This window comes from Chrysoperla carnea, chromosome 4 (assembly GCF_905475395.1).
Source record: "Chrysoperla carnea chromosome 4, inChrCarn1.1, whole genome shotgun sequence".
Taxonomy (NCBI): Eukaryota; Metazoa; Arthropoda; class Insecta; order Neuroptera; family Chrysopidae; genus Chrysoperla; species Chrysoperla carnea.
The window spans coordinates 8,902,643-9,046,821 of NC_058340.1; the positions used below are offsets into that span (position 1 = coordinate 8,902,643).

At 29.0% G+C, this 144,179-nt stretch overlaps 12 protein-coding genes and 1 non-coding gene across 16 annotated transcripts; 4 read left to right on the top strand and 9 right to left on the bottom strand.

Annotated features, from left to right (window-relative positions):
* Positions 1-3,410: 3,410 nt before the first annotated feature.
* On the bottom strand, positions 3,411-36,358 carry LOC123298115. 2 transcript variants are annotated; one of them, XM_044880022.1, is made up of 5 exons: positions 36,280-36,358; positions 28,340-28,522; positions 21,897-22,035; positions 11,068-11,238; positions 3,411-4,036 (listed from the first exon to the last, which is right to left on the bottom strand). In XM_044880022.1, the coding sequence occupies exons 1-5, from the start codon at positions 36,350-36,352 to the stop codon at positions 3,535-3,537; spliced, it is 1,068 nt and encodes a 355-aa protein (XP_044735957.1). In that variant the 5' UTR covers positions 36,353-36,358; the 3' UTR covers positions 3,411-3,534. The 2 variants fall into 2 exon arrangements, with proteins under 2 accessions (XP_044735957.1, XP_044735958.1); XM_044880023.1 differs by having other exon boundaries at positions 3,918-4,036; positions 11,058-11,238.
* Positions 36,359-44,161: 7,803 nt separating this feature from the next.
* Positions 44,162-49,472, top strand: LOC123297808 (odorant receptor 4-like). Its single transcript, XM_044879599.1, has 3 exons — positions 44,162-44,344; positions 46,750-47,010; positions 49,401-49,472. Exons 1-3 carry the CDS (start codon positions 44,162-44,164, stop codon positions 49,470-49,472), a joined length of 516 nt encoding a protein of 171 aa, XP_044735534.1.
* Positions 49,473-62,754: 13,282 nt separating this feature from the next.
* On the top strand, positions 62,755-66,645 carry LOC123297810 (odorant receptor 13a-like). Its single transcript, XM_044879600.1, has 6 exons — positions 62,755-62,781; positions 63,938-64,074; positions 64,156-64,320; positions 65,314-65,413; positions 65,902-66,162; positions 66,574-66,645. The coding sequence occupies exons 1-6, from the start codon at positions 62,755-62,757 to the stop codon at positions 66,643-66,645; spliced, it is 762 nt and encodes a 253-aa protein (XP_044735535.1).
* Positions 66,646-67,058: 413 nt separating this feature from the next.
* Positions 67,059-78,005, bottom strand: LOC123299127 (TAR DNA-binding protein 43-like). The gene is made up of 8 exons (XM_044881369.1): positions 77,821-78,005; positions 77,521-77,766; positions 77,244-77,438; positions 75,597-75,737; positions 70,904-71,090; positions 69,723-70,010; positions 68,416-68,655; positions 67,059-68,034 (listed from the first exon to the last, which is right to left on the bottom strand). Exons 2-8 carry the CDS (start codon positions 77,749-77,751, stop codon positions 67,964-67,966), a joined length of 1,353 nt encoding a protein of 450 aa, XP_044737304.1. The 5' UTR covers positions 77,752-77,766; positions 77,821-78,005; the 3' UTR covers positions 67,059-67,963.
* Positions 78,006-79,612: 1,607 nt separating this feature from the next.
* On the bottom strand, positions 79,613-82,305 carry LOC123299128 (TAR DNA-binding protein 43-like). The gene is made up of 7 exons (XM_044881370.1): positions 82,089-82,305; positions 81,786-82,025; positions 81,524-81,718; positions 80,927-81,067; positions 80,502-80,648; positions 80,285-80,425; positions 79,613-80,056 (listed from the first exon to the last, which is right to left on the bottom strand). The coding sequence occupies exons 2-7, from the start codon at positions 82,008-82,010 to the stop codon at positions 80,051-80,053; spliced, it is 855 nt and encodes a 284-aa protein (XP_044737305.1). The 5' UTR covers positions 82,011-82,025; positions 82,089-82,305; the 3' UTR covers positions 79,613-80,050.
* A 985-nt stretch (positions 82,306-83,290) lies between these two features.
* On the bottom strand, positions 83,291-88,316 carry LOC123297811 (cytosolic Fe-S cluster assembly factor NUBP1 homolog). Its single transcript, XM_044879601.1, has 6 exons — positions 88,176-88,316; positions 87,862-88,106; positions 85,094-85,195; positions 84,027-84,383; positions 83,382-83,571; positions 83,291-83,316 (listed from the first exon to the last, which is right to left on the bottom strand). Exons 1-6 carry the CDS (start codon positions 88,204-88,206, stop codon positions 83,291-83,293), a joined length of 951 nt encoding a protein of 316 aa, XP_044735536.1. The 5' UTR covers positions 88,207-88,316.
* Positions 88,317-89,615: 1,299 nt separating this feature from the next.
* LOC123299126 (tektin-3-like) lies at positions 89,616-92,940 on the top strand. Its single transcript, XM_044881368.1, has 8 exons — positions 89,616-89,681; positions 89,749-89,903; positions 89,961-90,212; positions 90,284-90,510; positions 91,086-91,344; positions 91,907-92,129; positions 92,190-92,344; positions 92,674-92,940. The coding sequence occupies exons 1-8, from the start codon at positions 89,655-89,657 to the stop codon at positions 92,882-92,884; spliced, it is 1,509 nt and encodes a 502-aa protein (XP_044737303.1). The 5' UTR covers positions 89,616-89,654; the 3' UTR covers positions 92,885-92,940.
* A 213-nt stretch (positions 92,941-93,153) lies between these two features.
* On the bottom strand, positions 93,154-95,700 carry LOC123297812 (cytochrome c oxidase assembly protein COX11, mitochondrial). Its single transcript, XM_044879602.1, has 5 exons — positions 95,681-95,700; positions 95,057-95,258; positions 94,837-94,992; positions 94,596-94,763; positions 93,154-93,923 (listed from the first exon to the last, which is right to left on the bottom strand). The coding sequence occupies exons 1-5, from the start codon at positions 95,698-95,700 to the stop codon at positions 93,780-93,782; spliced, it is 690 nt and encodes a 229-aa protein (XP_044735537.1). The 3' UTR covers positions 93,154-93,779.
* Positions 95,701-96,326: 626 nt separating this feature from the next.
* On the top strand, positions 96,327-97,162 carry LOC123298368 (small nuclear ribonucleoprotein F). Of its 2 annotated transcripts, none has more exons than XM_044880354.1 (3): positions 96,327-96,495; positions 96,709-96,903; positions 96,975-97,162. In XM_044880354.1, the coding sequence occupies exons 2-3, from the start codon at positions 96,729-96,731 to the stop codon at positions 97,064-97,066; spliced, it is 267 nt and encodes an 88-aa protein (XP_044736289.1). In that variant the 5' UTR covers positions 96,327-96,495; positions 96,709-96,728; the 3' UTR covers positions 97,067-97,162. The 2 variants fall into 2 exon arrangements, with proteins under 2 accessions (XP_044736289.1, XP_044736290.1); XM_044880355.1 differs by having other exon boundaries at positions 96,333-96,451.
* Positions 97,163-97,802: 640 nt separating this feature from the next.
* Positions 97,803-107,454, bottom strand: LOC123299175 (trimethylguanosine synthase). The gene is made up of 11 exons (XM_044881451.1): positions 107,285-107,454; positions 107,090-107,213; positions 104,917-105,415; positions 104,002-104,562; positions 103,778-103,904; positions 102,352-102,595; positions 101,796-102,270; positions 99,811-99,942; positions 99,300-99,475; positions 99,051-99,173; positions 97,803-97,980 (listed from the first exon to the last, which is right to left on the bottom strand). The coding sequence occupies exons 1-11, from the start codon at positions 107,392-107,394 to the stop codon at positions 97,867-97,869; spliced, it is 2,685 nt and encodes an 894-aa protein (XP_044737386.1). The 5' UTR covers positions 107,395-107,454; the 3' UTR covers positions 97,803-97,866.
* A 5,721-nt stretch (positions 107,455-113,175) lies between these two features.
* Positions 113,176-116,846, bottom strand: LOC123299176 (chromobox protein homolog 5-like). 2 transcript variants are annotated; one of them, XM_044881452.1, is made up of 7 exons: positions 116,280-116,846; positions 116,048-116,221; positions 115,905-115,985; positions 114,473-114,580; positions 114,198-114,409; positions 114,074-114,137; positions 113,176-113,312 (listed from the first exon to the last, which is right to left on the bottom strand). In XM_044881452.1, exons 1-6 carry the CDS (start codon positions 116,661-116,663, stop codon positions 114,089-114,091), a joined length of 1,008 nt encoding a protein of 335 aa, XP_044737387.1. In that variant the 5' UTR covers positions 116,664-116,846; the 3' UTR covers positions 113,176-113,312; positions 114,074-114,088. The 2 variants fall into 2 exon arrangements, with proteins under 2 accessions (XP_044737387.1, XP_044737388.1); XM_044881453.1 differs by lacking the exon at positions 115,905-115,985.
* Positions 116,847-118,574: 1,728 nt separating this feature from the next.
* LOC123299178 (U6 snRNA phosphodiesterase) lies at positions 118,575-120,886 on the bottom strand (the record flags this gene model as incomplete). Its single annotated transcript, XM_044881454.1, has 5 exons — positions 120,660-120,886; positions 120,464-120,597; positions 119,777-119,963; positions 118,874-119,033; positions 118,575-118,754 (listed from the first exon to the last, which is right to left on the bottom strand). Coding segments are annotated over exons 1-5 (828 nt in total), but the record flags the coding sequence as incomplete, so codon positions are not given.
* Positions 120,887-125,130: 4,244 nt separating this feature from the next.
* Positions 125,131-125,212, bottom strand: Trnas-gcu. The gene has a single exon. It is a non-coding gene; the product is annotated as a tRNA-Ser (tRNA).
* Between the last annotated feature and the right edge of the window lie 18,967 nt (positions 125,213-144,179).

Here is a 144,179-nt window from a genome sequence, read left to right on the forward strand (position 1 = left end):
TATTTATTGTGCGGAATCTAGGCATTCTTCGATCAAAATTTTCCATTTAAAGTGGTTTATTTTACTATAAAGACCATTTTTGTTCAAATTGAATGAAGAAATGCGTAAAAAGTCATGATATGTAGTTTCTTATAGGGCCTTGTTGCTAGCAATTATTATTTAAAATATTCGGTTCACAAAAAAATTTTCAAACAAAAGATTTTGCTTTTTTTATAAAGAAAAACTTTCTAATTTAAAGTGTTCGTCAAATATTTGCCAGTTATGAATTAGAGGGAGGTTTTAATTGAACTGGAATATTTAGATTGAATTCAATACCCATATAAAATGTATTCCTTTGAAATTGACATTTTTCGTTTGAAGCATTTTCTTCGAAAATACTTATTTTTCGAGTTTCACGCATATGCCAAGTTAAAAAAGACATTCTGTATATGCCTACCAAAATGTAAGAGAATCTTGCACTTCGTTTTCAATTAATATGAAAACAAAACATCTTTGTAATGAAGTGGTAGTGCGTTGTCAAGACCTTTTACAACGTTTAAAGATACCTTGTAAAATAAATAGCTTTATACTTTGATAGAATATACCTTCCTATTTTCTATTCAAATGTTGTAAATTGAGAAATCTCTGAAGCTTTTCGGAATTTTCGGAATGAAAAAACGAGTATATCATATTATGCTCAGTAATGTAGGGTGATCGAGTAGATACACAGAAACAAAAATTTGGGCATGAAGAACATTTACACCAACAACTCCTGTTCGAAAATATTTTTTTAAACACCTCGGATTCGGAATAAATCCGACACGATATGAAAAATTTCTAACGTCTGTAGCTCTGAAGGGATATTATCTTTGGAAAGTTACTAAATTTTTTTGTATAAATCCAATCCCAAGATAATAAACATTCGAAACACTCATTAATTTCTATAACGGGAAAAATTGATTAAAAAACAATAAAATTGGAAAATTTTTAATTTATTTTATCACATACAATAAGTAATTTTTTGTATTATAATTACATGGTTCTATAATTACATAATCTTAAGTTACTAAAATATAAGTATTGCATTGAAAAAAACCTTATTATGGTTTTGTATTACAAATAAAATAGTGACAAAAAATTTCAGCAAAAATGAGCATTGAAAATTAAAACTATAAGTTTGAGCAAGTCAGTCAATTCTTTTAAAGTCAATATAGAGAGAATAGGTATATTTTATGGTTTTTACCAAACAAAATACTTTGTCTATAACAAAGCTATTCCAAAGGTGTTCGCAAGGGAATTATTTTGACATACCGATATGTAACAAAACGTATTATTCCTCTTTCATTTTAAGACTGCGTATTAAATTATAACAAAAGTTGTAATTTAATACGTTTCGCTCATAAAATAAAGATTCGTAAGTTCTATTATATTAATAAAATATATGAATTTAGTACACAGAAAGCTAATTTTTGCTGGAATCAACTTCGCACAAAATTTTTAAATGTGTGATGTGATGATGATGAAACTTCTTGTATTATTCCATCTCTAAACTAAAATAGATAAAAATCATTGAAGATAGAAATATTTGCTTGTGCAAACTGAATCATCTCTGAGAATACAAATTACATCCTTATTATTTCCAGGGAATCTGAAACAACCATCTTATCTTTGGCAACTTGTATTGTATGCTTATAATAAATGGCACATTTCGTGGTACTTAATTCTTATACATGATGTCATTAGTTCTAAGTAGGGCATACAAGGAAAACATACGAATAAACGATAGTCAATTAATGAAGATTTATATTATTAATGGCGCATGGCATAAATATGTCCAATTTATGGCAGTATTCTGATCTCAAAATTTGAAAAAAATGTTTTTCTTTTTTGCATATTTTCAAAGGTTAGACCCTTAAGAGTATATACTCTTACACGAATTTTTAAAAATTCGAATTTTTTTCGAAGATACAATGGATTTTTTGGTAACAAAGTTCGAATTGATCAGTCTGAACTGCGTACTTCTGCTGCTTCAAAAGAAGTTTGAACATCCCAGTTAGTAGAAATAACTTTGCGAAACATTGCATATGAAGTTTTTATGAAAACTACATATTTCGAGGTGGCTCATATAAAAAAATTGGCCACAAAAATATTGTTAATTTTTTTTCTTAGTTTGAAAAATGCCTAAACTTTAGTCTTCTAGACCAGAATACCCTCGATTCAAATATTTTTCCTAGATATCCTCAACAACAATATATGAAATAAACAGTTTTAAAGTAGACAATAAAATTCGTAAATTTTCTAATATGCCTTGTGCTCTTAATTTATGATAATCACCAAGTTAGATAATTTTAAATTTAGTTAAAAATAATTACTTAAATTAAAATATTAGTAAAATAATAATAAACTAAGAACAAAATTGAAATTTCGACTGAAATAAACAGATTGAATATTATTCATGAGAAACAATATATCAAATACAAGCCGAGTTATAGAAATATTTCGATTCATAAAAATTAAATTTGAGTTCTCTTTACATTGGTTTGAAAAACTATCGAACTCATTAAGTTAAACAAATTCTTTTAATTCAATCAAATTCGATTTTGGGGTTCAATCAAGTTCGACCTAGCTTATTTTGGTTTGGAAACCTCAACGAAATCTATTTCAAGTGGATTCAAAGTAATTACTGTTAATCCTTAATCAGTTCATTTGCATTCCATCACTTTAAAATTACATTCCGGCGTACTACACAACATTTGTTATATGTAAGAGATAGAATAGTATTATTACACACCTAGGGAATAAAAGTAAAGAATTCCTCAGATCTCAGGCCTCGCCTCGGGTGACAAACATGGGATCTGAGACATTCTTTACTTGCTCCTGTGGTGTGTTTACTACTTTTCTCCCTAACGGAGGCGTTTTCTTTGGTGACGTTTTCATGAACATCTCTGCTTCTATTGATCGAACCTTGCTTACTATCGAACCCTGGACATAGCAAAATAATCTTAAAATCTCAAGAAAACCGCAATAACCTCATATTTTCAACTTTCTCTAATAACTTTTCGAAAAATGAAGGAATTGAGTTTAAATATTAGGAAAGTTGAAAATATGATGTTACTGCGGTTATTTTGCTATATTCACGGTTCGATAGCAGGCAAGATCGATGCTGAAATTCATAACAAACAATTCTTTTTTATTCGATCAATGAAAGCAAAAATATTAAAAAAAACGCCCCATCAAAGAAAACAATGTAGAGCTAAATTGTCTCAAACCGCATACAGAAGGTCGTGCGGATCGTTGCGGAACCAAAAAACTCCGTTAGTGTATTTTTTACAACGAAAAAAACCTTTTTAAAAAAATTAGCCTTCTCCCAAAATTTTCCGAATTGGTTATCAAAATCCGGTATATTTGATAGAGAAAAGATTTTTGAGATATTTTTTTTTTTTAAACTGAATAAATTGAATAGTTTTTTTGATAACTGCTAGGTCTATTCTTTTGCTTACAAAAACACTGTATTTTACGCCGAAAAACTTTTGATTTGATATTTTTGAACATTTTTTAAAAGATATTAATATTATCTGGTACAATTGTAGAATAATATTCATTTTGTTTAGATTCACGTTTAGTTTTTGTTCGATATTGATGGTTTAATCTGATTTTTTTTTCGTTATGTAACAACCTGATAGATTCATCATCTGTCTCATAATCATCATAAGCCGCATCATTATTATTGTTTTCATACGGTCCCAGAGTACGATATTCAATTTTTTCCGATTTTTCCGTTTCATATTTATCATTTTGAGTATTAATTTTGGTAGTCTCGTTTGATTTTGTTGACTCGGAGGGTGTTTTCGATGTAACAATTAGTATTTCATCATCACCACAATCATTTGCAGAAGTTTCATTACCAGTTGAATAAGCACATGTTGTTGGACGATATGTTGTTGTACTGTCTAAATCTTCTGGTGTACTTTGTTGTTGTAGAATTGGTTTACTGGCATCAGGAGAAATGGTATTTGATGAATAAATTGTAGTAGATGGTGGAGAAATTGTGGTTGTTCTGAAATACAAATAATATTTAGTTTTTCAAAAGTAATTATGAAATAGAATTACACAAAGGAAACTTATTTACTTAGAGACTTAGGCATGCAAGAGGCTTAAATAAATATTCGAAAATTTTCAAAAAAATTTTCTAAATTCATTCATTCTAAGTAAATGTGCCTTTAAATTATGCAAGGGAGCTAGTTGTGAAAAGATTTAAAAAAATTTACTCTTTATTTCTGATCCATTACCTGATTCGTAATAAGAAATATATTAAAGGTAGAAGGACATCAGAGAAATGATTAAATTCATCTAAAGCTTGATTTTTTTTATGTGAAGTTGGACTTAGTCTCAATCAATTCTGAAAATTCTAAGGGGTGTTGCCCGATTATTTAAATAAATAAATTACTTCAAAATTTGGTATATTTAACATTGGTTTTATGGTAAAACGGTAGATTGATGATATGTTTTCATAGATTTCCCCAAAACTAGTCGATGGAAATTAAAAAAAAAAACTATTTAAATTTCAATTAAAACCTTAATAAATTATTCGAAAAAAAACCCGTTGTGTCCCATTGATTAAGGATGTATGAGCACGGTAGTGAGCTCGCTATTTGTAAACGAACATAAAATAATTATATGTTCTCTACTAATACTGATGATCATAATAATAAAGTTTAAAACGGTGATATAGCCACAGGGGTTGCGGCTATCCATACTATTACCGAATACCGAAGCATATTTTCCTTCTTTTGATTTATATAGGATGATTAAAAATTACCATATGTATCCAACATACAAGTTTCTTTGTAAAAATTGGTTTACTAATACGATAAAAAATATATGATTCCTATGAAGGAAATATTTTCTAATCGAAAAGTACTCGGTTATTAGAAAATGAATAATAATTTGTTTCCTTAACTCAAAATATCCTAGAAATCTTTCTGACTTGAAGTGAAGAACATCGCAAAAAAAAACGTTAAAAAACAAACGATTGCGTCATCAACACTGTCTGGTATTTCAATAATTAACTCAGCCAATTGTTTGTTTTCACTTGTTTTCCACTGTTTTTGATTTCTTAATTTAATTATTCTCTTAGAGAGATAAAATATGTTTACATAATTTTGAAATGAAAATAGACTAATGAGTCAGCGTTTATTATATGTTGGAAATATTTTATTAATCTGAATATGCAACTGTTTCTGAATGTATTCTGTTAAAATTGATTAAACTTGCTATACAGAGAAATTATTTCTCCTTTATTCAGTCATGCAATAAGCTTTAATATATTTTGTTTTATTTATCATATAATTTTCATGGGGGTAAAGTTACGCAACATTAATTCAGGAGCAAATATTCCAGAAAGTTCATCTTTTTGTGAGTATCGCGCAACAATTACAGATCGTTTGATTAACATAACAAAATGGTTTTATTACTACAAACATAAAAATAAGTAAAAATATAACAGAAAAAGTTTTTCGGTCAATTCTAAGAATCTGTCAAGTTTATCTTAACAAGAACAAGCTCGGATTATAAATACCTACACTCTTGAACCAAACACATCATTAAGTCATTGATAAAAACCTTAAATTTTTACAGGAAACCGAACCCAGGAAAATTCCCGCGCTTAAAAAAACTATTCGAGGTATTGATAATTTATGAAATTTTTATTTTTAATTTAGTTAAATTTTTTAATTTTTATCTATCTACTGCAGCGCTAAATAAATTTCTATAGTGCCTTAACTTAGCTAGGAAGATTGACCGAACAACTTTTTGAATTTTGATCTCTACTAAACTTGGTCTTCACAGTACGAAAAGCAATATTAATGAAAGATTGTATCTATACAGAGATATCATTGACAATCTCAAACCTAGTTCTTTTCGTTAGCAGAAAATGTGCTTTCTATTCTTAACCCTTCCAGATACAGCCGCAACAGCTGAAAGAAATTTTTCAAAATTAAAACTGATAAAAAATTACCTAAGGACATCGATGGGACAGGAAATCAGAAAAAAGTATATATTTAATTTGAATTGTTTGGCTAGCTCAATTTCTAGGAGAAAGTGATAATCAATAAATATTTAATTTAATTTAATTCAAGCATTTTTGTTCCATTTGTGAGAAATATTTATTCTTAATTTGAACCCCTCAACTAATTTTGATCCAGGATCCCTCCAAGGCGAGCTACGCCACTGAGTTCGAGACAAGATCTAATGAATTTCCGAGGTATCGAATTACAAAACTGTTTTTAATGAAAGAATGTAGAGACTTCATTAAAGGACCTTTAGAGTAAGTAATCACTTAATCAAGATCATTTTACCTTATAACTCGTACTGTGTAAATCAAGGACTACATAAATGGACATAAATGGTATACTGATAAAACTATTACCTATTTTTTAATTAGATGAAACAATTTTGATTTAAAACATACAAAAGAAACTTAAAGAACTGCAAAGCTCTAAATATTGATCTGCAATGCTTTTTTCTTCTGCTGGTTTTTTTGAAGTATTATTATTTTGACTTTCTATTTGAGAACGATGCAGAATTTTGGTTTTTATAATTCTAAAAATAAATATTTAATATGGGTCTTGATCTGAGTATATCTACCAACTGAGAAATACTGAGAAATATTCTTTATTATACATGGTGGCTCTTCATACCCCATTAGAAGATCTGAGTAATATAGAGGACAAAATTCTACGAAAAAAGTCCTTCCAAACACTTTTTGAATCCATGTCAAAAAATATAGAATTTTTCCCGACCATTTTAGATTGGATATTATTTGGAATTTTGGTAGATTTCATATAAATTAATAAAGATATGAATTTTTGTTAACAACGTTGGTACTCGAAAGATTGATTTACGATTATGGCTTCTTTAGTAGGGCTCATTATAGATTGTAATTTTGTTTGTATCTACACAATAAAAAATTTTTTTGAAATTCTAATATGGAGTGCGTCACTTTTAATATAGAGAACTTCAATTCTAATTCAGATCATATTGTCGTTAATACGCTTCGATCGACGATAATTTCTGAGAATTTGTATCACTCCATATGACTCTGCTCTTCTAATGCGGTAGTTTTGGAACACTCAATATAATTAGATAATTTAGAACTAATAAATTCACATTTAAAGTGTTACCATCTTATAAACTAATAAAAGAAGAATCATTTAAAGAAATATTAAACTCTTCGAAAAAATTAACACAATAATGCTTTTTTAAAAAGAAGGTGACAATAATAAAATTCTTTAAAATACCTTACTACAAAAGTTAACAACAAAAAAATTAATAAAATAGACAAAGATAACAAATATTTACCACATTGATATTATTTTCGACTTTATACAGTGATTTTATATTAGAATTAATTTCTTTTTTCTGGCTGAAACTATGAAATGATCTATTATGAAATGGGTAAATTAATAAAACTGTCGTTGCAGGAAGGACGATGTGAGTGGTAATGCTCGTGGATAGTTTACCTTTACGATTTTCAGGAAGATGTGAGCAAATATTACTATCAAAAAGCCGTCTGCAATCGCACTGTTTTTCCATTTGTAGCTGTCATATTACGTGAGACATGATAATATGAAGAGGATGAAAGAGAGGCGTCTGCAAATCTAATTTTGAGAAATGTTCTGAGAACCGACTATACAGTAGCTTGAAAATTTAAAAATATTGATTTGATATCGAAACCAAAGATTTTTGAGAAACAAGTGGACTCCAAAGATCATATACAAATTATAAATATTTTTTTGAATGTTTTGGAATTAAGGTAGTACGAGCGCCAGCGCCAGTTTAGGCTTGTGTTTGAAATTATTTGAATCTTATTTTCAACTTTGTTATAACCTCATGAATGTAGACGACAAATTAGAACAAAATTTTTCGATATCTGCCATGGTTTTCGAAATATCGAAAGCTAAAAAATTAATCAACATTTTCAATTTTTAATATTTTGAAAATTATTACAGATATCAAAAAATTTTATTCTTACCCTTCATCTTATATTGTTAAGTCATAACATAATTTACCATCAAAATTTAATATATATATAGTTTAAATTTGTGCCCCCACTACCGTGCTCATACATCCTTATTTATTTGGGCACAACGGGTTTTTTTTAAATAATTTATTAAGGTTTAAACTTTAATTTAAACAGTTTTTTTAATTTCCACCTACTAGTCTTGGAGAAATCTATGAAAACATATCATCCATCTACCGTTTTCCCATTAGACCAATGTTAAATATGCCTACTTTTGAAATCATTTATTTATTTAAATAATCGGGAAACCCCCTCTAAAATTTTCACAATTGATTTAGACTTAGTCCAACTTCATATAAAAAAAATAAAGCCTTTTAACCAAAATGCCCTGGCGGTCGTACATCCTTAATTTGATAAATATTTCAAATAAATAAATCAAAATTTTTTTCAAAAATATCCAAAGATGCAAAGATGAAAGAAAATTGGATCAATTATATTTTGCTAGTTTACAATCATATGGTTGCTTATTACAATATCGAAACCTGGATTGGACGTTCAGGTAGACAGGTATGACGAATTAATAGAGGTTCTTTTTTTAATATTTGCTAATTATCAGGGAAATCTAAAAAAGCTTTCAAAATTATTCAAAAACAGTTTTCTTCATTGAAAAAAATTATGTCAAAAACATATATATAACTCTTTCCATGGACCTTAACATGTCAAAATATTACAGCTTTATGAAGTTATGAAGATGTGTAATAACCTTTTCATATTTGTTTAACAAAATTATTAAATATTGAAACAGAAAACAAAATTTATATTTGATGTTAATAAAATCCTTTCTGAATTTGATTTCTAAACGTATAAAAAGGGTTGAATAAGTAATCTGGGCACTAACTTTATTTCACTTCAACGAGATATATTAACTTGTACTAATTATAATAAATTATTTTAATTATCTCTACACTCTAAATATTTTCTGTATACGAATTAAAGAGTTAATCTCGAAATTATTTGCCATCGAATATCGAAACCAAAAGCATTCTAGATGTTCATAACAATTGGTCTTGCATATTCGACTAATATTTATGCTAATGTTTAGCTTTTTACCTGTCGAAAATTTCATATTCGCTAAGAATAGAATAGCGATTTCAGAAAAATAAACGATTTTTCACGCTTTTACATAATTTTTTGGAATTTACTCGAAAACTATACATTTTAGAGAAAAAAAAAGTCAGTCCAACCGAGCGTTAAATTTCCGATCGATTTTTATTGTATACAAACTTTTTCTTATCTTTCATATTTCCAGAGAAATCTTCATCATTGTACAAATTTCCGTGTTTTTGGTAGTTTTCTTATGTAGGGAGTTTTCTTATATCAAAAAATGAAAGTTTATTGTCCAGCGTAATAGCGGATAATTTTTCTTCGATTGGGTATGTTTTTATAATGTATTAAATTCCGGACTTTATTAATATAATTGTTCAAAATACCATCCCATTTCAGACCCGTTTCAGGTTATTTGATGCCCAAATTACATACAAATTTAAAAACATTAAATTTAATTTTTTTCAAGAGACTTGAGTAACGTATATACCTAAAATACCGGGTGGACCATTTATCATGATGATTAAATCAATAACATTAAAATTAATCCTTTAGGATTTGTATTATTTGAAAGGTTTATTATTTGATATTTAATGACTGATTGGGATATTGTATAAAATGGTACCCTTAGAACAGGGAAAGAACAGGGAATGCCAAGGTAAATAAAGTGGCTGCACCCAACATATAACGTGTAGTAAAATCAACTTTAAAAAAGTTCGGCCGTCACATGACTAGTCTAGTTAGCAACTAATTTATATTCATTGAATCTAAGTTATGAATAAAAATAATACATATTTGTATCACGTAAATGTCTTTTAATGCATTAAAAATATCGTTAAAAAAATATATTGTATGCAAGTGCTGCTTACAAATTTGCTAATATAGATATCGTTCTGCAACCATCAATACTCTAACTATAACAGTCGTCTCTGTTTATAAAATGATGGATCTTCGATGAACCCATAATTAAATAAAAATGTAGTTTTTATATCATCTACAAGATTGTCTAAATATTTTATAAAGTTTTATTGAAGTCCCTGGTTTTAATCTATCCTTGTATATCTCCTTAAAAATCACAATTTTAAAGTGACAGTGACTCCCTTAACTTCTATATTCAAAGAGCTGCCATAATAAACATTCAAAATCATAAAGTTCATTATGCGACACTCTGTATACATATAAGCACACATATAAATGAAAATATAAATGTTTATAAAATAAACAAATAAATAAAACATGTTCTACTCTACTCAAACAAAATTGAATGTTATTTACAAAATGTTAAGAAAAGTAATAATAAATAATTATGTATACACGCACCTCAATAAACACCAAAGCGTATAAAAAACAACAACAACAACAAATAGTACAGTTCAAAATGTTACAAATAAAGGAAAATTAAAGAAACCGCCCGCATTTTGCTAAAACCTCTTGGAATGTGTTTCTTAGGAGTTAAATATCATTAGTAAGGCATAAGTTAGGGGTGCAAATGTTCCTATTTTTGAATAAACAATAAACTGTTAATTCAATGAAACGATCAATGTTTAAGTTGACTTACAAAATTAATAAATAGGCAACTTGAATTACGTATACGTTATACATGTATAATAGTTTTCGATTATTTGATAAACGCTTATTTACGTCATACAAGTTGCCTATTTATTAATTTTGTAAGTCAACTTTAACATTAACAGTTATAATGAATAATAATTTATTGTTAATTAACAAATAGAAACATTTGCATCACTTAATCATGCCTTATTAATTATATTTGACACCTAAGAAATACATTTCATGAGGTTTTAATAAAATGCGAGCGGTTTCTTTCATTTTCCTTTATTAGATTTTTTACATCTTTTACTGTACTAAAAGTAAAAATAAATATAAAAAACAAAAAACATAAAAACCCTTCACCATTTTTTTATTATTCACAATTATTTATTATTTATCTAACCTGGTCTTACCCCTGTGAAGCGGTCACGGGGATGGCACCGTAATTATAATAATAGCATCGTGTCTGTTCACAGATAAAATCTTTTGTTGCCATACAATCAAATACATCCCATTCCATTAATGGTTTCGTTAATGCAACACAATTTGCACCTGGTGCACTTTCAACACTTCTACCTCCAAGTCTGTAAAAAATAAATTTATTTATAAAGATTAATAATAATAACGATAATGGGTATAAACGAAGACAACACACTTATTAAGTTAATATTAGATATCTTTAATGTCTATGAACAGTATCTAATGTTCATTACATATTTATGAAAATACAGAATTCGGAAGAAAAAAAAGTAGAACCAAGCCAAACTTGATAATAGAATCGAATTTGGACAGCATTGGAAAATTAAGTATTTAATTTCGAATGACGCAACTAATGGATTAAGAACCAGGACAAAAAAATTATTTGTATTTACTAAAGCTGATTATTTGAGAATTGGTTATATTACTTGCGTACACACAAATACTGCGGTCAGTTAAGCGAACGGTAGAACAAGGGTCAGATATATGTTTTCAAAATGTTTATGATTGTCGTGGTATTTAAATGAATTAACTAAAGCTGAAACTTATTATACAGATTGTATATTGCATATAAATAACAGTAATGACAGTCAGTAAGTTGTAAATGTAAAAACAGAGCTGGTCAGTTAGCCCTAATGTATGTACAATAAATAAATAAGATTCAGCTATAATGACCGTGGTATATAATTGAATTTACTAAAGCTGAAAAATGTTATACAAGTTGTATGTAGAACTGAACTGGTCAGTCAGCACTAATGTATGTACAATAAATAAATATATAATATAATAAATCAATTTTTGGTTTTCAAGTTCTTGCCAAATCCGTAACCAACAAATCTAATATAAACCAAACATTGTTTTGCAAATCTTTAGGCATTAGCCTAAATAAAATCTAATAAATCAACATTTTAGTTTTCCTGCCAGTTTCCAATTTTTAATCAAACTAACCAAGTTTATTGTTTATTTTTAATGATAAATTTTACTGTCAAAGGATAAAGATTATTACAGAATGCTGTTAGAAGCATGTAATTACTAGATAAATACAGAAGACTTAGATCCTTATTTTATGGCGATTTTCCACTAAATGGACATTCAAAAACAAAATTCAAACTCAAATAATAACTTAGCTTTTTGCAAACTTTTTGAAGATTGGCGTGTTTACCATAGTTGAAAAACCCATATTTGATCTTTATATTATTATCAAACTACTGCAAAACACGCCAGTTTTCAAAAACATTGCGAAAAGTTAAGTTATTACTTGAGTTTGATTTTGTTTCTGTTTGTCGGTTTAGTGGAAAACTGGCATTACACCCAAACTTCAGCGATGACTTCAATTGCTGAGCACGATGTTATCATTCAGAATTAATTCAAGGATGAATCAGTCGTAGTTTATAATCTTAACTCAATCCCTTTTAGCTTCTGCCAGGCTTGAAGATTGGTTCAGTTGTCTTTTCCTTCAAACATAATAGCTAGTAGGCACTAGGGCGGGCGATTCATTCTCTGTTGATTCTTCTGAAGTAGATGTTTGAATTCGATAACCAAACGAATAATTTAATCTTATAATTTTGAATATTTAGTTCTCTAAAGCTCTTTTCGGTATATCGAAACAATAAAAAGGTAAATTATTCATTCCGCCTTTTGTGTATCGACGAGTTTCGATAATGATTTTTAAGGTCAAAATAACAAATTTAAACTAAATCTTTTTAGAGTTTTTTGGCGTCTTTTAAAAGTTTTGACCTAACCTCAGACCTCATGGACCTAGACTTAAATCCGCCACTGATCATATCCAGTTTTAAAGAAATTTTATTATAAATTACTAATATAAGCTTTTAACACCTTTTAGAAACGCCCTATGTTATTAATTAACTATACATCAATATTGTGATCATTTAAAAGGTTTGTAGGTAAAAATATATTCTATCGAGGCTTTTAACTTTAAAAACCCTTGTTCTTAAGAAATTACGTACTTGACATCTTTCTAGTGGCATAGAAATGAGAAAAAATTGCTTCAATAAAATATAAAATGCATTAAAGAAAAAAATAAATTTTAATTACTTATTCTAAATGAGTAATATCAGCATGTTATCTGTCTTTAATTACAAAATTTATTATTTACAACCGTAATGGATATGCATAGGGTGGGGCAGAGTGTATAATGTTGAAAACTCTATAAAACAAAAACACATCAAAAAAATTCATTTTAGAAAATTACATGATTGAGTAAATTATATTTTTTACAAAACTTTTACATAATACATAAAAAAATCAGTTAAGAAAATTAACTTAATGTAACTGAGTTTAAAAAATAACTCCAGTAAGATTACCATTGTTGCCGACGCATTGGCTTTATCATTAAAACTAATGGCTTTACTTTTCCTTTCCTAGACAAAAAAAATTTTAATGGGCAAATAATCGAAAAATATTCTGGTAGATTACATCCATTCAAGTGTGTTCTTTCAGACTATCAAATTCATCACATTCAGATTTGAACCACCTATTGTCCGTTTTGTTATTCCAGTGCTTATACTACTGTTTTCTCTCTCCTGATATTCCTTTTGCTAAACAAAATCACAAAATTTGATTAATTTTGACTTGACTTGACCTAACTATATTTTATGAATTATTAAAAATTATACTTTTTAATTTTCTTAAATTCTCTTTAATGTACATAGTTTAAGATGGTAAAAAATATTTTGGAAAAATTGATGGGTTCTTGTTTTTCAGCTTTTTCGAAATTGCATACTTCTCACCCCATACTTTCTATCATAATAAACATGCTAATAATAAATAGACCAGTCATTAGAGCCAAAAATTTTTCATAAACTAAAATATATTAAAATATATTTCCTTTTTTTTTGTCTGTAAATTAGTGGACAAAATAGTGATGTGTAAAATCAGACCAGGATCAAGGTCTCAGTTAAGCTACATAATATTTTTTCCCAAGTTTGTAACGCTTAGAAACAAAATTTTGGTATAGGTGTTCATAAAATCACCTAAATAATTAGTTCAATTCCTTATCCGTCTGCCTGCCCATGTGTATAGCGTGCTCAAGAGTTAAAAACTTTGAAAAACAAAACAAATGCCAACCGGAAGTTCACCATAATTGTGTTGGTTTTTTAAATTTTTCTTATGTATTAAAAATAATTTCAAGCTATGACATTCAACACTTTCTATACAGGGTCTATCAACAATTAACTCAGTCAATCGTATGTTTTCATTTGCTTTATTAGTACATTTTTAAATATTAAAAATCCATGGAAATTGATTAGAAAATCTATCGTCTGTCTATCTTCATGCCTAGCTCGACTTGAATAACCTTCTGACTGGTCTATAATAAATCTAGCAATTTATTGTTTTAAAAGCATTTATTTCTGTGAAACAGATATTTTCATTAATTTTTAATTTTCCCAAGAATAATCTGAAACATTCATTTTCATTTATTATTAATATACATGTTTGCATACAAATTATTTAAAAATAATTAATGCGGGTATTCTACAATTTATGAGATGGATAGTTGCATTTTATGCAGTATCCAGATTTCTTTCTCTTTATGACAACACTGAATGTATCGAGTAATAAATAGCAGACAAGTCTCCTCATTAAGTTCCTTTCGAGTTTTATTGTTTTAGAATAGAAGAATTTAGCATTTTCAATATTTAAATATGTTATGTGAATAAATATAAATTAAAACACTTGAATTTTCGCTTAACCACTTTATTATAATTATTATGCGACATGTTTCGGATATTACTTCATATTCTACTGTCGCAGTTGACTAAAAAAATGTAAACACTTGAATTTTTGCTTAACCACTTCATTGTAATTTATAATGCGGCATGTTTCGGATATTACTGCATATTCAACTGCGACAGCTAGTTACCCCTTAGAAAAAATTCGAAAAAATCGTAAAAAATTATTTGTTTCGGAATTTGAGGAAACTCAGTTTATAAGGTAATTTTGACCCAAAAAATTCAAAAATCGAGTTTATTTGGCGATTGGCCGAGTAATTTTCGAAAAAAACGATATTTCGGAACGATTTCCGGTATTATCTCGAGAATTATTCGCCCAATCGTTAAATGAAACCGATTTTTGTATTTTTTGGGTCAAAATTACCTTATATACAGAGTTTTATCGAAATTGGAGACGATAAATTTGTATCGATTTTTTGCAATTTTTTCAAGGGGTACCCCTTAGAAAAAATTTGAAAAAATCGTAAAAAATTATTTGTTTCGGAATTTGAGGAAACTCAGTTTATAAGGTAATTTTGACCCAAGAAATTCAAAAATCGAGTTTATTTGGCGATTGGCCGAGTAATTTTCGAAAAAAACGATATTTCGGATCGATTTCCGGTATTATCTCGAGAATTATTCGCCCAATCGTTAAATGAAACCGATTTTTGTATTTTTTGGGTCAAAATTACCTTATAAACAGAGTTTTATCGAAATTGGAGACGATAAATTTGTATCAATTTTTTGCAATTTTTTCAAGGGGTACCCCTTAGAAAAAATTCGAAAAAATCGTAAAAAATTATTTGTTTCGGAATTTGAGGAAACTCAGTTTATAAGGTAATTTTGACCCAAAAAATTCAAAAATCGAGTTTATTTGGCGATTGGCCGAGTAATTTTCGAAAAAAACGATATTTCGGAACGATTTCCGGTATTATCTCGAGAATTATTCGCCCAATCGTTAAATGAAACCGATTTTTGTATTTTTTGGGTCAAAATTACCTTATATACAGAGTTTTATCGAAATTGGAGACGATAAATTTGTATCGATTTTTTGCAATTTTTTCAAGGGGTACCCCTTAGAAAAAATTCGAAAAAATCGTAAAAAATTATTTGTTTCGGAATTTGAGGAAACTCAGTTTATAAGGTAATTTTGACCCAAGAAATTCAAAAATCGAGTTTATTTGGCGATTGGCCGAGTAATTTTCGAAAAAAAACGATATTTCGGATCGATTTCCGGTATTATCTCGAGAATTATTCGCCCAATCGTTAAATGAAACCGATTTTTGTATTTTTTGGGTCAAAATTACCTTATAAACAGAGTTTTATCGAAATTGGAGACGATAAATTTGTATCAATTTTTTGCAATTTTTTCAAGGGGTACCCCTTAGAAAAAATTCGAAAAAATCGTAAAAAATTATTTGTTTCGGAATTTGAGGAAACTCAGTTTATAAGGTAATTTTGACCCAAAAAATTCAAAAATCGAGTTTATTTGGCGATTGGCCGAGTAATTTTCGAAAAAAACGATATTTCGGAACGATTTCCGGTATTATCTCGAGAATTATTCGCCCAATCGTTAAATGAAACCGATTTTTGTATTTTTTGGGTCAAAATTACCTTATATACAGAGTATTATCGAAATTGGAGACGATAAATTTGTATCGATTTTTTGCAATTTTTTCAAGGGGTACGTACAGAAAAATTTGAAAAAATCGTAAAAATTTATTTATTTCGGAATTTGAGGAAACTCAGTTTATAAGGTAATTTTGACCCAAGAAATTCAAAAATCTTAATATACTATGTATATTTCATATAGTCTAAGTCTAAGATATATACTTTATAAGTCTATTCGAAAAGAACAATATATATTTCTTTAATTTGTGTACATTTCCGTAACACGCTGCCAGCGTATTAACTAATTATGTTATATTTTTATTGACTAACGCCAGAATACACACAACATACACATCTGGTTATTTTTTTATAAATTATAAAATAATACAAAAACAAAAAAAGTTATAATAAATAAATACGTTTATATAATTAATGTAAATTAAATTACACACAAAGGGAGGTAAATATTTCCCTAATCTCATTATTTTGTTATAACACAACACTTTTTATATACGTATAAATCCACTGGAAAAAATGGAACAAAAAATATAAAGTTCTATTAGTTAATTAAATTGTCATTTAAAATTAATACAGTCACTGTTATGTCAATGTCTGTCTATGGGTATTAACTTTCTGATACAAAGTTATTTTTTTCACCCCGAAAAGTGAAATCATAAATTTTATATCCTTAAGGTAGTACAAGCGCCAAAGCAAGTTCAGACTTTTGGTTGAAATGATTTGTACCTCATTTTTAACTTTGATGAGGAATTTTATACTTAATAACTTCATGAATGTAGATGAAATATAAAAATAAAATTTTTCGATATCTGCTTTGGTTTTCGAAATATTGAAAACTAAATAATAAAAAAAAAATTCAATTTTCGAAATTTGAAGATCAGTGGAGATATCGAAAAATTGTATTCTTACTTTTCGTCTTATATTGACATGTTATAACATAATTAACCTTCAAAATTGAAAAATATTTTTGTTTAATTTGTGTCGCCAACAAGTAAAAACAAGCAATTGACTGAGTAAATTGTTGAAATACCACGTATAGACATGTGTTGATTACTCTGTCACATAACACATACATACATGTCACACATCTACTGATATTCCCATATAATAACATACTATACAATTTGCTCATAATTTGCGCTCTCGCGAGTAAACAGTAATGTTTACGAAAAAATGTTTCAAACAAAAGTTGTTTATTAGGAAGTTTTTTTAAATTTAACCTTTTGTTCTATCTCTGACGGTTTACAAGATGGGTCCTACGGACCCAAGACTCATGTGACCTATGAGCAACATTTACGAACTCGACCTCACTTTTTACGTCCCTAGCACGCTATAAAAATTTCAGCTTGATATCTCTTTTCATTTGTGAGTAATCGTGATGCCAGATGGACAGACAGACAGACAACCGGGAATGAACTAATTAGAGGATTTTATGAGCACCTATACCAAAATTTTGTTCATAGTATACCTTGGTATATTTCATATACATGGTATAAAAATCAAGCCTCTTATAAAAAAAATTGCCCTGCCGCTCATACATCCTTATGTGATATATGTGATATACACGATTTTCAAACTTTTTCTAAATAAGAAATGTAGGAACATTTCATTTCAAGAAATTACCATTTACTCCATATATTTATTTCATGAAAAACTTTTTCCGTTCAATTAAATTTTGAACCCCTTTAATGTGGGAACAACAATAAATGAATGTGGTGAGTCATTTTAGTTGACCATCTTGTAGTAATGATTTTCTATTAAAATTCTAAAGATACAATAAATAAACTTTGTCATTTATACTTAATTAAATAAGTTTGTTGAATGAGACCAAAACAAAAGATACAATTTATTGTATACCCTAAAAGTGTATTGAAACTTACTTTTATTTTATTTCTACAAAAGATATTATTTGTAGTGCAAAATTATTATTAAGTTAAATTATTATTCAGAACCCTTCAACACTGCAGCGCAAGGTAAATGTATCTATAAAGGCTTGGAACTACACAAGAGAGTATAATTGCGTAGATAGACGCACGTAAATACTGACTCCAACATCAATTTAGTATGCCATATTTCTTAATGCTTCAAAATAATTGGTAGCCTAAAAATTTAGATCATGAGGTTTCTTGACACTGCACCTCTATGGAAGTTTTTTTTCAATTTTTCCAGAGGGTTACGATGTGGGCAATGAAATTTTTCGAACTCTTTTGTTAATTTAACTTTATTTTGAGTCCATTGTTTAAAATCCCATCTGCCCAGCATATATAGAACTTAAAAACGTAATCGTAATTTGGGAAGGAGGGTGGTTTCCGATTTTTGGGAGGGTTTCAAATGGCCAAAGTTGTATCAATTTTGTAGAAATATTTTGTCTTACAACATATATTATCAAGTGAAATTAGTTTTATGCGGTTGCCAAAATTTTGAAGACTAGGAGGTGAAATTGGGGGTGCGACGCATGCCTCCTAAGGCAGGTAACGGATAGAGACACTGATCCATGTGTATTTGTTTTCAAGTAAAATAGAAAAACATTTGTTAGTGTTCAAAATTTTTGGTATAACTGTTCATTTTATTTACAAATAATATTTACTCTTATATTTTGAGCTTTAATCACTATACTTATTGGGTATTTTGTTATGCCATATTTCAGTTTTATAAAAATACTGAGGGGATAAAGTTTGAAAAAGTATACCTTGGTATATTTCATATACATGGTATAAAAATCAAGCCTCTTATAAAAAAAATTGCCCTGCCGCTCATACATCCTTATGTGATATATGTGATATACACGATTTTCAAACTTTTTCTAAATAAGAAATGTAGGAACATTTCATTTCAAGAAATTACCATTTACTCCATATATTTATTTCATGAAAAACTTTTTCCGTTCAATTAAATTTTGAACCCCTTTAATGTGGGAACAACAATAAATGAATGTGGTGAGTCATTTTAGTTGACCATCTTGTAGTAATGATTTTCTATTAAAATTCTAAAGATACAATAAATAAACTTTGTCATTTATACTTAATTAAATAAGTTTGTTGAATGAGACCAAAACAAAAGATACAATTTATTGTATACCCTAAAAGTGTATTGAAACTTACTTTTATTTTATTTCTACAAAAGATATTATTTGTAGTGCAAAATTATTATTAAGTTAAATTATTATTCAGAACCCTTCAACACTGCAGCGCAAGGTAAATGTATCTATAAAGGCTTGGAACTACACAAGAGAGTATAATTGCGTAGATAGACGCACGTAAATACTGACTCCAACATCAATTTAGTATGCCATATTTCTTAATGCTTCAAAATAATTGGTAGCCTAAAAATTTAGATCATGAGGTTTCTTGACACTGCACCTCTATGGAAGTTTTTTTTCAATTTTTCCAGAGGGTTACGATGTGGGCAATGAAATTTTTCGAACTCTTTTGTTAATTTAACTTTATTTTGAGTCCATTGTTTAAAATCCCATCTGCCCAGCATATATAGAACTTAAAAACGTAATCGTAATTTGGGAAGGAGGGTGGTTTCCGATTTTTGGGAGGGTTTCAAATGGCCAAAGTTGTATCAATTTTGTAGAAATATTTTGTCTTACAACATATATTATCAAGTGAAATTAGTTTTATGCGGTTGCCAAAATTTTGAAGACTAGGAGGTGAAATTGGGGGTGCGACGCATGCCTCCTAAGGCAGGTAACGGATAGAGACACTGATCCATGTGTATTTGTTTTCAAGTAAAATAGAAAAACATTTGTTAGTGTTCAAAATTTTTGGTATAACTGTTCATTTTATTTACAAATAATATTTACTCTTATATTTTGAGCTTTAATCACTATACTTATTGGGTATTTTGTTATGCCATATTTCAGTTTTATAAAAATACTGAGGGGATAAAGTTTGAAAAAGCGTAAAGTCACGAACTTCGAATCAAATAAAATAATGTCTAACCGATACATGTTAAATAGGTACTCGCTAAATTTTGCAGTTATTTTTCCTTAGTAATCGTAAAAGTGGAAAAAAGTAGAAACATTCGCTGCTAATCATTGATTTGAAAAACTTTGCTTTCAATTTGTCAATTATTATATAATACTGCTCCCTAAAGTGAACTATGTAGAGATTATATTTTGAAGTGAGAGACTCAGGGACAATCGGTGGAGATAAATAAGGGTGTGCTGGTGTAATGGTACTCTGGATTACACTTTTTGTACCGTGGATCACACGTTGTTATCAGTAGGTTTTTAATATATTCTAAATTCTCAGAAAACACACAACTTATAGGAATAAAAGTTCCATAAGGAGAAACCAGTTTTATTTTAATAAATGGCTTTAAAAAACATCCAAAAATGTTCGTTTCGATTCTTGGTACTACACTTTCCCTTAGTATACAACTGCTTGTTGAATAAAATAGCCAGCCAGATCTGCACATGATAAAAGAACATCAGAATTTTTTTCAACAAAAAATTTCTGTTTAAAAGTGTATGTGACATATGAATTGAATTTATATGCATTTCACACTTCCTGAATATAACTACTCCCTAGAAGGATAAACTTATATTTAGTTACAAAAACTATATTACTATCTAGAGAACAATTAAGCGTCCAACGAATTAAAAATTGTCTTTACTGCAGGAAACGAAAAGATTTAATATAAAATGAATTCCATTATTTTATTATACACTATATGGCGTCAACTTTATAACTTTCAAATACAAAAAAATAATCATATATATTTTTCTAGTTATAATTTTTTTTTTCTAAATGCGCGCTGAAATAAATTATCATAACTTTGTATAAAAAGTTATTTCAATAGCATTTGCATACTATTTAGTTTCTATGTCATACTTTTTTACTTTTTAAAACAAATTATGCAAAATTTAAACGCTTTTTTAAGGCAATAAGAAAGTATGTTTTTTATATCAGTCATGATGACATAGTCGAAATTTTTTTCAAGGGAACTGTAAAAACTTCAGGGACTTTACAAGCTCGGTCGGTTATACATTAATGCTTATGCATAATTTTACTGTTCAATAGAAAATGGAATTGGAAATGAAATTTTTCACATATGAGAAATCTTTCACCAATTACAAAAGTGAATAATACTAAAAACCATTCGTCAAAATTCACTTCACGGCAATAAAACCGACCACATTAATATTTAAATAGTTTTGTCACGCACTGGGTATTGGACCTAGTTAACTAATAGAACAAAGTGATTAAAATGCTGAAATTTGATCTAAATCCAATTTTCAATATTTATTAATAAATTAATAATATTTAATGATGGATACTGCAAAATTTTTATTTTATATGTTGATTGAGCACCAAAATTTGGTTTATTTTGGTTTTTTAGATTCTTTTTTTCCCTAAAATCAGAGCTGTCTTCTTAGACTCCCAAAAATTACTTACCTTGCTGAAAATGATCGCTCTTGTTTTTGATTTCTCATCATATTAAATGTTGAATTAAATGGTAGACCAGTACTCATCCAAATCAACATATTTGTACCTAATTTATTACCAGCAGTCCAATAGTCCGTTGTAGTGTACCCTGGAATTAAAAAAAAAGAAAGATTATAAATAGCTCTTTATAGAAATAAAGATGCGATGTGTATTCTTTCAAAAACAAATGCGATTAGATATTTTTATACCATGCATATATGTAATATGATAGGTATGTAACGCTTGTAACGTTTGTAACGCTTAAAAATATTGATGCCATGAACAAAATTTTGGTATAAATGTTCATAAAATCACCTAATTAATCCATATCCGGTTGTCCGTCCGTCTGTGGGCACGATAACTCAAAAACGAAAAAAGATATCAAGCTGACATTTTTACAGCGTACTCAGGACGTAACAAGTGAGTTCGAGTTCGTAAATGAGCAACATAGGTCAATTGGATCTTGACCTATGAGTCCGTAAGACCCATCATATAAACCGTTAGAGATGGAAAGTTTAAATGTAAAAAATGTTCCTTATCAAAAAATAAACAACTTTTGTATGAAACATTTTTTCGTAAGCATCACTGTTTACCCGTGAGGGAGCAAATTAGGCGTAAATTGTATAGTATATATTATATAAATTGTATATGTATGTGCAATGTGATAGAGTAATCAACACTATTTATGCATGGTATTTCAACAATTAACTCAGTCAATTGTTTTTTTTTCACTTGTTTTCTCATAAAAACTGCCCTGTAGATGATTTCGTCTACGTACTACAAAAAAATTTTGATAAACCATCTATATTTCACCTTGATTGTCTCGGATACTTTTAATATGTTAATGATGTCGATTGACACAGGACTCGCAAACTGAATTGTACGGTAGACGCACAGCCAACATGGGTGTCAAGTGATTTGTGATTCACAAGTCGTGACTTGTGAATAAATCAGTAATCGTGAAGATATCCTCATACATTTAACATATGTTAATGAAGTTCCATGGCTAGCCCACCTGTCAACCTTTCTCATGACTAGAATGAAACTGAAGCATCATCTTAGCATAAAAAGAAGATAATGATCAAGTCTACAGAAGAAGAAATAAGGCAACACAATTTGTTAAGTTTTTTTTTTAATGTAATAGAATGTGATAGCCCATCGTCCCGTAATGATTGTTGACGGATGCATAGCCTACGCCTCACATGTTTTACTTATACTAGAGTTTGCAGAGAAATAGTGGAAGAAAAGTTTATTCTATCACAAATTTCCTACAAAATGGTAAAATTCGGCAGATATAATCTAATCCGAAAGATGCAGATCTAAAACTTCGGAGGTTTACAAAATTGATAAAAAATATGTTCAGTTTGGGATAGAGTTGGACCTAAACGCAAGGGGAAGCTCTCATGTTTTAGATTATCATTTTTCGATTTTAATTATACATGTAAAATTCAAATTTTTATGATCAAAGGACTGTCCGGGAAAGAACGTAAGAAGTAGCTGTTGGCCAATCTTTAAAAGCTCCAGTTTTTAGATTTTCATCTCTAGATTCTGGTTCTATCTATTTAAATTAAAGTTTAAACCTTAATAAAATAACGAAAATTGAAAATTTTGTTTAATTACTTAGCTTTCGATAATTAAGCTATCAGCTATCACCCGTATACTGTATGTTTTGTTTCTTAGAAGGTCAAAATGACGTAAAACTCATTTTTTGCGTTAATTTTTGGACACCCTTTAATTTATAGAATCTAATTGAAGAGACAAACGTCCATATAACAACTAATATCACTCTATAGATACTCTGTACGTACGTCTCTAGAAATGTTTGTATAGTCAGGATATCCGGTGTCCTATTCTAAGAACATCGGATACGACGGCAACAGACATTTTAGATGAGGTGCTTCGTTATTCTAGACGGAAATGTATATCACGTAGTTACATATACACACTATACACACTTACATATAATTCTATTTAATATTCATATAGGTATTATATTGGCTAAGAATAACAATGGACATAAAAAAAAAATACTAGAGAGACATCATCTTCAACGTCTTTAGTGTCTGTTAAAAAAGAATTCATTAGTCATCATCATTTACATAATTTTATTTTTAACTTTACATATAATAAATAATATTATTATTATAGTTATAGCACATCATTTTATTACACGTTTAAGATGTGTAATACAAGATATGAAAGATAATGATCGGATTAACAAGACTAGCTAGTTACCCGAAGCTTCCTTCTACGGTTTTATATATATTTCTAAAATGCTCGTTGGTATGTGCAGTATCGATTGTGTTTACATACAAATGAAATTTACAAAATTTAAAATATCTATACAATCCTTTTGTTGAGCAGAAAAAAAATCAGAAAGAAATTGTTAATTTTTTACCCTCAATTTGTTTATAACAATATAACGGTCAAAGATAAAAGGTCGCAACTAGTCCTAAACTACGTATTTTGTTAAAATCTTGATTTTTTGCGCCTTAATTTTTTTCGTTCGGCAAAAAAGTCAAAACCGCCAAAACAATGAAAATTGCCGCTCAAAATCATTATCGAATTTGGCGTATTTCTTTATATAAAAATAGTCAATAAACTGGAATCTTTAACTTTCTGGAACTGAATGCACAAAATCTTTACAAGAAAAGAGGGCGGAAATGCCTTCATTTTAAGGAAAATCGCTTTGGTCATATCACCGTAACCGTGCATTTTAGACTAAAAATGGTATGAATGCAGGAAAAAATTATCTGTGGCCTTAACTTATTGTTCCGTTTCAATAGGTATGAATGAAATATAAACAATGAAATAAACAAAATGGCCTAGAAAAATATTATTATTACAAGTGAAATTTACAAAATTTAAAAACCCCGGACAAATTTTTCGGGAACGGAAACCTTAACTCGCAGTTGAAACATATCTAAGAACATTCTCCATTAAATTACCTTTTGCCTTAAAGCCTTTTCCAAACTAAGCCAATTTTTATGATCATCGCCATTTTTTAAGTTTTTTCGGGTTAGGATCCCTGAACTCTCGCGCTTGAAATAAAATACCTGAGAACACTTTCCATTAGATTACCTTTCAAACGAAACTAAAAAAAATCAAAATCGGTTTATCCGCTTAGGCGCTTCGATTCCACAGACAGACAGACAGACATACACACATAGAGGTCACACTTATACCTAACACACATTTTTTAAGTTCGGGGGTTACAAATCCATACTTCCATTTGCCAATTTTTCCAAAGTTCGAGATATAACAGTTTCCCTAAGGAATAGACAAAAATCACGTCGATCCGTTGAACGGTTTGAGCGTAAAAGAAAGATAAACAAACAAATAAACAAGCTGACTCTGCTGATTCTTTTTTGTTTCGGACAGATTTCAGTCAAGTTAAGACATATCGCATATTTCTATCCTACTCAAAAAGCGCTGTTTAATAAAGATAAAATATATTAGATTTTCTTAGATTGAATAATTTTTTGACAACTGTCCGAAATAAAAGCAAATCGATAAAAAGGCTTATATAGCAATATTAAAATATTTATCATTTTCATTCAACATCATTTTAAACTTTTAATATTGAACAGAATTCAAATATTGCATATTAAACATTAAACGTCAAAATATTTCTATTTAAAAATAAATTAGTAATTAAAAAAATCGACAGCAACATACAGTTAGACCAAATATTTGAAGCAATTTTTTTAAACATGTTTTTTAAATTTGATAACTGTATACAAAAAGGTAAATGTACTATAAAAAGTAATAAAAAAACATAGGCATAGGTATCACATAATATGAAAACATGTATATCTACAGAAGACCTTGCGTAACACGATATCTAAATGAACGAAACAAAAATTGATTGCTTCAATATAAACCGACTACATAAGCGGATCAAATCAATATACTCGTAAGAATGAACCTATTGATTAGAGTTATATGTAAATGTCTCGAAAGTCTCTGAGTTTGTTTGCTGATTAAAAAAATCATTATATGGGTAAGTATGAAGTAGACTATGCTTAAAAAATAGTGCTTTAGAATTAACGAGAAATTGAGAACCCATATGCATTCGTTACTAAAATAATCAATTTCCGTAGCAATCTTATCGTTACGTTACTCGTTACTTTTGATACATATTACCTAATCAAATTTCAATTGGTAAGATTTTATGCCAGATCAGTAAAAAAGCAATTGCGATAAGTGAATTAACTCCAGCGCGTCAGATTAAGATATAGTGGGTTAATTACATGCTAAAAAATGTACTTTTCAATTATCTGAAAAAATTTTGATCGCGTTCGAATTATTACGGGCTAACTTTGCAAGCCTCTCATTTCCTTGCGTCACGCTTTAAGCATCAGATTGTTGAAATGTACATTTTTTAGCATGTAAATAACCCACCTTATCTTAATATGACGCGCTCGAGTTAATTCACCTATCGGAATATTTTTTCTTTAATCTGAATATCTACCCTTCGGAAGGAGGTACGAAGGAAGGTCCAAAGAAGCCCTCGTATATTAATATGACGCGCTCGAGTAAGTGTACAAATCATCTTCCCTATTAAAATGTCCACACAGGCAGCTAATGTAATAAACCTCTATTCAAACATATAGTCTAAGATCCCGATAATAAAAAAGCTCCGAAATGACAAAGGCTGGTTGTTTTACAGTCGATTTTCATAAAGGTGTAGGTAGAATCATAAGCTCTGGTCGGTCAAGCAATGAGTAGGACAGGTATCTCAGGTATCTTATCAAACCATAAAATTATTAAAAAATACATGTAATGAATTGACTAAGGTTAAATCATAAATGGAAAGATTATAAGCATTAAAAAAAGCGAATGATAACTTAGTAGTGCTTGACTTTCAAAGGAAATTATTTTAGTTGTATTATTTACACAAGCGTTAAACGAGGGCTTCAATAGATATCTACTATACCTATTATAAAAATCAACATGTATATATAAAAAGTTTATAACTTTAACAAAATGTTATCACATCTGACCTGAAGGTTTTATCAAAATTGTGTTTATTATTACACGCACATTTTTATTAATTTCCTTATTTATTTCTTTCGTGAGACTATAATGAACCGAAATTATGATTCTTTTTGTATTCAATTTAGAGGCCTGATAAGGGTAAGTTTAGTGATAGAGAGATATTATTTTAAGCCTTGGTTCGAGTGTTTCGATTTTTGAACTTGGGCGATTTTTTTACCTGTGTTTATGGTAAAATAAAATCATTCGCAACACAATACGTACAAACAAATCGCTAGAAATTTGAAAGTTTGGAAAATCGTTGAAAAAACTTTTCGAAAAACTCCTGATTATAATTTTTGAATCGACTTCGCGTCAGTTGATTTTTATAGGAGTAGGTAAATAATATTTGCCTTAGTGAATTCCACAAAATCATATTCATGCGAACTACTATTTTTTCACTTTACGTCCATGAAGTGGGGCAGAAATATCATATTCCGACACCAAAAACCGACATCTAGGTTAACTAGGATACTAAAACTTTTTCAATCAATTCAGGTTGCCATGAATTTTGAGAAAATGCAAAAACCTTTTTATAACTGTCAATTTGTATTTTTTGTCAAAATGTTATGTTTTATCAACAAAACAAAAGTTGTGTTGGGAAAGTAATCAGAAGTTAAATAAAACAGAGATAATTTAAAGTAAGTACAATGCAATTTTTATGTTATGTCATAATAAATATCCTGATCAAACCAAACGTAATGTACTCATATATTGGCTTGACTACTAAGTGAGAAGTATGTCTTTTTTAAACCAATATTACTATTCATGCATACAGTAAAAACTAAAAGTAGCTATAAAATTTAATTCTTTAAAAAATCAAACAAGTGTTTGACTTAATACCTTAAATTTGCAGAAAAATATCTTGTAAATAAAAAAAGTAAGCGCTACATTTATAATGTACCAAGGTACGAAAGGAATGTAGTTCCTACCGGATATAGTTATCGACACAAATCTCGATCTTTTATATTTTGGACGAGTTTAATAATATTTTTAACCCTTTGACAGTTGCAAATGAAAGAAATGACTGCCTTTTAATGTTAACGGCCTCAAAATCGAAACACAAAAATCGAAGAATTTCACTGATAAACCGTACAAATGGTAGACAAAAAAATTCATAGAAATGATCACTTCATTGTGGGTTCGTGGTCTATTACGAACACGGTAATCTTATGCATTAGATTATAATATCTGGTTAGATATCTTATATAGCTGCAGTTACTTAAAACTCATTTTTTAAAGAATTTACTTGAATTATATGATTTAAAAGGTACTAAAAAAACAGATATAAAATAGACAAACTCGCCATTTCAGAAATGCTGGATAAAATATATACGCAACAAATTAAAAAATAAAACAAATAATTAAACACTTACCTGCATTTTTCAAATAATTAGACATTGCTTTAGTTTTTTCCATTGTTTCAAATGAAACTAATTGTAAACCAATTGATCGGCAATATTGATAAGCTAAATAATAATTCAATGCTGGTGCGTATGGATTCATTTTACTAATGAAATATTGTGTTCCTTCTAATTGTATTGTAGTTATCCGTTGTGCTGAAAAGTAAAGAGAAATAATATTAGTTAACAATAAAAAAGTCTACATTAAATTTTTCGTTTGATAAATTAACAAGAAAAAAGCGAAATTAGAAGAAAAATTCAAAATTTGGACTATATCTGCTAACCAGAAAATTTTTAATCACAAATAATAAATTTTTCTGTAAACGAGGAGAAAACAAGACGAAATCTCTAAATTTTGACCTATAGCACCGATTTTGATGAAAATTTGGGATTAAGCCCTGTTCACCCTCTTTAGATCAAAACTGATATGGTGCCTAGTGGTGCTTTTTCCCCGGAGGGATGGTAAACACCTCTTTCAGAAGATGGAAATACATATGTTGAAAATAGCAACAGGAATCGAAAGAGTGATGAAATTCTAAGCAAAATGTGTCATTCAAGTTTATTTCGAAATGTGAATACTTTCCGAGTTATTGGCGATTCATATTCGAAGTATTTAGCGACTAACAACTGAAAAATCGTACGCTTTTAAAGTAGTATAAAAGACCTTGAAAATGAAAAAGTGATTTGCATGAAAATTAACGGAGTAATAATGAAAAGAAAGTTACTTGTACCTTTCTTTTATGTTTTATTCAGAATAAAAACTGATTAATTTACCACGGGAACTAAAATGAATGCTTGTCGCTTTTCAATTTCCTTTATTAAGGTATTGACAACATGTTCAAAAAGTTCTAGCACTTTCGGGTATGTAATTTTTTGAAATATTGGAATTTAAGGACGTATGAGCATGACAACAATGTTTGATTTAAAGGCTCAAATTTTTTGGTAAATAGGCTTTTACTCAAAGAATATGTGGTTAAAATTTCAGCATAGATATACATGCAAATTTTTAAGAAGTTCGGGAAAAAAATTCTTTGTCAGTGACCCAATTTTGTTTAAGGCGTATGTATAAGGATTAACGTTTCTATATTAAATATGCAATTTCAGTTTTAAATAAATTATATCTAGAGAAAAATAATAAGCTTAAAATGTTTTTTCTTATAATACCCTATTATTAATTTTTATTGAATTGTCTGAATAATTCAAAGAAAACGTTTATTTTTAAAATCGAATATGTTATTATTTCAATTTTTGCTTACTGAAATTGGTATATATTATTTATAAAAGTATCAATAATAATTGTTTACAAATTTATTATAAAATTCAATTAATATGATATTATTAAATTATATAAGGGGCAATTGATTATTCTGTATCTCGCAAATTTAACCGAACCACTTAAACATTTTTTTTTTAATAGAAATTAAAAAATTCTATGAAGACCAATTTCTTTAAAAATTCAAATTAAGCGAAAATTGAAGGGAATGAGAGAAAGCTAATAGAGGGGTTGGCTAGAGATTACCTCACAAGGGGATTTTGCAATCATTTTTGGATTCAGCACAAAACCTAAAATTGAAAGATTTTTTGGAAAGAAGTTCCTTAACGCGGCTTTCCATGGTGAGCAAACTGGCAAAAACCGTTACGTAACAAAATGAAATATGCTTTGTGTGTGTGCCATATCCATGGCAACCACGATATGTTATTTTACTTTGTATTGTTTCTATTTACTAGATACACGAATTTGCCATTTTTGTATTTTGTACTATTTATTACCAAAACTAGTTATCGATACATATGCCTAACTAGTTTTGGATGTTAATAGTACAAAAATGGCAAAATTCGTTGGAACCCTGCCTACTTGACACTTAAGATTGAACAGACTTCTGTTTTAACATTCATGATTCGATTTATTATTTTTATTAAGCGGCAATTTAATTCAAGTATTTGATTCATATCGTTCTTTTCTGAAGACTCTGTACTTCTCTAAATAGAAACCGACTACCCTACTAACACTCCTTTGTATTACAGTTAGTTTATAATAAATTTCCCTTAGGAATAAAAGTCACCATGAGTAATAGTAATATCCTGTTAAACACATGGGAATACACAGAGAATTATATAAAAATACTTAATTTTACACTTAATATACATCAGTGAACATTGGCTCCTAATTTCAATTTACGTTTTAACGTTGTTCAGTGTTTCTCAATCCGGAGCAATATAGCTATACTTAAATTAGTTTATTTAAAATGATTTTAAAATATTTTGAATAACTGTAATAAATATACCCACACCGAACAATACAAGAAAACATTTAAATTCATTCAAAGTGTTGGTTGACAAATTTAATCGTTTTGTGTCGTCTGTGTGTCGTCTGTCTGTCGTCTGTCGTCTATCCGTCTGTCATCACGATTACTCGAAAAGAGATATCAAGTTGAAATTTTTATACCGTGCTTAAGACGTAAAAAGTGAGGTCGAGTTCGTAAATGAGAAACATAAGTCAATTATGTCTTGTCTTTATTTTATAAACCGTTAGAGATAGCCCCAAAGGTTTAAACATAAAAAATGTTCCTTTTAAAAAAATAAACAACTTTTGTTTAAAATATTTTTTCGTGAATATCACTGTTTACTCGTGAGAGCGCAAATTGTGTAAAATGTATTATATGGGTATATCCGTTATATATGTGTGACATATATGAATGTATAATGTGACAGAGTAATCAACACTGTCTATACATGGTATTTCAACAATTAACTCAGTCAATTGTTTGTTTTCACTTGTTCACTTTGATATATAAATAATTGTGTATTTTTTATTCAAATTATAAAAAGTATCACTCTTATTGAAAGACCCTATATTTGAATTTGGATCTACAATGACAGTCTGCATAGAAGTCGTATTTTTATATCTATTTGGGATTAATTGAAACTTTGACAGATTCTTAACATAATAAACGGAGGGAGTATTTAAAATAGCTTCATTTGAATAAGATTATTTGAATAGAATTGATCTTTGTTCTTGGTACAAACAATATACTTACATCGTATCTTTTTATTATTCATCATTTACATTTGAATAATAAAATTCAACAAACGTCTCAAAAAAAGCACTAAACACACGTCATGTCGCCAAAGAAGAATTTTAAAGAAGTCTTTGTTAAAGATTAGAAGAAGATCTTAAGAAAATAACTCTTGTCTTGTAGGCCGTGCGACAGCACGCTTTTTGTTAAATGATGAATACATACTTGAAACTACGTTTATCTCTCTATAGCCTGTGCCCTTCGTGAACAGCCAATATAACCTAACCTAACCTACATTAACTTTAATATTTTATTTAATATTATTATTAAAAGTTAATTATTTATTTAAAAAAAAAAAATAATATTTGAAAATTAGATTTTTAATTTCAATAATTACTCCTTCAGGAACTGATAATACTTAATAAAATATGTATTAGAATTAGGATACCAAAAAAAAAAAGTAGTAGTAATCACTCCCGAGAAACCAAAAAGGGCAGCATAACAATCTATGGCTAGGACGGCATCAAGCCTGAATCCGCCACTGTAAACAAAGTTAATATTTGATTCTAAAAAAATTTGTAATAATCTATCCTGTGTTAAGTTAAAATGATGTGTTCAACTAAAAACAAAACAAACAAAAAATAATATCGCACAGGTAACAGGTATCAAATGATTTGATAAAATAAGATGGATATGAAACCACAAATGTTATTTTAGCAGTGATGAATTATACTTTTGATTTAGCACATTTGTTAATATTCTACGACTATTATACAACTAAGCATTTGTTGAACGATTATTATCCATCCAATTTAAGTGAAGCGAACACAAAAAAAAGGATGATGATTTGTAACCGCCCTTGAACCAACTTTTAGTTATGTTATTATAATAATAAGAAATCACTTTAATATAGGTACCTATAATATAACAAATACAGTGAAACCTGGCTAAGTAAGACATCGAGGAACCTGCAAATTTGTCTCATTTATAGAGGTATTCCACTTACCCAGTGTCTCAGTCATCCAGGTAAAAATAAATATATCATTTACAGAGGTCAGGTTTTATTAATAGAAGTTAGAATTCACGTTATTTCAGTTATTGAGGTGCGATTATTAAATAAAATATATAAAATTATTAAATTGCTTCACGCGAAATCTTGTGTCTTTTTTTAATAATCAGTCCACTTACCGGAACGTTTTTGTTACGAAGTTACTTGGCCTGAAGTTATGTTAGCAAACACTGTTCAAGTTCAGGATATAGGGATAACGTACACGTTTTAGTTTTCCGTATCCTTCAGAAAATTTTGATTCTATTTGATCTTTATTCTGAATTATTCTACACATTCATCGCGTGTCTTCCCATTTTCATAAACGGATATTAACTTCAATTTTTCACTTACTGATAACGATTTGAGCTTTTGTTTCGGCATTTTTCTGAAGGTCATTGAAGCTCAAAATTAGTTAGGTGCGGAATTTGCAGGTAGGATACGAATAAGTAAGTAAACAAATAAAATAGTGTTATCTTAGATGTTCTCAGTTACAGAGGTTATATAAAATTCACTCGCTGTCTCATTTATAGAGGTAAGTATGATGATATTATCGAAAGAAAAATCCCACATGTAGAGGTATGGTTCGTCTCACTAACAGAGGTAATTCAATGCCAAAGTGTTGAGACCTCAGCATTAGTTTGATCTATGGAGGTTTCTCACTTATCCAGGTTTCACTGTAGTATAATATTGTTTGTAATATGTGAACAAAGTTAGTATTTAATGTGTTCACATGAACACAACTGAACACTGCAGACCATGATGATTTATTTTTGCAGACATACAAACTTATGTACATTTTATAAAATGCTTTTGTTTTTTTTATTTATTTTTTATTTTTGTGCATATTCTTCTTACTTCAAATATAAAAATTTTATACAATACTTGAATAAAATAAAGAACAATCGTGTACATCCACCGACCACTTATAAGTTCATTATTCTTGGAACGCAAGTGTATCGACAATAACATTGGCTTATATTATTACCATATATTGTTTTATTTTTATGGCGTTTGTATCTTAGTATTCATATTTATTATGGTTGTGTAATATTAACTTTAAGGATGTGCGAGCGCCAGGGCAATTTTAGATAAAAGGCTTGAAATTGGACTAAGTCTAAATCAATTCCGAAAATTTTAGAGAGCGGTGCCCGATCATGGAAAAAATAAATGACTTCAAAAGTAGGCATATTTAACATTGGTCTTATGGAAAAACGGTTAATGGCTGAAACCTTAATAAATTATTAAAAACAAAAACAACCCGTAGTGCCCAGCTAATTAAGGGTTATGAGCACGTAGGGGCAGAAATTTATAAAGATATATATTTTCAATTTTGATGGTGAATTAACTTGACAATATAAGACGAAAAGTAAGGATAAAATTTTTCGATATCTAGAGTAATTTTCAAAATAGGAAATTAAAAATTTTGTTTAGTTATTTAGCTTTCGATATTTCGAAAACCAAGGCAGATATCGAAAAATTTTATTTTAATTTTTCGTTCACATTAATGAAGTTATAACAAAATTCATTATCAAAGTTGAAAATCAGGTACAAATACTTTCAACCCTACGTCTAAAATTGCCTTGGCGCTCGAACTACCTTAATTCAGATCTTCAAGGATATGGAAATTTTAAAATGGAACAGTATACTTGGTGATCAAGAGGATAATGAGATACGCCGATTCAAGCATTTTGGTACAAGTTTACAAAAACGTTTCAAAACTTGTCGATATTATTAATAAACAATATATTTATATATTGTGTTTCAACTTATACTTGATGCCTAGCAGATTAAGTTAAATCGTAAAACCTAAAAAACGGAATCGAAAGAAATTGATCATCCTTGGTGCATGGCAATTTGCTCAGAAACGCCCGCTTTATATCACAATGTTTTACTCTTAATACATCTATGTAAGCCGGTCCAAAGCTAGTATTTATTAGTATTCATTATAAATTTTCAATATTTGGCCTTTATTATTAATTTTGAATATCCTGTGTTTAGTTAAAAGTTACTTGTAATAAAAACATGGTTTCCTTTTACAAGTAGGTATTAAGTTTCTATCCTAAATATTTATATTACAATATAAAATCATTTGTAAATTAACTGTATAGAATTTATTTCAATAATAATCATAACAATAAATTCAATCCCAACTTTATTCTTATTATTTATTTAATTGGACATAATAATTTATATTTATGAATACAATTACACAAATCAGACTTCGAATCATCCATAAAACTAGCACATTACTTGCTAATAACAATTTCAGATATTAGAGAGAATTATTAATTGCGATTTATTACCCACTAATTCTGGTTTTTTTTTAAATTTTATAATAAGGAATCTTGTTTACTTGTAGATTTTCAAAGAGAAAATGCCAAGCTGGACGATCAAATGGATGTTGAACAATCCTTGTAAAGTTCAACGTTGATATTTCAGACCTTGTCAAAGCCTAAACCAAATCTAATAAACCAAGCCCTGGTTTGCAAGTTTTTGCATAAGCCACCATGAAGGCTAATAAATCAAGTCGTGTTTTGTTGGTCTTTACCCAAGGTTTATAAAATAAATCTTGATTTGGCATCCCTTACCCAAGCCTTGCCCAAAAGCAATAAAGCAAGTTTTGGCTTGAATGCCCTTCCCCAAACCTTGATTTTATTTTAAATACAGTCTTGACTTTAATTAAGTGTTGTTTGGCAGCTGCTATCCATACCTCAACCAATACAAATGAAGCAATTTTGATGTTTATTTTTTAGTACGGTCAAGTTGAATCCAACAAAAAGTTGGACCCAACTTTATAAAACACAACTTGACAATATACCAATAAGCTCACATTTCGTGCAAGTTAGTCTATTAATTTTACAGGTTGGATAAAAAAAAATGATATTTATCGCAAGTCCTTTAGCCATCATTAAGCCATAATTGAACTTATGAACCAGAATTTTCATTTTTTCTTAAAATGGCCTGAAACGTATTTTTGCGTTTTTTCCCTTTTCATTCCGTTTTCGAAATATGAGACTGCAAATGTTTTAAAAATCAACCTGTATAAAGCCTATCAAGAGTAAATAAAAATAAAAATAAAAAAAATTGATTTTCCAAATATAATGAGCTAACTTTACACAGATTTTTTTATACGCAATGAGATTCAATTTAAATTTAAATCTACCATTTGAATTGCGGTATATTATAAAAAATAAAACACAAACAAGAATATAAACACAATAAATCAATTTGTTTTTAATCGAAAATATCTCGAAATTTAGCAACGTCTGTAACAGTCAAACAGACAGACACAAGATTGATCCTATAAGAGTATAAGGGTTGCTTAATTAATAGCTAAGATTTATTCCAAATTCAAATTTTCATCAGCGACATGCTTTCAAATCATACCAACGCAGTTATTGCAATTTCAAGTTTTTTAAACTCGTGCATAAATATCCTTAAATATCGTCTAATATAAAAATAACGGATACAAAAAATGTGTTATTCTGATGTAGGAGGTATATTGTTGTACAGTTTCATCAAAATCCATTCGCTAGTTTTTGCGTGAAAGCGTAACAAACAAACACACAAACAGATATCCTTACTTTCACATTTATAATATATAGGGATTATAGAAAATAATATATCATACATATTTAACTGAGCTTTTATCAAAGTGATTAAATAAAATGTCTTAATCCCTTTCTATACCCTCACAAGTTCCTAGATCTTAGAATTTTCTTATAAATAAAATTGTATGCTAATGATGAAATTTAAAATATATTTAGAAATTCTAAGGGAAAGGAGGGAAAATGTTTTAATCGAGGGAAATCGCCTGAAATATACATAATTAGCGCGTACAAACTTACCATTTGAATTATTTGTGAAGAATGCACAATAAAAAATCACATTTATTAAACCGATTACGAAATTATTTTTCATTTTTAATTTGTCTTTTTTTTTACTACAAACACTTAAACAAACGTATCGAATTTTTCGAATTTGAACTAAACGTATTTTACTGCAGTTTATTTGAAACTCTTACGTTTAAAAATGATATTCAAAATTATTAAATTTAGTTGACTTAAGAAGTGTGAATGACCACACAACAATAAAGAAGTAATAATCAAAGGTCCATCAACAAAAACGAAGCGTGCTTAGTGGTAAGAAGCTTAAGACACTTAAACAACGAGTCTGAATAGAATACTTATATTTTAATATAGTTAAGTAGTATATATGTTGACTTAACACGCTGAATTCGATGTTTTTGTGGTGGTATAAAACAGTGGTGGGTGGTGTTTTGTTCTACGTTTAGCTTTAATTTTTTTATACCATGTATATGAAATATACCAAGGTACACTAAGTTTAGTCCCAAGTTTGTAACGCTTAAAAATATTGATGCTACTAACAAAGTTTTGGTGTAGGTGTTTATAAAATCACTTCATTAGTCCATTTCCGTCTGTCTGTCATCTGTCCGTCTGTCATCACGATAACTCAAAAACGAAAAGAGATATCAAGCTGAAATTGAAATTTTTATAGCCTGCTTTGGGCGTAAAAATGAGATCGAGTTCGTAAATGAGCAACATAGGTCATTTGGGTCTTGGGTCCGTAGGACCCATCATGTAAATCGTTAGAGATAGATCAAAAATTAAATGTATCCGTGAGAGCGCAAATTGCATAGTATGTATTATATGGGAATATCAGTTACATGCCACATGTATATATGTGTAATGCTACAGAGCAATCAACACTGTCAGAAGAAGGCAGTTTAAGTTTTCGAACGATATTTAAAAAATTTCAATGCAATGATTATTTAAAAAGATACAGGATTTTAAATCCAGAAGTTCCAATTTTGCTTGGAAAGCGAATACTTTGGTTTTTTTGTCGAAAAAGTCATTTTCAAGAAAAATAAAAAAGCTTTCGAGTGGTTTCAACAAATTAGCCATAAAATAATTTTTAAAATTTTTGTACGCTAAACTTTATAAAAAATTTAGGGATAACATTACTCATACTTTCAACCCTCTGTGCAAAGCGGCAAGGGGTGATAAAAATTTTTAAGCAATAGATTCTAAAACTAGAATAGTAAATATAAGTTTTCAAAAATTTTGTTTTAAAAATTTTTTTCTTTAATACTTTGGTTCTGTATAATTTTATAATGCTCTTATCTTCCATTATTACTATTATAGTAGGTATATAATACAATATGCAACTGATATAAACTGACGTAATATATTTATTTGTATATGTATTATATTTGGATAAAACTTTTAAACATTTAATTGTCAATATAACGGGATAACTAAATTTGAAACTAATTAAATCTGATAACACTTATAAACTTCAGATAACATCAATAGTAAATTAATTAATTAAAACTGGATTTGCTTACTGTAAATAAATGTAATATATAATTCATTTCCTCTCTATACTAAACAAAAATTTTATCAAATATAATATCAAAGAACATTTAGCCATTTGCAAAAAAAGAAGCTTCATATCATCTAATAATCAATAATGTCATCAGTCTGTTTGAAATAACAGTATAAAATTGTTTAATGCATTTTTTCCCCAAAACTTATACTCAGAAGCATAATAGAGTATTATCGTTAGTCAAAAATAAATCTTGAAATTTGAAAAAAGTTAAAATTTATGTAAAAATATACTTAAATATTCTGATTTTGCGGCTTCTAATATTTGTTTAAACAAGAAAATAATAAGAACTTAACTTTTAAATCTACAAATTTCCTATTTATTCTAAACATTTTTTTATAAAATTCATATTTATGAAGTTATAACGCGTTTAATGTTACAACTACCGGGTGCAAGATTAATAAAAAAGAAGTATACATATAGCTTAATGATAAAAATTCAATAATTATATGAAAAATGTAAACGTAAGTGACATAATAATTAGCAATAAAAATTTTGTCTTCTTACCTGCAAAAGCAGCGACCACCCCTTGAAATTTTTGTTAAGATTAAAAAAAAAATTGACTAAAAAGATAGGAAATTCAATTATTTACAAAAAAGTTTTTTTACCATTTTTAGCTTAAAGTGCACGGTTGCGGGGTTACTGGTCACGGTTTTTCTCAAAACGGCAGCACTTCTCCTCTCCAAAGTATGGATTTTGTGTATTTACATTCAGTGCGTTATAATTAACCTATTTTTAGTAAACGAACTCCTGTAAATTAGTGCAAGAAAAAATTATCAATTATATGTAGCTATAATGCAACATTCAACGCGTTATAACGTCATGAATATAAATTATAGAGAAAAAAGTTTAATACAAATGTTTTAGAAAAGTAGATTTAAAAGTTAAGTAATTATCATTTTCTGATTCAAATTAAGATGAGCATTTCTGTGGGCTGTATTATGCATTTTGTTAAAACCCCTTAAAACTATTTTTATTGTGGGTCTTTAAGGTGATATGTTTTAACAAAATGCATCATTTTCTTGTTTAAACAAATATTAGAAGACATATCGGTCAAAGAGTCTATGAGTAAATCGTCATAGTCGTATAAGTAATAAACGATTAGTGATACCTAATACAAAAAAAAAGTAGGTTACAAAAATGTAGATAATTTAATTATCTACAATAAGGTTTATGACCATTTTTGATCTAAAGTGCACGGTTATGGAGATATAGTCTAAAACGGTTTTCTTGGTTTTCTTGAAAATGTGGGCACTTCCCCCACCTATTTTTGTAAGGATTTTGTGCATTTACATTAATTACTTAATACTGAACCTATTTAGATTAAAAAATAACTCCTATAATTTAATGCAGAAAAAAATTATCTGTAGTATGAAGTAAACATAAAAATTAATATTCTGTTTGCAAACATCATTTATCAAAACATTATATACAGGCTGATTTTTGTAAAAGTTGCTAACTTACTTTTTCAAAAACGGATTGGGATATCAAATATATCAAAATGAAAAAAATTTGCCTAGTTTTTTTTTTTGAGGGCGCCTTTCATGTTAAAAGGCATCATTTTTTTTTATGAAAGTACACACTTTTTATAGATTCTGCTTCTTTAGCGCTAAAAAAAACTTTTTTACTAGATCTTAATTTTTGGCTTAGACTTAATTTCAGGTTAAAAAGTTTCTACAAAGAAAATTTTTGACCAACAAATTCTCCATAAAATAATTATATTGGTATAGGCCGTGCAAACAAGTGGCACCAAACAAGAGGGACTGTAGATTATAATGCACATACATATACATATACACTCTCTCTTGCTCGGTTCCACTTTGGTTTGAACGGCCTAAACAGATTCTTATTTTTTATCGCAAAACCATTAATTTATCTTATAAAATTTCTACATTTTATAGCCTTAAAAAACCGTAAAATTAAGGACCAAAGATTGCAGCATTGTGAAAAAATATATTAAAAATAGGCTATTCTATTTTGGTATAAAACATTCTTGTCCATCTTTTATCCTGGAAGACATCTTCGGAATATAAATCTATAGACGCATTATTTATATTTCCGTTTTCTGATATTCCAATCCTTTTTTGACCAAATTAGTTTGAAGCTTTAAAAAAATGAGCCTGTATAAAAAATTCAATTATACCTACTTTAAATAAATAATAATAATCTAAAAATGGGATAATGAAAATCGATTTATTAAGGTAGTATGACTATTAAAAGTGTCATCGTTTATGTCTACTTAATGAGTTTTAGTTTTTTAAATTATATTTAAGGATATATTAACATGGCAACAATAATTGATTTAAAGGCTCAAAATTTTTTATAGGTAGAGTTTTACTCAAAGAATATGTGGTTGAAATTTCAGCTTAAGTATCCATGAAAATTTTTAAGAAAAATATCCTTGAAAATCGATATAAACTACATTGCTCTTATGGAGAAATCTCAAAAAACGACATATTTTGAAAGTTTTTGATAATTTTCACTTGCAATGAATGAAAATAAATTTTAAAAAAATATTTTTAATAGAGTAAACATATTAGCAATGACATAGAAAAGAAAAAAATCAAGTGTCTCCATCCATATAAGGGATGTACGAGCAGGTAGATTAAGGGTTGAAATTATTTTTATCTTATTTTCAACTTAGATGATGAATTTTAGTATATCTTTATGAACGTAGACGAAAAATAAGAATCAAATTTTTCGATACTCACCTTGGTTTACTAAATATTGAGAGCTGAATAATTAAACAAAATTTTCGATATTTAGAAAAATACGCCAGATATCGAAAAATTGTATACTAACTTATCGTGTTATATCGTCAAGTTATAACATAATTCACAATCAAAATTGGAAATATTAATTTTTTTAATTTGTGCCCTACTGCCGTGCTCATACATCCTTAAAAATCATATTTTGATATAAGCAAATTTGTTATTAACTCTAAAATATCCTGTATATGATCTATATTTGACTGCAAAACGGTTGACTTCCTGAATAAGCCTATAAAGACAAACGAAAAAGTTATTGACCAATGTTTGATCTGAGTCCTAATTTAGGAGATATGGTTGTGGAAAAAATTGCTAAATTTCTAAATTTGTTTATGTACACACCAATGCCATTAAAGTAGTAGGTGTTATTCAGTAGTATGGAAGGGGCTTTATAATATAAAAATTCAACCATCTTTAAACTCGTCTAGTTACCAAACCACCTTAAAGTGGAAAACACTTTTCATATTATGTATTTATTTTGTTATTTAATAAAAAGCTATTTAATTCACAAACTATTTCATAACAAACATATTATACGTACAATAAAGAGAAAAATTAATTACTCAATAAAATTATAAATTAATTAATTTAGCATTTTTCATATTATTTGAAATATTATTATTGATAAAAAATAGGTAAATTTTGTACTTACTTTTTTCAAATATTCTAACACTTTTTTTTTTTTTTTTATTCCGATTTCAGTCAGTCATGGGTCTAGATAAAATATTCTAAAGCAATTTTTTAGGTAATCCTTTTAGAAATATAATATTGTTTTACAAAAAAAGTAGGTGCATGCTGTTAAAAAAGTGGTCTAAAGTTGTTATATTTTAATGAACATTTATTTTTTCAAGAAGTGTGCCCTCTGTAAAAATGTTTTTGTCGATATATTTTAAACCCAAGCACGCAAAAAAAAATCCATGAAATTTTTTCAAAATGAAGCAAAGTAAAAAATGGTCTTACAAATGGTTTTATGGTCTTTTAGGATTTAAAAAATTGCTAAATCGATTATTTTCACTAAAGTTTCAAAGCTATATAAAAATATACATTTTTTTGTATAGTGAAGACAGAATTTAACCATTTTTTTTTCACTGGCTCACGATAGGGCTTTTTATTAAATCTCTAAGTTTCAGAAATTTTGAACGTTTAAAACACGAGATAATTCATGGCTATGTTCCCAACTTTAACCAATTTGCGTCAAAAACTCAAATTTAATATCTCGAACGCAAAACAAAAGTGAATTTTTTATTTATTTTAATAACTCTCCTAATTTTTATTCAATTCTGTCCAGATCAAATTTTTTCGATACGTTTAACCGAGAAATTTACGTTTAAAGTTCTAGAATGTAAAGTTTGAATTATGAAAGTAATATTGCCACATCATAAACAATCCTCTTGATTCAACATAGATATTTCAATGATTGCAGAATCTAAATGGAAAATCCGAAGATAGACAAATTATTTCAATCTTCAGGGCGACTTTTAACAATAATTGGACTTTGGCCTTTAACTTACTATGATCTCAAATCACCTTGGGTTTATTTTGTTCGATTCCATAGTTGGCTAATGTATATCTGTATTCTTTTTTCAACGGTAAGTACCTTTTAGTTACTATTATTCATTGAATTAAAATAAAAAAAGATAGTGAGTCATGGGGGTCAACGAAAGTGAAAAATTAAAACTTTAGAATAACTAGCCTTACACCTGGCTGGAGCCTTCTGGAGTGGAGTTCGTTACGCTCGCATATAGCTCTAATACATACCTATTCACAATAATACCTAAATAATAATAAATAATACCTCCAATAACTGTTCACAATTCTAGATAAATATGATGGGAGCACAAATAAATATATTTGAATAGTAAGATGTAATGTAATATATTTATTTATATGCGCTTCCACCATTTATTTCATAGGTTTAATTTTTTTGGTACCGAATCGTCAAACACCAAGGGGTGGGAGCCACCACTTCTGGGAGGTGTAGTATATTTTTTTAAGTATATTTCGAAAAGTCAATACTTTCCGAGTGATTGGCTATTGAAATTCGAAGTATTTAACGTCAAATAACTGATAAATTTGAAGTCTTTTGAAAAAAGTTAATCATACACTCTTTTAAGTACTATAAAAAACCATGAAAATGGAAAAAATTTCAAGTCATTTGCATGAAAATTGACGGAGTTATAATGAAAACAATGTTTCTCGGACATTTCGTTTTATATTTTATTTAGTACAAAAACTGATGAACTTACCACGGGAACTAAAATTAATGCTTTCCGCATTCCAATTAACTTTATTTGGATATCCTTTTTTCAAAAGACTTCAAATTTATCAGTTATTTGACGTTAAATACTTCGAATTTCAATAGCCAATCACTCGGAAAGTATTGACTTTTCGAAATATACTTAAATGACTTTTTTTGCTTAGGAACTTTATATATGGAACAGCATGTACCTATTCCAATAATAATTACACATTGACGGAATTATTTATTTTAAAATTACTTTTTACTTTTCTGTAAATTAGTAAATGTGTTGTCGCCTTTAAGAAAAATGTTATAGGTAATCAAAAACTTATTTAATTTTTGCAGACAGGTGAAGTTTTATATCCAATTTTAACTGAAGTGAATTTAATAGAAGCTACCGAAAATTTAGGTGACATTTTGGGTTCTTTAATGGCGGTTTTTCAATTATCTATTATTTTATGGAGCCGTCGCGATTTATACAGGTAATAATTATGTTTTATAGTTTTGCGTATTAATCACTAGTTTTAAGAACTGATAATAGTTTCTTTTAGTTTTAAGAACTGATAATAGAAAATAGAAATCCCTAAAATAAAAATTAATGCCTAGTTGTATTGCAATTTTCTTTAATTATTCAGCTTTCGATATTTAGAAAACTAAGGCAGATATCGAAAAATTTTATTCTTATTTTGCTTTATTGTGGAGTTATCAATTATTCCAGTAAACGAGGGTGAAACCTGCAAATTCGTTCCCATAGCTCCGATTGACCTGAAAACTTAGAATTAAGCTTTATTCATACTCTAAATCAAAAGTTATGCCTAGTGATGCTTTTGCCCAGGGGGCGGTAGCCACTCCTTCTAAGGGATGGAAAAATATATGTTGTCTTTTTTCTCCTCGTTTGTTGGAGTAGGTAAATGAAGTTATAAAAAAATCATCAAAGTTTGCTTTGGTTTTCGAAATATCGAAAGCTAAATAACTAATCAAAACTTTCAATTTTCAATATTTTGAAAATTACGTCAGATATCGAAAGTTATAACATAATTCGTTATCAAAATTGAAAAAATAATTTTTTTTGTTTACCTGAAATTACTTGATTATATACGCTCATACATCCTTAAGCGAATGCAAACGTAGGTGGAGAAAAGACACGATCTTACATCCTTAAGCGAACGCTAAGGTAGTTGGAGAACAATGCTACTGACTCATCTCCTACTTTAAATCTCTTGTAATTTTTTTTGAACCATTATTTTTTTGAAGTTAATAACTAAACAAATTAATTTCAGCTTAATTAAAAGTGCACATACCGTACGAAGTAAAATGGTTGTGAAGGAAGCTGATTGTGATTTACAAACTTTAGAAACAAATAGCCATAAAGAAGCTTCAATTGTAACATTGATAATGTTAGTACTTATCGGTGGTACAATTGGTACTTATAATATAACATTCTTATATAACTTCATTGTGGAAGAAGAACATTCATATATGTTAACGTTTAACATGGCATATCCATTTGAAATAAAACGGCCAATTATCTATGAATTTATATTAATATTACAATTTATCGCTTGTGTTAATTTTATTTGCATATATTGTGGTAAGTCGAAGTTTATCGTTATAAAAAATCAATAAATAGTAAGTCCGCGTATTAGAACGGAATCGCCCTATTAGCTCAATTGGTTAAGGCGTAACCACGCACGCTATAAAAATTTCAGCTTGATATCTTTTTTCGTTTTGGAGTTATCGTGATGACAGACGGACAGACGACAGACGACAACGGGAAATGGACTAATTAGGTGATTTTATGACCAACTATACCAAAATTTTGTACATAGCATCAATATTTTTAAGCGTTACAAACTTGGGACTAAACTTAGTATACCTTGGTATATTTCATATACATGGTATAATAAGTGAAAACAGGCAATTGAATTAGTTAATTGTTGAAATACTCTGTATAGAAAGTGTCGGATGTCAGTACTTGCATTATTTTTAGTAAATTCGAAAAGTTTAAAAAACAAATACAATTTATTTTCAACTCTCTAACTTTTATGGTTTTTGAAAAAAATGGACACCAAAGTTTTGTTCTAATTTCCGCCGTTACGGAAAAGCAAAGATATTTACAAAAAAACTGTCTCCTACAAAGGTTATATATTTTCATATAAGGAACACAATTTAATCTTAACAACACAAGCTTAATTATATGAAATCTTTTTTCAGGTATACCTTCCTTATTTGGCGCTTTGGTTATTTTTGCTTGTTGCCAATTTAAAATTTTACAATTGGGTTTCAAGCAATTAGCTAAAATAAACAATGCAAAAAAAGATTCGCATTTGAAATACTTGAAACGCTGTATTATCCACCAACAAGAAATTTACACGTATGTATTAGAACAGACTCTGGATCAATTGATCCTTGATCAGAAAAGCTTATAGATTAATATTCTGGATCTTGCCAGAAACCCCATTGGTCTAATTATTGCACACTCCCCCCCCCCCGCTCCACAGAAACAGTTAAGTTTTGAAAACATATAGATATCGAAATTGTTCACTTTCTCGGGAAAATAGCTGAAGATATCAAAATTTTTGATTCTACGGGAAAAAAATTTCCGACAGTTCTTGTTTGAAACTTCTTTTCATAAAGTTGATGGTTTCCGAGATATTGACCAAAAATCGTTTATTTATTTACACATAGCGTTAATTAACGCAACCCCAGCACTTTTGAGACTGAGACTGAGTTAGTAGGGTCTTTTTTTGCACTTGAATAAGTTCACGCAAAAACATTATTTTGAGCGGACCTAGAATTTCTTTGTATTTTATCTGCATTCACTCACATTTCATCTATTTTGAAGGTTCTGTATACATCTGGAATCTATATACAGCCCATGCATATTCGTTCAATTTGTTTTAAGTGGAGCAACATTAAGTTTGGTAGCATTTCAAGTCACGCTCGTAAGTTTAATTACAATCTATTATCAATTTACAGGGTGATTTTTTTTTAATTTCCACCCTTATACAGTTTGAAAACGGAATGGAAAATAAAAGACTAAAAACATAATAATATGGAAATGGAAATATAAAATTTTATTTATTTTATAGCAGGGTTCGAGGATATATATCAATGGATATATATCAATGGATATATATCATGATATATATCCGATATATATCCGTTATATATCACGTGAATTTTTATGATATATATCAATACAAAAATGATTTAAAAAAATTTAATATTATTTAGTAATTTTTGGCGTTAGTTACCGTATTTCTACTTCCCAAATTTTGATGGCATTGGAGTAGAGATAAAACCTACTAATACTAAGCTCAAATCGTGTCGTGTTAGAAAAAGTTCGTTACTAAAGAGTAAGTTTAAGTAAGATTCAGAATCGGAACATGATCTAGCTTTATCTTCCTTGTAGTCAAACCAAGCACAATTATGAAACGACATTTTTTTTTTTTTGATAATTAACAGTTTATTACGAATGACTGATGACTTATTTGATAATTAAAAGACTGATTATACTCTAGAGTTATCATTTGTAATGTTTATTGTTTTGTTGCCTAAGTGAAGGTATGACCATTGACTGATAACAATTTATAAAATTGTTTTTTGTTTTAAAGTTGATTTTTATTTATAAAAAGTTTATTATTTTTAATTGATTTTGCCTGATCTAGAAGAATATTTTATGTTTTGGTTTCATTAGTCTGATTTGAAGTGCCTAAGTAAATAAAACCTTTAAAACATTTTAGTTTTTTTTAAATATCAAAATTTTGATATACATATATCGGATATATATAAAAAATATCCGATATTTTGATGTTTATAATAAATATCGGATATTTTCGAACCCTGTTTTATAGGTACTACATTTTTTTTGTAACTGAACTACATATTTTTTGTTATAGAAAGATATTGATATTGGTAAGAAATTTTTATTCATTCAATTTTTTTGCCTAATTGTTGGCACACTATTTGTCTACTGTTGGTATGGTGAACAAATAGCAACTCTTTCAAAATCAATTGCTTATTCGTCATATGACACACATTGGTATAATAGGACAAAAGAATTTAAATCCTTAATACTACAAATGGTAACTCGATCACAAAAGCCAGTATATTTAACAGCTTGCGGATTCGTTAATGCTACTTTAGAATCGTATTCTGCGGTAAGAATATTTGCATTTCAATCAATAACTTCTAAAACAAGTGAAAACAAACAATTGACTGAGTTAATTGTTGAAATACCATGTATAGGCAGTGTTGATTACTCTTTCACATTACACATACATACATGTCACACATGTACCACTAGTTCGATTTACATCTAGGCATATAAATATCGCGAGTATGACAAAGCACATGCGTTAAGCAATGCATCTAAGTAAGAGATATTATAGATGTTATATGAAATTGCAAAAAAAGACTTGTATCGTGGCTTCGATGTCTTTTCAGCTATACAACAGTTCTTCTGTTGTGTGCCTGCATAGAGTGGGAGAGAACACATGTATATCATACTGCTCACTTAGATGCATTATATAAAAATTTCAGCTTGATATGTTTTTTCGTTTTTTAGTTATCGTGATGACAGATGGACAGACGACAGACAGACAGACCGAAAATGACAGACAGTTTCTGATTTGGATAAAACTTAGTATATAAGGTAATTTTGACCCAAAAATTTCAAAAATCGTATTCATTTGTTGATTGAAAGCATAGTTTTAGAAATATCACCCATTTTCTCATATTTTGGCTCGATTTCTCCGAAACTAGTTGCCTAACCGTTATATTAATACCATTTTTGTAATTTATGGGTCATAATTACCTTATAAACAGAGTTTTATCGAAATCGGAGCCAACATTTTTTTTTCGATTTTTTCGATTTTTGTATAGGGGTACCCCTTAAAAAAATTCCAAAAATTCGAAAAAAATTTATGGTTTCTGATTTGAATGAAACTTAGTATATAAGGTAATTTTGACCCAAAAAATTCAAAAATCGTATTCATTTGTTGATTGAAAGCATAGTTATTGAAATATCACCCATTATCCCATATCTTGGCTCGATATCTCCGAAACTAGTTTCCTAATCGTTATATAAATACGATTTTTGTAAATTATGGGTCAAAATTACCTTATAAACAGAGTTTTATCGAAATCGGAGCCAACATTTTTTTTTTCGATTTTTTCGATTTTTGTAAAGGGGTACCCCTTAAAAAAATTCCAAAAAATCGAAAAAAATTTATGGTTTCTGATTTGGATAAAACTTAGTATATAAGGTAATTTTGACCCAAAAAACTCAAAAATCGTATTCATTTGATGATTGGAAGCATAGTTTTTGAAATATCACCCATTATCCCATATCTTGGATCGATATCTCCGAAACTAGTTTCCTAATCGTTATATAAATACGATTTTTGTAAATTATGGGTCAAAATTACCTTATAAACAGAGTTTTATCGAAATCGGAGCCAACATTTTTTTTTCGATTTTTCCGATTTTTGTACCCCTTAAAAAAATTCCAAAAAATCGAAAAAAATTTATGGTTTCTGATTTGGATAAAACTTAGTATATAAGGTAATTTTGACCCAAAAAACTCAAAAATCGTATTCATTTGATGATTGGAAGCATAGTTTTTGAAATATCACCCATTATCCCACATTTTGGCTCGATATCTCCGAAACTAGTTGCCTAACCGTTATATTAATACCATTTTTGAATTTTTTGGGCCAAAATTATCTTATAAACAGAGTTATATCAAAATCAGAGACAAAAAAATTTTCTCGATTTTTTCGATTTTGTATAAAGGGGTACCCCTTAAAAAAATTTCAAAAATCGAAAAAACCAATACTTGTAATTTTCCGCCTAATTGGCGCCCTCACGGGTAAACAGTGATGTTTACGAAAAAATGTTACAAACAAAAGTTGTTAAATTTTTGATAAGGAACATTTTTTACATTTAAGCTTTTGTTTGAAAATTTTTTTGTAAACATCACTGTTTACCCGTGAAAGCGCAAATTATGCGCAAATTGTACACTATGTATTATATAGGAATATCAGTTATGTGTGACATGTATGTATGTGTAATGCGATAGAGTAATCAACACTGCCTATAAATGGTATTTCAACAATTAGCTCAGTCAATTGTTTGTTTTCACTTGTTTTAATTTGGTATTCGTTATATTTTATGTAAATAGCGATCAGATTCAATTTACGAATAAAAAAATTGTTTCAAAGTAAACTGATTTAAGCTCAAAATTTCTCGTGCTATCGGAATCATCGTTTTATGGTACCGGATGAACCAAAAAAATCGTTTATGTAGATGAATAGATAAAAAAAATTAGTAACGGTACAGCTTTTTCTTGAATACAGTTAATGAAAAAAAAATTCAAACCCATAGCAAAAACTGGCAATGGCATAAAATAAAAGAAGGTCGAAATTGTAGACCTAGGATAACGATACGCTAGCAGTGGCTTGATAGAATAAATTGTCCAATTTCGTTAACTCTAGCCGGATTCCCAAGTTTGCGGTTTTTTTGTGTCTAAAAGTTTTATAAATTACAGGTTTTGCAAGCTTCATTATCATACTTTACGCTCCTAAGGACCGTAGGAAATACGGATGAAGTAGAAGCATAAAATTTTATATAAATCAAAAAATTATTACAACTCACCTAATTACTATCTACCAACAATTTTACGGTATAACCGAACATCAGGTAAAAGTCAATTTGCTAATTAATAAAATTTTTTTAAAGTTTGATTTTTCTTTATTGTAATAATAATTCAGCACTTAAATTAATAAAATAATTGAGAAAAATAGTGTTGTTTCTTTTTACCGATTTTTTACGGTTTTTTTTTCTTTTTTTTCGTAATAAATCATATCAATTACGCAACCGCCTCTAAAATTTTTATAATTTACTTAGACTTAGTTCAACTTCATAAAAAAAAAATCAAGCCTTCTATGCGAAATTGCCCTGGCACTCTTCCTGGAGTTTGATGTGGGACATTAGAATGGAATTTCTTCTTCGGGATTGTTAATAAATATTCTAAACGGTATGAAGGACAGGATAATTTTCTCAGACCGGCGCCCAATATGGTTAATACGCACCTGGGTGGATGTACACGATTGTTCTTTATATTTTATTCAAGTATTGTATAAAATTTTTATATTTGAAGTAAGAAGAATATGCACAAAACTAAAAAATAAAAAAAACAAAAGCATTTTATAAAATGTACATAAGTTTGTATGTCTGCAAAAATAAATCATCATGGTCTGCAGTGTTCAGTTGTGTTCATGTGAACACATTAAATACTAACTTTGTTCACATATTACAAACAATATTATACTACAGTGAAACCTGGTTAAGTGGGACATTAAGGGACCTGCAAATTGGCCTCACTTATCGAGATATTCCACTTACTCAGTGTCTCAGAAATCCAGTTATAAAAAAATATCTGTTTCATTTACAAGGTTCCATTAATAGAGGTCAGAGTATAGGTCAGAATAGAGGTTCGATTATTAAATAAAATAGCGTATTATGTACCTAAACATTATACGCGAGTTTTGATCTTTATTAGAAAATCAAAAAAAGATAATAAAGGTAATAAATACATAAAAATATTCATGTAATAATATTCATCCTTCAGAACATTGTGATTGAATTTTATCTATATTCTGAACTAGCTGTGAACTACCCGCTTTGCTGGGCAACATCCCCACTTGCACCCCTCCCTCCACATTTCCTTGCGTGGGATAACAGTTTTGTAATGTACGTCATGCTCTTTTATTTGATACCCCACTTAGGTATATTTGTAAATATTCGATAATTCCTTCCCACTTTCTCGCTACACCTTTCTACCCTCCGAAGGTTAAAAGTAGATAAAAACAATAGATCTTTGAAGCTGGTTGTATATCGTGTCAATATTTGAGCTTAATCGATGCACAACTTTTTTAGTTTTTGAAGCATATCCCTTTCAACCCCTATTTCAACCCTTTACTCTACTATAATATGGATGTATTATACATAAAAACCTTCCTCTTGAATCACTCTATCTATAAAAAAAAACTGCATCAAAATCCGTTGCGTAGTTTCAAAGATTTAAGCATACAAAGGGACATAGGGACAGAGGGACAGAGAAAGCGACTTTGTTTTATACTATGTATTGATTATTCTACAAAGAGTAAATTTTGTCACATTAAATTCAACTCAGACTTCATTGCGTGTCTTTCCACTTCCATAAACGGATATTAATTTCAATTTTTCTCATACTGATTTGAGAACTCGTTTCTAAATTTTTCAAATAAACACCCGTATGATAGTAAAGCAAAACTAAAACTGAAGGTCATCGAGGCTAAAATTAGTTAAGTGCCGAATTTGCGGATAGAATAAGTAAGTAAACAAACAAAACGATGTTATCTCAGTTCTCAGTTACAGAGGTTAATGTATATAAAATGCACTCTCTGTCTCAGTTATAGATGTAACTATGATGATAAAATCGAAAGGACGAATTCTAGTTATAGATGTTTGCTTCGTCCCACTAACAGCGGTCATTCAGTGCTAAAGTGTTGGGACCTCAGGATGAGTTTCAATTATGGAGGTTTCTCACTTATCCATGTCCCACTTAACCAAGTTCCACTGTACATTATAGGTACCTATATTAAAGTGATTTCTTATTATTATAATAACATAACTAAAAGTTGGTTCAAGGGCGGTTACAAATCATCATCCTTTTTTTTTTGTGTTTGCTTCACTTAAATTGGATGGATAATCATTCAGCAAATGTTTAGTATAATTGCTTGTCCAGGCTTATTGGCTGAATTTTTTTTATCACTTCAGGTGAAGAATTTTCACTGCACGGGTTGAAAAGTGAAGTTGGTTTTTGAAAATCTTTAGAAGTACGCAAAATATGAATGTTTAAAATTCAAAATCAAACAAAGAGAAAGATATAGGTTATAATAAATACATATAAAACTTGGTTTTGCTAAAAGGAGATGGGCAACAATATTTGAATGCTTATAACTTCTTCGTTTTTAAATCAATTTTAATTTCACTTTGAAAATTTGTCATGGTATCAAGTCTAGTTTTACATTTTTTTGCGTAATATGACAAATTCGATATCAGGCAACTATTGTATTTTTACTGACACTCGCTGTAAAATTATATAAAATTTAAAAAGTACTAAAAGTTTTTAAAAACTTTTAGTTTCAAAGCAATTTAGTAGTAATATTTTTTATGAATCAATTTCAGTTTAAAATATTATTTTTTTTTCTATACCTTACTCATACTTTGTATATAGGGTGTCTATTAACATTCGACTATTAACATTCCTATCGAACTTACTCAATTTGTGGCATCCGGTATATTCGATGTCAAAAGTGAATAGCTAAATGTTAATATTTTTGAAAGCAGAACTTTTTATAAAGAATATATTTTTTTGTTAACTTTATAATAAAAAAGTTTTCCATACATAGCCAACTTAGCTAGACACCCTGTATATATAATTGGAAGAAATCGGGAAAAAATAAAAAAAAACTTTGAAAAGATTTTTTTTTATATATATTATTACTTTTATTAATTTTTAATCAACTCCTATAAGAAATAACTTTATTGAGTACAATTTTTTATTATTTAAATTTTCAGTAATTGAATTTGTTGATTAAGTATTTATGTAGAGAAGAACTATAATTGTTTAAAAATAGGCTATCACGCAAAGTCGACGAATTATGGTAAGTGGGATATCGTTGAATAGGTATTTTAAAATTCCTTACTAAAAAGGGTAAAATTAATAAAAATTCAAAAACCTGATTGCGTTAAATATAAACTGAAAAGAAAAAACAAGCCCAGCAGTTTACGTATAGCGACTTCAACATTCGGGGCAATATTGAGAAGATTTGAGCCGGTGTAGATTTTAATGGGTCCCAACTGTTAGAACCGCTATACAAACTGCTAGACTTATTTTTTCTTTTCAGTTTACATATAACGCAGTCGGATTTTTTTTAAAATTTTTTTTATATTATTACCATAGCAAGATTTTTTCTGTCCTGCCCTTATCTTCCTTATTCCTTTATCAAATTCCATAATGCATTATCAAGATTATTATGTCTAGGTTTGACAAAAAAATATACTCACACCCTAAAACTGTACCACTTTCATAAATTTAGAAAATAAGTTTATTAGGTAAACATGTTAGATGCTGTAATATTACTTTAGACATATAATACATATAATACTCATCCGAAAACTGAAGACATTGAAATATTTAAAAGACTGAATGAATTAATTATCCGTATACTTTCTTAGAAATCTAATTCTGTGCATTTACAGTTATTACCGTTTTATTCCTATCCTTGATTCTCTGCAAATAGGGAGGATAGAATTTACAAAAGAAGAATCAACATCCTTCGTAGAGAATGGTTTGCTCCTTACACAATGATTACGCAAATAGTTAAATGCGAAACAAACTCCTTTTATCATTTCTCCAATTCGTGGAGTAATTTCTTTTAAATGATCGACTATATAATCAAATTGATCCTGAAGTGGTTTTATCTCAAGATCACAATCCATCTGATTTCCTTTGGTGTTCATTTGTTCAATAATATAAATTTGTAATTGAACTTGAGTAGTTAATAAATGACCATACATTAAATTTGCATTAATTTGTTCACCACTTCGTCCTTTAGATGATTCAATTGTGACTTTTTTTTTCAGTAATTCAAAATTCTTATTTCTTTGGAGTGTAAGTTTTAGTTGAAAAACAAGAAATTGAACTTTTTGATCATTTATATTTTTTGGAATGGATTCAATTAATTCATCCGCTTGTTGATATCTTTTTGAATTAATATAGATATCGAGTAAATACTCAAAACATAAAAATGATTCTGTTTCTAAACGATTCGATATACGGCTGTATAAACGCATACAATTTTTCATGCTAATTTTATTGAACTCGTGTTTTTCTAATTGTATAAATTGTTCACTTTTATCAGTTTTCATATTTTCTTTCTGGGTATTTATTAAATCCGCAAGTTTTTCATAATATGACAATGCTTTTTGAATAGATTCTTTATCCCAATATCCATTTTTCCAATTCATAATTGCTTTCCTTTGATAGCAGATGGCTATAAAGTTGTAAGTCATGTATTTCTGTACTAATTTTAAATTAGAATAGTTTTCAAGTTGTTCGAGATATTCTATTGATTTACAATAATTTTCTAGTGTATTTTTATCACATAATTTACTATTTAAATGAGTACACAAAATATATTTCTCCGCTAAATCAAAATGCTCATAGCTTAAAAATATTAAAAAACTTTGAATCAGGTAATAAACCGAAATATTTTCACTGTATGATTTTAAAATATTAAATCCTCGTTGAAAATACTTTATACGTTTTTCTAGTTCAATTTTTGGTACCTGATTAAAGGCGTAATCTTGACAAATCTTTGCTAAAAAACATGCACTAAAAGGTTTATCGTGATTATTCACTAGCTTAAAATAACCGTAAGCTTTATTAAAAATTTCTTGAAATTCAATTTCAGAACACTTAACTTTAATTATAATACAAAACAGTTCAATTAAGTTCAAATAAATTTTACTTAAATAATCTTCACAAATTTTTGGATTAATTTTTAAATTTTTAATAAATTCGTTTAATTTTTCTTCGAATTGTTGTACTTGTAATTTTAATAACGATAAATTACATTCTTTAATAATTAATTTAACTTTTGCTTTAAGTAAATTAATTTCTTTATCAAAAACAAACAGATGAAATATTAAATAATTATCACCCATTTCCTTTTTAAATACATTTTCATTTTTTAATAAACGATTCATTTCCGATAAAATTTTTTCAATTTCATTTATTGAATTTTCATTTTGATTTTTTGTTAATAAAAAATATTTCAATTCTAAACTAGAAAACTTTATTTTCGAATCATTTGAATCCTTTAAAATCGATTCAATTAATTCATTTGCTTTTTTATGTTCTTTTAATTGAACATAAGCAAAACATAAAATAAATTTACTATTGTTATCATTTGATAATTTTAGAAATTTTTCTACTATTTTTTGATAATTATTTTCATAATCCTGTCGACAATTTTCATTAAAACATAAACATAATATGATTGACTGATATATATCCTTAACATAATTATAAAATTCTGGATTATTGGAATTATTAATTTCTTCAATCTTTTCATAAATCGGTTTTATTAATTCATAAGCCTTAGTATGTTCTTCAATTCCGAGATAAGCGGATACTAGTATTTTGATAAAATGTAAATACATGTCATTTATGTTTGTCATTGCGTTTTCAGAACATTCAAGACAATTACAATATGAATCTCTAATTATCTGTTCATTATTTACCTGTTTTTTAAAATATTCAATCTGAGATAAATAATATTCTTTTGTATTAATTTCTTCCAAAATTTTGATACCCTTTTCTAAAAATTTAACGCCTTGATTTTCCATATGCAGATTGTAGTAACACAATCCTAATGCGAAGTACAATCGAACAGTTCTAGGTTCCTCTGTAAAATATCCATGTTGATAGATTATCTTTATTGACGAAAAATCCCGAAATGCAGGTAATAGATAATCTTGAACTCTTTTATGTAACGATTCTCTATTTAAAGAAAATATATCATGTACTAATTCACAAGATCTTGCTTGTTTTGCAGAAGACCCAGCTTTTTGGCTAATATTTGTTAATAATGGCGAAATTAAATTATCGTCAAGCTTTGTTACTTTGTCATAATAGATGTCTTCTAAGTCTCGGATATATTGACCAATTAATGATACAATATGGTCCATAATATATTCATCTTTTTTACTTTTAGATTTACGTTCCTCAATTATTATTAAATATTCCATTTCATAACTGATTTGGTTCAAAATATCCGTTAATTTACGGCGTGATTTTATTAGTTTTTTGTGTTTATTATCTGCATCAATTTGATTTTTAGTTATAAATTTTAATTTTTTTCGACCTTCTTTTAATTTATTTCCAAAATCAATTATTAATTGTTTATCGTTTAATAAAGTTTCGGGGCCCATTTTTACTAGCTCAGTTATTCTAGCCAATAGTTTATTACAGTTAGAAAAGTTAGTTTTCACCTGTTGAAGATATTTTTGAATATCTTTTTGAGAATAATGATCACTTCCTTGAAAACCAGTAGTTATTTGTTCTGTTAAAGTTTTTACCCCTTCTTGAAACTTTTTTTCCGATTCTTCAGTTATTTTTTTTCTGATTTTTTGATAATCTAAATTTAATTTGTTCAACGATTCATCAGAATTTGGAAATTTATTTAAAGTATCAGCAGCAAGTATTACTATATCTATTAATTTTATATACAATTTCCCAGTTTCGTCAAGAAAACTAAACTCGCTAAAAAAATTACTAGGCTTTTTAATTTCTTCCGGTTTTCTTTTAATAATGTCATTTAATTTTTTTGAATTAATATTTAATGATTCTGCAGTTTTTAAATCTTTATGATTAATTGAAATGTTTTTATTTTCTGTGTTAATATTAATAATCTTCAACAAATCTTTTTTTAAATTTAAAATAACTTTTCCCATTTCGTTTTTACTTTTCATATAAAATTCTACTGGTTTATGATTATGAATAAATAAATTTCTAGTATTATTTAAATTTTTTAAAGCACTTCCTAACTCTGTATTCTTTTGAATCGTTCCATCTTCAATAATTTCATGGAATAGTTCTCCAATAATTGTAAAAATTCTTGCTAAATAATAGAAATCATCCCTTTCACCCAAGTCAAATTTTTCAAATGAAGTTAGTTCGTTTTGAATTTTTTTAAGAGCAATTTGTTGATAAAGTCGACTTGAAATCATGATAAGTTCCAGCATTTGATGCTCATTAGAATTGTAACTTGATTCTAAAATTTTCATTTGTTTTACTACCTCATCATCAAGTGGAAACTCATTTTCTTGACTCAGAATATGTACAATTATTTTTTGTAAATTAAACAAATTATTAATTATTTGTTGCTTTTCATAAGCATTAAATGTAGATTCTTTTTCGTGACAACTTAACGTTAATAATGTTTGTTTAAATTGGTATAATTTTTTGAAATGAATTCCAGCATGATTAACTTTGATTTGAGATCCATTCAATCTTTGCATATACCCATATTTATTTCGAATACATTCGTTATCTTTATTATTGAAAGATATTCCTCCAGCAAGTTCCCCAATAGCAATTAATTTATTTATTACTGAATTGAAATCCAATGTGTTCTGTTTTAATCCATTTATTATTTTAAAAATATCAATTAGTTTTTGTACATCGTTCTGTTTTCGTTTAACTTTCATTTCATCCATTCTTTCTTTGTGTTGATAAATTTTCGTCAGCTAATTTGCTAAAAAATAATAAACTGAGGCTATATTAAAGTAGTACGAGCACCAAGGCAATTTTAGATTTAGGGTTGAAATTATTTGTACCATATTTTTATACCATGTAGGTATATATGAAATATACATAGTATATTAAGTTTAGTCCCAAGTTTGTAACGCTTAAAAATAATCATGCTAGGAAAAAAATTTTGTCATAGGTGTTCATAAAATCACCTAATTAGTCCATTTCCGGTTGTCCGTCCGTCCGTCTGTGGACACGATAACTCAAAAGCGAAAAAAGATATCGATCTGAAATTTTTACAGCGTACTCAGGACGTAAAAGTGAGGTCGAGTTCGTAAATGAGCATCATAGGTAGCATCAATTGGGTCTTGGGTCCGTAGGACCCATCTTGTAAACCGTTAGAGATAGAACAAAAGTTTAAGTGTAAAAAATGTTCCTTATCAAAAATTAAACAACTTTTGTTTGAAACATTTTTTCGTAAACATTACTGTTTACCCGTGAGGGCGCCAACTAGGCGGAAAGTTTATAATATGTACTATACTTGATTATCAGTTATGTATGTGTCACATGTTTGTATGTGTAATGTGATAAAGAAATCAACACTGACTATGCATGGTATTTCAACAATTAACTCAGTCAATTGTTTGTTTTCACTTGTTTCATCTAATCCTTAGGTTTTGAGAATTGAAAACCTTTAAATTTTCTGATTTTAAAACTTGAATTGCTTTTTATGTGAAAAAATTTTGTACTGTCTAAATTTTGTTTATTTTTTCAAAAAATGTTATTTAGTTACTAAATCTAATATATTATTACTCTAGCAAGTATTTTTCTGTCCTACCCTTATCTTTTTTATGTCTAGGTTTGACGAAAAATATACTCGCGGTCTAAAAATGAACCGTTTAAGAATAAATACGCTAGAGAAATAATTTGAACGAAAAAATATCATCAAGTTTATTAGGCAAACATGTTAGTTTTTTACAGATGCTCTCCTAATACTGTAGACATATAATTACTATTTTTAATACATGTTCTCCAAATATTAATTTAAGAACTCTTGGTTTTTTTCACCACTTTTCTACGAAATTTGATTGTTTGTTGTTTTTAGCTACGGGTACAGGATAGCCATGGTTAACGGTAACTACGGAAACGGAATTCCACGCGGGTCGAGCTAGTTTTATTTATTAAAAAATCTTAAGGAGGATCCCTCACCAATAATAGAAAAAAATAAATTAGTAAAAAATGATCCAAATTTTTAGTATGTTGTAGTTAACGATCCATATTATTAAATCAAAAAAAAATTTGGGTATCTTATCGATCAATTAAGAGAGTAATTAATTAATTAAAAATACACTAAATAACATAATCATTCTCATATCATGCTATGTTATTTAGTGTATTTTTAATTAATTAATTACTCTCTTAATTGATCGATAAGATACCCAAACTTCTTTTTGATTTAATAATATGTATCGTTAACTACAACATACTAAAAATTTGGATCATTTTCTACTAATTTATTTTTTTCTATTACTGGTGAGGGATCCTCCTTAACATGCAAATTTAAAAAACTTACCCCAATTATTCAATATTTTTACATTAATTAACTTAGCACTAAAGAAATAAAATTAGATTGTTTAAATCAGGCAACTTTCAGATATTTAGTAAGTAATCTAAGATGAGATCATTGAATTTATATGATTTTCAGACAAATTCTTTTACATGTGATCTGTATTTGACCTTCAGGAGCCAGACCAATCACTTTTTGATTTAGTAAATTATTGTATTCATTGATAAATAGTAGTAAAATTTAACATAATTTTGCTTATGGCCAATATTTCCATTGAATTATAACTATAGCAAGATATTTGATTTTATGTTATACACAGTGTGTCGCATTTAAGATGCTAATATTTTTCTTATTTATACCACTTATCGATTTGAAATTTTGCATGATCATACACTCTCGGGTGATGGGTCACATTTTTTAAGATACCTAACGGAAATCACAATTTTAAACTCTACAGATTGAGAAATAGGGCTGATTCTTAATATTTTTCCTAGCGTCAGAGATGATTAAAGATATCGAAAAAAAAAACTATGAGAAAAAGTTGCTTAGAATATTTTTTTTATTCCCTTATACCGATTTCATGACAAAATTTGCCTTTTTAATTTTTTTCAATAATTATTGACTCGCCATATTAAACGAAGTCTAAATATAGGCAAACCGCAAAATTTGTTCCTTTGTTGAGGAGAATGGGGTTTTGACTTGTAATTTCTGAGCTACCGCTGTTATCACGTTCAAAATATTAAAAATTTAGCTCAGCCAAAAACTAGGGTAGCGGAGATTTATACTCATTTGGTTACATGTAATAGTTTTCCCATGATAATTCAAAAACGTAATAGATAAACCTCAGCGGATTAATTTTAATAGAAAAGGGCTAATATTATTCAAGGTAAAATAATCGTATAATATAGTGTATTCATGTTTTCGATTTCGGTTTTCGCAGTGAAAACAATAACTTTTTTTATCAGAAAGTTAAAAAGAAATTTTTGATTTTTTATTATTGTTTTAATTTGTCAAAGCGGTTTCCCTCAACTTCCAGTTAATTATCAAACAATCTTATCCGAACTTTTAATTAGATAAGAAGCTTCCTTTCCAGATTTTAATTATGATACAAAATGTAAAACCACTCAACGGAAAAAAAAAGATTTTATAGAATTTTTTTTTTTAAATAGAAATATTATGTCTAAAATTCCTTGAATTAAATAAATTTAATTCGACGGTTTAGTTTTCAAGACTTATATTAAATTCATTGCACATTTAATTAAACGAACTTCAAGGTGGTTTTTATTATTTTATTCAAAGGCTTTGAATTATCTTCTTTTTTTGCAAAAATGGCAAAAAAAAACCTCGAATTAGTATTTAAGGTTTAGCCATCTTCGAGTGATTCAAGCTAATTTCTCAGAAATCTTAGCCGTTATTATATGTAAAAACGAAATGTTTATATACGGATATCCTTATTTACATGAATGTGTATGTTAAAATTAGTACATGTGTTAAATATGTTGTTGAGTTTTTTTTTTTAATATTTTTAATTTAGAGTAGCGGGTTCGATTCCCGCCGTCGCAACAAAATTAATTTAATTAATAGTTATGATGGGCTGATGTAGTGCATGGTATATGCATGAAGGAGGTGCACTCAGCCTCTGAAATTGAGGAGTTGATAAATTAAATTATCAGCGGAAAGGTGGTAAAACACATATATGGTATCACAATGGGCTCTATAGCCTAAGTGGGTCCTTCGTGGACAGCCCTATGCCAATATACATTTATAAAAATTAGAATACCTAATTTCTAATGCAATATATACCTTTGTATGTTTGAAAAAGTTCAGAGATATACAGAACATCGATATTCCTACAAATAATGAAAATATGAGGGTGTCTCTATCTGTATATCATCTCACGCTGTATATTTGAGGTATTAAATATTTTAGTTGTTATTTATTTCTTTTGTTATAATTATAAATGAATCTTATAAATACAATAGTCATTAACAAATAATTGATTAAATATACACCTATTTCCTAATAATATCTATCATGCAAACTATTCATTTAAAAATAATTCGATATAAATGCATAAAAAAACAATCGATGCCACAGACAGACAGGCAGACACACAAACACACACACACACTCGTGTAGAGTTGGCCCGACGATACGTAAAAGTAATTTCTTAACCCTAAAAAAAACACACACACACACATATATATAGAGGTCAAACATAACACCCCTTTTTGGTTCGGGGGCTAAAAACAGTAAGAAAAAGGAAGGTCCTTTATTATGGCGGGTAATTGCAGTTCTATATAAAATTACGCATACAGTTTTGTAGGATATATTATCATGAATAAATGTTATTTATTTTCTACTTTTTAGTTCAGCTAAATATAAAAGCGTGTTTTTTAAATATTTTTAATTAATATTATGGAATGTTTTCTGTGCTCAAACCAAAATTATATGAGAGATGTCATAGATACATAGATACATACCAAGTTTATAAAAGCGTGTTAATATTCAACAAATATTTCACCTGTATGAATAAATTGTACATCTGATAATATTATTATATACTATTTCTCTAATCTGTTCATTTTAAAGCGTATCTTGCTGGCTAATGACCAAAAATAGACACACGATCTAATAATGTATCGCTTAGGAAAACAATAGGGTAAAGAAATAATTTTAAGATTTAATTTTGTTTTTACGTAATTTGTATAGCATATCTGTAATTAAAATTGCCTATAAATAAAAAGAAAGTAAATTACTATTGATATTTTGTTTCACTTATTCTCTAGCCTGTTTTTAGACACGGGTACCGTACTTGGGAATTTCCCACGGGTCAAGTTAGTCTTAAGACTTTGCAATATTTACAAAGAGTTGTACATTAATTACAGAGGCCAAAAGTAAACTATATATAGTAATTAAAATTTTATTCATTCAGTAAGAAAGGCCTGTTCACCAAAATTGTTCATAGATAGTAAAAGCCCTTTTTTATATGAGAAGTATTTTCACTATATAGCAAGACCTGCATGCCCATGACCATTAGTTTATCAAAAAATTTCACGCTCATATTTATAAACAGGACAGAAAACTATCAAATGGCTTAGAGATTTAGCTTCATTTAGATTGCAAAAATAGAGATATTTAAGTATTACAGGAAAAATCAATTATTTTTTCAAAAATCATTTCATAAAATTTATTGCGACTTTTTCAACACCCCGTACTTTCATTGTAAATGAATAGTATGAACTAGGTACCTATAAAAATTTAACATGTGAAAATTTAATAACATTTTAAATAAATAATAGCTCAATTCTAACATATAAAAAGTGAATTTAAAACAGATTTATTATTGTAATTTTTAAAATATTCTTCAAGCTTTACTTCATAACAAGCACACACAAGCTTTCAATATAATTTTCAAATCAATAATAGTTCAATTTTTTTGGAATCATCATCGCCAAATAAAGTAATTGTACAAATTAGTGTTTTAGAAATATAAATAGTTTTTCCTCCAGTGTAGTGCCCCTTTTTCAAGTGATTGCTAACAGTTCAGCCTGTACTTGTATAAACCTTCATTATGAGAGCCCAAAACATTTTTTATTTTGGAAAATAAAAAATCCCTCGTCCCAGCTCAGGATGTGAAAGTAGAACCAGACTTTCATTGAATTCAATAGCTTTTTAAAATATATTCGACAGGTATTATTTTTCAGTTTATTGAACCAAAAACCAAAACTTTATCGAATTTTTCTACCGATTCCAGACTTTATTGGTGATGTATCTAAATAAAACCAAAGCAATTTTTTAAAAGCTGTGTATCAACTTTTTTTAGGAGCTTTAATTATGAATAATCCAATGATAGACAAAGTAGTTCACTCTTCACGTCGACTTTTAATAATAATTGGACTTTGGCCGTTAATTTATTACGATCTAAAAGCACCTTGGGTTTATTTAGTTCGATTTCATAATTGGATAATGTATTTCTGTGTTACTTGTACAACAGTAAGTAATTTTCAATAAAAGTGTATTCTTCAAATTGTTTTTAGTGTTAATATTAATCAGAATTAATGGCCCGGAAAATAAATAAAAAATAAATAAAATACACAACACTAAATTTGTGCGAAATGATAACGTCCGTTATCTGCCTTTTTCCAACAAGACCCTATTTCTTATAGCCTTAATCATAAGAGAAATATAAGCCTTGAAAATTATAATCGTTTCAGATATTCTTTGTCGATATAAATGCATCGAAAAACCTATTTAAAAAAACTATCATAACTAGTGTGCTATGGAATATAAAAACTGGACAAATTGATAATTTAATAGTGTATGTATTCAAATATTTCAATTAACTTGTAATATTTTTGAATAAAGACCAAAATAATGAAAAATTATAAATGCGAATTTTGTCATGAAAATCGGCATATGGGTAAAAAAATATTTTAAGTAACTTTTTCTCATAATTTTTTTCGATATCTCTAACCATAGCCGATGCTAGATAAAATTTTAAGAATCGGATCTATTTGTCAATTTTTTAGTAGGCTGAGTTTACAGTTCTGATTTCGGTTAAATATTTTATAAAATATAATCCATCTGTGCGGACCCTGTATGACTATGCAAAATTTCAAAGCGATATCCCTATAAATAACGAAAATATGCGGGTGTCTTTATCTTAAATGCGACACGCTGTGTAATAAAGTTATAATTATGTTATTAAGGGTTATTTTTGGGGGAAATTTATTAAGATGAGTCAAAACGTATTATGTGACTGAACGTACATTATATCAATTGAAAGAGCTCTTATAATTAATAGTAATTAATTAGGAACGCAAACATACAAGGTTTTTTGGTACACAAACATGCAAAAAATAGAATATCTAAACAGGGTTTTATTCAAAGTTTTCATGATAGCATAAATTGTTTTTTTTACCATAATTTTAAAAAATGTGTTACGTATAAAATAAGTTAAATTTTCTAATACAGAAACTTTTATGGCGAACCCCTTACATGCGAGGTCGAATCGCATTTCACACAGTTATTTTTAAAACACGTTTTTCAAGAAACTAATTACCCAAATATCATAATCATATCAAAAATTAAATTGTGTACCCAGATGATTTTCTTTCTCTCTAAAAAACTAATTTTATTTTTTTATCAGGTAGGTGAATTATTGTATCCAATATTACGTGATGTCGATTTAATAGAAGCGACTGAAACTATAAGTGATATTTTAGGTGCTTCAATGGTTGTTTTAAAATTTACAATTATCATATGGAGACGACGTGATTTATACAGGTACATTAAATAAAATGTCCCATTGGAATTTCCCTACATAAATTTTTCTTCAAAATAGTGTTTCATGTGCCATAATTTCAGATTACTTAAAAGTGCACATATTGTACGAAGTAAAATGGTTGTAAAAGAAACTGATCCAAAACTGAAAGCATTAGAAACAAAAAGTCACAAAGAAGCTTCAATAGTAACAATGATAATGTTAGTGCTAATCGGTGGTACAATTGCTGCTTACAATATAAACTTTCTGTACGATTACTTAGCGAAAGAATCTTCTTATACCCTACCATATAAAGATGAATTCCCTTTCGAATGGAGGCAGCCAATTGTATATGAAATTTTGTTGATCATGAGTTTAATTGCTGGACTTAATTATATTTGTATATTTTGTGGTAAGTCAAACTTAAAAAAATATACTGAAGAAAATCGTACTAAACTAAATATAACAAGCCTGGTGGTAATGGTCTAACAAATGCCTTAGAGCTTTCCAGATTGTTCTAGAAGCTTATAGATCTATCCGGAATAATGCGTTCATAACCGAAATTTCCAATAAATAAATTTTTATCAGGTATACTACTGAAAAATATATTTTCAAATTTCTATCATCAGTACAAAAGCAGCTTCAATTTCCTTCGTATGACAGCCTTATTATAACATGTTTTTTTTGGATAAATAATAAAAATTTTAGCGCGGAATTTATTTTCAGCTGTTCCGTCGCTGCTAGCATCCTTAGTTATTTTTGCTTGTTGTCAGTTTCAAATATTACAATTGGGATTGAAACAGTTATCAGAAATAAAAAATAAAGAAAAGGATTCACATGTGAAATATTTAAAACGCTGTATTGTTCATCAACAAGAAATTTATAAGTAGGTATTTGTTCTTAAAACATGAGACTTTTAAAACACGACAATCTAATTTTAAAAGCAAGATGCGAAAATTCTTTAGCCCAAAATCTGTATTTCTAGTACTATAGCAAAGTGATTTGATGTTCTCAATAAAATGTGCGATTACCGTTAACAAATATGCTCAAAAATCCCAAGGACAATCAGGTTACATTAATGCAAATATTCTCTGTTTTTAATGAAAAAAACGTTAGTTTTTTTTCCCAGTGTATAATCTTAAAGATTTCTCATTTATTTTAAAGAATTTAATTCCCAGATTCCAGCATTATCAAGAAAAATCTATGTCTTAAAAAAATTCTGAAAAAGGTAAAATTAATTGATAAGATTTAATTTATTTTAGATTCTGTATACATTTGGAATCTATATTCAGCCCATGCATTTTAGTCCAATTTGTTTTAAGTGGAGTAACATTAAGTTTAGTTGCATTTCAAGTCACGCTCGTAAGTTTATTACTTTCTAATATTCATTATTTTCATTAATATATGAGATACAACAAGTTTCAAGCCAAATAGTATTCTAATTAATATGACTTTGTTCTACACACTTATTCGAACATTTTCAACCGAGTTCCATAAAGTCATATTGTTCCACAGAACTGAAACCTTAAATGCATCATTTTCTAGAGTAACAGCAGTTTTTGTCACAATGATTTCTGTCTCAAGTTCGAGCTTAAAACTCGTCTTGTAAGTTTCAACTATTAATTATTGTAAGTTTCAACTATTAACAAATGCTCTGCTTAGTCATTTTTTGCAATTTTTAAACACCTAATGGTATAGAGTAGTGAGGCTAGAGAGATACCAAAATGAAATGAATGAGATGGACTAAAAACTTAAAAGTATTTTAAATATAGAAAAACTGAGAAAAGTAGAAAACGATATAAAATATTATCCAAAATAAAAACTAAGAAGTGATGTTCGACTTTTTTTAGGACAATGTTGGAATGGACAGAAAAGTAAAATACATGCAATTCTTTTTTTTAATTGTTGGTTCATTATTTGTCTACTGTTGGTATGGTGAGAAAATATCAAAAGAATCAAAATCGATTGGTGATTCACTTTATAACACAGATTGGTACAACATGACCAAAGAATTTAAGTATTTAGTCATTCAAATGATATTTCGATCACAAAAACCAGTCTATATAACTGCTTGGGGATTTATTAACGCTACTTTACAATCGTATACCGCGGTAAGAGCATTTATTTCAAAATTGACTTCTTTTAAAGGATTTCCCAAAATGTATTTATATATTCTTGTCACATTTGTTGACCCCCTCCTTAACTTAATTGTGACGATATTTATGGATGGCATCTAATTTAAATGGTTCTTAATTCCTATTCCCAATTATAATCCTTTCTTTAATTTGCGAGCCCCTTATTCTTCTTGGCAACCATTATTTCCAAAGAAAACATTCTAAAATCTTTATGATTTTACTATTTGTTTCGAGATCAACCCATGCTTTTATATAAAGTACCAAAACAATATCACATTCGTCAAAATTTCCATTTCAGCTTCGTTTATTGTAGTAAAACTTAATTTAATGAGTCGGTGATTATTAACCTTATTTGTTAAGATGTTTAATAATATTTATAAATTTTAGGTGTTAAAAACCTCAGTTTCGTATTTTGCACTTTTAAGAACATTGGGGAGTGACGATGACGTACAAGTATAATATATTATCCGAATACTTTACCATTAATAAAAAAGGTCTTAGAATCTGGCACTGAGATACTTAGTCAAAATACTTACTGCTGGCTTAAATCAAATGCACTTAATTTGAAGAATCACAATCTTTAGTAATTCAACATTAACAATTTTTTATTTTATTTATAATTATTTTGTACACTATGGTACTTTGAAGCAACCTTTTTACTTCAATTTGTGTAGACACAAAAGTATTAAAAATGGTAAGACGTAAGATTTAATAATAGGTTGGACGATTTTAACAAAAAAAAAAATTGAGACACAGAATATATAATATAAATTTATTTTAGCTTTAACATTAAATTGTAATTATGTAGATACTAAGATTTTAATCAATAAAAAATATTCAATAATAAAAATTAAAAAAATTCTAAAGACTGTCATTCAGACTATTAAGTAATAAAAGTGACTGTCATTCAGACTATTAAGAGGCGCAAAGTTCCTATAAACAGTACCAATGTTTATAGAAACTTTTATGTTTATCTTGTGCCAATGAATACATATCACAATACAGTAAAACTTGGTTAAGTGGGACCTGGATAAGTGAGACCCCTCCATAACTGGAACTCATGTTGAGTTCCCACACTTAGGCACTGAATTACCTCTGTCAGTGGAACGAAGCAAATCTCTATATCCGGGATTCGTTTAGGAAAACTAAAACGTGTACGTTTATCAAAACATCCTGGACTACAACAGTGCTTGCTAATATGGGAAAAGCAACTTCGTAACAATTATAATATTTAATTTTGTAATACGTTATTTTATTTAATAATCTAACCTCTATAACTGAAATAACCTGTATTCTGGCCTCTATTAATGGAACCCTCTGTTAATAAGAAAGATGTTTATTTATACCTGAATATCTGAGACACTGGGAAAGTGGAATACCTCTTTAAGTGAGACAAATTTGCAGGTCCCTTGATGTCTCAACCAGATTTCACTGTACATACTAAGTTACATTACAATGGATGTTAGACAATTTTTTATCACTAATATGATCCAAGAACCTATCTATCAGTACACATCAGTGTGTATGCCCAATTTTTTAATCAATTTTGAGTTGGTTTTTCATTGCAACAGTTAATTTATAATAATAAACGTAGTTACAAACAATTATAATAAATAACATTACATGCACAATAGAATACAATACGCAAATACTAAAATATACATTAAGAAAAATTAATTATAATAACTAACAAATATTTAATGTTGAATTTAAATCATCATCATATACAACTACACAAATGCATACGAAATTTATACTAATTTATTTATTTTAAAATTTATGATTGAGATCGAGCCCATTGTGGATTTGAATTTGGTGCATTTCCTTGTTGTCCTTGAGCAATCCAACCTGAATAAATAATTATTATTATAATAGAAAGAAAAAAATTTATTATTATTACTTTTATTAATAAAAATGGTCACCAAAAATGAAGCGTTTTTGTTCATGGTAGTCGAAAAGTAGTTGTGTTATTTGTACATTATTTTCAACTTTGATGATGAATTTTGTTATAACTTCTTGAATGTAGACGAAAAATATGAATGAATGTAAAAAATGCCTTGGTTTACGAAATTTATTAACACAGAAAAATATTCCTAACGAAATTTTAAGATACCAAATCGTATACAAACACTACATTTTAGTTGTTTGAATATTTTGAGTAGTTAGTTGGATTCCAACTTTATTCGATTTATTTTTGGTGACCGACCATGTACGGGAAAAATAATTTACCTTGTTTAACAGGCGACGAATGGTTTCCATTCGATTGTGGACTCTGAAAGTTTTGATTAAAGTTATCTTGATTTTGCATATTGTTTATCAATCCCCAACCAGCTTGATTTAATGCTGCAACTATTGCAGGGTTCATAATATTTAAACCTATGTTACTCAATGGATTCGGTACATTTGTGGATTGATTTGGAAGATTTTGTGATGGATTACCAGCTCCTGGATTTCCATTTCCAGTAATACCTATTGACATAATATGCGATTAGAAGAATAACTATGTAGTGTTAGCATATGCCTTTAAATAGTCCAAAAGTCTTGATAACTTTATCTAGAAAGTTTAGCGAATATTAATATCTCTTAAAGTATAGAAGTTATAGGAACTGGTGTATAATTTTTGTATTGAATTTAACGCCTTATACTAAAATAAGATAGAAATCTGTTTTTTTATAAAAATTTGTTAAGTTTGTCTATAAAAACGTTATATTTCGGAATCCAGAATTAGTCAATGAATCTTTTTAAAAACTGTTTGACTGCATTGTTTAAAGCTTACTTAAAGAGTTAAAAACATAGGACCAAGTCAATTGAAGTAGCCGCTCGAAGCTTCTTCTTAGGTGGTGAGAAAATGAATACTTATTTTCTGGTCAAATTAGTGCCCTCACGGATAAACTATGATGTTGACAAAAAAATATTTCAAACAAAACATTTAAACTTTTGTTGTACATCTTCTCCTTTATTATTTGCTAATCATTTGATAAAATAATTTAAAAAGCTGAATATTATTTCTTTTGTTATCAAATTTTCTATGAGGATGCGAAAAATGGAGTGGAAATTTGAAATAACATTTCAAAAACTTTTACAAAACTTTACAATTTGCTAAACTTTCCATGCATCAAATAATTGGACTACAAGCAATTAAGCTCAAAGATTTTCACATAAACACATTCTTCACTATTTTCTTTTATGAAATCATATTTACGAATAGAACTTTCTTTTTAGTAAAAAAAGATAACAAAATTAAAAGAACTTACACATTCACTAACTACTCACGTATCCAAAATATCAAACTTATTCGTAATATCGGCGCCATTTCAGAATATGTAATGAAAAGGTATCAAAAAAACATGAACAAAAACATATTTCTAAATTTAATTTAATTTATTATTACAAATAAAAAAATAACATAATAAAAAGAACACACTTCTTTAAATATTTTCGAAAATTTTGAAAAGACACGAAGAACATTCTTCTGAAATGACATCGCAATATAATTGCCACAATCATACCACTCTTTCACTTATGATACACATTACCTAATGCTTGTAAATTAGGCATATCAATATTATTTCTCGGCCCAGAATTCCAAACTGGTGAACTATAACTATTTTGTGAATTTCCACTGCCCATACCGCTACTACCACCGCCCATTGGCCCATTATTTGGTCCATTATTGCCATACATTGAATCATTAGATCGCTGTTGCATTGAGGAATTACCACCACGTTGATTGTAGCCACCAGAACGTTGTGAATTTGAATTTTCTGACTTTGGAACAGCGTTACACACATTTAAAGACACACCATTCACAATATGATCCTCGCCTAAAAGTAATTTTTCGTAAATCTTTTTAATTAATTTAAAAAGGACACAGCAAGGAGGTTGCATTTTCTCGACACTATATGACATTTTTATATCGCTTAGCAAGTTTTGCGAGTGAGAAAAAGCGGTCAAGAAAGAACAAAGGACAGCTTTACTAGTCTCTTTCAGCCTTGAAAATGAGTATTGGCTAAAATATATAAAATAAATTTGTTAGTGAATAGTGACTATAGTTCTATAGTTTTTTTTTTTTTTTATTGATTAGATCGATACTGCGTTCATAAAAATTCTTTTTAAATCATCTTTATAATTTTGCCATGAAAAATTGTCGCAAAAAATTCTTTTTACGAAAAATTCAAAATTTTTTATTTTACACAATGAGATTTTAATGTGAAGAAAATTAATCTAAATTTAGCGATAACAAGTGAAAACAGACAATTGACTGAGTGAAATTGAAATTGAATTGTTGAAATATCATGTAAAGACAGAGTTAATTACGCAATCGTTTGTTTTTTTTACGTCATATCAGTAAAGAATGAAAGCCAAACATACATTCATACACACTTAACTGATTCGTTTTCGAACTAAAGTTTGTCGACACTCATCGTCTTTCAAGTGAAGCTGTTTATGATAAACAGTTAAAGGAAGGCATTGTCAACACAATATGTAAAATCTACCCTGTATTTAAAATTTGTTAGTAACTGCTAATGTAATGCCGGTTTTCCACTAAACGGGCAAACAAAACTCAAACTCAAAAAATAACTTTTCGTAAACTTTATGAAGATTGGTGTGTTTGGGACGGTTGAAAAAGGCATATTAAATTATCCATTACAAAACACGCCAGTCACATTCTTGATACTTATTAAACACTAATAAAAATTAAAAAAATATATCTCACCACATAAACTCTGAGCAACTTCAGGATCCAAAAATGTAACAAATGCAAAAGCTCTGAATGGTTTTGGAATGAAAACATCAGTAACTTCACCAAATTTACTAAAATATTCTCGAAGATCTTCACTTGTTAAATCTTCTGTGCAGCGACCAACAAACACCTTACATGGTTTTGGTGGAAACATACCTTCCTGTTTTAACAAAAGAATATTATTTTAATAAGTTGTTTCTTTATTCATTGTTAACTTTTGCATAAATTGTAGATGTCAAATTTGACACAAATACATGTTAAGATGAGCATTTCTGTGGGCTGTATTATGCATTTTAGCTTAGGTTAGCTTCTTCAGAAGCATTAAACTCTTAAAATTAAAATCAAAACAATTAAAGGGTTTAAAGCTACTTTACAAGGATTGCCAAAGCAATCGCAACCGGTCTAGCTAACTAATAATTTTTATATATCTAGCTAAATATTTTTATTGTGGATCCTGAATAGGGTATATTTTAAGGCTGTTCTATACACACTTTTGATTGACGTGAAACTTTATAATTTATTTTAAGAGTCGTCTTAAAAATTCATTTTGAAAAAATAACAATAATAAAAAGCGATTTTCCAGATAAGAATGGTTAAAGTTACAATTGAATTTCAAGCACCGTGATTATACCCTTTACTCAATCGATTAGAAATTTGAATATGTTATAGGTATTCATATTCTATCTGCCTTGCTCTTTTATTTTTCGAAAATCCTGTTAATTTTCCCAATTTTTATTGTTCACATCCAGGTGCAGTGGAATAAGAAAAAGTACCTAGGTATGAACACAGAAAATTGGGAAAATTAACAGGATTTTCGAAAAATAAAAGTATCCAGGGCAGGTAGAATATGAATACTCATAACATATTCAAATTTCTAATAAAGGATCTAATCGCAGTACTTGAAATTCAATTGTAACTTTTTATTTAATTTTAACCGCTTTTCTTTATAAATTTTTTTTCCACCAATGAATATTTAGGAGGATTCTTTAAAAAATTATAAACTTTCAAGCCAATCAAAAATGTGTATAGAACAGCCTACAAATTCATGAATTGAATGTATTTACATATAATTTTAATAATAAACATACCCATAAAAGTATTTTTTATTTTTAGTACTTATATACAATATTATATTTATTATACATACAATATTGATTTTTTAGTGCAATTGATTTCCCTAAAATGATATTTATTAAAAGAAAAGTAGAAATAAATTATTTTTCAATGAATTTAAACTATGGCGCCAAACAGCCATTTCAATCGTTTGAATATAGAATCCGCTAGATGCCAGCTAAGATAAATAATTATACCGAATGAAGTTAAGGAAATTAATGGGTAAGCCAAGAACATATATATTAAGGTCATGAGACCTCCTATGACGAGCTATAAGCGCCCGTGGCTGAATTTAACATTTAAGTCGCCTATCTGGGCGAGGTCTAGTCATCCGTCGTTGCGTACTTTGTACTGCGCGTCAGGCTGTTCTAAGTGATTGAAAACAATTGAAATTGTCAAATTGATTGAACACAAAGACAAAAAATTGAAAACATAAGACAGCTTTATGCGCAGAACAATATACGCAACGACCAACTCGACCTTTTTTCTGCTACTTTCTCCACTTCACTTTTACGTCTTTAATATATATAAGTTCTTGGGGCAAGCTCATTTTATTTTAATTAGAAAATATCCGCTGAAAAAGAAGTATGTGCGCATATTTAAATACAACGCTTTATGAAAATTCCATAAATAATTTTCGAACAAAATTATAATTGATTGATTGTAGAGAGCTTTACTTTGTGGAACTCCATAATAGGTTTTGAAGAAATAACTTCCAAATTTTCTTTGCTTAGTCCACTGTTTTATTTATAAATTAATAATTTAAATTATTATTACAGACATGTTTCGTCTAAACTTAGACATTTTCAATGTGAAGTATAATTTAATGTTGATCGCTTTTTATACAGCAATTTTTTGTGACGTATTCATATGGAATGTGTACCAAAATTATAATTATTAAACTTTATTTGTGATAATTTATATAATTAAATTTGCTTACATTACGAAAATAATTAAGAATAATTGAGATGTCTCTATCAAAATTAATAATTGATTCTAAAAATTACTATCGAAAAAAATGATAGTAAATGCTTCTCCTATTAAATAGAGGATAATCCTGATGTCGAATTGACCATGTTACCCATAAAAATATAAAACTAGACTTGATACCATGACAAAATTTAAAAGTGAAATTAAAATTGATTAAAAAACAAAGAATTTATAAGCAATCGTCACTAGTGGGTATGTTCCTCTTTCTTTAATTAGAAATTTTAAACGTTCATATCTTGCATACTAGTAAAGATTTTTAAAAACCAACATCACTTTCCTATTCGTGACGTGAGAATTCTTCATCTGAAGTGATAAAAATTTTATTTCATAGTATTATCGTCCATAATACCCAAGGGATAATCGATGAGAATGATTTTTAAAATTTTATGCATTTAAATATAAATTATGTAAAATAAAATAGATGGAGTAGCAGTAACCCTGTGTCTACGAGAAAATAAATTAACATCCATGTGGAAGTTTATATTTTTATAGGCTTTTATATTTTAACATTTATTACTAATAAATTTCGTGGTAAACTTAATTGGCACAAAATATCAAATGATTATACCACACCTTAAAATATTGCAACTGAAAATAAACTTTTCACGTTCATTTAAAACTTTTACCCATACACTGGCAGTATCATAAAAATCCTCCGTAAAGTAACTTCATAATCAATCTGAAAGTAATATAACGAACAATCAATTATTATGATGTAATAATATTTATAATCGTCCAACCAACCGCTCACTCCAAATCAGTGTTTCCTCTATTATTCCACAAAAAAAAATCATCACTTGCGTTCATACTGTGATATTTTCCTCAATTGTTCCAACGTTCAACACTGTACCAAACGTAATAAATATCTCCCACGCTCTTATTCGTTCTCCAAATTTTTTTTTTTTTCACTAACTCAATCAAGTTCAGAAATATCAAACTTACACTTAATACTTTTTTTTTTAAATCACAAACTTATTACCAAATAATCATTTAAGAATTTATTAGAATTCCATGGATAAATGATTATTTGAAAATTTGTGGAAAGTTCATAAATCCAATTTCTTGCACACAACACGATTAAATCACAAATATATTTTATCCAGATGAAATCAGTAGAAAACTCAACGCTACAACCACAGCTTTTATACTTTAAAAATATACGTCCAAACATCTTTAAAAATGTGAATTAAATTTAAATTTTATTTGAAATTAAAATTTCCAAATATTATACATAAAAAAGCCGCGCAAAGAAGAGATGATACAACTGAAAATAATTATTTTACTTACTTATTTAGAATATTTTGTTTAGTATAAAATCTGTACCATCGATGAATATTTAAAAAAAATATTTTTGTCGAATAATTTGAAATAAACCAACTTTTTTCAAAAGATATCTGACTATATTTATGAAGTTAGCTCTTACTTGTTAAAAAAAAAAGGGTTTTTGTGAAATTCTTTCTAACCCACTCTAAAATGTTCTTTGGATCATTCTGTTCAAAAGCTCCCATGGCCACAAAAATTTTTAAAGAGTACTTTTCGAGCTACGTATATATGTATTACATTTATAGTACATATATGATTAGGAAAATGACTTTCTTTGAAACTTTTTTAAACAGGCCTCCAAAATTTTCTTCGGATCGTTCTGTTCAAAAGCTCCCACGTAGCTCGAAAACTACTCGTTAAAAAATTTTGTGGCCGTGAGAGCTTTTGATCAGAACAATTCAAGGAACATTTTAGAGGTGGTTTGAAAAAGTTTCACAAAATGCCATTTTCCTAGTCATATACTAAATTTAATCGCTCGTAGCTCAAAAACTACTCGTTAAAAATTTTTGCGGTCATGAGAGCTTTTGATCAGAATGATCCAATGAACATTTTGGGGTGGGTTAAAAAAAGTTTCACAGAAAGCCATTTTCCTATCTAATATTGCGGGGTCCTTTATAAATGGGGCGATAACTAACCGAATAGAAGATAACGTGTAAAAATATGCTTTTAACACGATTGGTTAGTTTTAATTTTGCCCTTGCTTTACATCAAATGTATAATTTTGTGTAGAGTGAGGTGTTAAGTTTTAGCAACTGTATAATAGATGTGTATTACAAGCGCGGATAAAACCAATACTTAATACAACCAAAAATTATTACGAATTTCTTTTTGTATTGACTAATATTTTAATGCATAACATGAAATAAACATCGATTTTTTTTAGTAATCAATAGTAACATCTATAATTGTAGATACTACTTTTTTTTTTTAATAATTGAAACGATGAACAAAATGATGAGCTTCATTATTAATTTCACAATTATTCCAATTCAATAGTCTCTTTTTCGTTATTCACTGAAATTATTCACACAACACAAATGCCACATACACTTATTTCGTTTTAAATTCAGTTCATTATTAACAAAGATGTTAATACAAATACCCCTGTTTTTCTGAACACTCTGTATAAACTTTTTATTCAATAAACAAAAACATTCAAACCAATGATTTGCATAAAAATAAAAAACGCGCATAATATTCTTAAAGATATTTAACACTTGAAAGAAGCTTTTACACTTACCTTAGAATTTGGAATTTTGACATCACACCATCGTCCATCAATCATATGTCGCATAGCTAACACTCGCATTTGAGCTTCATATGAACTGAAACGCACAAATCCAAATCCTTTTGATTGGCCAGTTTTTGGATCTTTTTTCACCTAAAAAATAATAGATTTGTAGTGCATTATGTATAAAACAAATCGTAGAAGGGTCTGGTGCGACCTTTGAAGTCCACACAAATAACTTCCCACCATAATAAATAGTTTAAAAAAAATAAAAATGATCAAATCGAAACGACTCGACCTAATATTATGAAATTCTTTTCGGATCATATTTCTGTTAGTACGCTTCGATCGACACCTCAACGAAGTCGATATCATTTTTTGTTTGCGCGATATTAACGACGAAAAAAATGTCTACGGACGTACGTACGTGCGCACACACACACACACACACACACACACACTCACACATACATCTTCTTATTTGTGTTAAAGCCTTGTCCTAAGCATGAAACGTAAAGATATGTTTAAAATATCGATTATGAAAATCAGACCCATTACAATAACTTCCTATACTGGGAAGATAAAAACAAGAAATTCGCCATTTAAGTTTATTATGGCGTCACTCGTTGCCGCTGATAGTTTCGAGAAAGATAGATTAAGATAATTATTCATAATCAGAAATCAGAAAACAAAAAAATTTCGTTGTTATAGAAGAAAACCAGCCAAGAAACAGCTTTTTATGTTTACGGCTAATCAATGGCTAAGTTAACCTAAACAAGTGAAAACAAACAATTGACTGAGTTAACTGTTGAAATACCATGTATAGACTGTGTTGATAACACTGTCACATTACACATACATACAAGTCACACATACATAACTCATATTTCCATTTAATACATACTATATAATTTGCTGCTCTCCTAATTTGCGCTCTCAAGGGTAAACACTGATGTTTACGAAAAACTTTTTCACACAAAAGTTGTTTATTTTTTTATAAGGAACATTTTTTATATTTAAACTTTTGTTCTATCTCTAACGGGTTACAAAATGGGTCCGTAGGAAAGACCCAATCGACCTAAGTTGCCCATTTACGAACTCGACTTCACTTTTTATGTCCTGAGCACGCTGTAAAAATTTCAGCTTGATATCATTTTTCGTTTTTGAGTTATCGTGTTGACAGACAAACGGGCAGACAGACAGACGGACAGACAACCGAAAATGGACTAATTAGGTGACTTTATAAACACCTATATCAAAATTTTGTTCATAGTATCAATATTTTTAAGCGTTACAAACTTGGGACTACACTTAATATACCATGATATATTTCATATACATGGTATAAAAATTCAAAAAAGTCAAAAAAACGGTTCTCTTGCGATAAAAAAATGTTGGCGTTCAATGAAAAAAAAAATTAAAAGTTATAGATATCAAAAAAACTTATCGATTGACGTCTGATAAGCCCAATTAGATTGCGTAGATGCCGAGAAAACATTAAAAAATGAGCGAAAATAGTCGTTATTTTAGAAATTGAAAACATTTTGATAAGTTTTCCAAATATCGTATTTTAAATAAAATACTTTCCTGGCGTGCTAGGATGATTTTTAAGAAAAGTACCTAAACTGAAGTTTTACCAAATAAACAAAAACAACTCACTTGAGCAATTAAAACAACTCCAAACTTTTCAAAATATTCACGTAAATTTTCATCATTTGTCCGCCATGGTAAACCAAGTACTATTAAATCAGTACATTTCAGTTTTGACTCAACGCGTTTTGTCTTTGCCGATGAGTTTTCAAGAACGTCATCTGATTTTCTTTTATTTTCTTTTGGATATGCACAACAATATATCTACAAAATTGAATACAAAAATTAAAACATACCCAGCGAAAAGACAAAACAAAATGTATTGAAAATGGTATCAAATTCTTACAGTATCACCCCATCCTCCTTCTGGAGGATGAAGTCGTCCGTCAACAAGCCTAATGCCACGTAATGTTTTTGTTGTTGGGTTTCGAAATTTCAATCCAGTTGCACCTGGATATTGTCCAATTAATGTCGTCAATAATAAAGTTCCGTCTTCTTCAGCTGGAAGTTCGATAGCTTCTTCACCTTCTTCTTCACATACTTGCAAGTATTGAAATTCTAATTTGCATTTGGCCATATTTGATTTAAAATCCTACAAGTAGTACAACATTTAAATAAAATCGATACTAAAAATAAAATAATTTACCTTCTATTTGAATGTAAGCTATAAGCAAATTAATAGACTAATTGAATTATTAATTTAATTCAAATAATACGTGATTCCATGGCACTTTTGTTTAGAACAACGATATGTATCAACATTAGACAAAGATAGATAACAATCGTTATATTTGTATAATCAACTAATTTATTTTTAAAAGTCTACAAAAATAATAATTTTTAATATTAGGTATGAAAAGTTTGGTTTTTTAATTGTTTTTGTACTTCAACTTGCTTTTTATAAAATGCTTGCGTACGCTTCCACAAACTTTTTTACCTTTTTTGAGGGGAGAATGGCTGTAGTTGTAGTACTAAACCGAACTAATAAATCAATTAGGTTTGTTCCATAGAGGTAATACAGATAGAGAACGTTAGCGTGTATGTGGATGCGATATGCGCAGCGAGAGAGAAGACTGCCAGTGAGTTCCCCTGCGTCCTTGTCAATATCATAATGTATCTTGCAGACTTAAAAATTCGACAAAGTTTACCCAAAGTTGTATTTTTCAACCACCAAATAAATCTGATATACAGCTTTGTCGTAAGTATTCATATAAACTTATACTTTTAATTTGTTTGCAAGTATTCATATAAACTTATTATACACGATAGTCAGATATTACGTGTAAGTATATGTATTAGACAAAGACACAGAGGAACTCACTGGCAGTCTTCTCTCTCGCTACGAATATCGCGTCCACTTTCAGGCTAGCAGACCCCAGCCTTCTCTATCTATATTATCTCTATGGTTTCTTCCGTATCCGTAAAACCATGAAGATTATAAAGAAGGAGAACGATCGCAACGTGTTAAAGCATTAGCGCGTCTGTCCCTGAAAATTTGTAGAATTTATAGTTCATTTTTCAGCCACCAGCCGCGCTGTCATCAAGAAGTAGTATCTGCGAAGTTAGCTGTTTATGAGTACAAGTAGATGAAGTTAGTTGCATGTACAAATTGATATATCATTTCAAATTAGCGCACAACAGCCCGCTTTTATTGATACTACTTAGCGGTCGCAGCGCCTCACTTATTTTACCCATATTTCGGGGACAATATTTTCTATAGCGATCGTTCTCCTTCTTATAACCTTCATGGGCAGTATAATAAATAAACTTCATACCTCGTAGTGCATATCAGAGCGCACCCTTTATATTATAAATATGGAGGGTAGAGGTTAGGAGTACAATCTTAAAAGCCTTAAATTAAGATGATATTGCTACGTGGCTGTAACAGAGGGCTAGACAATACATACAGTTCAGTTCAGATTATAGTCTCCGCTATACGAGCACCATTATAGCCCCTTTATTTATACTATTTTGTTAACACTTTTTGAGCCAAACACCCATATGAGACTATACGTATGTCAATAGGTCTTTTCATCGATTTGCTTTTGTTTCGGACAGATTTTATCTTTATCAAACAGCGCTTTTTGACACAGTGATATTACTGTGTGATAAGTTACAGCTATATCACTCAGCAAAATGCTTATGTAATTAATGAATGACCTCTAATGGAGTCTACATTATTAAATAGGAAAATGACTTTCTGTATAAAGTTACTACATATAATATAAGCGTATTTTGATCAAGCTTAAAAAGTCTCATAAAAAATGATAATCTTTATGAGCCAAAGCTCATAAACTTAATGCTATTTAAAATAAAAAGAGTTACAGAGGGGTTTCTTTTATTATTGTTTTATAAATACACTGTTTACATTTTTTAAATAAATTATAGAATACAATATAAAATAATTTCTGCTAAGATTTGATGATACAATTTAAACAGAACCAATAATTTGAGAAGCATTAATGAATTTCATATAAGTTTATATGAGCCCTAACATTTTGATAAATAAAATTGTAATTCGTGAATTTTTTGGTTGAAAGAGCTGGAAACCCAAAAAAAAAACTTAAAAATGCCTCCAGTGAAAAGTTTCATAGAGTTTATTGTCTCTCATTATATATATTTATTTTTGTTATGGTTCTTCCACCCTTCTAATTTTTTTGCGCATAGCCTTCTATTTTTTCTGAGTGAATGTGTACTAGTAAATTGTTTGACGTATCGTTGTGCAAGAAAATCAAAATATATAAACCGATATATTTTCTATATGACATAGTGGAGATATTAGCACATTTTTCCTGTTATTTATAATCCACCGTTTGATGAAAATAATTTATTTCGGCATTAACATAAAAAAGTCCTTCGTCTCCCAAAAGAGACGATCACATCTGAAATTGAAACAAAAAGAGTTAAAAGTATAAAAAATACTGATTTGTTTAGATAAAATATTATTAACTAGCTTGATACCCGCACGCTTCGCAGGAAAAAAATAAAAAATTAGTTATGAACTACTTGTTGACTTAAAAAGGAGCGGGCAAGTTTTTTGTTAAGGGTCACAATATTTGTACAATAACGATTAATTATTTTTACCACTTAATGGATTTTTTTACACTTACCCTGGAATGTGGAATTTTAACATTACACCACCGTCCACCAATCATATGTCGCATCGCTAACACTCGCTTTTGCGCTTCATATGAACTGAAACGGACAAATCCAAAACCTTTGGATTGGCCTGTTTTTTTATCCGTTTTTGTCTAAAATAATCAAAACGATAATTGACAACACATTCTTTCCAAAAATAAACATAATCAAAAAATAAAAACAACTTACTTGGGCACTTGTAACATCTCCAAATTCTTCGAAATATTCACGTAAATCTTCATCATTAAATTTGTATGGCAAACCAAGTACTATTAAATCAGAACATCTACCTTTTCGTTCACCGTCTGAATACCCTTTATTTTCTTTTGTATACATCTGCAAAATTAAACATAAAAATTTACAAGGTTAAGATCAGCATCGTCTCAGATAGTCAGGCCTCAATTCTGGCCCTTGAGGCGAAATTCCAATCGAGGATAGTCTACGAATGCTTCGAGGAACTGAATTGGCTGCACTGAATAACATAGTCAGAATGATTTGAGTATAGGGTCATATTTTCCTTAAAAAAATTTCTATGTTTTATTCGACTTTTTTTTTATGGATACTCTACAGTATAAATTTTTCTTAAACTACATCCGTCAAAACTTTACACTTACCTTGGAATCTGGAATTTTAACATTACACCATCGCCCGTCAATCAAATGTTGCATTTCTAACACCCGCTCTTGTACTTCGTACGAACTGAAATGAATAAATCCAAAACCTTTTGATTGGCCAGTTTTCGGGTCTTGCTTCATCTAGAAATATCGAGAAGATTAATATTTATAATACATTCTGTGAAAAAAATATTAAATTTCTCAAAAGAAAGTTCATATTTGATCAGTTTGCAACAAATCTGTGGTTCATGGCCTCGAGGATCTAATGAGCATCGGTTAGGTAGCTTTTATGAATTCGTTCATTGTGATGTTCCGTGTTTCACAGAAGTGAGTCGTTCTTTTAGTGTATGCGAGTTTTACATATTTATGTTTTTCGTCGCAATGTTGCCCGAAATTCGATGAAGTTTGATTGAACTAAAAATTTAGCCATTCTTAATCGATTTACGTTTTGTGATAATATATCGAATAGCCGATTATAATAATTTTTTCATTTTATTTACTTGGGGAGACTTACTAAGGGCGAAGTAGCACATAATTATCGCAACTCGAAATTTCGATTTAAGAAAAACCATTTTAATTCATTCAAAAACAACCTACTTGAGCAATTAAAACTTCTCCAAATTCTTCGAAATATTTACGTAAATTCTCATCATTAAATCTGTATGGTAATCCAAGTACTATTAAATCAGTACATTTCCGTTTTGATTCAACGCGTCTTGTCTTTGTCGGTGAATTTTCAGGTACATCATCTAATTTTCTTTTATTATCTTTTGAAAATGAGCAATAGTATATCTGCGAAATTGAGCACAACAATTGGTAAAAAGATTGATTAAAATATTTTAAAATATCAAATACCTACAGTATCACCCCAACCATCTTCTGGGGGTTGAAGTCGTCCATCAACTAGCCTAATACCACGTATTGTTTTTGTTGTTGGGTTTCGATATTTTAATCCGGTGGTGCCTGGATATTGTCCAACTAATGTCGTCAATAATAAGGTTCCATCTTCTTCAATTGGCAGTTCGATAGCTTCTTCACCTTCCTTCTCACTTACTTGCAAATATTGAAATTCTGGTTTGGCCATTTTTACTTCAGTATCCTGCAGTTAAATCAAATTTAAGTAAGTTGAAATCAAACCCAAACTAAAAATCAAATAAATTACCTTTTATTGTAATGTTATGACGTAAATTAGATAAATCGGTTGACTGCCCTATTAATTTTTATTCAATTCAAATAATCTTCATGATTCCATAGCACTTTTAATAACAACAAAAGTAAATATTAACAGGTTTCCAAAAAATTTAAGTTTTAAAGTTAAAATTTTTAGTAAAATCTTTCATTATGGGACAAATTATAGACTAGTAATTTTTATTATTAAATTAAGTCAAAGATCAATGAAATATTATTATTTAGTTTTTACTAAAGAAAATTCATTTTTTAAATGTCAAACCAGGCCAAAGCCGGCGCACGCAATGTTTATGTTATGAATGGCTGTGTTCAGTAGAAAAGACGCGGTTTTTAAGAAATCTTTTCAAAATTCATAATTTTGTGCAACGAAATCTAAACAAAAAAGCCCACTTATTCCTTTTGATACCGAATCTGTGTAAGAAAGAATGGTCATGAGTGTTTCCCGGCAAATATAAAATTCTATAAATCCTACGGAAGTTAAAGTTAAGGAGGTCGAGAATAGCTGAGAAGTGAGACTGTATATGGGTCTCTTTTCTCTGGTTTAGGTTTCTCCGCAATCTTACTGATATATTCTAAGGCCACAATGAGATGCACATAATGGACGAAAAACGTTAACAATATATCAGCAAGAGATACCAGATTAATTAATACAGGAAGATTTTTTGCCTAAACTTTAACTTTCATAGGGTGACTTTTGAACAAGTCAGTGGAATGGATTGTAGAGAGCGCATAATTTAGTTTTTAAAATAGATTCATAATAATATTATATAGTCTTGCTCATTAGAAAAACAAAAATTTCCACACTACTTGTACAAAATACTATTTCCTCTTTCTGTAGAATGGAAAGTTATTATCTAATCCAAGCATAAATAAGCCACACAAGAATTTTGGTATGATTGAATTTTGGTTATTTCATTCTGTACAAAAGTGGATTTACGGACATTCTACCTTAAGTACAAGTTGCAGAGTTTGATGGGGAACATCATGTTCTGACATCAGATTGGACCTAGAAGATAGAATTCACACTTTTTTATTATCTAAAACCCATGCTCTTGATAAAATTGGAATAATGGAAAACTATAAAAACACAATTTTCAATACAATTTCATATAAAATAATTTATTTCAGCCAGTATAATAATATTTCATTTTTCATAAAAACACATAAAACAAGATTTCATTTTTCACAAAAGTTGATCACATCTGAAATGAAAACAAATAGATTATAAGTTTAATGTAATCAAATATATTATTATTCAGTTACATACTTTGCACAATATTTTTTACTTCTTTTTTAACCAACGATTCTTCATTTACTGTAGATAAAAAATCAGAACCTTCGTCAGCGGCCCGAGCCACTTTAGGTTCTACTGGCAAGGCACCTAATAACTGAATTTTTAAATCTGCACACATTTCTTTTGCACCTCCTGTTACAGCTGGAAATATTTCCGATTTAGCCTAAACAAATACAAAATAATAAAATATTAAAAATATTCATTACATTTTATCTTATCTACGCACGGCTTTAGCAAATAAATTGAATGGTATGAAAGTTTATGTCTCGGCTGTCGATTGCACAATCGACTTGGTAGATAAAGACCTAACAATAAAGAATTCTTTAAAATGCGACCAAGTACGGGCACTTTTTTTATCCGATCTGACTGGAATTTATTTTGGAACCCATTACATTTAGGTCAAACTTTTCAATTTTGTTGTTTTTATTTAGCTGTCATTTACCTTTGTGCAAAATATCAGAACCAAGTCCGAACTATCTTCAAAACTTTTAGATGTCGATTTAATTTTCTAATAAACCTTTCTAACATATTAATATATATACCTGGTCATTCGTTACCAAATTTATTGCCTCTTTAATTTATTTATGGTTAAAGTCATGCATAAATTGGATAAATTACCTTACATCTTGGACATACGAACTCTGTCATATTTTCGACTACACCGATTACTTGAACACCAACTTTTCGACAAAAGTCGATTTCTTTTCTTACATCTAATAAGGCTACTTCTTGGGGGGTTGTGACAATAATTGCACCAGTTAATCCAGCATTGGATAAGAAACTTGTAATTGATAAATGTTCATCGGATGTACCAGGGGGGCAATCAATTAATAAATAATCTAAAGATCCCCAATCAACATCTGCTAGAAATTGGCGTATCATACCACTCTTCTTTGGTCCTCGCCATACCACAGCATCGTCAGCAGAACTCAATAAAAATCCAATAGACATTACTGATAAATTATCCTCAACATACTAAAAATTAAATTAAAATCGATAAATTCATTTATGGTCGCATAAATAAATGAAAATATAAAAATTTCGGGGGTGAAATCAGTTTTCGTCAGGACTGCACTGGACAAAGAATTGACGGAAAAGAAGAAAGGATTATTCATTTCTTTACTATATTTCGAAAATGGACATAAAACGTGAAAACACAAATCAGCTCATATTTAAGCGAAATGAAAATGATGAAAGTGGAGTTTTATAATGCGTGCGCTCAGGGTGACGCAAAAACTGCATGTTGAAATTAGTTACAGTTTTTTAACAGCATGAAGTTAATTGATAAACGAAATGTCACTCACAATAGATATTGATATTTTTAATCCATTAATATTCTAACTTAAAAGAATTATTTTAAATGTATATCCTGCCTACCCATGTAATGTAAGATTCCGTTGTCCGATTTCAAAAATTTGATATGGTACTGATTCTGTAAGCGATCTCTTGGAGGTCCTAACAAAAAAAGGTGTCTCGCGGTAAGCACCATATCTCTGGTTTGTATAATACAAAATGAAAAAATCCAGAAAATTACTTTAGTCGATAGAAGAATACAGGTATTAATCGAAGGAATAGTCAAAATTATGATTTTTAACAAAATGGTGGCTTCAAAAAATGCAATTCTGTTCCAGAATACAGTCCAAAGAAAAGGGATAAATTTCCGAGATTTGTCTAAATATACATACAACTGGTGACCAACCCGATCCAGATTGATGAACTGATTCACCTAAAACACCCAAAACTCGAGGCTGTGATGGACCGCAAATGTCGATGTCAAGGACAGCAACCTGAAATGATTTTAAAGATTAAAAACAAAACAAACGTAGGAAAATGATAATAATAGAAAATAGAAATCATTAAAATTCATATAAAAAGAGAGGGGATGATGGTATGTCGAAACTTAACAGGCATAACAGGACATGCACAGGAATAGTTTATCAATAATATTAAGAGTTTAGTTGTGTTCATGTAGTTTATAAGTAGTGCTATATTTATTATATTAATTTATAATAACAAAATGTTAGCGCATATTGGACGGTCGGTGGAAGTACGAGGGCGTTATAATCGAGTAAGTAAAAAAAGGTTTTTATTTATTTTTTATTTCACAGCAAATTATTAAAATAAGAGCGGAAAGAAAATTATGTTTTAAAATACTTGAAAAATTGTTTTATTTAATAGGTAATTTAATATATAGGTAATTAATTATTCCGTTGAATCAAAAATTATTATCGTACTTAGTAAAATATTAATTTACATAAAACAATAATTGGTAATATGCAGATAAGAATTTACCAAGATACATTCACTAAAAGGTATATAATTATAAAATACATTTCAGCAAAATAAACACGCTTGATATAAAATTAAATTAAATTTTAAACCTTTTTTATTCAAAAACCCTGTCAACCATTTAGATGACGTAATATTTTTAAAAACAACAATCGTGCTGAACGGATCTGGGTGAAATTTGGCACAGAGGTAGATTGTAGGCTGGAATAGCACATAGGCAATATGGTTCCTATGGGATAGCATACAGGAACCATATTTTTAAACGGTTTTGTAAAAGTTCGTGAAATAGATTTTTAGCGCAAGAAGGCTTGATTAGTTTACACAGTAAGGATAAAAACTCTCAAAATCTCTTTTAATTACGGGTAACACCGCGGGATGCAACTAGTTACAACATATAAGAATGAGTTTTAAATTAATCTATAAAAACTTATAGCCCTGTATTTAGTGACAGTACCTTTCTGCCACGATAAGAGCTGTCACACCAGATTTTTCTGAAAATATATAAAATTTTCAATAAAATGGTATCTTACAAATTAATTTCCATGAAAGTGCAATTATTAAAAATTTACGTTTTCTTTGGCCATTTACAAATTTACAAATCAAAATTTGAGTAATGCAAATAACCATAAGTTGCATCCATGTGAAAAGCCCTATATCAACTTTGATGGCGATAGATAGTAACTATTTTCATCAGCTTATAAAAAAAAAAAGTTTAGATATCGAAGCAACTTTATAATATTTTTAAACGTAACTAAATATATTATAAACAAATTAAAGACTATAATTCGCGATGTTCAAATTGAATGCGCCGTTTTATGTGCTCCACTAATATGCGAAATAACATACCTATTTGTGTATATCGTGAGAACTTAGAATTATTTCAAGAAATTATGTAGTTCAAATTTCAATTCAAATTCCAGAAATCAATATCAACTACAATGACACTACCTGGTACCGATATAATACATATATGAACTGCAGTAAACTTAATAATGTAACATAATATTAATTTCGATAAACATTGCAAAATGATATTCATATAAGAATGAATTTTTATTGACTTCAAGTTGACACATAGTTATTGAGATAAATACCACGATACTCGAAATAAAATTGTATATCAAGAAAATTTATTTAAAAATGTAATTAAAAAACATACAACATTTTGCTAAATATCGAAATGTCAATTGCAACGCAATCATTGTCAGTAGCTAAATTTGTTCATATAACACATTACAAACATTTTACACAAAATTAAATATAAATATGTCAAGCATTACCAAAAATTACAGTAATCTCAGTTTGTAATGTGCTATATGAATAAATTTAGCTATTGACGATGATTGCGTTGCAATCGAAACATTGATATTTAGTGAAATGTAAGCCTGTTCTGTTGTATTTCTTTTAATTATATTTGTTTATAATAATAAATTTCTTAATATAAAATTTTATTTCGAGTATCGTGGTATTTATTTCAATTGTGCTATTATTCATGTTTATCAATAATTTCACCGTCAACTTTCAAATTTATAATTAGATCAGATAAATATACACTCAAAACCAAATTTTAGCCAGATGAAACAATTTATAAAATTTACGACCCATTTATTCATATATTCATATATTATATGAAAAAGTTTATATCATTTATTCGACAAATAGAGATTGTATCGAGGCGAGGCAGTTTAGGGCAATTCCACCAACTATCATCCACCCCTGAATTTGGGCTTACCATTGATTTAGTTAGAGGGTCGAGTTAAATTTTATTAATTCTGCAATCTCTACACTTATTGTTAGAATGAAGTGAGTAGAAGTGAAATTTCGAATAAAAAAATTTGGAATACGAGACAGAATTAGTGTAATTGACATCGGATTTGTCTTCAGCGACGAAAAATACTTACTAGATGACAATTTCAAACCAAAATAAGCATTTCAAATTAATTTGAGCTACATACGCCGCCCACTGGAACTCTATGCCCCCTTACGACTAGATTAAGTAGACTGAATGCTCCTTGGAGTCCAATAAACACGATACAAAAATCGTTTCATTAAAATCGGTGCAATTTTCCTACTTTTACTATGCATCCCGGCTTATTAGTTGTACTAATAGATGTCATATGTTATAAAATGTATAAAAATAAAAAAAAAGACAAGATAGACTTACATTTCTATCAGATTGAGAAGCTGCTAATTGCCTAGCTATTAAAGCTGTTACTGTACTTTTCCCAACACCACCCTTTCCAGACAAAATTACTATTTTATTCTTAACATTTGAGAGGCGATTTGTAACTGCATTTATTGCCTCCTGATTATCTTGTTTACCTGCACCAGAAGCACAAAATGTTCTGCTAGGACATCCAGCACATGCATCTTTTTTTCCTGCATCCTCACTTGCTGGCCCTGGACAGTCTACAAATTTTAAAATAATATGTTAATAGGTTAGGATTTGCCGTTAAAGTTTTCATTAATAATTCTTACGTTCCGGAATATTCTCATCATTTGCACTCATTTTTTAACTAATTCATAAAATAAAAACTTTTATCAAGATAATCAAAGTCAAGTGTCAATTAATTTTGACGTTTCCTCATATGACTAAAATTATTATTTTTGATCACAGACTTATATATAAACAAGTGAAAACAAATAATTGACTGAGTTAATTGCTGAAATACCATGTATAGATAGTTGTTGATTACGCATTAGTTTGTTTTTGTGCGTCATGTAAGTAAATAAAGATAAACAAACAAACAAACACACATAATATGTGTAACGCATAAATTTAAAATATAAACAATAGGTACCTGTATTCATATTATATAATGTTTCTAAACTAATTTACACCCTCACGGGTAAACAGTGATGTTTACGAAAAAATATTTCAAACAAAAGTTGTTTATTTTTTTTATAAGGAACATTTTTTACTTTAAAACTTTGTTCTATCTCTAACAGATTACAAGAATCTGTTAGAGATAGACCTTGACCTTGACCTTGACATATGTTACTTATTTACGAACTCGATCTCACTTTTTACATCCTGAGCATCTTGATATCTTTTTTCGTTTTTGAGTTATCGTGACAGACGCCCGAAAATGGACTATAATTAGGTGATTTTATGAACACCTATGCTAAAATTAGCATCAATATTTTTAAGCGTTACAAACTTGGGATTAAACTTAGTATACCTTGATATATTTTATATATACATGGTATAAATACACATGTGTGTTCTTCACGATATAATCGAAAAGTTTGTTCCATATGATTTTTAATAGGAATGTTTTTTATATATGAAATATATCAAGGTGTACTAAGTTTAGTCTCAAGTTTGTAACGCTTAAAAATATAGATGCTACCAACAAAATTTTGGTATAGGTGTTCATAAAATCACCTAATTAGTACCTACATTTTCGGTTGTCTGTTCGTCTGTCTGTCTGACAACACGATAACTTAAAAACGCGTGTTTTATAGAGTGTTCAGGACGTTAAAAGTGAGGATGAGTTCGTAAATGAGCACCATAGGTCAACTGGATCTTGAGTCCCTGCAATTGCCTTCCTCTGGATGATTACCAATTTTGCGAGAAAAAAGCTTCTGTTTTTTATTTTAATAGAAATTAAATCGATGAAAGTTAACATCATAAAGTGTGAAAAATTAAAAAATTGAATTACCGGCCCCCTCTCCATGAGCGAAATCCTGTATCCGACCTTGAAAATGAATCCATCTAATTTCCAGAGATCCTTTGAAACTTACCTATTTTTAAAAACTGTTTATATTTTAACTCAAAGGCGATCCTTTAATAGACAGTTTATCCTTTATTACAAAATCACATTTTTAAAATGTTTTGGTAAATATTAGTCACAATAAAAATACAAGTCGAAATCACTATAGTAATCAAATTTATATTTCAAATATTTATTGAAAAAAAAATTGAGTATGAGGTTTATAAATTAACTTAGAACAATGGGTGAAGAAACTGTGTTTTATTCGGTAGAATATAATTAAAAAGAATATCAAAATTATTGATAACTAATGCTAATAATATTTTATAATTTAGCAACTTCAACCATGGACTACGGTTGCTGCAGAACCATGCATGGAACAAATTTCTGGGAAGCCTATTCCTACAAGAATTGGTCGTTATTATGATACACCGCGGCCTCATCCATGGAGACCAACGCTTGGATATGAAAACATTGCGGCAACACCATTGTAAGTTCATTCATTTTTATATAAAATACTTACATTTAAATCTTTTGTGGTTTATAGACAAAGTCAATATGTTACCAACTCGCTAGTGGATCCATGCTATACTCCTTATGGAATGCCTACAGAACCGTTACATTTCCCAAACATAATCACTGGATTTGATAGAAATCCTGCACATGCAGCTCGAGCAGCTTTGTTTACTCGATATACACCAGAAGAGTGGTCGCAACATAATGTTTCACAATTTAATGAATCTGACACAATTAGAAATTATTCTGAACGATTACGAAATGATTTCGTTAAAGTGATGAGGTAATTTAATGCAGTAATTGATTAAACCTACACCATATTTTAAATAAAAAATTATAAACATTTTATCTAAGAGAAACAGATGAACAAACTGCTTCAAATCAACGTCTTTCCGGCCGAACTCTTGGAGAACGTATAACAGATGTAACATTTTGGAGAAATGAAGTCAGTAATGAACTACAGAAGCTTAACATGGAAGATCTGTCGACCAATATTAAAGCCATGGAAAAAGCTCTTCAAGATTTGGAAGGTCCTTTACACATAGCTCAAGAGTGTTTGTATCAAAGAGAAGCTAGAGAAGGTAACAATCATAAAACATCCACCAATAGGGTATTCTACTATGTTTGGAAAAGTAATTCAAAATGTTGATTTTCCGAATAAAAAGCCACAAAAAATATATATATCGGCAATAAAAACACGTTTTGTTGCCATAAAATTAAATTAAATTTTAAACGTTTTTATGCTCGCATAAACGCTGTCAGCCATTACGGAGACGTAATATTGGTAAAAACAACAGTCATGTATGTAATTATTATATGTATAAATAAAGTTGATGGTAACATAACATATAATTACTATGAAAATCATAAACAAATTAGTAATTAATGCATATTATTTTTGCCTATATGACGTCACATCATGATGCCTCGTGTTTTAGATCACGTGATATACAGATTAAAAATTATGACTTTTAATTTTAATATAATAAAACAATAATGTGCTTTTATGACTCAAAATCAGAATATTTAAGTATATTTCTACATATATTAAAAATTTTTATCAAATTTAATTTCTAGAATACTTGTAATTAAAAATTAAAATACCTTCAGTTTCAATCTTTTTACTATTGTGCTAATTTTTTTTTAATTTTATTAGACACCGAACTGGTACACGACGGTGTAGAGCAAGCCTTGTTAAAAGAAATAGAAGTAATTAAAAACTATCAACTTCGTTTTAAAAATTTACTTGAAAAATCAAGGGCACAGCAATCAAATAATCGCGCTTGTCAACATTTATTGGAAACAGATGTAAGGAGTAAAGAAGGTGCTTTAGGAATCGACAATATGTGCCATCAATTAAATAATTACTCCAGTGGCTTAGCATATTACGGTGGTATAGAAAAATATGATCCTACGTAAGAATATATTTTTAATTAAAACCAATTGAAAAAAATTTTAACACAAGCCGAAAAATGGTGAAGATCTTTGGAGGACCATTTTGTGCAATATATTCAAAGTTCCCAACTTATCTTCAGTAAATTTTAGCCTGTTTTTAAGGATGTACGAGCACAAAAGGAATCTTTAATAAAAAACTTGACTTTTTTATATGAAATTGGAAGTCTAAATCAATTCTGAACATTTTAGTAGTAGTTTAGAAAAGTAAGAATAAAATTTTTCGATATCTGGAGTAATATGCAAAATATCAAAAATTGAAAATTTTGTTTAATTATTTAGCTTTCAATATTTCGAAAACCAAGACAGATATCGAAAAATTTTATTATTATTTTTCGTCTACATTCATGAAGTTATAACAAAATTCATCATCAAAATTGAAAACAAGGTACAAATAATTTCAACCCTAAATGTAAAAATGCCTTGGTGCTTGTACTACCTTAAATTTTCTAATACAAGCATAATTATTTTACTGTTTACGTTTTTTTTTTTTAAATAACATTTTATTTATTTCAAACCATGTAGAATAAGTACAACTGATTCATGGGCAGAGAATAGTAATCGAGTCGTACTCAAATCTCAGTCAGAAAGAGCTAAATCTAATCAACTTAACTCTGATTCTGAAAATCTTATAAACTCGTGTGCGATTGAAGTTTGGAATGTTTGGTCGAATACCAACAACACACTAGCACGACGATCAGCTGAACTTATGGAAATTAAAAGTAAATTACAATTACATTTACAAAAGGTATACAGAAATATTTTTAGCACAAGTAAAAATTTTTAATAAATTGATATATTTAAACAGGTACAGCATGAATTATTTGATGTCGAGAAAAATATTGAACTTCTACGAAAAGCGATAATTGATAAAACAGCACCGATGAAAGTTGCACAAACAAGATTAGAAGCTCGTAGCCATCGACGTGGTATTGAAAATAGCAAAGATGAAGCACAAAATAAGTAAGTTACAACATTTTACTACAGACGAGAGAAAAGTAAGTTTAAGAACCATGGCATCAGTTTTGCGGCGGTACAGGTGATAATATGAATGTCACACCCCTTAGTATCTCTTAGTAGTTGGACTGCGAACATCCATTTCCTTGAACTCCACCTTTTTTTTCAAATATCGCTACACTAAGCAATACTCCGCCCTATACTTACGTGAGTTATGAATGGGTTCGTAACTTCGTTTGCCACATTACTATACTATTATATTTCATATTAATATGTAAATTGTGTGATAAACTGAAATCGTAATACTTTAACATTTTTTTTGTTTTATATTTTAGATTAATAGGTGAAGTAAAAACTTTACAAAAAAGTGTTGATATGCTTCATAGAAAACTACAAGAAGCTGAAGCACAACATCAGCAATTATTATGTACAAGAAATAATTTAGAGAAAGATTTATCATTAAAAGTGAATGCATTATTTATAGATCGGGATAAATGCATGGGAATGCGACGAGCATACCCTATAACTTCAACTATAAAGTATTAAAAATGAGCAAGCAAAAAGTGTTAGTGTTTCCACCAATGTTTGTGTAATTATTTTAAAATCACCTTTTTATTTTTACAAAATATCTGTATATTTTATTTATTTACAATTCTATTGTTTACAATTCAATAAAATAAATAACAAAATTAATATACTTTTTAAATTCACTACATTAATAAATAACCAATATTTTTATTAGTAATGAGCGCTTAATGGTCCCCAAGTGCTAAAAACTCAAATTTTCCAAATTAATCGGCTTACAAGGTGGGCCATTTTTATCTACACACCTAAATATCTCGTTTTGTAGTTAACCAATAAAAAAATAACTTAAACATAAGCTGTAGAGTTTGAAGGGTCACATGTTCTGACATCAGATTAGACCTAATTCTTCAAGATTCTTTAACAAACATGCCAACTACGGAAAAATACTTTAGCCAAAAGTTATCAAGGACAGTAGAGGACATTCGCCTCTGCCCATGAACAAACAATTATCGATAAACTTTAGCATATTTTCTGATTAAATGTAAAAATGGCATATTTTTAAGTCGCATTTCCTCCAAAAGCTTACGTTTAGGATCTTAATTGGCTTAAACCCGAGGAAATAGGTCCAATCTGATTTCAGAACATGATGGCCCCCATCAAACTCTGCAATTTTTGTTTGGGTTATTTTTATTATTGGTTAACTACAAAACGGGGTGTTTAAGTGTATAGATTAAGAAATTTCTGCATGATATTCGCACGAGAGAACTAATTTTAAATTGTCGAACTATAAAAACATAAAACAAAAGACAGTTTTTTTTCAAATTCCTCCCTATTTTTAATATATTTTTAGCAACTGAGGATCTTTTATAAAGTACAATCCATGATTCATACTCACAACCAAAAAACTACTCAGTATTCATTTTACGAAAGACGGCACTGGTAGTTTAAGACCTTCTTTGGCTTCAAAAAATGTATATGATAAAGTAATATTATCAACCAATTCCATTTTTGGATCTTCTGCAAATTCTGGATCAATATAGAAGAATACGGGCATATCAACCTAAGACGATAAAAATTTACTAGCCAAAATTATTTAATTTCTCGTCAAAAAGTAAGGGGCTGCGTACACTAATATAAAAACTTTTGTTCTAACTCTAATAGATTACAAGAATGGTCCTACGGACCCAAGACATATGTTACTCATTTACCCTTGGCATATGTTACTCATTTACGAACTCGACCTCACTTTTTACATCCTGAGCACGGTATATTTCATCTTGATGGCTTTTTTCGTTTTTGAGTTACCGTGTTGACAGACAGACGCACACTGAGAAAGGGCTAATTAGGTGATTTTATGAACACTTATACCAAAATTTTGTTGGTAGCATCAATTTTTTTAAGCGTTACAAACTTGATATACATTCATATATTTCATATGTACATGGTATAAAAAGTTTTCCATATATAGCCAACTTAAGTAGAACACCCTGTATATGTTAAACGAAGTGACTGACTTATATAATTCTTTTTATGTTTTTTATAAGTGTGCTATTATTGGAGTGGGTAATCTTAAGCCATATGAAGGTTCTTGGGCATAGAGAACTTAGGGAGCTATTTAATAAGCCAAAAAAGATAAGGAAACGTCAGAATTAATGATTTGTGATATTATTATCGATTATAACGATTATATAGTGATTATATTATTTCTAAATTTTAAAATGTATATGTATACCTGTTCATGGGGATTTAATAATTGTTCTTCAAAACAAAAACATTGTATTTTATTAAAATATTGTCCTGCTTCAAATGGAACAACATTATAAGTACTTATACCAGTTACTGGATGGTCTGTTGGATTTTTTGCAGTATAAAAAGCTAATGCTGTTTCACCAGGAACTACCTAAAATTCTATCATTATATTTACTAATTTTAAACATCATTAATTTAAATACAAGCTCAAAATAAATAATTACCGTAATTTCAGTTTGCTGTGGCTTAAAATTCCATCTCATACTTGCGCCAATATCGGCATTAAATCTAATTTTTATTAAACGTTCTCGTATAGGTTTCATATCTTCTATGTGAACGCCTGAATCATCTCTTCCTACCGTACCCCCATAACTATACGCCTATTTCAAAAGATAATTCATGAGTTGCAAATATTACAAGTAAAGTCAAAATTATTATATTTACTTGACAAAACATTCTATACAATGGTACTGCTGCATAACTTAAACCTGCAGCTAAAATTCCAGCCGCAGTTACATAGTATAACGTGGATTTTAAGTCTTTTTGGTTAATGTGTTTATGATTTTTAATATGTTCATTTGGTGCTAACTTGATTTTGGTTTCATGAAATAGTTTTGTATTATTTAATATTAAATTTTTTACGAATTTTTTACTTATACAAAAATTTGTACATATTTTGAGGTTAAAAATATTCATTTTGGGCGTTAATATATTATGAATGTTATAATGTTTTATGAATGTAACATTTTTAAAAAGGAATTAAATACTTATTGTGTATTTTCTAATCTTAAAGATTGTATTTTTTCTAAACTTCTGTTATGTTGCTAAAATGTTCGATTCAATTTGAATTGATTAGGTCATGAATAAACATCTGACAGGTTTATAACAATATCAATAGGCTGCCGCTGCATTCATTACAGTAAACTGCATGGGCGTCCCCAAGAGATGTATAGGTAGGGGCAGCTGTCCCTTAACGTGGCTTGTCATGGTGAACTAACTGGTAGAAATCGTCACGTAACCATGTGCTGTATGTGCTATATCCATGGCAACCATTATATGTTCACCTACTTGACACTTACCAAATTCATCACTATTCTGTTAGCTGTTAAACGAACAACAATTTATAAACGCTAATTATTTAATAAATTATTATAACTAATTAGTTTATTATAATATATTTTTATTAAGGTGAGCGATCAAAAACAGTCCGTCTGTCTGTCGTCACGATTACTCAAAAACGAAATGGAGATCAAGCTGAAATTTTAATAGCATCTTAAAATCGTAACATTAAGTGAAGCTATAAGTTCGTAAATGAGCAACATAGGTCAATTGGATCCTGTAAACCGTTAGAGATAGAACAAAAGTTTAAATGTAAAAACATTTTTGAAACATTTTTTCGTAAACGTCACCGCAAATCATTGATATTCAACAAATTATTGATATTGTTGAATATCAGTGTTGAAGCACTGATATTCAACACTTTCTATACAGAGTATTTCAACAATTAACTCAGTCAATTATTTGTTTTCGCTTGTTTACCTATAAACAAAATTTTGGTATTATTTACCAAATTTTCCATTTCTTCAGATTTTGCCAACATTTTTTTATATTTTCTTAAATAGCACAGCTAACAAAAAAAAAAACCCTCGATGGTGGAAGAATTAGTTATAAAACTGCCACTGCCACCCTACATCAAGGATTTTCTGCACTTTATGTGTAGAACAGAATGCAACCTAATTTTATAATTTTCTCTAACCGGCAAATGCTTTAGTAATTGCATAGGTTAAAATCGCTCAAAACTAAGTGAAAAATAATTTTCATCGTTTCGTAAATTGAAGGATAAGTCATCGCATTAAATTATTTTGAATAATCTTTATTTGCAGGTATTTAAAAATATAAATTATACTACGTTTGAATAACTAACCTAAAAATAATTGTTCAAGCATAAAGCATTAAACTGCGAAATTTCCGGGTTAAAGAAAATTTTTTTTCGGAAATTTTAAAAATTTCTATTTGAAGATAATGTTTATCTAGGCCCCCTATTCTTTTCCATTAAAATAATATACCTAATTGATCGATTTCAATTCTGTTTTCAGTAAAATAAACAACATTAAACATGGCAACTGCTATGCCCATAAACCCTAAACCATTTTTAAATAGTTTAACCGGTAAGCCTGTAATGGTGAAACTGAAATGGGGCCATGAGTATAAAGGATACTTGGTGTCGGTCGATGGATATATGAATTTACAATTAGCCAATACTGAAGAACATGTAGATGGTAACTGCACAGGTAGGATATTTATGAAATTTGTTTTAAAATAAATATTTGTATGCTAATTTTTAACGAATTTTTGTTTGTAGGTAATTTAGGCGAAGTACTAATAAGATGTAATAATGTATTGTATATTCGTGGTATTGACGAAGAAGATGAAGAAGGAGAAATGAAGGACTAAATGTTCATTTGTAGAGTTTAAGTTAATGTATTGTGATTCGTATTTTTGTATAAAACAAATAAAAATAATCAGTTAAATACTAATTAGTTATAATACGTGGGACTCCACCTATATTTGGCTGAGAAATAGTCAAAAATTAACCTTTTTTAAAATGAAACCCAAATTTTTTGCAGCCTGTTGAGTTTTTTGTTTCTTCAGGTTTTTGTTAAAAATTTATTAATAATAATTTGTAAATAAAATTTATTTAGAAAACATTAATTAAGAAAAATAAATCTAAAATCAACGGCGGAAATCCAGTTTCCATTGGGCAATAATGCGTGTTTACTTTTCAATTTTATTTTAATGTTCTGCTACATGGTAAAAATTGACGAAAAAACAAGTTCGGGAAAACAATCAAATTTTGCAATTTAATGGGGAGAATCCGAGTTGAGTTCGTCGATTTTTTGCTTTTGTGCGTTAATCCCTTTGAAAATACACTATTTAAAATATATGATCTAAGGTTAACCCTGTGATAATGCTCAGAGGTCTAGGGGTTGTCCACACACGATAACGAGTTATCGAGAATCCACTGTATTTCTTTTTGATCAATTTTGATTGTACTAAATGGTTGGTTTTAAATAAGTGTACACTACATTGTATTGTGTATGTAATTTATTTTTTCTACTAATAAAAGATGTAGAAACGTATTTTCTACATGAATTAAAAAAACAAACAATCTAAAGATAAATCATTAAAAGTAAAGAATGTTATTACGTACAGTCTTTGTGAAATTTAAATTATTACTCTTATAACTAAGTAAATTAATCCAAACAATGAATTAAATCACCATAAAATGCAGTTAAAGATACAAAACTTTTATCTAAAAAATTTTGTTCAACTTCAACTTTACCATTTGGTCCTGCGAAGAGTGCTAACTGTAAACGAAAAAATCATATTTATTATATAACTAATTTTAAACGAACTAAAATTACTTTTTACGATTAAAAGTTACTTTTTACAATTAAAATTACCTAGAACTCCAATTTAGTCTGATACATATCAAATGAGAAAGCCTTGTATTTCTTATTTTTGATTGAGCGGTGTACTATATTCTACGTTGCAGTCCAGTCTGTATACGTTTATTAGTAACAAGACTATGCCTGAAAACAACCACTAAAATATGCTAACTACAGGGTAAATACTAAAAGTAATAGCCAAATGTGGTACTAACTATAATTAATAATTGCTGAACTGTCTCTTAGTACCGAGGATAATAATAATAAAACATAAGAAGGGTACCGCAAATGGGACCCTAACCTCTTCTAAGGTCCTCTGTGCCGTTCTTGATAACAACCTGCTTTTTAATGCTTTTTTAAGCAGACGAAGCTATAGAATTCTATCGAGGCTAGATGCCACATAGAAAGGGTACAGCTTCTTCGCTGGAATTTCTCCCAAGATTGGTGAATCCAAGGTTTCGGACCAAACATTCTAAATCTGACGTCCTGCAGGTGCAAATAACATGTATAGACGTTTCATCGTTCTCCATACAGGTTCTAGAAATGGAATCATTAGAGAGCCCCATGTTGTGAAGGTGGTTTCTTTATGTGTGCGGCAGTATTCTTTATGTAATGCTGTCACTTTTTCCGAAAATCGTGTCATTTTTGGCCAAGAGTTTAACTTGTTTGGTACAAAAACGGCATATTAAGTATTTTTCATCCAAACTTTGCTCTAGCAGATATTTTTGGCCGATGTTTACGAATCCGATTCGTAATGAATTCTATGATGTCTTCCGAAAATCGTGTCAATCGGGGCTGTTTCCTCACTTTTCCTATGCATTCCGGCTTATAGGTGTACTTATACTATGCTTTTAAAAAATTTATCTCAAAGAATCGTATTTTTTTGTGTGCTACTAGACGAAAACAGATCCTAGCAGATTTACTAAGTCAAAAGCTTTTGGAGTATTTTACATTGTATAACGTAACTTATAAAATTGAATAAAAATTACCTGACTAGTATTGCTATTTCGTGGTAAAAAAACCGATACATTATGCGTAATATGTCTCGTTTTCTTTAATAATTCTGAAAGAGGTTCTGGTTCAAGCATTGATTCTAAATCGTATTTTTCAGTCTGAAAGTATAAAATTGTTTTATAAATTCTTTAAAAAACATTCATAAAAAATGAACAAATATTTGAAATTAAATTTAATACTATTCAATAGAAAATTAATCGTTTGAAAAAAATATTTTTATATACCTTTAGATAACTTGGACCACCCCAAGGAGGACTTAAAAATACTACATCGGCTTTTAAATTATGATAAATTTTCGTGAAATCTCCAACGATAAATTCAATACGATCAGCAACACCATATATACTAGCATTGTGCTTTGCTAATTTAATTTTTTCTGGATCTATATCTATTGCAATTACTGGAAAAATATTCAAAATACAATTAAATTAATTGAATTTTATTTACATATATACAGGATGCTTTTTTAACTTGTCATATGCGTGAAACACGAAAAATAAGTTTAAGCTAGGAAAATGCTCCAAACGAAAAATGTTAATTTCAAAGGCACACATCGTATACGAGTATTGAATTCAATCTAAGTTTTTCAGTTCAATTAAGACCTCCCTCTAATCCATAACTGGTAAACATTCAACGAACACTTTATGGTAATACGGTAATCTGTAGATCAATTTTTTTTGGAAATTGCATAGATATTTCTAACAGAACTTACGAATACTAAATTTTTGAACTTACCTTTTTCGCATGTTAAAGCAAATTGAATTGTATTTCCACCAGCGCCACAAAAAGCATCAATTATTATATTTGAACTACAACGTTCTGCAATGTATTTAGCAACTTTTTCTGGAGTAACCGAAAACCAACTTTCTAAAAAGACAATTCGACATTTTTTAAATAATTACAGAATGTGCCATTTTAATCTATACACCTAAACATCTCGTTTTGTACGTAACCAATCAAAAAATAAATATTTTTAAGTCGCTTTTCCTCCGAAAACTACCGTTTTTCGAAAAAATTATTTAATCAAAAATTGTAATTTCTTTATGAGGATCAACTTTCTAATTTAAAGCGTTATTCTATCTCTTAATACCGTTAAGGATCTAAATTGGCTATTAAATGAACCCGAAGAACTAGATCCAATCTGATGTCAAACAAGTGAAAACAAACAATTGACTGAGTTAATTGTTGAAATACCATGTATAGGCAGTGTTGATTACTCTTTCACATTACACATACATTCATGTCACACATATACCACTAGTTCGATTTACATCTAGGCATATAAATATCGCGAGTATGACAAAGTACATGCGTTAAGCAATGCATCTAAGTAAGAGATATTATAGATGTTATATGAAATTGCAAAAAAGACTTGTATCGTGGCTTCGATGTCTTTTCAGCTATACAACAGTTCTTCTGTTGTGTGCCTGCATAGAGTGGGAGAGAACACATGTATATAATACTGCTCACTTAGATGCATTATATAAAAATTTCAGCTTGATATGTTTTTTCGTTTTTTAGTTATCGTGATGACAGATGGACAGACGACAGACAGACAGACCGAAAATGGACTAATTTAATGATTTTATGAATACCTATACCTAAATTTTGTTCATAGCATCAATATTTTTAAGCGTTACAAACTTGGGACAAAACTTAGTATACCTTGGTATATTTCACATACATAAACTAAAGTATTCTCAATGTCACAAAAAATGCTCGTTTTAAAACATTCTAAGTGTTACTATTATAACATAACATATGATGCGTACACTTAGAATGTTTTAACTGTGGCACTTTTTCTGATAGTGAGTGTACATAAACAAAAAATCGAAAAAAATTTATGGTTTCTGATTTGAATGAAACTTAGTATATAAGGTAATTTTGACCCAAAAAATTCAAAAATCGTATTCATTTGTTGATTGGAAGCATAGTTTTAGAAATATCATCCATTTTCTCATATTTTGGCTCGATATCTCCGAAACTAGTTGCCTAACCGTTATATTAATACCATTTTTGTAATTTATGGGTCATAATTACCTTATAAACTGAGTTTTATCGAAATCGGAGCTAACATTTTTTTTTCGATTTTTTCGATTTTTGTAAAGGGCACCCCTTAAAAAAGTTCCAAAAAATCGAAAAAAATTTATGGTTTCTGATTTGGATAAAACTTAGTATATAAGGTAATTTTGACCCAAAAAATTCAAAAATCATATTCATTTGATGATTGGAAGCATAGTTTTTGAAATATCACCCATTATCCCATATTTTGGCTCGATATCTCCGAAACTAGTTTCCTAATCGTTATATAAATACGATTTTTGTAAATTATGGGTCAAAATTACCTTATAAACTGAGTTTTATCGAAATCGGAGCCAACACAGACGGACGGACGGACAACCGGAAATGGACTAATTAGGTGATTTTATGAACACCTATGACAAACTTTTTTTCCCAGCATCATTATTATTAAGCGTTACAAACTTGGGACTAAACTTAATATACTATGTATATTTCATATATACATGGTATAAAAATGATGTCCGACATCAAACTTTGAAACTTTTCTTAAAATTATTTTTTGATTTGTTAACTACAAAACGAGATTGACATTTGAGCCGTAACGGTCTGGATCTATGCTTCATTCGGGCTGCAAAGCACAAAGGTAATTGAACATTTCATTTTCCGTAATTCTGTCATATTTAATAATACCTACTTACCATAATCAAGTAAAATTCCTTCATCAAATTTACTAAATAACTGAAATCGTTTAAACCAATATTTTTTCAATTCAGGATTTTCAGTTACAATTGTTGGATAGTTTGAAGTAGGATTCTTTTTCGATCGTTTCTTACGTTTTTTCTCCTTTTTTACAGAATTATTTGTATCACAATCAGAACTTTTATCTAATTCATCAACAAGATTATCTATTGATTTATTAGCAAAAATTCGAGAACGTGCAATAATACTGTCTAAACTTTCAGGAATATTTGATTGATTTGTGGTTGAATCAGTTGTTTCTTTAGTTATTTCTATGTTTTCATAACAATCACATGCAGCTACATTCTTTTTTGATTGCGAACGTAATTTTGTTAAATTTCCCGAATGTTTTTCGTCATCTGAACTAGTTTCTAGATCTATTGGCAACACGTGATCATTCGATATTTCGTTTGATTTTTTAAAAACAATCTCATCCTAAAATATACAATCAATTTAAGCGACACACTTTGTGTTTTTGACTATAAAACGATTTAATTTAAATTTAAAAAAAATTACCTCGTGCCCCGTAACTGTGTTTCCTTCCTCGTCAAAATAAATATGTTTGCGAACTATGGAATTTGTTGGAAGTGTCATTTTTAATTGCCTATTTTGTAATCGAATATGTTTTTTTCGAAATGAAACATCTCCTGATATATTTGACGATGTTTCTGGAGACCAGACATATCCCATTAACGAAAATGCTCCAGAAAGACGTTCTGTATTGCTATTTGAACTAACCTCTTCAGAATCACTTTCATGACTGTAATAAATAATAAAATTTTGGCAAAACAGGAATTAAAAATTAGAAATTACAATGATCTCGAAAAATTCTTATGAAAAATTGGTTGCACTGAAAATTTATAAAATTATGATTTTTGATAGTTTTTACTCACGGTCATATATACAGGTCTGTTAACTTCATATACCATCACATAGAGTGAAGCGTGATCGATATAGTTGAACCGTAAAGTAGTTCCCGCGTAGAACACTGGTGGCGCATGAGTAGTCGTTTGCATTTGGTATACTTTATTTCGTATTGATAACGCAAACTTCGACAAGCACGCCATCTGCAGTCTAGATCAAGAAGCTCCAGTAGCGATACGCGTATCGGTCACAGGTTTGGGCAACGAGTTGTTAGACCTGTATATACGACCGTGTTTTTACTGGTAGTTTCATTCTGACAGTTAATGAGTAAAAAAAGGTCTCCAGGGACACAAAGTTCAGGTTTTTTGAAAATTCATTGAAGTATTTATATATTCCATTTTTAAGACCTATCTCCAATAAGACCCCACACAATGGAGTTCAAAAAAATAAAAATTTTAATCGGTGAATTTTTTTAAATTGAATAAATAGCAGACGTGCATTATGGCATATATTTCAACTTTTGCCTTTCACTAACCAAGAAGAACTATCAGAATTCCTACATCTAGAAATTTTGCTTGAATAAAACCATTTCCTATCAGAGAACTTTGTGGTGTCCTTTCTTGCATTTTTATAAAGTTGTAGTGTAGATTCTTTTTAGTAACCACGCAAATTTGTATATATTTTGTGCTAGAGAACACGTTCCTGATGGAAAAATATTTGAAGAAAGAATAAGTCTTTAAGTTTTAAAAACACTCAAAAAATCTTAGAAACTCTGAAAAAGTCTTAGGAACTCTGAAAAACATTAAATTTCTAAACGTTTTTGGACTGTCTAATTCGGACTGAATAAGGCTGGATAACTCTGAATCAGACAGTCCAAAAAAGTTGAGAAATTCAGAGTTATTCAGAGTTCCTAAGACTTTTCAGAGTTTCTAAGACTTTTAAGGCTTATTAAAACTCATTCTTTCTTCACATATTTTTTCTACCAGGGATATCTAAAATAGTACATTGCAATTCTGAAACACCCTATATAAAAATGCTAGAAGTCTGTGCGTAAGTGCCTGGTGAAATAGAATATTACCTCCGCTTTAAAAGAGTTGTATTATTTTCTTCGTCATTCATTCGTGAATGTATATTCTTTGAAGAACCACCAAAAAAAGCAGGCAATCCTAATTTTAACATTTCCTGCTCATCAGATTGACCCAAATCTAAAAAATGAAGAGAATATATACAGTAAAAAAAACACTCAAAACCGACGATAAAAACCGCGTATAGCAGGTGTCATGATTCTATTAACTTACTCACCTGATACTTCTAAACTATGGTTTTTCTCCACTTCCGTATTACTAACATCATTACATATCGAATGATGATTTTCATTAAAACTTGTACATTTATCAGAATTCATTTTTAAATTATCTTTTTCATTAGTAACATCCACCTCTTGTATATTTATAATAAAATTTTCATCTTCTTCATTCATTACTTTTAAATTACTTAGCGTACGTCCAATAGAATGTATAACAGATAGCTCTTTGCGAGATATTTTTTTCTTTTCGTTATTGTCAAAAGATGTGATACATTGATCACCACTTTTAAATTTATCTTTATCAAATTTAAATTTTTGAAAATTTATAAAATATTGTTCTTCAAAATGTTGTTGCCATAAATGTTGCCAATATTGATCAACGTCTATGGTTGTCCCTAATTCATTCTCTGATTCAGAGCTAGAACTTAATGAACTTTGTATTGGCGAAAGTGGTTCTGATAACGAACTCGAGCTACTACGACTACTGCTGCTACTACTGCTTGATTCTAATGAAGAAATTGTAATTTTTGTAACATTGGTCATAGAATCTGTAGTACCTTTAAAAAATTATTTAAAATAGTTAAAAACAAATAAAAGTAAAATACAATAATCAAGATAATGAAGAAATATACACAGTGACTTCTTTATTATATCTTACGAAAAAATGATTGCTATGCACCTCTAGAAAATTATCTTCAAATATGAGATATTAATAGGAAGGTCCTTCTTATCAAAGTTTTCATTTTTACCTCAACCCATAATCAAAAAATTCATATCGAAATTGAACGTTCTACCAAAGAGGTGTGACACTTTTTCCACTTTGGATTAGATATTTTCGTGGGTTATGTATACTTCTTCGCCCAACAATGATGTCAGAGAGTTAAAATTGGTCATAGAATCTGTAATATTACCTTTAGTATTTACAGCACTACATTCCGAATCACACCTTGGATTTATTAACAATTGTTCGATTGACTCTTGTGTTTGATGATGACTTTCATCAATACTTGCTGGTGATAAAGGATTCCAACCGTCAATTAACTTATTATGATATGAATCGTTATCTGAACATTTCCTTTCATTTGATATTGATTTATCGTCTGTATTATTTATTGATATTTCATCGATTGTTGGATTTGTACAATCTGAATTATCTAATTCAAAACAATCTGGTTTTATATAATCGCTGTATTTATTTATCCATGATGTCCATATTAATTTTTCACCATTATGTGCCCAAAATTGTTCCCATGTTTCTTGTTCAACAAATGATTCAGATAAATCTGCACCACTATCACTGGATTGTAGACCACGAGAAAATGGCGGGGCGCTGCGTAAGCTATCGTGTTCGTCTGTTGATATATTATCAGTGTGGGATGCACTGCAATAGCAGCTTAACGCGCTATCCACCTAATATAAAAAATCATTTGTTAAATTATTGACAGATTTCTTTGAGATATAACGAAAATTGCAAGATTAATGCTTTAACTACTAATGATCTCTTATTTGTTCTTATCACTAAATAAATTTATATGCAAGATAGGTGGCGTTGCTACAAAGGAGCAGGATTGGAAAACAGTCTGATTTGGATTCAATCGATTCATTTGATTATTTTGAGAAATGTTTACTAGGGGTGGAAAAACGGGGATGAAATTTTTATTAATTTTTATAAAGTACTAGCTGTGAACTACCCGCTTCGCTGGGCAACTTCAATTTAAAATACCTTCCTCTTGAATCTTCTATCTATTAGAATCAAAATCCGTTGCGTAGTTTTAAAGATCCAAGCATACATAGGGACATAAGGACACACAGCGGAAAGCGACTTTGTTTTATGCTATATATTGATAAAAAAATTTCGAAAACATTGCCATAAAAATTAAAATTTGAATAATATTTTGAATGGATATTATCTTTTACTTTTTTATAGTATGAGATGTAATTGGAGACCTGGACAACTCGATATTGATAACCCGTGGACTCCTCATGGACCCGTTAGTTCATTTGGGTAGATTAGTTTTTTTTTTTGTTGGTATTTTTCATAAAGGGCTGCCAAATCAAAATTTCAAAAAACCTTGAGATTATAACACTAAAACCGAATTATCAAGAAACCGAAGAAACGCCTCGCCAACCGATTTCTTCGATCCACAACAGTAGACTTGGCACCCTTAAGATTCTATCATCTAGATTTTTCTAACGTCATAAGAGAGAACGTGTTATCTTTAAAAGAAAAAAAATATAATTCTCTAAATAGAGTGTATTACTTCAGTAAATCTGCCTGTATATCAGCACCTCATAGTAACACCACGCAGAGGAAATTCAACAACGTTACCGATTGTACACTTCACTTCTGAATTGGACTAAATATTTAGTTTTATTCGTAAACTAAACGGTGAATTACAACCTAATTAGGCTCAAAGCATCCCTAATTTCGTTGAACACGACATCTTTGGAATTTGTTTCGCCAAAATATTTTTAGCCGCTAGTTGTTACAAATACCTTAACAGCTGAAACCTTGCTAAACCAAAAACTGGATGAAAAACCTATTAAGTAGTTGTGTACCAAACAGTGGCGTAGCTCGCCTTGGAGGGGCCCAAATGAAGGGTAAAGATTTTTCACAAAAGAAACAAAAATGCTTGCATTAAATTAAAATAAAAATTTTTTTATTATAAGTTATCACTTCCTCCTAGAAATTGAGATAGAATAATTCAAATTAAATATTACACAAGTTAGAGGCCTCTGTAGCCCCGTATCATTTATACGGGTGATACGACGGTAGCTACGCCCCTGGTACCAAATGCAAATCTACTAGAAATAATATTAAATCATTATTTGGATTAGCTTGAAAATAACAAAATGTGACAGTGATTTAAAAAAAACATGTGCTTTAAGTAAATTTACACAAAGAAATATTTTGACATTTTGAAAATAAAAGTACTTTTAATAAATTTCAATAAATTTGCGGTAAAATTTAACTAAAATTTAGCATGCTGTTTTTTTATTATTTTGAGTATTACTTGAAATTGTTTAAGAAGAAAAATTAATCAACTATTTTGCATGCAATAACTAATTGAATTTTCTTCTTACGTCTTTAGTATTAATTACTGATGGTGTTTCTTCAGTAATGTCAGTATTTTTTATTACGTTTTCAACGATTTCGTTATTTTCCTTACTTATATTTCCAAGTTTATTTGCATTGTCGAGTCCATTCCTATATTATGTTATAAATCACGTGTAGTGTTACTCAATATAAATCATTCATGTTTAAATTGAAATGTTTACCTAATGAAAACACGACTGCATAAACAATAGATATCTTTTTTCAAATTTAAATTTTCTTGTGTTAAAAATAAGTCAATTTCTGCAAGTGGTTCCCATTGACATTCACACATTTTCTTTTTCAATTCAAATTATTGTTATTAATTTGATTTTGTAAAATCGTTTTTAAATCATCATTTCTGTTGAAAAAATTAAGATATAGTTTTTTTTTTAATAAAATGAACTAAATTAAAATTCTATGCTAAAGAGGTTATAATTGTTATTATAACTAAAAGCAAGAGAATAATCTGAATTTCTGAATAGTTATGACTTTTCTCTGTAGGTTGCTTTTCGACAATCATGATTATTGATTTCATGTTTATTATAAAATTTACTTTATTATCATATCATACTTATTTCTTTTATTAATATTATATTTTTATTTTTTTATTCGATTATTGCCAAGTATCAACTATAATATGCTCTTACTTTGTTTATAAAGTAAAAAGTTCAACAAAAGGCAATCTAACTGCATCGATTATTTAGAGTATTCGTTAGCGAATTTAAATTTTTTATTCGTTAAAATATGTTCAGAAATCAGAAACATTGGAAATAAGAAACAATTGCTGTTATTGTACTAAAAATAAGTTTTATCTGAGTACCTTCGATCTAAAAAACGTTTAAAAAACTCAATGTGACAATGTGATCAATTCTGCACTCCCATTAATTATAAATTGTTCACACTGCCGCTTCCTGTATTCGAACCTGCAACCTAAGTCTAAATAGTCCAACGTTCTAAGACTAACGCCTTAGATCGCTCGGCCATTCAGGCTTCAAAGGGGGCCGTCTGATGCTTCTTGGGACAAACCTTATTATCATTTGGAAAACTTTAAAAAGATTGTAAAATCAATTTAAAGTTTTCCAAAGCTTCTACTTTATACTTCTATTATATATTATCTATTCTGTCATAATATTGCATTAAATACTATCCGATTTACACATACCATACAAGCCCGTTACGATTTTGAACACTCGACCATATTGGGAATTCCTTAATTTTCAAATACCGATAAATAAACGTTCGATAGATAACTGAACGGCCTGGATAAGTTCACCGCTGTCTATTCTTTGGATCAAATGTTTTGAAATAAAGGCTTGTACATTAAGGCATGTAACTAAAGCACTTCGGTAGGACATTTTTCAAAAAGCAAAAGTATTTAAGCCCTTTAAAATAGATTTCTCTAATAAAAACAATTTATTATTTAAACATCGCTTTCTTTCTCGTTCGAGAGAAAGGCAGCCTGATGCGCAGTACAAAGTACGCAACGACCGATGACCAGATCCCACCCAGATAGGTGTAAATGCAGCCACGGGTTTGTTGAGCCAGAAAGACGTTTAGCCTGCTGTATTTTTTCATTTCCTCTATTTATCCTTGCCGGAAGTAATCTTTTAATAAATCCTAAAAATAGTTTCGATCTTTGACATGGGATGGCGGATTTTCTTGAGCAAGTCCGTTGACCATTTTGTAGCTTTCGATTTTACGTTCCTCCTCATATAGTCCAAGGATTCCGAGCATTCGAGAAATACGGTCTATGTTTTAGTGGTGCAGATATAACATTAAGAGCAAAAATGAAGGAAGTGGAGAGTTGCACTGGTCGTCCGATTTATTTAATAAAAATAATTTTGATATTTACATTTTTTTATTATAACTTTTTTTCATATCTTCGTATGTTTTCCAGATATTTTCAAAAAAGTGATTTTGGGGGTATTTTTTAATGTTTTTCTACCCCCTAAGTAGAATTCAATATTTTTAACTATGTATACTTCAAATTTATGTCAAAAGGAACTTATATTCAACAATGAAGGTAATTAAAATCTTCATTTTATTTGACTAACTATTGCATTTAAGTTATTAAAAATACCATGATACATTAAATAAAACTTTATTTAGCGATTTTTTTGGGTATATAACTCGGTGAGGGTTAAAAATAACAATGAAAATTACTAAATACTATTTTAATATCGAATTATACAAATATTTATTTACTAAATTATTCAGGGCTTACACACTTCTACAAACTATGAACATTTAAATAAAAAAGAAATGTTTTAAATAAAAATAGTGAACTAAAATTTTGTACTGTGTGTATTTAAAGAAAATTTCACAAATACATACTTTTACGTTTACAATTTAAAATATCTCACAAGATTTAATCAATTTTTTTTTAAATTCCAGCATACATCTTTGTACCCTTAAGAATTTAAAGAAAATTATGTACAGATCAGCCATTAGTAGAGCAAAAAAACAATAAGATAGACGATTTCTATTTCATATTCGTATATTGAGATATTACAGTATTGAATGAAGTATTTTGAATTAAAACACAATCGCACCTTCGAATTCTGATTGCTTGCCAAAAAAGTCAATTATTAAATTTTTATTTGCCTGATTTTGAAAATTCGATTTTATATAGAAATATAAAATAAAAAATATATATAGAAAACTTTGATATCTTAAATCTTTATTTTAAATTTTTTCCATTTCTTCGCATGTTTTCGAGATATTCTCAAAAAAGTGATTTTTGGGGTAGTTTTTAATGTTTTTCTACCCCCTTAATCGAATTCAATATTTTAACTATATATACTTCAGATTTGTCAAAAGGAACTTATATTCAAAAATGCGGGCTTCCGTTTTGATGGTAGTTTAAATCTTCATTTTATTGAACTATATATTGGATGATCGAAGCTAAGTGAAAGCGCCATCGTAATTCTTCATCTCAGTTTTCTACCACACCTTAAATATTAGGGATGAAATCAATTACGTGGTAATCAATTATTGAGAGCAATATTCTTCACAACTTTTGAATCTTACCCAGATAGTTGAGTTCACTCGTAAAATTTAATTTTTACGAGTTTTTTTTTTTAATAAACACAAAGTCTCTATTTTTAAACGATGGTATGAGATATGCCAGAAAATAAAGTAATATCTCGAGAGAGATCGTAACATAATTCTCTAATGACTGAATCAATAGGACAAGTAAAAAATAAAATAAATGTGTTATATAATTTTATATTTTTAATATACTACAATAAATTTTTAAATTTCTTATACTAAATGTGTGCACAATTTGAATGTAGTAGTCTTACATAGAATAGTTTTAAATAATACTTGATGAAAGTTTTACCTTTGGTATAACTACACTCTGGTCAGTCTAGGTTATTATCGTTTCATTAATATTGCAAAAATATTCAAAAAGAAATTCTTAGCGAAAATAAGGAGAAAAGTTTATATACAATTCTGTTAAATGTTTCTCGATTTCGAGATATACACTAAAAAAGATCCAACCAGAAAATTAGTAATAATTGTATAATTCCTTTCACAGAAATAAGATAAAGAATTCATATAAAAATACAGCCAAAGACTTATCTTTTTTGAAATATAGGATGATAAAATCTTGAAAATGAAAAGTTTCTGACCAAATGTTTATATTAGCTTTCTTCTGTGAAAGTAATCTCACGTATAATCCAAAAAGATCATTTTAAATTACGATTTTGAACACTCGACCATATTACGAATTAATTCCTCATTTTTATTTAAGGAATAATTTCATTTTAATTTTTGATTTTGCTATATTAATGTTAAATCCTATTTTATGGTTGTAAATTAATTACCATTCCATTTATTATTTCAGACATATAGTTACACTAACGGTATTTACGAATATCATAATTTTAACAGTAAATGCCCATTTCAAAATACAATTATCAATTCTATTTAAAAAACGCCCGTTGCAAACAACATTATGACGTAAAATTTATTGCATCTAAAAACGTAGTCATTGTTAGTCTAGTATGTTGTTCATGGACCTTTTCATTTAAATTACGATTCATTATTATTCCGGACAAACAGTAATAAATTGGACAAAGATACAATATATTTGTTATTAATTTTATTACATTAGTTTTTTGACATATTGTCCCAAACAAAAGGTAATTACCTTTTAATTAATTTGCAATGGACATTGAATTAAACGCTCTGGTATCCTCGAGCATAGCTATAAAATAGAATGATCTTTTTACTGTTGATCAATGAAGTTATAATGGACGATTTCTTCATTTATAAATACTTATAATAAAAGTTGATCAGAAAGATTGTATAAATTTGGACCTTTTTCCAACAAGCTTTTAGAACAAGTTAATCACTTATCCACAAGCCCATGCTAAAATTTTTGAGGCGTTGGTGGATACTAACTATGCATATGTATTTGAAGCAAATTACATAAATGCCGTACAGAAATAAATCCGTTAACTTTGGTTCCGGAAGTTTTAAAAAACTTTTTATCTCCCGTCCATTTCCGAAGCACTACGTGCTTATTTCTGTACGGCATTTATGTTATTCGCTTCGAATACTGAAGCAGAGTTAGTATCCAGCAACGCCGTATATATTTGAAGGTACAGGGGTGAGATACCAAGGGGTTTGACATCCATATTCTCACCTGTACTGCGCAAAACTGACACCATGGTGATTAAACTCACTATCACATATAGGAGCATCCCTTTCAACATGTTTCCTGGTGGGTCATTTCAGCATGGGCTTGTGGTCTATTAAATCAGTTGGATGGTTATTTAAGGCTAAAACAAATGATATTTGTGGAAATGGTTTAAAAACTCAAAATTTATAAAAATATCAGATTAAACTCTCACATAATTTTTCTATAGACTTTTTTCTAGTTATTTTCAAAATGATTTGCTAATATTAACGAAGATTATGTTTTTATTGTTAAAAATTGCACTTTGATTATGATCAAATTTTAATTAAGATTTTATTGAATAAGTGGGATTTAAGGATAGCCAGATATTATATCATAATTTTAATTTTTACCGGGTTATCCGAGAATTGACATTTCGTACATAAAATATGTTTAAGCAGATCCAGAATCCAATAAAATTGTAATATACGATATTACCCTAATTTTAATTAAAATTCTATTGTTATGTACACATAATCATCATACACGCCGGTTTAGAAACTCATTTGAAAATATACGATTTTCATAAAATTTGCGTTAACTAAATTCAATGTATACAATATTTTATTTATTAATACATTTCGACTATTTTGTAATAATTCTACTTATTTTTAATTAATATTAACTATTAATTACCAGATCGATTTTATAAAATTTTAAATGAAATAAATACATTTAATATAAAAATGACCCTTTTTATTTTATTTTTTCCTGTCATTAATCAATATTGATTTTGATATAAAATCAGGTGCCTTTTTTTTATGATTTCGGCGCAGTAAATACGTTTATTGAAAATATGTTAATTGAATACTTTCTAATTTTTTTCGTTTTATTGTTAATTGATCTAATTTTACCACGACATTACCTTTTTAGATATATACCGTTTTGCCGTGATAGGACATGATATATCAGCGACAAAACTTTTCTGCAACAAATCTATTAAGCTTCCTCTATCTCTAAAAGTCTGTGGATAGTCGCTCATAAAAAAATTGTTAAAAAATACTTTGTTTTTTCGCCCCAAATTTTTAAAATTAACACTAACCGAATCAAACAGGATCAGAACAAATCGAAAAAAAATAAAATTTATTGTCATTCAAAAATTTAATGGTGTTTTTTGCCATTTATTTCGTAATCGACCAATTTTCCGGTTACTGTAAGGATATGTAAAATGTCAGTTACAGTTTAAAAAAAATAAAATAAAAAGCGATTTTCATTAATATCTGTGTGTCTCAAAAAATTTCTTGGAAGCTTATAATCTTCTTTCAAGCACAACCTGTATTTAATGTATTTGTTGATTCAATATAAATAAAATTATTATTCAAAATTTGTCTTCTGAATAAAAGAAAATGTAATTATATAATTAAATTTGAATTGTATACACACACACTAAACTTGAAAAGTAAATTATGATTTAACGAAAAAATCTCAAAATTAAAAATTAAATTATTCTTAAAAGTACACACTTATAATTATACTTCTTGTAAGATGATTTTATTTGAATAATTCACGATTGCGATGATGACCTAAAAAGGATTTAAATTTTATTTTACTGTTTTTATTCCATTCTAACTTCTAAGAAAAACTGTCTCATTCAAGATTTGTAAGATAAGTCAGAAAGACAATCGAAATTCTCGAAAATATTGAACTTTATTTTTAAAAAAAATTTCAATTAAGGTACGAGAGCCAAGGCAACTTTAGACCTGTGGTTGAAATTATTTGTCCCTTATTTTCAACTTTGATGATGAATTTTGTTATAACTTCATGAACGTAGACGAAAAATAAGAATAAAATTTTTCGATATATGCCTTGGTTTTCGAAATATCGAAAGCTAAATAATTTCAGATATCGCAAAATTTTATTCTAAGACGAAACATTTGATATTTTTTCTAGTTTGTAATTGGTAAATTCCAAAACTAAAGCACCGATTTTAAAATTACATCACCAATATAAAGCTACATTATCAGAGAGTAACATTAGATACATTTTATTTATTAAAAATTAAGAGTTCCGCAACAAAAAATTCAAAAATATGAAATTGAACAAAAAGGGGGCAAAAGTGAGGGCAAGGGAAATTAAGACAATAGAGCAGTAGTCTTTGTTTTTAAAGTTAAAATTATCCAAGTAGCCGGGTAACTGCTAGTAAAGTATAAAGAATTTTTGTGAAGAAAGTTTTTAGGCGATACTCTGACAACAGTCCTTCAAATTCAAATCATGTTTACTACTTGTTACTGCTTAAAATTTTTAACAGGAGAGGCTTATAAGAATTATTAACTTTTTTACTTACTTGTCAAATCATGATTTAGCGAGCTTTTGCTCGCCCAGCACGACCCTTTGGTGATTTCGCAGCCCTATAAAATAAAATTTAAATTAATATTAAAAAAGCATAAATGATTTTAATAAATTATTACGATTTCTTGCTCTTTGGTGAAGCGGCGGCGGCTTTTTTATTCTTTGAAGGAGATTGATTTTCTTTTTGTTTTTCCAAAAATGCATCAAGCAAATCACGACAGTTTAAATTCTTCTCGGGTTCCCACGTAGCTTGTGATTCGGGATATCCTTTCCAACGTACTAAAAATTCACGTCCTTTTTTCGTACTCTGAACTTTAAGAATTTTATCAACCTTAAAAAAAATTATTAAGTTAAAATACAGTTTTTTGTTTTAATTTTTTCGTTATTTATTTACTTCATATTCTTCTTCTTCAGACTCATCATCGTCAGTTTCAGGTTTTTTTGCTTTTTTTCCTTTTGCAGCTGGTTTGTCACCAGGAAGTTTTCGTTTACGAGATGAGGACTAAATTAAGAAACAAATGAAAATTATTAGTAAAGTTAAATAAATGAATTAAGAAATAAATTCATTTTTAGTAATTAATTAGGAATTTAATTAGCAGTATTGCCAGTAGAACTAGGGTAAAAGATATATTGACATGCTTGCGCACGAATACGCTTTTAAAGCTAAAACTATACGCCTTAAGGTAGTAAGGCTATTTTAGGGTTGAAATTATTTGTACCTTATTTTCAACTATTCTGAAAATTTATTTTATAAAAACTTTCAAAATTGAAGAAATTACATGTTGAATCTTTGTGTGATTCTTTAAACATCCTGTTTTCATAAATTTTTTTATGAAATAGTGATTCTTTCAACTGAGAAATAAGATATTTATTTATACCTAGATATCTGAGACACTGGGTAAGTGGAATAACCCTATAAGTGAGGCGATCTCCTGGAGGTCCTCAAAAAAAAAAAGATGTCCGGCGGTGAGCACCATATCTCTGGTAGGGATTATCCAAAATGAAAAAATCCAGAAAATTTCTTTAGTCGGTAGATAAATAAAGGTATTAATCGAAGGAATAGTCAAAATTATGATTTTTGACAAAATGGCGGCTTCAAAAAAAACAAAAATCAAAGTTCTTCAAAAAATTTCCCACTTCAAAGTGGTCTAAAATATCGAAATAATTTTCAGAAATCTTATTCTTTCGATTAATACCTGGGGAAAATATCTAAGCGCATTGTAAAAAAATTCGAAACCAATCGGTCGATCCGTTTCGGAGAGACCTTGTTCGCTGAATTTGAAAATGCTGTTTCGAGAAAAACGCCTTAATAGTTTCAAAAGACGGTGAAACTCAGTTAAATTTTTTTGATGCGTTTATCTTTGTGAATATTTATCGGATCAACTTGAAATTGTCAAAGAATATACTTAAATATATGTACATTTTAGAAAGGCGATTCTTTGAAAATTCTAACTGGATATAACTCCTTAAACCATTAATAATTTAGATTTTTTAAAATACTATACGATTGTTTTTGACTCTAAAAACACGCGATGAGAATGTGAAAATTTTGTATCAATTGGATACCTGTGTTCAAAAAATCAACATTAAAATCGGGTGAGAAAAATACACTATCAGGGCGAACGGAGGAATTTTCGTTGATAAAAATTTTGTTGGTTTTCCTATGACTATTTCAAGCAACATAGAAATATTTATAGTGTATGTTAATAAAAAAAAAAGCTGAGGAACTCTTTAAGGAGAATTAATAGAATGTAAAATTTACATGCTTGAGATATTAAGGTACTGCTACCGAAGCAAGTTAAAACTATAATTGAAGAAAACATTACCGAATAACCGGCATATTCCTCTTCCTCTTCATCCTCAGTATAATCAACCCTTTGTGTTCTTCTTGGTGCCTCAGGACCTCGCTGAACATATTTATTTAAAATTAAAATTTTATAAAATATACATTTTGATATCTAAATAATACCTTTCTTGATTGTGGGGGTTCTTTTTTTGCTTTTTCCAAATATTCTTTTATCAGGTCGTCACAATTCAGAGTACCCTCTTCTTCCCAACTGTCTGAAGATGCAGTATATCCTTTCCAGCGAATTAAATAATATGTTTTGGAGCCAGATTTTTTCTTATTAACTACTTTTTCAACCTACAAATAAATATGATAATGAACACAACTGATTATTTTAGATAATTAAAGCTTTTACCTCGTACTCTTCTTCAGTATCCTCTTCGGCTGCATTACTTTTTGCTGCTTTTTTCTTCTTCGGCTTCTTTTTTGCTCCTGCTTTACCATTGACTGCTGCATTACCGGCTTTTTTCTTAGGTTTTTTAGGAGATTTTTTCGATTTGGATTTTCCAGTTGTAGTTTCATCGGCATCTGAATCGTTATCATCTTCTAAATCACTTTGTTTTTCATTTTCTGAATCAACAAAAGATTTGTCAGTATCAAATGATTTGTTAGCGTCCTTTTCCGTGGCGTCATGTTTGTTATCATCATCTTGGTCGCTGTAATTTGTTGCCCGGTCTTCACTCTTATCTCTAACTGAACCACCATTCTCACTTGTACTTTTCATTGTAATTTTTCTCATAACATTATTCGGAAAAACACAATTAAAATTATCTTTTTGTTAAAAAATAACGTATATTTTTCTGATAAAAATGTAAAGTAAAGACAAAATGCACTCTTCGTACTTCGTTCCCTCGGTTTATTTCGGGTACTTTTTATGTATTCGTAAACATAGAACTAAACAACATACTAGAGTGTGTACCAGTGTGTACGTACAAAACTGATAAATCAAAAGCTTCAAACGTAAATTACAGATGTCATTAATATTAAAAAGAATAAATGCTATGACAACCCGAAGAAAGACAAAGACATAACATTACCCACACTGACGTCATACTAGCGGCAAATTTGAAACACTTTAAATTATTAATAAAAAAATTTTAATGCTTTTAAACTTAAAATGAGTGAAACAAAAATGAGACAAATATTTATTTCTAACCTTTGCAGAGATTTCTTTTTTTCTAACAAGTTTTTCCTACCATTCAATTAGTCACAAAAGCGCTTTATCAAAACAATATTGAAGCAATGAAAACTAAGATAATATAAAAGATTGAAAACAAGAAACAGATAAGTGGTGGTTCCATGAATAAGTTCTTCAAGATTCACCTGCAATGTCTACATCAAGATAGATGTGGTCTAATGGAGTTACTTTTAAACTTTTTAGGAACTAATGACATATATAACTAAATTAACTTAACCAGGGAAGTTCGCATGGGGGAGGGGTCATATTCTCAATATCTATAGGGATATATCCAAGACTCAAGAAAAGTAATTTTAAATATCATGGTAGCACTGCTCAGAAGACTGGATATCGTTTTATAAGCTACAGTTCATGTATTTTTGAATGCTTTTGTTGATTTGAAAAGTTAGCTGGATATCAACAATTATCTACGTAAACAATTGACTGAGTTAATTGTTTAAATATTCTATATAAATAGTATTGAACAACCATGCGGGTTCCCAGACTAATAAGGATTCAAAATATTTTTGATAGAGCATCCCAGGGTATGCGATTGAAACTTATTCAGCCAAAAAACTTTCGATCACGTTTGGTCCACAACAAAAATTTTCTGTATTGAAATGTCTATGATTGAAATCGTACAAAAAACAAGTGAAAACAAACAATAGACTGAGTTAATTATCGAAATGCCCTGCATGGGAATGTGAGTGCTTGCATTATTTTAATAAATTAGAAGGATTTAAATAACCTACACAATTATTGTTTTGTTTTTCGAAAATTCCGAAAATTTTCGAAAGTATTTTCTAGAAATTTTCATGGTTTTCCGAGTTTTTCACGAGACCACTAGCTGAAGCTACCTACAAATTCTTAACTCCCAATCTTTTATATTTTGGAGAAAATGGACATCAAAGTTTTGTCCTAATTTGCTCCTACACGGGTAAACAATGATGTTTACGAAAAAATGTTTCAAACAAAAGTTGTTAATTTTTTTGAAAAGTAAACTTTTGACCTATTATGTTAAAAAATTTTAGCTCCATATTTCTTTTAGTTTTTAAGTTATTGTATTGACGGACGGACGGAAATGAACTAACTAGGTGATTTTATGAACACTTATACCCAAATTTTCTTCGTACAATCAATATTTCTAAGCGTTAGAAACTTGGGACTAAAATTAGTTTACCTTGTATTTTAAATATACGGGGTATAAATTTTAATTATCTATTTAATTTAGGATTACTTTTCTGTATCTGAAGAAGAGTATAAAAGCTAGAAGTAAGTTGAAATAATACAGAAAATTAAGTGAGCAAAAATTCTACCCTTTGTGACAATTGTTTTTTTTTAGCGCTTCGAGGTCCTCTTCTTTACCTAAAGAGTAATGAAATTCAAACACACAACAAAATAAATCACATCAAATGTATTTTTATTATTTATTTTACAAAATAAATTATTATAAATTTATTATTATGCTAAATGAAATATAAATTGTTTATTTCCAGTTTTACATATAAAATGATTTACTTCTATAGTCCAATCAGTGTCGGAGTTTTTATCCATAAAATTTGTTACAAAATTATTTATTTCATGTAAAATTCCATTTAATTCATTCTTTTTATCGCCAACACACCAAAGTATACTTATGTGGAATGATGGATCCTTAAAAATAAGTTTAAAAAAAATTAAAATCAAATAGTTACAAATATTTATAAATTCGAATCGATAATCACTACATTTAGTTTCAGAGTAAACACTGAATTATTTTAAAAATTTTTTACCTCATAAAAAGAATTTAATTTAAATTCCTTTAGACATTCATTAAATATTTGTACAGCGTCACATAATTGATCATAGCCAGAATTGATGTTTAAACCTAAAAATGTTCGTGTTTTTTCTTCATTTGTATATACTTCCATGCTGTTGAAGAATAACTGAAATCTAAAAAAAGATCTGCATTATTATATAGGCTAAAATATTTATATTTCATGAAGCTAGTTAGCATTAAGGAGATAGGCTTTTGTTAATTATCGTTTAAATTTTGAGTAAAGGTAGATGAGTTTCGTTTAAATTTGTAGCTATCGACAAAAAATCTTAAAACTTTTTGCAATTAGAAAGGATGAAGTATGTCTGTACACGAAAGCGGTTGCGTTAACTGCATTTAATAGATAGCATTTTCTAAAAAGACTGCGAATATTACTGGTTATACTCTGTATGTCAAGGTATACTAAGTTTAGTCCCAAGTTTGTAACGCTTAAAAATATTGATACTATGAATAAAATTCTGGTGTAGGTGTTCATAAAATCACCTAATTAATCTATTTCCGGTTTTCCAAAATTTTGGTATCCATTTTCTCCAAAACTATAAAAGCTAGAGAGTTGAAAATTTGAAGCTAGCTTCAACTAGCGATCTTTTGAAATATTTTCGAATAACGAAAAACTTTTTTAGAAAATACTTAATGTTTTAGAAATTTTGGAAAACCAAATAAATGGCGACCGAAATGCCGCCATAATTGTGGTGGTTTTTTAAAATGTTCTAATTCATAAAAAATATAATACAAGCACTGATATTCAGCACTTTCTAAAAAGGGTATTCCAACAATTAACTCAGTCAATTGTTTGCTTTCATTTGTATTTGCTAAATTTACCTAAATAATTTTATCTTATTTATAAATATCGTTTTACCTTTTAAGGCAATTTGCGTTCAATTTAGTACGAACTGTACTCACAAATGATTCAATCCAGTGATACTTCAAAATGACAGTTTTTGTTAAACTTATATGAAAATCGTTCACGATTTCTAATTTGGTAATAGGTAAACATATATCGGCTACACCGTCTACTAACTGCGAAAAATATTCATTTCCTTTATCTATAAAATAAAAATTTCAAATTAAAAAAAAATGTATTGAACAGGGTGTCTTTTTTAAGTTCACATATGCTTGAAACTCGAAAAATAACTTTTTTAGATAAAATGTTTCAAGCAAAAAATGTTGGTTCTATAGGCGTACATAGTACGCAGAAAATAAACTTGAACTAGATTTTCAAGCTCAATGAAAAGCTCACTTTACTTCATTTTAATTAATTTACTCTATTTATATTGTTAGGTACGAAAAATAACTATTATTGAAAATCCAAATTTGTGAGTCTCGTTAATTAACGAAAAACTGTTAATTTTTCACCAGCTCCCACAGTGGATTCGTAATTTACGTAAAAAAAGCTTCAATTTGGTTTTTTTTCCTGGTGTTCTAGGAGCATTATTAAGAAAGGTCACTAAAGTGCAAATTTAGCGCAACGAATACTGTTTAAACAAAACAGAAAATTGTTTATGAAACCGAATGTAAATAATTATTTTAAATAAAAAGCACATACAAGGTAGATAAATATATGTTGCCCAATTGCCTCTCTCGTGAGGGAAATTTCTGATTCTGCCTCCATGTAATGATGGATCATCTTCATACTCTCTTATTTTTTCAGTTTCAATTACAAAACTGGGAAGTGGTAACCTGGAAAAACAATATTTTAATGTGTTAATATATAAATTATTGTGAACACTGAAAGTACTGACTTTTCTAATTTATTTCTTTTAACTGGAATATCATCTGGAAGATCGTTCAATGCTCGTTTTGTTGAGGATGTTGACAGTTTTTCATCTTCATCACTTTCTGATTCATATGCATTTAGCAATTGTAGTGATTTTGAATTATTTATTATATTTGCTAGATTAGAATTCATTTAATACATTTTTTCAAACTCATAACACAAATGTCAAAATAACCGCGAATTATTTTTACAATGAACCATGAATCATGTGCAATGAACTGTCAAAATGATGAAAATATTCTCTATGAACTGAGCTTCACTCATTTTAACATAGATGGAACTAGTAGACAAAAATTGGTTGCAAAGTTTTAGTGTGAGATATACCGGGTGTTATTAAATCAATAGCCCTAGGTTAATTTTGTTCATTTATTAAAAATAGAAAATTAATTTTTGGGTTGGGGTTTGTCTATGATTTTCCCAGATATAATTTGAAATTTCTTTATGTCAAATGAAAGCCTAACAATTGGATTTTCAATAATAGTTTGTAGTGTTGGATATGTTTATAAAATAAGAAGTCAAGAGAATGTTTATAAAATAAGAAGTCAAGAGTCAGACAATTTATTTCAAAATTTTGGATCTGACCCATTTATTAAAATTGGAATTGCTGAAAATTTTTTAGTATCTATCAGCATAGATAATATATATTTATGTTATACTCCTACCAGCCAATTTTGATTTTTTAATTTTTACGATCTTGTTACTACAAGAGTAGTTATCAATGAGATATAATTTTTTAAAAAGGAATAAAAAGTTTTTGTCAAAATTTTCTGGAAATACTTTGGAAGTTAAATCGAGCGATTTCATGGTGCAAGGGTGTGCACTTGAAGCCACTCCTAACTATTGGGAAAGGAAAATACACAGAATTATGCCGCATACAACCCTTCATTTAAAAAAAGTAGTGGATTGGGTTATTTTTAGTGATGCCACGATCCAAAATCAGGATACTAATTTTCGCTTTGCCTTTCGGTGACTTATACCCGTTTCATATCGTTTCTGTCGTCTCCGATGGTCATATTTTTTTAAGGTAAAATTTTTTTATAATCACGATGACTAAGAACTTGAAAGTCTATATATCTGGTTAATTTTATTCAAAACTAATTTTAAACATTCTAATATATTGAAATGATGTAAGAAGAATGTTTTATAGAATGAATTTAATAATAAGTTCATTTATTATACCGAAATAATTGTACTAAGATGTATATTATGTTCTGTTATTACCTCCATATGGAAATGCCCTTACTTGGAAACTAAAATGAAAGTTTTTTCTGGTTAGCTAAATTTAAAGGTAGTTAGGTTGGTATGTAGGTGTACTGAAGAGCAGGTTCAGCAATATTAACCTTATAGTTCTAGGAAACCCACGACCCGAGAGAACTAACGACAAAAGCATCCAATGAGACCCTATAGCCTTTCGAAGATATCTTTTTATATTGGCCGAGCTTTTGCTGCCGAGCTATATCTAATTCATCCAGGGCATTCTCAAATTAAATACAGATGTTAATGATTTTAACTTTTTTGCTAGTCTCGACCAGGTCACAGGACAAGATAACACCCGGGGGTACAGGTGATCTGCGAACAAGCCACGCCACTGAATGTCTCATTGATACAACCACAATGTTGACACCGTTGATCCCCGTTCCTGAATCGCCGTATTCCATTTAATGGAACGACGTTTAGCTGGGCGTGGCAGATAAAGCGGTAATTGAACGGTAATCTTGGTGTTGGAGCAAGGAAAATGTCATCCTTAATTATGATATACTCAAAAAGAAAAAATCGTTTCATTTTCACATTTTATAGCCGTTTGCGGTGTCTTTATGCTCAATCAGCGTCAACCTACAACTGAGAGGCAAACTTTTCTCAATATTTGCTGTACATGCAGGTTGTGTGTAGAAGATTTGACAGCAAATTTTATAGAAGGTTGTGGTGAGACTTTTAGAGTTGGATGGTGTTGCACAGGTATAAGGTAGTTAGGTATGCTCTGATGCCGATCGTATGGATAGGAGTGGTTTAGTTAGGTACTAAATATATTCTTAATAGTGATAGTGACTAGCAATAATATATTTTATATCAAATATTTATCATAACGGGTGCTTACGATATATTGTATATAAATATAATAGGTATGAGTGAAGGTTGGTTGATTCCGCTTTAGAAACTATTCGTAAAGTGTGAATAGAATAGAGCAATCTTGTTGGGAACTGTGAATTGAAAATTTGATGCTCGTCGCCACCGTTATCGTAATATGTCGGGGTACCGCGAATTCCAAGGCGGTGGGGTTCTATTTTACTCTATACATTCAATCGCTTGTTGGCACTTGTGAATTCAAGGCATGCGACATCATATACCGCTACGTCTTATATAATATAATGGTTACCCGAATAGAGTTTTACTATTATATTGTGTTGTATTGTCGACACAAACGACAATATTCAGTATTGGACACCACAAGTGTGAATGAATCATAGACTTCGATTAATATTTTTACAATTTTTATTTATTAGATATAATAGGGGTGCCCAAGAGGGGATTTGTGTAGTAACTCGCGCGCATCAACTTAACATATGAGGGGTTTCTTGGACCTCCTTTAGTAACTCCTTCAAATTTAGCCCTAAATATGGGGGGACGCGCGTAGGGCAGATATCAGATTAGTAAAAAAATTGCGATAGGTGAATTAACTCGAGCGCGTCAGATTAAGATATAGTGGGTTAATTACATGCTAAAAAATGTACATTTCAGTAATCTTATGATTTAAGCGTGACGCAAAGAAATGACAGGCTTGCAATATTGCGTTACTCGTAGTAACTTGAGTGCGATATATAAAGCTTAAAAATATTGATGATGCCATGGACAAAATTTTGGTATAGGTGTTCATGAAATCCCTTAATTAGTCCATTTCCGTTTGCCTGTCTGTTTGTCTCTCTGGAAACACGATAAAGGGGTTACAAATGTTGGGTAGAAAATCCAACTGCTGAATGTTTGCCGGTGAAGAGGGGTGGTGGTTTAAAAGGGTGGCAAACGATTTTTTGCGATTTGCTGCTTAAATGCTCGTATTTTTATCATTTTTGTAAAAAAAATGTAATTGTTATGTAATTTGATACAATTGAATCTATTTGACTTCCTAATAGTCTGGTATTTTTTTGTTTTTCTAAGTTTTCTAAGTAGTTTCTGAGAAATTGGTAAAAAAGCTCATTTTTTAAAGTCGCTCAAAAAGTACGGTCATTTTCTTCGTAAAGACATCAAATTTCATATAAAAAATAAAACAATCTTACTATATACAAAAAACATTCTGAAAATTGCCTAAAAAACTGAACTGAACTTGAAAAATTATATAATAATCAAATGTCATATCTATTCCCATTTTGTAATTTTTTATGCAATACAAATTACACATGTGATGTAATATTGTGTAGAAGTTGTCTCATGTATGTATGAGACAATTTCGCGTTAGAGGTGTAAAAAGCTTTTAAGTTTTAAGAGAAAATGTATGAAAATATCATAAAAAGTTTAGTATAATATGTGTAGAAGTCTGTAAGTGAGAATGTTGGATCCTGATACATTCCAATGTACATTTTATATTAAAACTGTCTTCAAGATGGTGGGTGGGGTGATGTGAAATGTATAGATGGTATTATATTTGTGTGTTGTATACGGTTTTCAAACTTAAATTACAATTCACCATCTTATTTTACACACTTACTTTTTCAAAACATAAAATATATACTTACATTCTTTTTTCTTTTTTTTTTTTTACTTCTAGAGTTTTCATTCTACAGAAGAAACTTCTAGTGGCGTTCTATATGTTTATTTATTAACGTTAATTTATAATATCATTTTGAAAATTTGCTCTAATTGCTAGATTAAGGTAATACGAGCACCAAGGCAATTTTATACTTAGGTAGGGTCGAAATTATTTGTACCTTACTTTCAACTTTGATGATGAGTTTTGTTTGTAAACTTGAAAATTAAATTATGATTTTTAAGAAAGAAATCTTAAAATTAAAAATTAAATTATTCTTAAAAGTAAACACTTATAATTATACTTCTTGTAAGATGATTTTATTTGAATAATTCAAGATTGCGATGATGACCTAGAAAGGATTTAAATTTTATTTTACTCTTTTTATTCCATTCTAACTTCTAAGAAAAACTGTCTCATTGACCTCAATTTTTACGTCCTGAGTACGCTGTAAAAATTTCAGCTCGATATCTTTTTTCGTTTTTGAGTTATCGTGTCCACAGACGGACGGACGGACAACCGGAAATGGACTAATTAGGTGATTTTATGAACACTTATGACAAAATTTTTTTCCTAGCATCATTATTTTTAAGCGCTACAAACTTTCGACTAAACTTAATATACTATGTATATTTCATATATAAATGGTATAATAATCATTAAATTGTAATAAAATATAATTAGTTTTTCAAAAAAAGTACGACGAGGATGGGATTCGAACCCACGCGTGCAGAGCACATTGGATTAGCAGTCCAACGCCTTAACCACTCGGCCACCTCGTCATGTTGGTACCGGCTCGTTATAATACTATTTAACTATATGCCATATAAGTCATTTTGTTCATTCATTGTTTTTAAAAATTAATGATGTTGCAATTAATTTTAAAATTATATTTACATCTAAATAGTTGACTTTTTTCGTAGTTGAAAAATGTTATGTATTTCAATTTTTAATCCTGTTTTTATTTTATTTAGAACTTCATGATGAATCCTATTACGGTATTGTTTCGAGGCAATTATTATTAGATTAAAATTTGAAAATACTCTGCTACTATCTAATTTTTGAACGCTGACAGATTCCTATTACTATTAAACGCACTTGGGCCACTTTTCTAAATTTGTGAATACTTCATAATATGGTGGAAGCGCAAATAAATCAATTAAACATATCTATTCGTTACAATACTAAATGTTCCCAGCGCTTCCACCAAAATTGTGTTGTATCTTTTTCTTAAATTTTGTAATTAATAACTTAAATTATATGTTGCAATCAATTTTATGATTTAATTTTATGGTACGTAGAACGTAAAGTAAAAATTGTGCAATCATTTATTAAAATTTTAATGAACAACTGTATTTTTGTGGTGATACTAATGGAACACAAATAAATGTTTAGTACCTATTGAAAAAAATATACATCTTAAAAATCTATTGATTTTATTACAGTTTTGTCCCTTTAAAATAAATTCCATAGCAATTTTTTTTAAACACAAATAAGTTGATTGTTATCATGGTAGAACTAGACATACTGGAGTAAAACTAAGCAAAAAAAGGCTGTTATATGGATTAAAAGTTCGGGCAGCAAAACTTTGGGGTTTTTCTTTTCACATCAAAATAAGTATTTTTTGAAATTTTTTACTTTCCCGGAGTGGTGCAACATGCCTAACCAACAAAATGGCGTCAAAAATGGAATTTTTTTTTCAGAAATTTTATCATTTTTATTTCATATTCGCAATGGGAGACATCGGTGCATATCCAAATTTGGTAGGTTTGTAATCAATGTTAAGAACTACTCCTCATTTTTTTTGGGGAGGTTTCGACACTTCCCCTCCCAGTTATATATATATGTATACATACATATGGTAAAACAGTTCATTTGACTGTAATTTGGAAAATATTTAATTGATTTTATTGAAACTAATACCAATAGTAGGTTTTATTACTTACAACTTTCGGTTAAAATTTTAGCGAAATCCGTTCAATAGTTCGGCCAAAATTTCCAATTTAGTGAATTGTTTAAAATGGCTGGAAAGGGAAAGTAAAACATTTCAAAAAATACTTATTTTGATGTGAAAAGAAAAACCCCAAAGTTTCGCTGCCCGAACTTTTAATCCATACACAAGGCGTAATTTTACTCTACTAACAAAGGTATGCTGGATGTAGGACGAGTTTTCGTTCAGTTCGCGCATGAACCCAGTCGACGCCATTTTAGTTTTTCCCGCTTCCTGGTTCAAATGCTGTAAAAAACGTGAATACGTTTGTGTGAACAATCCTTGTGTGAAAAATAGTTCCTTACAATGAATGAATAATTAATGATTAATGAACTTTTTCCGCCTCAGATTTTTTCAATTTTTTTGAGTCAACTCGACTTTGAAATAATATGTAAACAAAACATTGACCAATTTGACTGCTCGAATGGAATAGTGTAGGGGCGAGTGCCAACAAAAAGATTCTTAAACAAGAACAAAATTGCAATTTTCTCATATATAATTATGTGGGATTTTCTTTCGCAAAGTGCTCGCCATCGATTTATAAACTAATATTGGGCCGGAAAAATGATTAAAAGTTGTTTTTACCAATATTACGTCATCAGAATGGCTGACAGCGTTTTTGCGAGAATAAAGCGTTTTGTGTGGCTTTTAATTAGGAAAATCAATATTTTTAAAGTACTTTTTCAAACATAGTAGAACACCCTATTGATTTTATTTGGTAAATACTACAAGATACAGTAAAATAAAATACATATACGTTGTTGATATGTGTGTATAAATTTTCAGTTCACTTGACAAATTCACAACAACACAAACGTTTAGTTTAAAAACACACACACACAAATTATATATAAATAAATGGTGTGAACTGATGTATTCATCATGGTGAGAAATAATGACTTCAATTAACACCATTTAAAATGGGTGTTTTAAGGTGTAAAAATAAATCTAGCAACAAATCACATAACAACAACAAAAACAAACAACATTTAACATCATCAACATCATCATCATCATCATCATCATCATTTATTGTAGCTCTCTAGGTAGCTCCCCAACCATATTCGTATTTATTTCTTGCACTTGTTATTAAAATATACATAGTTTAATACACTGTAGGTACATATGTTCTTATAAAAATATTATACAGGTGGTTTTCATTACCTTATTGCACAAAATCAGTGTAAAACAAGTGAAAATAAACAATTGATTGAGTTCATTGTTGAAATACCATGTATAGGCAGTGTTCATTACGCATTCGTTTGTTTTTTTACGTCATATAAGTAAAGAAAGATACATTGTTTGTTATATATATCTGTACATATAGTGTAGTATATAAGCCGGAAAATACCATCAAATGTGGAAAAGTGGTGGAACAGCTCCGATTTAAAAATTTTTTTGTGTACGTGTTCCTTAGACCTTTAGGAACATTCAGCCGCACTAACCTTGGCATAACAGAAAAAAATGAGGAAATTAGGGTAGTTTTCTCATCCCCAGAGCATTCCAAATAATAACAGAGAAAAAAAATCAATATTTCTACTCGAAAATCGTCTCTCGAGGGTTTTTGAGGTCGCTGATCATGAATTCAAGTTTAAAAAGCAACTCAATACAGTTGCAATCCCACTAAAACTACCCCTAGAAGTGATAAACAAAAACTTTACTATATTCAAAATTTTTCTTCAGAAATCGTCTCTTGTGGAGCTTTAAGGTTCGCTGTTCATTAATTTAAAGTAAAAAGCAATTGAGAATAGTTTCAACCCCATTTAAACTACCCCTAGAAGTGTCAATGATAATAAAAATTGAAAATTCTGAATTTCATCTCAGAAATTGTCTCTCTGTGGTTCTTGAAACCTATTAGTGCTATGTTAATTTTGACCACAAATTTGAAAAGTATGGCCCAAATTTAGTAGAATTACATACTTGGTTTGTCAAAATTGGATAAAATTTCGATGTAATAGAGCAAAATCAATATTTTGAATTTTGATGACGTCATCAAGTTCAAAAATTTGATTTTTTTAATAACACAGGCAATTTTGATCCGATCTTATCGGAATTTTTTTTGAAACCCACTAATTTTGGGTCATTTTTTTCAGCTGTGATGTCAGTTTTTCGCTTGTTATCACTTATGTGCTTATTTCCGAAACCAGACCTTCACATTTTTGAAACCTATTAGTGCTAGGTTAATTTTGACCACAAATTTGAAAAGTATGGCCCAAATTTAGTAGAATTACATACTTGGTTTGTAAATATTGGATAAAATTTCGATGTAATAGAGCAAATTAAATATTTTGAATTTTGATGACGTCATCAAGTTCAAAAATTTGATTTTTTTAATAACACAGGCAATTTTGATCCGATCTTATTGGAATTTTTTTTGAAACGCACTAATTTTGGGTCATTCTTTTCAGCTGTGATGTCAGTTTTACGCTAGTTATCACTTATGTGCTTAATTCCGGGACCAGACCTCCACATTCTTGAAATCTAATAGAGCTAGGTTAATTTTGATCATAAATTTGAAAAATATGCCCTAAATTTAGTATAATTACATACTTGGTTTACCAAAATTGGATAAAATTTCGATGTAATAGAGCAAAATTAAATATTTTGAATTTTGATGACGTCATCAAGTTCAAAAATTCGATTTTTTTAATAACACAGACAATTTTGATCCGATCTTATTGGAATTTTTTTTGAAACCCACTAATTTTGGGTTATTCTTTTCAGCTATGAAGCCAGTTTTTCGCTAGTTATAACTTATGTGCTTAATTCCGGGACCAGACCTCCACATTCTTGAAATCTAATAGAGCTAGGTTAATTTTGAGCACAAATTTGAAAAGTATGACCCAAATTTAGTAGAATTACATACTTGGTTTGTAAATATTGGATAAAATTTCGATGTAATAGAGCAAATTAAATATTTTGAATTTTGATGACGTCATCAAGTTCAAAAATTTGATTTTTTTAATAACACAGGCAATTTTGATCCGATCTTATTGGAATTTTTTTTGAAACGCACTAATTTTGGGTCATTCTTTTCAGCTGTGATGTCAGTTTTACGCTAGTTATCACTTATGTGCTTAATTCCGGGACCAGACCTCCACATTCTTGAAATCTAATAGAGCTAGGTTAATTTTGATCATAAATTTGAAAAATATGCCCTAAATTTAGTATAATTACATACTTGGTTTACCAAAATTGGATAAAATTTCGATGTAATAGAGCAAAATTAAATATTTTGAATTTTGATGACGTCATCAAGTTCAAAAATTCGATTTTTTTAATAACACAGACAATTTTGATCCGATCTTATTGGAATTTTTTTTGAAACCCACTAATTTTGGGTTATTCTTTTCAGCTATGAAGCCAGTTTTTCGCTAGTTATAACTTATGTGCTTAATTCCGGGACCAGACCTCCACATTCTTGAAATCTAATAGAGCTAGGTTAATTTTGAGCACAAATTTGCAAAGTATGGCCCAAATTTAGTAGAATTACATACTTGGTTTGTAAAAATTGGATAAAATTTCGATGTCATAGAGCAAAATTAAATATTTTGAATTTTGATGACGTCATCAAGTTAAAAAATTCGATTTTTTTAATAACACAGACAATTTTGATCCGATCTTATTGGAATTTTTTTTGAAACCCACTAATTTTGGGTTATTCTTTTCAGCTATGAAGCCAGTTTTTCGCTAGTTATCACTTATGTGCTTAATTCCGGGACCAGACCTCCACAAGTTTTTGGTTTTAACTCCCAACCAGCCACAAAAAACTTTTAAAGAAAGAAACACATATAACACAAATAAATATAGCAAATAATGAATCCAAAAGATCAGAAAAAATAAGTTATTTCGTAAACTCTAAATGTACCTTTTTCAAGAAATTATATCTTACCTCTGAAATAAAAAAACTTGATTTTGTTTCCTTAAAATATAAAACATTAAGCAAAATCCGAAAATTATTTTGTGCACGATTACTGTAGAATGGTGGAATACAGTCGAATATCTGTCAATCACGAGGCACAATGAAACAACCGCTAAATTTGTATCTTAATCCAAGAAAAATTCAGAACAAATTAAACAGAATTTTTAAGTTAACAAGACCAACCAGACTTTATTAATTATTAATATTTGTGTAATTTGTTCTGAAATTTTCTTGGAATAAGGTACAAATATAACGATTGTTCCATTGTACCCCGTGTTCCACTGTGCTTCACCCCCTTGTACTTCACCTATGTACTATGTGTATAATGGTAAAGTATAATAAATCACCTGTATATAATTTATAAAAAAAAAAAATAAATTCAATTTAAGTACAATTTTAACGAATAATGTTGATCGAGAATATGGTGTTTGTTCGTATATTTCTTTCGAACAACATCTATAGATTTTATTATATTTTTTTCGATGTTATTATTTTTAATATGCACACAAAAACATATATACCATATTTTCTCGATTTTTATTACGTATGCCTTTTGTAGTGTCCGTAGGTTAAACTAAAGAATTCTGCATACTAGTAACATCAGTGTATATTGACTTGACACTTTCTTTTTTGTCCCAGCTAAATTTCAAGAAAACCAACAACAAATGTATAAAAAAATTTAGTTCGGAAGAAATAGGATATATTGAAGTAAATCGGAAAAAGTGGATCTTAGCTAGTTCAACTCAAGTGCGACTTTCTTCTTACAACATGTACTTTTATGGAAAAATAGTGACAATCACCGCAGGCTGGCAGTATGACGGTAATTTGAAATCAAACGTGGGAGAATTTCCGAAATCTGCTGTAAAATAAAGTAAGGAAAAACTGAAAAAAAATTTCTGCCGCTTGCCAAATAACTTGATGGCACGTTACACAGTATTGGCAGATTTTATTTATTTAAAAATACAATTTATATTTTACTTAAGGTAGGACGAGCGCCAAGGCAAGTTTAGACTTGTAGTTGAAATGATTTGTACCTTATTTTCAACTTTGATAAAGAGTTTTGCTATAACTTCATGAATGTAGACGAAAAATAATAATAAAATTTTTCGAAATCTGCCTTGGTTTTCCAAATATCGAAAGCTTTATTCATACTTTTCGTTTTATATTGTCAAGTTATAAAATAATTCATCATCAAAAATAAAAATATATATTTTTTTAAACTTGTGGCCTCACTACCGTGCTCATACATTGGTTTTATGGTAAAACGGTAGACAGATGATGTACTTTCATGGATTTCTCCAAAACTAGTCGTAAAAATTAAAAAAAAAAAAAAACTATTTAAATTAAAGTTAAAACCTTAATAAATTATTGAAAACAAAAAACCCCGTTGTTCCCGACTAATTAAGGATTTATGAGCATGGTTAGGTTAGCTTAGTTATAAGATATAAGACGAAAAGTTAGAATACAATTTTTCGATATCTGGAATAATTTTAAAATTATCGAAAATTGAGAATTTTAATTATTTAGCTTTCGATATTTCGAAAACCAAGGAAGATATAAAAAAACTGTGTTATTATTTTTCGTCTATATTCATGAAGTTATAACAAAATTCATCATTAAAGTTGAAAATAAGGTACAAATAATTTCAACCACAAATCTAAACTTGCCTTAGCGCTCGTTCTACCTTAAGTACGTTCACAAAACGATATCGTTAAATACACACTTGATGAATTGTTTTATATTCGTTAATTGTACCTCACCGTTTGTTAGTTTTCTTCTCGTTTTAATAATTATTATTTTTATTGTTTACAATGTGTGCTTAAAATGTATTGTAAATATTTTTCTTGTCATTTTCTCTGTAGAATAATGAATTTTAATATTAATACGAAAATCTGCGATTAGTGTCACAAACTCACAATGAATTCGAATAATATTTGTATAGAAATTCATAATTAAATTATCTTAGTTTTTCAAGAAAAGATTTTAACTGACGAAAAATATTGTAGCCTTATAGTCTTTTAACAATAAGGTATTCTACGTTGTTTGAAAAAGTACGTCAAAATATGGATTTTCCTAATAAAACCCACAAAAAAATGTATTTCGGCTAAATAAACACGCTTTCTTTCCATGAAATTAAAATTAATTGTAAATCTTTTTCATTCTCCCAAAACACTGTCAGGCATTTTGGTGACGTAATATTGGTAAAAACAACGCATAAATAAAGTTGATGGTAACATAACTTACAATTACTATGAAAGCCATCAACAAATTAGTAATTAATGCATATTATTGTTGCCTATATGATGTCACATCATGGCGGCTCGTGTTTTAAGTCACGTGATATACAGATTAAAAATTACGACTTTTAATTTTAATATAATAAAACAATAATGTACTTTTACGACTCCAAATCAGAATATTTAAGTATATTTCTATAAAAATTTTAATTTTTATCAAATTTCAAAGTTTATTTACCAATGCATTGGTGTGAAAACTATTATTTCTCCATTTCGAAGCTTTCAGCCATTTGTTTAAAAAAAATTTTGTATTTTTTTTGTAAATTTAGTAACCTAAATGTCCAATTTTCCCGTGACTCATGCATGAGCACGAACCACAGTTTTCGCATCACTACTTGTCATAGATGCCTGAAATTTTAGTCTCAATAAAAGCGAATTTTTTTTACAATACAATTAAAATAAAATATTTAACACAAAAACTTGACCACCCTGATAACATCTTCCGTGAACCTGGTTAGACTAGATCACCTGCCCGGTAGGATATACGACCGGCAGGTAACTTGATCGAACTATCTTAATACTGACTTAAATCTTTAGTAAATATATAAAGTAACAGAGATTAAATATCTATATAGATTTAAGACGAATTATCCTATAAACACTTAACAATTATTTCTATTTAAAGGAAATAAAGATAAATAATGTATAAAAGAAATTAATAACAATAATAATAAATATTTAACACACAAAGTTTACAAAAATTTCTTTTCATTCAATAAACGAAATTGATATTATTTTGCAAAAAAATACAACATAAAAAATATCCTAAAGTATATTAAATTACACATAATAACATTGGTCAAAATTACTAAGGTGTGTCCATCTTTTGTAACATGTTATTAGTGAATATGGAATCTAACTGCATGAGAGTGTGAAGCCAGGTTCAAGCCAAACAAGTATATGTGTGTGCACGGGCTTTTATAGAAGGTTTATTTTTTGATTTATCGTAAAAAATCGTTGGGTTTTGTTTATTTACTGATTTAATGATCATCAAAACATGATATTTTTCTGTTGAATTGAAATTTAAAATGGGTAAATGTCAAGTTCTTTTTTTCAAGAAAACTGAGCTATGGGTCATAAAATTTTAGGACACAATTTGAAAACTGTAGGATCGTAAATATTTAGAAAATGAAAAGTCTATGGCCATATTTAAAGTTTAGACACTATGTTCATATGAAATTTTTTGCTTCTTTTCTTTAAGAAATCCGATTGTCAGTGTATTATTGAATCACACTGTATTTTAATACCTACATAGAGTATCTGCACGCGTAGCAAGAGCTAAGGCTAAGTTCTTTCAAGAAGCAAAATCGGATCGTACATATAAATGGGAACTTAACGAACTTATCGTTGAGTATTAGAAAAATTGAATTGTTAACGCGAAAAGCTTTCGCTAATTATAATAATCAATTTATAGAATTTCTCAACGAGTGGCAATTTAATTTTTTAGCCAACAAAACTGTCTTTTATCAATACTCCAAAAGGTAGCTAAAATAATCCCAGAATATACATTTTATTATATGCTCACAAACAAAAGTTACATCAATGAATTTTTTGTTTCGACAAAATATTGTAATCAACCCAGAGAATATGACACGGCTGCTACAGAATTCCAAATTCCATAGAAACAAAATAACATTGAAAATTTTTTTCTAGAATATCAGCTTTTGCCAAATAATTATTTTTATCTAATTTTTGGTATTCAAAATGTCTCATTTTGGATTTTTGAAACTATTAGAGTTTTTGAAACTAATATATATTTTGTAAATCAGAACAAGTGTGATAGCAAAGGGCGAGCAGAAATCAAAATACCATTTATTGTTCGATATATAATTTAAATTCGAATGATCACATTTCATCAGTTTGTGGAAACTCATATTTACAATATAATGAAACGATATCGAAATTATAACTAGTTTCGTTAGCGTAACTGAATTCGGTTCTACACTCAACGAGTACATTTTATCATTCCACTATTCTGCCATATTGCCTGGCACACTTGCTGCTGACACCCTAGGATAAAAATTCAAGTTGTTAACTATATAGAAACTCTTGCCAAATATGTCGATTATGAAAAGAACTTTCTATATTTAATCCATGCGACCTTGATATCTACTAAATACATCAAAAATTGGAAACTTAGCTTTAACATCTTTATTATACCATGTATATATGAAATATACATAGTATATTAAGTTTAGTCCCAAGTTTGTAACGCTTAAAAATAATGATGCTAGGAAAAAAATTTTGTCATAGGTTTGTCATAAAATCACCTAATTAGTCCATTTCCGGTTGTCCGTCCGTCTGTGGACACGATAACTCAAAAACGAAAAAAAATATCGAGCTGAAATTTTCACAGCGTACTCAGGACGTAAAAAGTGAGATCAAGTTCGTAAATGAGCATCATAGGTCAATTGGGTCTTGGGTCCGTAGAACCCATCTTGTAAACCGTTAGAGATAGAACAAAAGTTTAAGTGTAAAAAATGTTCCTTATCAAAAATTAAACAACTTTTGTTTGAAACATTTTTTCGTAAACATCACTGTTTACCCGTGAGGGCGCAAATTAGGCGGAAATTTTATAATATGTACTATACTTGATTATCAGTTATGTATGTGTCACATGTTTGTATGTGTATTATGATAAAGAAATCAACACTGACTATGCATGGTATTTCAACAATTAACTCAGTCAATTGTTTGTTTTCACTTGTTACATAATATGTTTTCGTACAAATCAGACTAGCTCAGAACTGGACCTCTTTTTAACATTTATATTTTTGGTGGGATATACCATATCATGTGTCAAAATCTAACAAATCGTTCACTGTACTTGATATTTGACATTATTATTTTTTTATATTTTATATTTTATTATTTACAATATTGTTCCAAAATATATTTTTTTTGTTATAATATATAAAACAACCCCCTGAATGATCAGATTATTAGGTAACAATGCATAAAATATTTCATTGTGTTTGTTATATGATATTATTTAATATATATCATATATTATATATTATATTGTGTATAATACAGTAACTAACATACATGCTTATAAATTATATGTTATATAATAACATAAATATTTATATGCAGGTACAGTTAAACTGTTGAATACCGCACTTAATAACTATAGTAAATAATGTATTAATTGATTTTATCTTCAATAGAATCTATATTGTTCGCGTTTTAGTATTCTTCTGAATAGTTTTTTTTTTATATGTAGTGTGCCATTTATTGAACACTTACTTCACTTATTGTTTTTAAAAGCAAAGTGGAACGTTTTTATGTCATAATTTCCAATACCCTATTTGGCAATAATTAGGGTTGCCACTTTTGAAAAATTACTAAAAATCTACTATAATTTATATTTTTTCGTTGTATTAATTATATAATATAATATATATAATTCGACATCCAAGGCAGATATCGAAAATTTTTTCTTATTTTTCGTCTACATTCATGAAGTCAATAATAAAATTCATCATCAAAGTTGACCATAAGATAAAAATAATTTCAACCTTAAATTTAGCCTGCTCGTACAATCCTCATATGGATGGAGACACTTAGTTTTTTACTTTATTATATTATAAATATAATAAAGTATTGTGATTGAAAAAAAAAATCGATATCGGGGTTTCAACGGAAATACACGTTTTGAGGGTCCCTGATTACCAAATCAGGTATGTCGGAATGTCGGTATGTCTGTTACCAAGCTGGAGCCTTCAATTTTCAACCGATTTTTCTCAAACTCGGTACATACTCGGTCATAATTCCAGACGATTTGTTAATTTTTTCCCTAGGCCTTTTTTTTAAGGGTACTTCCCTCTAGACCAAAACAGAATTTTTGGGGTTTTCTCAAGAACGGCTCTAACGATTTCGATTAATCTGGGCACAAGGCAAGACCTTAAGGTGTTCATGGGATTGGTATAAGCTACATATCCGGGAAAATTCGAGAATGTCCACAACCTAGGGAAAACCTTTCCAAATACAGGTCCTAGGTTTGATATAGCTCTCCTCTGGGACCCCTCCCCCTGGAGCCGTAGAGCTGGATGGAATGAAAGCGTCAAAAGTAGTCAAATCAACCCAACCCAAAATTGATCAAATATTATTTAAAATGTCTTCTTAAGTAACTTTTGTAACTTGGTAATATTTGCTTAGCCTCACCCTTACCAAACTACATCCTTCTAAATATTATATTAAGTCCAATAAATACTTAAGCCTGTTCCTCATAATTATTCAAAATGATCACATCATCAAATAAATCAAATAAGAAATTAAAAAAAGTTTAATTAAGCCAAATTAGTGAAGTAAAGAAACTGAAGCTTTTCCTTGTTGTTAAATAATTCTTACAATTGGCTGCTTTCAATAAAAATATTACAAGAATAATATATCAATTTTATAATATGGCACAAAATGAAAAAACAAAATTAAATTAGGCGGGATTTCGCTCTACCTTTACTGTTTCAGGAGGATTATAAATCACAAAAAAAAGTACAGCAAGAAAGTAAATCAATTTCAATGTACAGTTCAATTATCGTAGTTCCCCAAACTATTTTAACATAAATTAACGCTAGGTTCTCTCAATAAGTGCGAACAACTTGAATAGAGGCGATGATCTTTAAACGGCTGAGTATACATTTTCTATAAGCGTAAATATCTAAGTATTCAAAAACACTCTCCATCAAATTATCTTTTACTTTAAAGCCTTCTCCAAGCTGAACCGATTTTGAGGATCATCGTCTATTTTTTAGGTGTTCCCCATAAATTATCTTTCAAACGAAACAAAAAAAAAAAACAACCAAATCGGTTCATTCGTTTAGCACTACGATGCCACAGACAGACATACAGACACATAGGCAGACAGACAGACACACATACGGTCCAACTTATAAAACCCCTTTTGTAGTTCGAGGGTTAAAAAAGTCATGAAAATCGGTTCATCCGTTTACGGAGTTACGATGCCATAAATGAATTGATTAGACCTGATTTTATGTCGGGGATTTTCATGTTACTTTCCATAGGAATAAAGGGATTTGACTGTGTTTCAAGCTGTTACTTTTATTTAGTTACTAATAATATCACATATACCAGAATTAAAGACCTACAGACAGGATTTGCTAAATATTGTATACATTTTTGATAATATGTTATAATATTTATTATTATTATAATATTGCTATTCATGGCATCGCATCATGATGGGTATCTAATTCACATACAAAGGCACCCCTTTGATATGTTTATTAAAAAGTGGTTAATTTTTCGTTATAAATATATCATTTTGTAATAATGTTACTGAAGGCTATAGGTATATATTTTATTTATACAATGAATTTTATTACTATATTATTTTTTAAATATTTTTTATTTGAGTTTTTTACCCGCGGTATAGTTCGTGTATATATATATGCAGAGCTTTTTATCATGAATAACTTGTTTTTATAAAATTAATAATAAACAGTTTTTCATGTTTTTCATATGTGAAAATTTGAGCCCGATTCGTCCAAATAATTTTTTTGAATTTTGAAAGTATTCAATTTTTTAAGTATTTTCTAAAATTTATATCTCAACTTCTATATAAATTAGAGACTTGTTTGAGTTGAAATTTTTCTTTCTAAGCCCTCTACTTTTAAGAAAAATATTGGTCATTTGCTTACATTCAAGCTCGGCTTCACAGCGAGCATCTCATTAAACCACTGTGTCAGAGAGATTTTGACAAGTTTTTAACCACCGAAAAAGGGGTGTTATAAGTTTGACCGCTATGTGTGTTTGTCTGTGGCATCGTAGTGCCTGAACGAATGAACCGATTTTAATTTCTTTGGTTTCATTTGAAAGGTAATTTAACGGAGAGTGTTCTTAGCTACTTTTCAAGTGCGAGTTTAGTTTGATGCCCCCGAATAATTGGCGATGATCTTCAAAATCGATTCAATTTGGAAAATGCATGATATATAAATAATTACTATGGAAATGAATGGTCAAATAAACCTGGTTCAATTCATTTCTAAAAGTGAAATGGGAAAATAATAAGGTAATTTAAAACAATAATTCAAAAGAACAATGTCAAATCAAATATTTCAATTTCAATTAAAATTAGAAGTTATTTTGTGTAGTTTAACAATGTTGTTATTAATTAAGTTCAAATATTGATATTTGAGTATATGCAAGGTATTTAAAAATTAGCTCACTTAGTTATTATCTTCACCGGTTCTCTTTGTAACAGTTAATAGTTCGTGTATGCATGCTAACTGTGTTTCTAAAAGTTATCCTGGATTTTTGATTACATGCACTTGCCTTATATGCATAATAAATATACATTTATAATTATGAATTATATCTGAATTGGGACCAGACGATTAGCTTTGCAGTTTATTAACATGAAGCACATATTTACCTTCATAAATTAAAGGTATACAATTTAATAGTCATGAGGCAAATGTACAGTTTTTGTATTCATAGAACAGTTAAAGATGTTATAAATAAAGGAAAATGAAAGAAACCGCTCACATTTTTCTGAGATGTCAAATAACATTAATAGCGTATGAGTTAGTGGCGCAAATGTTTCTATTTGTTAATAAACAATAAATTGTTAATCCAATGGAACGGCTTATGACAAAGTTGAAAATAGACATCTTGAATTACGTATACGTTATACATTTATAAAAATTACGATTATATGACAAACAGTTAACGTTTACGTCATACAAGTTGCCTAATTACTAATTTTTTAAGTGAGCTTTAACATTGATCGTTTCATTGAATTATAAATTTAATGTTTATTAACAAATGGAAACATTTACACCAATAACTCATGCCTTACTATTGATATTTGACATACCTAAAAAACACATTCCATGAGGTTTTAGCAAAATTTGAGCGATTTCTTTCATTATCTTTTAAAAACCGCTTTTTGTAACTTCTTTTACTCATTCTACACCCAAAATTCTAAGTTAAATGCTTTTTTTTCAATGAAGAACATGCATTTGTTCTTCTTGTATAGGTTGGCGAGTCAAGTAATATCAATGCCATAAGTTCGAAAAGAAATATTTCAAAAATATTCATTAACTGAATTGAGCATCCCAATAGGGGATAATCCTGATGTCAAATTGGCCATATTATCCATAAAAATGTAAAACTAAGCATTCAATTTACTTGCATTCAAAGGTTGCCCATCTCCTTTTAACAAAATAAAGTTCTATATGTAATCTCTATGGCGATACCCACGTATAACGTCTTTAGTGGGTATCTTCCTCTTTGTTTAATTAGGAATTTTAAACGTTCATATCTTGCACTCTAGTAAAGGCTTTTAAAAACAACTTCCCTTTTCTCTTCTTGAAGTTAGAACTCTTCGTCTGAAGTGATAATAAAAATTTAGTCCGATCCTCTGTTCCTATAAAATAGCATCGTTAAATCATGTCTCGTGAGGTAAGAGCCTCCAGTCTTCCGACTAAAAAAAGTATATGTGCACAAAGTGAATGTGAAATGGTTATGTATATAATTTTTTGTTCTTTCATTAAAATTAACTTAAAACGATTATGAAAATGTGTGTGCAAGAAGTTGTTTGTTTACCTAAAGAATAAAAAAAAAAAAAAAAAAAATGTTAGCACTTAATTGTGTTGTAACGTTACGTTGCAAAACATCAAATGTTTTTTTTCTATACATAAGGTTGGTATTACTTTTAAAATATACATTTTATGTTCTTTTTTTTTGTTACTTTGCTTACAAACTGTATATAATTTTCATAAGTATTTTAATATAACATATAACATGAAAAAAAAGCATAGTAAAATCATATTCAATATTTCTTGTTACATGAACGTTGCCATTATTTTAATGTTGATTAATATTTCCTAGTTATTAAAAAGTAGTCTGAGTAGATTTTAACTCACCTTGTCTTGACACACGGCTGCCAAATATGCGCCTTTTAAGGCGAAATTCGACTGAGGCAACATGTAGCATGTGGCATTGAAGTATGCTACACATAGGCTTTCAATAGAGATAAAGGGAACACAAAGCGACAAAAAATATGTCTGTTTGCCGCATGCTACAATTTGAACATTGTCGTCGTCTATCCAACAGTGAACGGATCGGTGCGGCTTGTAGCATGCAACTAGGAATCAGAACAAATTTAATTGAATTTTGTGTTACGTTGTCGCACGCCTACAATAAGCAACACTGGACAGCAAATATCGAGCCACATGTCGCTCAGTGTTAAGCCACATGTCGCCCAGTATCGAGCAACATGTCAGTATGCAATAAAAGGATAAAAAAATAAGTTGAAAAAATACAGTAAAAGTTTAAGTTAGCCCGAAACGTTTAAAATTGATATGAAAAAGAGAGCCTGTCATACTCCAACTTGCTCGATTTTTAGGCTAACAAGGGCGATACGAGGTTGTTATATTTAAAAAAAGTGGCAATTATAATTAAAAAAAGAAAATGGGTCTAATATCCAAACTTTTTTCCTAAAATTTTTTTATTGTTCCAAAAGTCGTTCGTTATCGAGCCAAAACATCGTGTGAAATCAATTTTTAGATAACATCAATAACAACGAAAATATGAAGGATTTATATGTACAAATAAAAAGAAAAATAACACTTGGTGGACTTCATAAAGGGAAATTGCTATAGAGACTACATGTTAAAAGTAGTTTTGCAAGAATAAGATTGGAAAATTTATTTAATTGCTTATATCTTTTATGTTTATCAATCGATTTTTATTTTGATTTCAGGGCTTGTCATCTATTGTCGGAAATTAAAAATTTTAACGAAAGATATATTGAAATCGACATCAGGACAAAGGCAAAAGAACTTGTTTTATAAACGCAACAATATCGCTTTTTAAGAGCATTTTCGTAGTTATTTTAGCGAGCCTTCTCTCACAGTTTTTTTTACCGATAATCTTTGTTGAAAATCGATTGCGTGTGCATGCTTCTAACGGTAAGAAATTTTTAGAATTAATAAAGCCTATTTGTTTCAATAATGACTCAAAATTATTATTAAAAATATGATTATTAAGGATGTAAGAGCGCCAGGGCAATTTTGGATAAAAAGCTTGATTTTTTTTAAAATGAAGTTGGACTAAGTCTAAATCAATTCTGATTTTAGTAAGGATTGCCCGATTATTTAAATAATTAAATGACTTAGGCATATTTAACATTGGTCTTATGGGGAAAACGGTAGATGGATGACATGTTTTCCATAGATTTATCCAAAACTAGTCGGTGGAAATTAAAAAAAAACTATTTAAAATAAAGTTAAAACCTTAAAAATTATTGAAAACAAAAAGAACCCATTGTGCCCGACTAATTAAGGATGTATGGGACATGTAGTGGGGACACAAATTAAAAAAATATATTTTTTCAATTTTGATAGTTAATTATGTTGACTTGACAGTATAAGACTCGAAAATATACAACTTGACAATAAAAGATGAAAAGTAAGAATAATATTTTTCGATATCTGGAGTAATTTTCAAAATATCGAAAATTGAAAATTTTGTTTAATTATTTAGCTTTTAATATTTCGAAAACCAAGGCAAATATCGAAAAATTTTATTCTTATTTTTCGTCTACATTAATGAACAAAATTCATCATTAAAGTTGAAAATAAGGTCCAGATTTGGTTGGGTCAATACTCAAACACACGATGTATTTTTGATAAACATACCAAAACAAGATAAAAATTGATCTATGGTAAATATAGATTAGCGTAATACTCAACTTACGTTGGAAAGAGTAATAAAGTAAGTACGAACAATCTAAACATGTTCTTGTAAAAAGACTATACACGTTAATGATAAAACAATAAAAGAAATTAAAAAAATAATGTTCGTGTCGCGTTTATTTTTTTATTTTTTTACTTTGTGTTTCTTAAAACTGTTGGTAATTTTATTCGTTTGTATGTTTGAAAATAAATTTATATACACATAATACAATATATTCTAGTTCTTCGTAACATTTCATGTGTAAAATACGTAAGTATATATTCTGCGATGCAATTGTTTAAAGTTTCCCGAGGGATACAATAAACACCAGTGCCGTATTCTTTATTATAGATATTAATTGCATATAAGCTTAGGCATATTATATTCTTAAATTACGTATAATATGATCTTTTGTCAAAGAATTTTTTTATATAAGACATTAGAAGAGACTACTTTTTGTGTAATTACTTGGACATAAAAAATTTAACCGTTCGTAATTTATAGATTTACTATAGATGACACCAGTCCGCTTCGCTGGACTTTAAAGTAAAGACAACCTCGTTATAGACTCCACCTCTCTTGCTCTCGCTTATCCCCATTACACAAACACTCGAAATAGGGGCAGATATAGTTTTACACAGGTAAAATATATAAGATAATATAAAAGGAGATCTTCTGATCCTGCAATGCATGATGGGAAATGTGTCCAGTGTTTGACATATTAACTATCAACTAAAGTACTTTCATGCTTACCATAATAACTCCCATAGCTCCCATAATAATAATAAATATTTTTATTATGTATTTAAAAAAGCATAATTTCAATCTCAATGCACCACTGACGGAAATCAGTCGATAAAAAGTATTTTTTCGCTGTTACTTTTTAAAAATAGCATAAATTTAGGATAAATTTTAGGATTTAGACCGTGTTGATAAGTGCCCTCGATCGATTTGAGAATAATTTTCTAGCCCTGAGTTTGATTGTTGAGTGTAGATTGTTTTATAAAATGTCTAGAGATTGCGAAAAAGAAAACATTCCAAATGAGCTTATGAAATAACATAATTATTGTAATTAAAAACATTTATACATAATTTAATAAGCAATAAATGAAATCATAAAAAAGGATGAGGGTAAACTTAATATTAAAAAAAAATAAAAATGAAAATTAATATTATTTTTATATGTTCCTTATGACATGATAACAATGTACTTATTAAATGAATAACTTTATTTTTTATATTTTTTATAATTTACCAGGAACATATCAAATTTCATTTTATTGCATTCGATGAAAACTTTTATTCATAGAACCAAACAAAAAAAAAATTAAATTACACATAATGATTAATAAAAAAAAATCTAACCAACATTTAACTGTTCATGTACTTGTACAACATGTAACAGAATAGTTAGCTTTGAGCTGTAAGGGATTATATCCAGTCAGAATTTTCAAATAATCGATGTTTTTTTATGGAGTGTAAACGTTTTTTGAAATTTTAAGCGAGTTTTTCTCGAACAACGTTTTCATAGTCGGTGAGCAAGATTTCTCCGAAACGGATTGATCGATCAGTTTCGAATTTTTACACAATCTTCTTAGATATTTTTCCCGGGTATTAATCGAAGGAATAAGATTTCTGAAAATTATTTCGATATTTTAGACCAATTTGAAATTGGAAATTTTTTGAAGAATTTAGAATTTTTTCTTTGAAAGCCGCCTATTTGTAAAAAATCATAATTTTGACTATTCCTTCGATTGATACCTGTATTCATCAATCGACTAATTAAATTTTCTGGATTTATTCATTTTAAATAATCCAAACTTGAGATATGATGTTCA

What these genes read in the sequence shown, in the direction of transcription:
- LOC123298115 (XM_044880022.1), bottom strand. Translation starts at nt 36,352, where the DNA reads ATGAAAAATAATTTCGTAATCGGTTTAATAAATGTGATTTTTTATTGT. An exon ending in CTTCACAAATAATTCAAATG is followed by an intron (nt 28,523 to 36,279) that starts GTAAGTTTGTAC and finishes TTTACTTTTCAG; the next exon opens with CACAACGGATAACTACAATA. An exon ending in CCCGTGACCGCTTCACAGGG is followed by an intron (nt 4,037 to 11,067) that starts GTAAGACCAGGT and finishes TTTGTATTTCAG; the next exon opens with AACAACCACAATTTCTCCAC.
- LOC123297808 (XM_044879599.1), top strand. Translation starts at nt 44,162, where the DNA reads ATGGTTGTGAAGGAAGCTGATTGTGATTTACAAACTTTAGAAACAAAT. An exon ending in ATATGTTAACGTTTAACATG is followed by an intron (nt 44,345 to 46,749) that starts GCATATCCATTT and finishes TTTTTGTTATAG; the next exon opens with AAAGATATTGATATTGGTAA. An exon ending in CTTTAGAATCGTATTCTGCG is followed by an intron (nt 47,011 to 49,400) that starts GTAAGAATATTT and finishes TATAAATTACAG; the next exon opens with GTTTTGCAAGCTTCATTATC.
- LOC123297810 (XM_044879600.1), top strand. Translation starts at nt 62,755, where the DNA reads ATGTATTTCTGTGTTACTTGTACAACA. An exon ending in TCTGTGTTACTTGTACAACA is followed by an intron (nt 62,782 to 63,937) that starts GTAAGTAATTTT and finishes TTTTTTTATCAG; the next exon opens with GTAGGTGAATTATTGTATCC. An exon ending in TTGCATTTCAAGTCACGCTC is followed by an intron (nt 65,414 to 65,901) that starts GTAAGTTTATTA and finishes GACTTTTTTTAG; the next exon opens with GACAATGTTGGAATGGACAG.
- LOC123299127 (XM_044881369.1), bottom strand. Translation starts at nt 77,751, where the DNA reads ATGGCCAAATGCAAATTAGAATTTCAATACTTGCAAGTATGTGAAGAA. An exon ending in AAGGAGGATGGGGTGATACT is followed by an intron (nt 77,439 to 77,520) that starts GTAAGAATTTGA and finishes TCAATTTTGTAG; the next exon opens with ATATATTGTTGTGCATATCC. An exon ending in AGTTGCTCAGAGTTTATGTG is followed by an intron (nt 70,011 to 70,903) that starts GTGAGATATATT and finishes AATTACTTTTAG; the next exon opens with GCGAGGATCATATTGTGAAT.
- LOC123299128 (XM_044881370.1), bottom strand. Translation starts at nt 82,010, where the DNA reads ATGGCCAAACCAGAATTTCAATATTTGCAAGTAAGTGAGAAGGAAGGT. An exon ending in GAGAAGTTTTAATTGCTCAA is followed by an intron (nt 81,068 to 81,523) that starts GTAGGTTGTTTT and finishes CGATATTTCTAG; the next exon opens with ATGAAGCAAGACCCGAAAAC. An exon ending in TTAAAATTCCAGATTCCAAG is followed by an intron (nt 80,649 to 80,926) that starts GTAAGTGTAAAG and finishes TTAATTTTGCAG; the next exon opens with ATGTATACAAAAGAAAATAA.
- LOC123297811 (XM_044879601.1), bottom strand. Translation starts at nt 88,206, where the DNA reads ATGAGTGCAAATGATGAGAATATTCCGGAAC. An exon ending in CTTCTCAATCTGATAGAAAT is followed by an intron (nt 85,196 to 87,861) that starts GTAAGTCTATCT and finishes AAATCATTTCAG; the next exon opens with GTTGCTGTCCTTGACATCGA. An exon ending in GATCGGGTTGGTCACCAGTT is followed by an intron (nt 84,384 to 85,093) that starts GTATGTATATTT and finishes TTTAATTTTTAG; the next exon opens with TATGTTGAGGATAATTTATC.
- LOC123299126 (XM_044881368.1), top strand. Translation starts at nt 89,655, where the DNA reads ATGGGTGAAGAAACTGTGTTTTATTCG. An exon ending in GATTTCGTTAAAGTGATGAG is followed by an intron (nt 90,213 to 90,283) that starts GTAATTTAATGC and finishes ATTTTATCTAAG; the next exon opens with AGAAACAGATGAACAAACTG. An exon ending in TACAATTACATTTACAAAAG is followed by an intron (nt 92,130 to 92,189) that starts GTATACAGAAAT and finishes ATATTTAAACAG; the next exon opens with GTACAGCATGAATTATTTGA.
- LOC123297812 (XM_044879602.1), bottom strand. Translation starts at nt 95,700, where the DNA reads ATGAATTTGGTAAGTGTCAA. An exon ending in ATGAATTTGGTAAGTGTCAA is followed by an intron (nt 95,259 to 95,680) that starts GTAGGTGAACAT and finishes TATAAGTAAAAA; the next exon opens with ATTCGTAAAAAATTTAATAT. An exon ending in TGTATAGAATGTTTTGTCAA is followed by an intron (nt 94,993 to 95,056) that starts GTAAATATAATA and finishes CTTTTGAAATAG; the next exon opens with GCGTATAGTTATGGGGGTAC.
- LOC123298368 (XM_044880354.1), top strand. Translation starts at nt 96,729, where the DNA reads ATGGCAACTGCTATGCCCATAAACCCTAAACCATTTTTAAATAGTTTA. An exon ending in TGTAGATGGTAACTGCACAG is followed by an intron (nt 96,904 to 96,974) that starts GTAGGATATTTA and finishes TTTTGTTTGTAG; the next exon opens with GTAATTTAGGCGAAGTACTA.
- LOC123299175 (XM_044881451.1), bottom strand. Translation starts at nt 107,394, where the DNA reads ATGTGTGAATGTCAATGGGAACCACTTGCAGAAATTGACTTATTTTTA. An exon ending in CCATAGTTTAGAAGTATCAG is followed by an intron (nt 103,905 to 104,001) that starts GTGAGTAAGTTA and finishes TTCATTTTTTAG; the next exon opens with ATTTGGGTCAATCTGATGAG. An exon ending in TGCTTTAACATGCGAAAAAG is followed by an intron (nt 99,476 to 99,810) that starts GTAAGTTCAAAA and finishes ATATTTTTCCAG; the next exon opens with TAATTGCAATAGATATAGAT.
- LOC123299176 (XM_044881452.1), bottom strand. Translation starts at nt 116,663, where the DNA reads ATGAGAAAAATTACAATGAAAAGTACAAGTGAGAATGGTGGTTCAGTT. An exon ending in ATACTGAAGAAGAGTACGAG is followed by an intron (nt 116,222 to 116,279) that starts GTAAAAGCTTTA and finishes ATTTATTTGTAG; the next exon opens with GTTGAAAAAGTAGTTAATAA. An exon ending in AGGAATATGCCGGTTATTCG is followed by an intron (nt 114,581 to 115,904) that starts GTAATGTTTTCT and finishes TTCTTAATTTAG; the next exon opens with TCCTCATCTCGTAAACGAAA.